Source organism: Caretta caretta, chromosome 3 (assembly GCF_965140235.1).
Source record: "Caretta caretta isolate rCarCar2 chromosome 3, rCarCar1.hap1, whole genome shotgun sequence".
Taxonomy (NCBI): domain Eukaryota; kingdom Metazoa; phylum Chordata; order Testudines; family Cheloniidae; genus Caretta; species Caretta caretta.
The window spans coordinates 82,109,029-82,241,919 of record NC_134208.1 but is presented as its reverse complement, the minus strand read 5'-3'; the positions used below and the strand labels follow the sequence as shown (position 1 = coordinate 82,241,919).

The following is a 132,891-nucleotide window of genomic DNA, read 5'->3' as shown; positions in this document are numbered from 1 at the left end:
TCTATAGCAACCCTAGTTTGTTCTTGGACAAATTAAGACCAGGAAAAATGTCTATATTTATCAAAATTTGTTACAAATAAAAAGATCTACAGTAGAATTAGTGTTGTCTCCTTTGCTCATTACAGCACAAAAACATGAGAAAAGGGGCACAGTTAGTTACCAAATAATCATGTTTATTAACTACATAAAAATATATTCTATGATTCTAAGACCTAGCTTAATGTATATTAATGCTCTGACAGCTTCTAAAACACAGAACACAGTGATCACCACTGGAGGGCTCTCAAACTACTTAGGATTACTATCTTATTCCAATAGCCTAAAATTAGTTGAACCGGTCTCTCGTGTTGCTTATGACATTTGTACAGTAGCAATGTGATTTGGTGTACTATCCTTTTCAAGGAATTTGGAGAAGTCATCTTATGTAGCTGGAATAACTTCACTTCCTTATTAATTGCAAAATTCCATCACAGAAATGCCAAACCTTAGTTTGACCAAGTTTGTGGAAACACACAAAATGATTCCCAGAGTTGTACGTTTTCCAACAACTTTGTACCTTTGCTTTAATAAACACACTTACATTTATGAAAATAACTTTAATAAATATTGAATAGTTTAACAGAGGTTGACACATTTTAAATACCCCACCAGTTCCCCTCCAAAAGTGGTAAAATTAAAATTCCTGTGCATGCCCCTTCTTCCAGAAAAGCATATACACTTGATGTGAAATCAGCAAGAGATGGAAAATCTACCACTTTCCTAGGTAATTTGTTCCTAGGGTGGATAAAAATCAATGATTAAAAAAAAATCGGATTTATTTAAATCAGATGTTTTGATAACATGTTTTTTGAGGAAAAAACCGACCTAAAGATAGTTTTAATTAAGATATCTTTGAGCTATAATGTATCTCATCATGGAATAGGGATTATAAATTCTAATTCTATAGTATGAGACAATATATTCATGTAAAGTTTAAGAAAATTTTGTAAATGAGTTCCAATAGTTCATGGATTAGGGACCCAACCTTATGGGGTTCCAGGGGCTTCTGTATAGATTATTTAGGTTAATCTTTCTATCTACCCAATGGGACTCGGTGCTAAGTCTAGAAGATACCATCAGAGATGCTTAGTTTTGCAGTTCTCAAACTGTGGATTTGTGTCTCCAGAGATAACATGCTTGTTAACAGCAAAAATGTTTTAAAATATATAAATAAATAATATAGAGAGGTGAGAAATAACAGACCTCAACCCTATTGTCCCTCTGCAAATTTGTGTACACAGAGTCAATCCCTTACCTCTCTCTAAAAGTGCAGAGTTTCAAAAAGTTCAATGAATAGAAGATTGTTGGGGGCGGAATAGAGATGGACAAGGAGAAGAAGTCTGGAGATAAATGCGAGAAGGGAGGGACAGGCAGTAGAAACAAAAGTGAAACTGTTGAGCAGCATATTCCAGAAGTCTTGAGGTCTTTCTGAGTATAGCCTTCATTGATTTGAGATGTACCATACCATTCTTTCACTAGAAGGGAAAACCTACAATGGTAGCATTTTAATTTATTGGATGATTGAGGAGTGCTGGTTCATTTTGCGTGTGAGTACGTGAAAAGGGAGGTAAGGTTTGGGGGTACGGAGCATGCCCATGAGCCCAAGGTGATACCAGAGTGGCCCCTTTGATTTTTTTCACTGGCTTCCTTTCCTTGCTTATTTCCAATGCCTTGGCTGCCCATGCACCTGTCACTGGTCCAGGGATGGTTGCGAATCAGGAGGGATGAGGTTCTGTGGTCGAAAACACTCACAATTTGCTTCCTCCCTGCTAATGTGCCAAATTGATTTTACCACCTGGTCCAGGGGTTGCAAATCAGGAGGGATGGGGTTTTTGGTCGAAAACACTCACAATTTGCTTCCTCCTTGCTGCTTTTATAATTTGCATTATACACATGGACACAAATACTGAGAATAATTTTTTTCAAATAAAAACATTTATTATTATAATCTGGTATATAAATAAAAAAAATTCTTTTGGTTGCATTATGTTTTGAACAAGAGGCATTTAAATATAATGGTTTTGGGTTTTTTTGGTAAAGAAGGGAACTATGCACATTTTTTGCAGTTGTGCTCTTTCTTCTCATCAGTCAGGTAGTCTTGACTGGTTCCTTCTGGAATGCAGGGCATATGTGCCCACCTCTTGCAAGAATCACACTGGACCTTTGATAAGTAACAATTGAGAAAATGAAATCACAGAAGTTATAATGTTACACATACTTTGCATTCACTCATGCTATTCCTTCCACATGTCAGCATTACCTAACATATGCCTATCAGCATGATGAAAATGTTTACTGATGTGGAATTTTTACAAGAATCGTGATCCTTAGGCAGTTTATGGCATTTATTTCTCATACAATTCTATATTTCTTACCATCGTGCAATCCTCACTTTCCTTTTCACAGTTGACAAGGTTGCAGTATATGCAGTAGTCCTCCATGCTTTCTTAAAAATAAATATAGCGCTATGAAATGATGAATACGTTACGACCAACACTGAAAATGCAAATCTTGATTTATTAATTGTCAATACCTTAATCCAGTCACTGGTTTGAACATATCTTTTTATTTTTTGTAAGTCATATTTTTACTTTACTGCACCTGTATATACGAATACCAATTTCATTCAACTGGTCAATCAATAGCAACCATTCACCCCATTCAAATTTTTGTGTACTTAAAGATATTATTGATTCAGAGTCACCATTAGAGAACCAAACCTGTGAGATATCCCACTTCAAGGGTATTAAGATAACTGTCTGCTACGTGACATAATTCCACTCTTCCTATTATCTTCACATGTACCTAATGAGTCCACAGTACATGGTAGAAAATAATTACCTGACTCCTTCATTAGAAGAATTGCTATATGTCTTCTAAACGCAGAATTAGCCTCTTGTGTTGTTTCTACCATACTGATGTCTTTGTGCTGCAAATACGTTTCTAGAAAAAAGAACAGGAGTACTTGTGGCACCTTAGAGACTAACAAATTTATTTGAGCATAAGCTTTCATGAGCTACAGCTCACTTCATCGGATTGCATTCAGTGGAAAATGAATAGGCTGCTACTCTGAAATACGTTTCTGCAAACTAACAACACTGATATTTAGAATAAACATCACAATTACCAGACGTGAAAGTGGGCCGGTCCAGGATACCGTTAAGAACCGGCCACCAGTACTGGCCTGTACACAGCTGATGTTACACTTCCGCTGTGGCAGGGCTTTATGATTTAACATTGCTGCCCCCTTTATCCCAATTCCCTCCCACATCCCCCCCATGCATCAGCGGCCCTGCCATAGGGTCCGGCAATGCTGTTGCATGCTACTGGCAGGGCCGCCGACTGTGGGGGAGCAAAAGGGGCCCTGTGTTCCAGCAATGTACAAGGGCCTGGTGCTCCTGGCCACTGCAGCAGCAGCTGTCAGGAAGGGCTGGCTTGTGGAATCTGGCCCCCAAAACACCGTACCTTCCGCCAGAGACCCCATCCCTTCTGGGGGCCACAAGCCCACCCCACACACCTTGGCAAGGATGCCAGTGCAGTGCCCACTGGTAATCTCTGGCATTTACTTTCACCCTGGATAATTACACATACATAACAAATGATAATGGCAATTTGGTGTTCAATACCTTTAAGATGAGTGATCTGCAGCTGTGGCCATCACTTTGTCTGGGATGCTGAACAATTTTACTATTCCAATCAGATGAGGATTTTCTAGTTAATTGTTTGATGAAGTTTCTGAAATTTTTAGGGGGTACATTAGCAGACTGCATAAATGAGCTTTTCTTTCCTTTATTTCCCCCCTCCAGTTTCTGGACATAGATACAAATCAATTCTATCTCTTTTTAATTAATGATTGAAATGACTTATTGCTCACATATATACACACTTGCTTTCATATTATTGTCTCACTCTTACACAATGTATCACCTGATTTTCTGTGCCCCACGTTGATAGTAACACATTCTCAATCATGCAACGTGCTACTGTTCGGTGTCCACATTCTGTGAAGTCACTCTCTAGAGTCAAATCACACAAGTTCACTCAAAGTCTATTACTAAGCATATTTAGTAAAAGTACATGCTGTTTCAATTTTTATTTGTAGCTAACAGGAAGATATTAGTCTCAATATTGTTATATTCCCTTTAAAAATTTTTTCAACAGAACAGTTCATGTCCACTGTAAAAGTAAGTATCTAATAAATCACCTCCAATTCCTCAGGCATGTTCTTTCATATCTCATCTCATCACACAAGGGGTCAATTATTAACAATTCCTTTTTTCTCATCAAGGCTATCTGTAAGTGTAAATATATTCACAAATTATATTGGTAATGTGATTATTTCAAAAATTTTATACTGATTTATCAAAAATCATTATGCAATTAACATATTCTTGTTTGTAATGTCTCAGTAACACACAAGAGAAAAGCATATTGTGAAATCATTGATCAATTCAATACAAAATGTATTCTTCTAAGTTACATTAACAATGTAACTTAACAGTAGCATTTTATTTTTAACATTCACATTCCACTTTCCTTTGTATGCACTGAACTCACTGAAAATCCGCAACGTGGGAAATTATATCACTGCTACCATAGTTGTGTTACAAATCTCTTATTTAATACCACATTGATTGCCCATAACCCAGAAGTACAATAGAAAACATGTTACTGCAAGAACCCAATGACCTGGTGTGTGGTAAGGAAGCAATGAGATATCATTTTGAAGTAATTCACTCTGTATTTATTTTTAAAAAAATAGAAATGCAAGTATAGTTTCCAGTGAAGCAAACCATGAAATGTACATTATACTGTATTTCCCAATTTCATTACATGTATTACTATTAGAGTACTCCTCCACATCAGACGTAGCATGGTATTTGCTGTTTCACACTGTGTTTAATTCACTGAATGAAATTGTGCTTTGCTCATGCTATGTATGAAAGTGTGTTAGCATTTACCTTCACTTTCATTTGTGGAGCTCTACCTGAGAGAATGACAGTGGAAACTACCGATGAGATGGCTTGTACCTGTTGATAGTCAACAAAGTTATTAATGCATTTATAATTCTGGCACATCAAGAACATAATGAATTTAATATATACTGACATGCAAGGGATCCTTAGTGTCACAAATCAGATATGTAAGAGAGTCCTGTAAAAAAGATTTGTAATCAATGTGCTCTGTCTTACTTAATGTAAAAACTGACTAAGCTGTTTGCATACTTGTGTTTAATTAGTGGACCCACTGAACTGTACAGCAAAACTGTACAGCCACTAACTGTGGCCCTCAGTTAGTCTAGTATTGTATGTCCGATATGCACCTTCAAATACATTTCAGTAAATGTCTGGCAGCAGTAAATACACTGAAATGTTGCAATTTCAGATTTATGTTGATATTTCAAGGGTATTTGGACTTAAAGATGTTGTGCCACATATTCATGTAATTGTTTACTTATTGAATCAATGTGTACTTTCATGTACCATCACAGTAAGTAGCCTACTTTTCCATCTGCTTTCTCGACCACACAGCTCAAATATGCATCAATAACCTACAACACATGATGAAAGAAAAGACACAATTTCAATAATATTTGATGAATCAATCCCATTAACAAATACATGTTTAGTGGTACTTAAATGTACCTCATCACTTATCCAGCTTCTCGGTTTCAAGCAATGAAATGAAGAGCCATACAATTTTATGTTTCTCACTTTGGCCTCCAGTCTCTCTGTGTGTTTGCCGGTCATTACAAATTTGACTAGGAAAAAAATATTAACACATATTACATGCATGGTAATACAGTTTCCTTTTTTCTCTGTTTTACTACTGTGAATGCTGCCACTTTGTACATGAAAACCTTTAACACAGTTGCATTTATGAAGTATGTTAATCTGTTTAAGAAAGGTGCAGTAACCAACTACCTTTCAGAATCCATTGCTTGTCTTCCACCTACTCCATAAGCATGTCATCAAAATTGTCATCAGCATCACTTGTATCATTGTTTGAAACATCTTGCCCTATATACTCCTCTTCTTCCATTGCTGTGACCTCTGTTTTTCACTGTGCTGTCATAAGATACAGGGCCATCCACTTTTCTAATCTCTTCTGTGGGTGTTTCTGGTTCAGTGTCAACTGCAACTGCAATTTCAGTTCCGGTTTTTCCCTCTGATGTGCTTTCAGCAGCTAATGTTGGTGGTTCTTTAAATGGCTTTAAGTGTGCGATACTGTACATGGTTCCTAACCGTTTCCCTGAGATGGTTTGTAATTTCACTCTCTTACCCTCAACAGTCGTAATTTTGTATGGTCCCCGATACCTAGGTTTCAGTATGCCTCCTTTTCTTGTTCTCTTTCTAGCATTCAGTAACAGAACAGAGTCCCCAACATCAAATGTTATTTCCCCATATTTAGAATTCTTTCTTTTAGCATAATGTCTTTGTTGTTTTTCTTGTGCTTTAGAAATGTTACTTAGGGCCAGTGCAATGTCAGCATCATGTCTCGATTTCATATTTATGCTGTACTCTTTGCAGAAATCTTCCCCGAATGTATTCACATCTGGGATCTTTGTAAACAAATGGAGAAGGGGTTGTATTTGTAAAATGAAGACACACTGAATGCCATGTGTAAATGAAAGGTGCTGGTAATAACATACACTTACTGTGTAATTCTCTGAGACTTCTTCTGGAAACACTGGGTCAGCACAAAACATTAGTTGAAAGGGTGAAATTTTTGTTGTTGCATGTACTTTAGTTCGCAAAGAAAACAAAATGGGGTCAAGTAATTCATCCCAATTACTCCCATAGTCATCAACCATCTTCCGCAATGCTCTGTAACAAATGCTCATTGATTAGTTTGTTTAAAAAAAGAAAGTCACACGTATGGTCTTGACTGAAACAGATCATACATAATGAAAAAGGTAAAATACATAATGAAAAAAACTTTCCATGTAACACATTGCTTTTGAAGATTTTTTTGTGAGTTGCATCTTCTTGCATAGCACACTCTACTTGCCATTAGTACTGTAATATTCCCACCCATTCACTTACCTTTTTATGGATTTATTAGCGTTTTCAGCCAGGCCATTGGTTTGTGGGTGGTACAGGCTGGTCGAGCTACGTTCTATTCTCAATCTTTCACAAATATACAGGTTAAACTGAAAGAAAATAAGTTACACCATAAATTTACACAGAGACTTGTGTTAATGAATGTTCCTTTGTGTATTTGCCACTACTTTTATGTGTAATTAGCAACAGGAATAGTCCATCTTTTAATATTTGTTTTGGAAACAAGTAGTTGTGCATTTCTTTGTTAGATATGAAGACATCGAAAAATAATTTTATAGCAACACTGACGGTGACCAACAGCAGTTTATAAAAAAAAAGTATGGTGATTGTTTGAGATCAATGGATGACCTGAGAGTGAGTTTGACTACATAGTACAAATAACCAGAAAAAAACAGTCATTACCTTATTATTGAATCCCAGGCCAAGATCTGTCAGTATCCGCTGTGGGCATCCACGTCGAACAATAATTTTGTACATGCCCTTTGCCACCTCAGATGCTGACTTACTTCTAAGTGGAAAGGCTTCCACCCATCTTGAAAGATAATCTATGGCTGTCAGTATATACTGGTATCCGTCCTTTGTTACTGGTAATGGTCCTATTAAATCCATTCCCACCAATTCCCAGATCCAAGTGACCTACATACAAGGGTACCAGTTACAGTCATACTACACGTGTTTCTTAGTAAATGTTCTCAGTAAACCCATATGTCATAAGCAGAGAATGTAAAGCCCACTTTTAAATACAAAAGAAAAAGAAAGAAAGAAAAAACAAAGAAACAAAAAGGAATGGGTTATGGAAAACAATACAAGAGTAAAGCTGAAGAAATATCCCCAGTCAGTGCAAAGGCGCATTAGAGGTAATTGCTGCACTATGCTGTGCCACTTGTATGCATTGGACTCGTTTCAAAACCAAAGCCTCATTGTATTGCAGAAATAACAATGGATACTGATAAACAATAATGTGTCTGATTCCAAAATTCACCTTTATGCTTTTCAAAGTGGTATCCAGATTTAATTCCTTTCCCTCTTTCTGGCAAGACAGACATCATGCAACCTGTTTTTGATGGAACAATATGATGATATTAACATTTCGTTATGGAAATAGTATTGCAAGGGTACAGAGTTCACATTTGCACACCAAATATATTTTTATATTTCTTTTATACATTTTGAACTTCTATTTCAATTGTAAATAGCATTCTTCAGGAATTAGTTTAATTACTTTACATACCCAATTGGCAATGTCTTTTGTCATTCCTGGCCAATAGTATTTTGATGTCAGCATATTCCTCGTTTTGAATATTCCTAGAAGTCCACCCAATAGACTGTCATGATACCTTTCAAAGAGTTGCAAGGCTTCTTTCATGGTATGCACAATGACAACCTTTCTTCCTTTTGCAGAATGGAACAATGTCCCCTCTGTTGATAATAGAAGATGGAGCACGGAGGATGATTAAGGGTTCTCGGGGCCCTGGGCCAGAGCAACTGTTGGGCCTTTACCCACCCTGTCCGCCAGCTGAACCACCTATGACCCTATCCCTTTCGTCCTCTTCCCCAGGATCTCAGCCATGTTCCACCTAGACTCCCCACCATTTCGCCTGCCCCACAACTCCTTTGCTCATTTCCCACCCACCCTGCTCTCCCACACTGCCCCAGGACTGGAAAAGCTCTGTCCCTGTGTCACAGGGAGTGAGAGCTCCTCCAGTCCCAGGGCTGCGGTTTGGATGCTGCGGTTCTTTTGGGGACCAGGAGCGAGGTGCTGTGGATTCTCCTGCCCCACCAGGCACTTCTGATGGAGACGGGGTCGGGCATAGGGGCTTCCCCTGCTGCCCCGCGGCTTCTGCCAGGGCTGGGGTGGGGGCAATGTGTTACACTTAAGCTATGACCGGTTATTTGCAAAGCCATTCATTAATTATAAGGCATATGCCTATCAAAGACATCTATATACAATAAGGTTCATAATACCTTGAGTACAAGGGGGGAATTTCAGTGTATAGTTAGAAATTATTGCTCATTGAACATATAGTGATTGTTGCTGGTGTCAGTTTTGGTGGGTGTCCTTTCAGGAGTCAGACAGACTGGATACTGTGCCCTGGTTCCCCAAGAAGACAGGTATTATCTGTGACTGCAGAGGTCTTAACAGGGCATTGAGCATGAAATGATCTTTAACAATATGTCGTGACTACTTAAAGAAATCCATTCCACCTTGGTTTAGGCGAGAGACCACTGATTGATCAATAAGAATCTGGTGTTGCAAATCCTCCACAGTGCAATTATTTTTTCTTCTCCATTGTAAGTACAATTTTATTTTGGTGAGTTTTGCACACAGATGCAGAAATGTGGACTTGCACATCCAAAAGTTCTGCAGCTGCTGCTCATGAGCCCAAGCCTTCATTGTTGCAGAAGAGTTTTGCCCTTGGGAAGGATGTAAGGTGTCACCATATAATACACTTACTGAATATTTGTGAATCAGCTTCTACACACAAGCAATGATGTGTGAACATGGGATTGTAAGGGCTGGATTCACAGGCAAGATAAAAAGAAAAGGAGTACTTGTGGCACCTTAGAGACGAACCAATTTATTTGAGCATAAGCTTTCGTGAGCGAAAGCTTATGCTCAAATAAATTGGTTCGTCTCTAAGATACCACAAGTACTCCTTTTCTTTTTGCGAATACAGACTAATACGGCTGTTACTCTGAAACAGGCAAGATAAATGCAGCAAAAAGCAATCCTAAAATTTGTGAACTGTTATGAGACTTCACATAGACAAATAGTGATGAGACTCTTTTCAATACTCAAAATGTGTGATGCAGAGTTTGATGGAATGTAGGGAAATTATTTCACTGCATCAAGTCTCCTGTAGCAGTAAAGTAGCACTGGGGCAGCAGGTTTTTATATTTTTTGGTGGCGTCCAGAAAAGGTCCAGGGGAGTTTTGCTGTGGGAGGGGGCTTGGGGTCAGTACCAGGTTTACAATGGTGCCAATGGCGCTGTGGCATCAGGCCCACCCTGGGAAGGGGTCCATTACAGACCCCTCTAACCCATCCACATAGCCAGGTCTGGCCCCTCACCTGGGGCAGTCCAGTACACAGGCCTTGCTGTATGAGCAGCTCTCAGCCAGCAGGTTCCACTCGCCAGTAGGGGGCTCATCACCCAGCAGCTGGGGGCCACCATTCAGGCTCGGCAGGGCTGCTGGCCACGGGGCAAATGGGAATGGGTGGGCTGGGTGGGATCTGCCCCGCTCCCCAGCACTGCTCCAGCTCTGAGCTATCTCTGCTGCCTGGGACCTGTGGGGCCCCACCTGCCTCCCCGGGGGAAGAGCCACCTGGGACTGGTGCAGAGGCTGGGCCAGTCTCAGCCAGTCACAGGGGACAGTGCGGCGGGGCTCAGCTGAGTGGGTCCTGCCAGGCATGTGGGTCCTGAGGGAGCCTGGCCTGGGTAGGCTCTGCTCCTGCTCCAGCCTGGCTGACTGCACCACTCCCAAGGGGCCGGAGTTATCCTGTCGCAGGATCAGCTCTGGCTGCACTGCCGGCTCAGCTTGGCAGACACAGTCACCTCCCATCAGGGCCGGCTATTGTGGCCGGGGGTCAGGGTGTGGGAGAGTAGGTCTCTAGTGGGTCTGGGGGTGCTGGGCAGTGGGGAGATCTGTGTGTGTCGGGGGGCTGTGCAGTGGGGGAGATGTGTGTGTCAGGGTGCTGGGAAGTGTAGGGGGTCTGTGTGGGACACTGTGCAATTGTGGCGGCGGGGGGTTGGGGGGGCTCTGGGCAGGGAGGTGCAGGGTGCTGTGCAGTTGTGGGAGGGCTGTGGGGGGTGTTCGGCTGGGGGGCACTGGGCAGTGAGAGGAGCTGTGGGGGAGTTCTGGGAAGGGGGGCTGTGCTGGGCATAGTGGTCTGTGGGAGGGCACTGGGCATGGGGGTTTGTGGGGGTCTCTGGGTGGTGTGGCACTGGGTGTAGGGTGTCAGAGGGGTGCTGGGCAGGGGGATAGCACGGTGCAGCATGGGCCTGCCCCCAAGGGGAAGAAGCATGATGGCAGTGCAGGGCTGGGCTGGCCAGTGTGCCTCTGGCAGCTCCCGGTTTGTAAACAGTGCTCTTGAACTGGGCTGGGTGGAGCAGGGCTGGGTCATGGCATGTCATGACCCATCTCCCATTGTGCCCAGCCAGCCCCTCGCTCTGAGGACTCTGCCCCCCTGCACCATGTCCCCATTGCCCCCGTGGGGGCCCACAAATATGTTTAGCACTGGGCCCACAAAAGGTTAATTCGGCCCTTTTTGGGGTGCAGGCTCTGGGGTGGAGTTGGGGTGCAGGAGGGTTGCAAGCTATGGGGAGTTTGAGTGAGGAGTGCAGGCTCTGACCTGGGGCAGGGGATTGGGGTACAGGAGGGGGTGCGGACATGTGGGCTCTGGGAGGGAGTTAGCAACTCAGCAGGTCATACAAGAGAAAGGCGCTGCAGTGATGTCATACAGAGACAGAAACTGATAGAGGACTCTTTTACCTATTCAAAATGCGAGGTGCAGAGCCTGAGGCAGGGCGCGACTGGTCAGTATTTCACAGCAGTCCCTCTCCCGGCCTGGCCGGAGCAGTAACGTCGCCCTGCAGCACTTGGCTACCACAGCGAGGAGCTGCGGGCCCTGGGCTGCCTGTGCCTTTAAGAACCCGGCCCCAGGACCCGCCCTCGGCTCCGGGGCCTGCGAGGAGAACGCAAAGAGCCTCCGCCCCCCGCCCCCCCCGAGATTTGCGAGCACAGCAGGCGCCTCATCCCAGGGGGTCACTGTCCCCCCTCCCTAAACGGGGGTTTGCCCCCCCCACGGTCCGCGCCCCCCCCCGGCTACCACCGGCCCCCCGCTTTTTCCCCTTCAGCCCCTCTCCTGCCGCTACCTACAGTAGCTTGATCCCCCCCGCCGCCCCCGACAGGACATTTCTGCCCCTTGCTCAGGTCCTGACACCCACCCGCCGCTGCGATTTGCCCCCCCCCCTTTAATCCTTTTAAACCCCTCCAAGAAGGAGGCAGCAAATCGTAAGCGGGAGTGAGGGCAGTGGCAACGGCGCAGGTCACTGGGCATGCTCAGTGCACCCAAAGTAGGGAATGGGGGGAGGGAAGCCGTTTGTGTCCTAGGCCAGACTCGCCACTGCGCGCGCACCTCCCTCGGCTTCGCTGAGCCCGGCCTGGGTCAGCCCCAGCCCTGGCCGGAGCGGCGCCTCCGGGACACCGTCTCTGTCCCACCCCGCAGAGATCAGCCGCAAGTCCCCCCCCCGGGAGGGTTTTCGTGACGTCATTCTTCCGCGCCGCCGCAACTCGCCTTTGCTGCGAGGGTTTTCCCTCGAGGGCGGAAGGCTCTGCTCACGTGACAGGCGGACTGCGCGCTGAGTGGCGGAGGGCGCCCGCCGGCCGCTGTGTCACACATGCGCGCGGCTGGGGGGCGCGCGGAAGAGGTTCAGGTAGTAGCTTCCTTTCCCCCCTTTCCCCTCCCCCCCCGCGGGAGGCGCGGCCCCCCGTGGGCGTGAGTGACTGGGGATGGGGCACGTGGAGCCGATGCGTGGGGTGTAGGCGGGATGGAGATGAGAGTGGAGGTGACTTGGGCAGGGAGCTAGTTGGGCCTGGGGTGAGGCGAGGGGAGTGAGTCGGCGGGGGAGGGGGTAATGGCGGGGAGGGAGCCGTCCTGCTGGCTTCCGGCTTTCTGGCCCCATCTGGCTCTTGGTGATTCCAGAGCAAATTAGCTGTGTTTATGGGTGAACAGATGTTTTTGCTCCCTGAGTTTCTCCTGTGGTCTGGAAGTCACCTGGGCTTTTTGGGGTTAGTCAAGAATGCCAGAGATTCTGCAGTCATTCAGGAGGCCTTGGTGGGCCAGAGAGCAATCCAGCCCATTATGCTGTGTTGACTGGGCAGGACGAATATAGTAATTGTAATAAATCTTCTTTTTGTCAGCCGAATAAGCGTGAATGTCTCCAAATATGCATGGAGAGCAGCTGGAGTAAGGAGGCAGTATTTTAACATACTGACTTATTTGCTATTATCTGGTTTTCTTTGGCTAGTTTTTTGTTCTGATCATAGTTATGGGCCCATCACTGGGTATGTCTACATTGCATATCTGAGCTAACTTTAACCTATCTAGCTCAGGTACAGGAGCAGCAGCAGCAGCCCAGGCTTCAGCGTGGGATAGCTACCTGAGTAATTACCCAGAGTTCTGGATGGGCTTGTCCAGCCTGCACTGAAGCCTAACCTGCTATGACTTCACTTCCAGTACCCAAGCTAGGTAGGTTAAAGCTAGATCACATGTGTCTACAGGAGCTACAGTCACACCCTGTGATGCAGTGTAGACATGCCCACTGTGTCCTGTTGATTCACGGACAAGACTTTGTAGGAAGACTGTGAAAATGTTTTTCAGCATTATTAGTACTAGTTCACCAGTAAGCAATCTTAGGAGACCTAATGTAGCTAGGCCATGAGTGCTGCTGTTTTAAGCACCATGTTATGTCTGGTTTGAGCAGGGTTGGATTAAATGTTGCTTAAAATGCAAATAGCCTGGTCACACTAGGGCTCTGCATGTTGCTGACGCTGGCAGAGATGGATGGTGGCACGTTTTTGGAAAATTTCTTTAATATAGGCACGTCTATTCATGCGCTTGGGTGGGGATAAGGTAGTTCATTAGGTCTGTCTGCATTCCCCAGCCCTCCCCATCTTCCATTCTCTCCCTGCTGCTCTGTTTTGTCCTGCAGTTACTGGTAATTCTGAAGATGCTATTCTGTAATCAGCCAGCCTTTAGTCAGAGTCATTGTTAAAGATTAATTGACTTCATTTAAAAATGAACGTAGACTTGTTAAAATCAGTTACTTTGGCTTTTCAAAAACAGCTGTTCTTACAAGTATTGCAGTTCTAACTCTAACTTGTGAAGAATGCATTTTTAAAAATATAGGGCACAGAAGACTGGTCTGCACTTGAAACGCTACAGTGGTGCAGATACAGTACTTCAGAGTAGACCAGGGTGGGCAAACCATGGCCCATGGGCCACATCTGGCCCTTCAGATGCTTTAATCCAGTTCTCGAGCTCCCACAGGGGAGCGCGGGCTGGGGCTTGCCCTGCTCTGTATGTGCCATGGCTCCCGGAAGCAGCAGCATGTCCCCACTCTGGCTCCTATGCATAGGGGCAGCCAGGGGGCTCCACATGCTGCCCCTACCCCAAGTACCAATGGGCACTGCGGGGGCAGCACCTGGGGACAGGGCAGCACGCAGAACCGCCTGGCTGCTCTCACCCCCTCCCACAGGCCAACCCATTACCTCAGCCCGGAGCCCCTCCCGCACCCCAACCCCTAATTTCATGAGCATTCATGGCCTGCTATACAATTTCCATGCCCAGATGTGATCCTCAGGCCAAGAAGTTTGCCCACTCCTGGTGTAGACACTGCATTTGGTGGGGTTCTACCATCGGCATAGGTAATCCACCGCCCAGAGGCAGTAGCTAGGACAGTGGAAGAATTCTTCTGTTGACCTAGTGCTCTCTGTCTACACCACTGAAGAACATAGCTGGGTCAACCTAATTTTTTAGTGTAGACCAGGCCTAAGCCTTGTTACCTGGCAGAGTGCTGCCAAATGATTTTGGCCCTCTTTGGCTATATCTATGCTGCAATTAAAAACCTACGGCTGGCCCATGCCGGCTGACTCGGGCTCAGGCTGTGGGGCTGTTTAATTGCAGTATAGACTTCTGGGCTTGGGCTGCAGCCCAGAGTCTGGGACCCTCTCACCTTGCAGGGTCCTAGATCCCATGCTCCAGCCCAAGCCTGGAAATCTACACTGCAGTTAAACAGCCCGACAGCCCAAGTCCCAGGGGCCTGAGTCAGCTGGCAGAGGCCAGATGCAGGTGTCTAGCTGCAGTGTAGGCAGGCACTTTGAGAATACAAGTGCTCCCACCTCTGTGTATGAACCAGGATAATTTAGAAGGTGCATGCCTGCTCATCATCAGTTTGCAAACAGCTAGAAGATAATAAGGTGATAAAGTAACAGCATGGATTTGTCAAGAACAAATTGTGTCAAACCAACCTGGTAGCTTTCTTTGACATGGTAACTAGCCTTGTGGATGTGGGGAAGCAGAGGATGTGGTATATCCTGACTTTAGTAAGGCTTTCAAACTGTCTTGCATGATCTTCTCATAAACAAACTAAGGAAATACACCCTAGATGGAGATACTGTAAGGTGGGTGCATAACTGGTTGGAAAAGTGTTCCGGAGAGTAGTTATCAAGTGATTCACAGTCAAGCTGAAAGGTCATATTGAGTGGGGTCCTGCAGGATCAGTTCTGGGTCTAGTTCTGTTCAATATCTTCATCAGTGATTTAGACAATGGCATAGAGAGTACACTTATAAAGTTTGTGGACGATACCAAGCTTGGAAGGGTTGCAAGTGCTTTGGAGGATAGGATTAAAATTCAAAATGATCTGGACAAACTGGAGAAATGGTCTGAAATCAATAGGATGAAATTCAATAAGGACAAATGCAAAATACTCCATTTAGGAAGGAACAATCAATTACACACACAAAATGGGAAATGACTGCTTAGGAAGGAGCACTGTGGAAAGGGATCTGGGGGGTCATAGTGGATCACAAGCTAAACATGAGTCAACAGTGTAACATTGTTGCAAAAAAGTGAACATCATTTTGGGATGTATTAGCAGAAGTTTCGTAAGCAAGGCACAAGAAGTAATTCTTCTGCTCTAATCAGCACAGAGTAGGTCTCAGCTGGAGTTTTGTGTCCAGTTTTGGGTGCCACATTTCAGAAAAGATGTGGACAAATGGAAGAAAGTCCGGAGAAGAGCAACAAAAATGATTAAAGGTCTAGAAAACATGACCTATGAGGGAAGATTGAAAAAATTGGGTTTATTTAGTCTGGAAAAGAGAAGACTGAGAGGGGACATAACAGTTTTCAAGTACATAAAAGTTTGTTACAAGGAGGAGGGAGAATAATTCTTCTTAACTGCTGAGGATAGGACAGGAAGCAATGGTCTTAAATTGCAGTAAGGGCAGTTTAGGTTGGACATTAGGAAAAACTTCCTAACTGTCAGCATGGTTAAGTACTGGAATAAATTGCCAAGGGAGGTTGTGGAATCTCCATCATTGGAGATTTTTAAGAGCAGGTTAGACAAACACCTGTCAGGGATGGTCTAGATAATACTTAGTCCTGCCATGAGTGCAGGGGACTGGATTAGATGACCTCGAGGCCCCTTCCAGATCATCACTATCTCCTACATGTCTGACAGCTAAGCAACTTTTGTATATTTTGTTCTTTAATGTTCTGCTATTTAATTCATATTACCTGTAGACCGTTTCAGTCAACCCTTTTTTTTGTAGCAATTAATAAATTTGGTAACTTGATAAATAGAACTCTGTTCTTATTACCTTTTGTCATAGGACCATAGTAAAGGGAGTACTGTAAAATTTTGTTTCTTTTATTTGAAAAAGCTGATCTTGCTTTTTGTCTTTTGGGGGTGTGGCATAGTTCTGGTTGAAGAAATAATTTAGTCTACATGTGCTTCAGTACCCATTGGAAGAATGACAGATGACAAAGATGTGCTTCGAGATGTGTGGTTTGGACGAATACCAACCTGCTTCATGCTGTATCAGGATGAGATAACTGAAAGGGAAGCTGAACCTTATTATGTAAGTACAATGAAGATAGGCAGGGCTAGCCCAATCACATCTGGGTTTTTTTTCAGGCTCTTTGGTCTTGATGCTTCTGGTGGGAATGTTTTTTTGTGTGTGTGTTTTTTTTTTTTTTTAAATGCAAGCGAGAGTGGGTGTTCTAGTATAGGTGGTGACTAGGTAGCTGCTGGTGTTCTTATCAGTATTCCACTTAGACTTGATCCAATGAGAGTTAGATGACACAATGAGTTTAAAAAAGAAAGGGGTGTCTGGCCTGTGGTAAAACTCTCACCATTATTAGCATTCATGAAACTGTAATAATGAGTGTTTTAAAAGGTGTAGGCAGGGCTTTTCACTTGAACCTCAAATTAATTGTGTTGCATACATGGGTATGGTGATGTCCAGTTTGTGCAATGAGTGCCTTTAAATGTGTGTGAATAAGGTTGCTGGTTTCAATGGAAAATAATGGATGTGTCCTAAGAAGTGTTACCCTATTAGGAGTAGACAGAACATATTTATAATACTTCTTTAGACTAAGGGCTAGTCTACATACCACACTACATTGGTGCAACTGAGCCGCTGTGGCGCGTCTGGTGAAGACGCACTGTGCCAATGGGAAAGTGCTCTTCTGTCGGCATAATTACACCACCTCAACAAGAGGCGGAAACTGTATCAGCAGGAAAATGTCTCCACACCAGTGCTAAGTTGGCGGGTATTGGAAGGGAAGAAACAAGTAAGTTACTTTTCAGAAGGTTTAACCTATAGGGTGATCTAGGCATTTGTGAAAAATATTTATAGGCTTTACTAAAGTTCTGAAATCCTAAGAACAGGTAAATGAATTAGTTTAATTGAGAGAAACTAAACATCCACGGTTGAAATGTTTTTTTTTTCTCTTTTAAAATTACTTACCTAAATCCAGGGTGAGTCACCTAAATGTAAGTGGCCTGATTTTCGTATATGCTAAGTATCTACAGCTTCCATTGATCTAACGTGAACTGTAGGTGCTTGAGATCTCTGAAAATGTGGCCATTTTTACTTAGATGACTAGCTATGGATTTAGGTGTCTAACTTTAGGCACCTACATTTGAAAATTTTGACTAAAATTACTAACATCTATGAAATTAACTTGTGATCATACTGTCTGGTTACTTAAAAAACAGAAACAAAATCATATTCCCACATTATACTATTCCATACTTAATTGGTATTACAATTTGGACTAAAGTAGAATAGCTAAGCAAGATTTTGATGAAAGCAGTGTTTGATACCCTCTCACAAGAACCCTGCTAAAAAAGCTTCTGTGAAGGATTTGCCATACATTATTGACCACCTTGTTGCCCCACCCTACACAGAAGAAAATTGGTCTGTAGCAACAGTGAAAGTATACCTGTAATGTAGAAACATATCCCACATGGATCTAGCTGCAAAAGGAAACTAACAAGGGTCATGTGATACAGAAACAGAAAGATGCATGATAAATAAAAATTGATATTTTAAATCACAAATGTCTGGACCCCCGTCTCAAGCATAGGAACTGACTAGAATTAGTCTGTAAAATGGTTTGAGGCCTTTGAATGAAATACGCTAAGTAACCTTGCAAAATTGTCATAATTTACCAGTTCAGGCACAAAATTTTCTTGTCCAAACTTATTGTGATGACATTTAAAAAATTTTAAGTTATTTTAACTTCTCTCCCAATGTTAAATGCTCAAGCCAAGTGGGAAGAGATTCATGCAAATACAGGCTCTAGAAATGCAGTATTAAACCTTTAAATCTTGTGGGAATGCTAAATACTAATTTTTTTACAAAAGACTTCCATGTCAACTTGTTCTGATTTGGTTTAATTTTTTTTAAAGTTAACCAATCTTTTGATTCAACCATTTAAACAGCATATTTTGAAGTCTATTAAAAAAAACAACTACATTTTTATGTAAGGGCTTTTCTGCTCACCTTATGTGTCTAAGGACCTTTTCAGTTAGTTCCTCTCTTACTGACTTTGTGAGGAAATGTTGAAACTGATTCTATATAAGTGCAGTCAAACGTGAAAACTAGTTAAAAATACTTTTTAGCTACTTTAATATAGTTACAATTTTTAATAATAGGTATAAAAGTTTCAGATGAGAAGTATGGGCAGGTAAGAGTGTTAGGAGTAACTAATTAACTGATGGAGGATTCAATTATTTTTCTTGTCTTTTACTTAGAGTTGCAAACTTTCTGTTTTGGATAATGTGCCTCTTCTATTTGAGAAATAAATATACTTAAAAGGTGAATTGCATAGAGTGTGTCTCTGTTTCATTTTATAAAATGATAGTTTTTCCTTCTATTTTTGAGGAGGCAGTCAGTGGGTTTTTAAGGACTGGGGAAAATCGCAACAATCCTGATGGGTATCACATATGAATACAAAATATGAAGAGGATGGAACTTGCAAGATGCAGAGAATGCACAGTGCACTATGATACTGTTCATATGAATTGAACAATATTTTGAAAAGTTCATATTACAGATTTTTAAAGTATCAAATGTTTATCTGATCAAAATTTTTAGCGCAAGTGAATCTTTATTTTCAAGCAGTTCTTTATAGAAATGTATCTATCCTGTTTAATGATATGGCATACTCTATTTTTATACCTCTTTGAAAGAAAAGGGTCCAGTTATGAGAAATGTAACTGGACCTGACCACTGAGTAATTTCTGCCTTTTAGTAAATTTCTTCTGTCTCCTTCCAGCTGCACTGAGTGAGGAAGAGAAAAACAATTTACAGACTATTTTTTGTGTTGAGATATTTTCAGTGCTGAAGCCAGTTACATTCAAAACTTGATTTAAAATAAGTATCATTTGATAGCATTAACTTATTGGCGTTTAAGAAGCAAATTACTATTACTGTCTAAAAGTATGGCATGTTAAAAAAACAAAACAAAAAAGACCCAAAACACCAACTGCATATTTTGTCTTTGTTTTTGAAAAACAGTGTCTATATTTGGCTGTATATTAGATTTCTAAAACTTCAAAAAATAAATGACACCTGCTTGTACAAACTTTCCTTTCAGTTGCTTTTACCTAGAATAAGCTACTTGACGCTGGTAACGGACAAAGTGAAAAAACACTTTCAGAAGGTTATGAGACAAGAAGATGTTACTGAGATATGGTTTGAATATGAAGGCACACCGCTGAAATGGTGAGTTGATTTAACTTTGCATCATTAAACTTTGCATGTATAGTACTAAAAACTACTGTATAAAAAGTTTGAGTTAAGCATGCTGTCAGTGTTTGCATCATAAACTAATCACATCTTACTGTAAAGACTAGAGTTTCAGTACAATAGCATCTTCTCAGAGAGACCCATCACAATATTACCATTTACAAACATTTTGAATTAGTTTTGGGGTGAGTGGTATTTAAACTGTCTCTCTGTAGAACACTTAATTAAATGCTTACTGTGACAGATCTGATGCTCTGGAAGCATGGAATATTCAAGGACTGTTATATTGAGATATGACATGCTATGGATACATGGAATATTCAGACTATTGTGTCAACTTTATAAATATTATATGCATCTTTATAAACTGGCTAGTAATTGTATTCCTGGCTAAATGGGGGAGCTAACAGATTTTTGTGGTGTTTGGCAACTGTTTCATGAACCTAGTTGATCCCTTTGTACTTTCTGCTGGTGACTGTGAACTGTAAAAAGAAACATTACTAATCAATAATCTTTCATGGAATAATACTTCTCTTCCATAAATAAGGAACTGTTTTTAAAGCAGGTGATTTGAAAAGTATGGTGTGTGCTACCTCAGTAGAAATAGCATTTGTTCTTAGTCAAGAATTGTACAAGGCAAACTGATTTAAACATGGTTTTTAGATACATTTCTATATGTTGTAGATGGGAAGAAAAATATTGATATTAGCCACTGGGGTCTCTGTGAAAACTAAATGTCATCTAGTGGACTCTGCTTTGCACTGTACTGCTGACTTGCAGGTGTTGTCTTGTGACTCTCGCGCTAATGAATTCCTATGAAAGGTGTTGCTTGAAATTGTTACTAGGGCTGTCGATTAATCACAGTTACGTGATTAACTCAAATTAATTATTAAAAAAAATTAATCGCTTTTAATCACTCTGTTAAACAATAGAATACCAATTGAAATGTATTAAATATTTTTGTATGTTCTACTTTTTCACATATATTGATTTCAATTACAACACAATGCAAAGTGTGCAGTGCTCACTTTATATTATTTTGTATTACAACTATTTGCACTATAAAAATAAAATAAATATTATTTTTCAACTCACCTCATGCAATTACTGTAGTGCAATCTCTTTATTGTGAAACTTCAATTTACAAATGTAGATTTTTGTTACATAACTGCACTCAAAACCAAAACAATGTAGAACTTTAGAGCCTACAAATCCATTCATTCCTACTTCTTGTTCAGCCAATCACTAAGACTAACAAGTTTGTTTACATTTAGGGGAAATAATGCTGCCTGCTTCTTATTTACAAAGTCAGCTGAAAGTGAGAACACGTGTTCGCATGGTACTTTTGTAGCTGGTGTTGCAAGATATTTACATGCCAGATGCGCTAAAAGATTCATATGTCCCTTCATGCTTCGGCCACCATTCCAGAGGACATGCTTCCATGCTGATGACGCTTGTTAAAAAAAAGTGTTAATTAAATTTGTGACTGAACTCCTTAGGGGAGAATTGTATTTCTCCAGCTCTGTGTTTTTTGGATTCTGCCATATATTTCATGTTATAGCAATGTCGCATGATGACCCAGCACATGTTTGTTTTAAGAACACTTTCACTGCAGATTTGACAAAGGCAAAGAAGGTGTCATAACCACACAGCTAAGGGTAGCTTAAAATTCCTCCTTACCTGTAAGGGGTTAAGAAGCTCAAATAACCTGGTTGGCACCTGACCAAAAGGACCAATGGGGAAAGAAGATACTTTCAAATCTGTGGGGGCGGGGAGAAGGCTTTGTCTGTGCTCTTTGTTTTTGTGTTCCCTGGGGAAGCAGAGAAGCATCAGGTCAGAAAACTCCTTCTCCTAAAATCATCCTAAGATGAGTCTCAATATTGCAAAAAGACTAAGTAAATAAGCTTATGGGGTCTTTCATGCGGGTCCCCACATCTGTATCCTAGAATTCAAAGTGGGGAGGGAACCCTGACAGAAAGTATCAATGTAAGATTTCTAAAGCTAGCTACAGCATTCGACCCAAGATTTAAGAATCTGAAGTGCCTTCCAAAATCTGAGAGGGACGAGGTGTGGAACATGATTTCAGAAGTCTCAAAAGAGCAACACTTTGATGCGGAAACTACAGAATCCGAACCACTAAAAACGAAAATCAACCTTCTGCTGGTAGCATCTGACTCAGATGATGAAAATGAACGTGCGTCGGTCTGCACTGTTTTGGATCGTAATCAGGCAGAACCCTTCATCAGCATGGATGCATGTCCTCTGGAATGGTGGTTGAAACATGAAGGGACATATGAATCTTTAGGGCATCTGACACGTAAATATCTTTCAACACCGGCTACAACAGTGCCGTGCGAATGCCTGTTCTCACTTTCAAGTGACATTGTAAACAAGAAGCGGGCAGCATTATCTCCTGCAAATGTAAACAAACTTGTTTGTCTGAGCGATTGACTGAACAAGACATAGGACTGAGTGGCCTTATAGGCTCTAAAGTTTTATATTGTTTTGGTTCTGAGTGGAGTTGTTTTTTGGTACATAATTCTACGTTTGTAAATTCAACTTTCATGACAGAGATTGCACTACACTACTTGTATTAGGTGAATTGAAAAATACTATGTTGTGTTTTTACAGTGTAAATCTTTGTAGTCAAAAATAAAGTGAGCACTGCACACTTGGTATTCTGTGTTGTAATAGAAATCAATATATTTGAAAATGTAGAAAACATCCAAAAATATTTAAATAAATGGTATTCTTCTGTTAATAGCGTGATTAATTGTGATGTTGTTTTTTAATCTCTTGACAGCCCTAATTGTTAGCAATACAAAAAGAAGGAAACTGGAATATATGTAAGAAATCTGTACATCCACAGTGGAAGTGTCTCTTAGAATTGAACAATGGTGATTATTACTTTGAATTGTAGAGCCCCAATGTACTACATACGGTTTAAATAGTAAGACCTAGTGCTTGCTGCACAATCTTATATAGATAGGTGAAATATTATGACCTCTATAATCTGTCATTATGTTGTAACGGTGGAAAAAGGGAAACTGGGCTCTTAATATATTTTATTGGTTTAAAAAAAGAATGGCTTTAACTAAAAACTAATTTGTATTTTGATACTTTTCTGTTAGACTATCCCCTTCTTTTTTCTTTGTATCATCATAGTACCTAGAAGCCCTAATCATGTACCAGGACCCCACTGTACAAACACAGAACAAAAAGACAATCCCTGCCCCAAGAATCTTCCAATATAAGTATAAGATGAAATAACAGATGGATACAGACCGATTGGGGGGGGAATACAAGGCAACAAAGAGACAGTATTGGTTAGCATGGTAGGTACTGTTCTCTGTATACCAGCAACCTAACAGTTGTCAAGTTTTTATAGGCATCACAGCGAAGGAGAGTTATGAGGAGAGAGATTTGAAGGTGAATGATGAAGTTGCTTTGTGGACATTTACAGGGAGCTCTTCCCAAGCCTGTGGGGCAGCCTGGGAGAAATCAGAAAGGGTTTGAAAATTTAACAAGTGGGCAGTGGAGGACAACATCATTGGCTGATTGGAGGCGAGTATCGACATCTCATTAGCAAGAAAAAGTTGATGGGTGGGGTCTCACAGTGAAGGACCTGGAAAATGGAAATAAGCAGCTTACTTTTGATGCAGAAGGGGGAGCCAATGGATGGATTCAAAATGAGGGGAGACATAGTCTATGATGGGCTAGGAGAACTATCTTTGCTGCAGCATTCTGAATGGATATGAGCAGGGCAAGGTTGCATTTGTCAAGACCAGAGAGAAGGATGTAGCAGTAATCAAGACACAAGATGATGAAAGCCTGGATGACAGTTTTTAGCTGCGTGGTTGGATAGGAAAGGCCGTATCTTAGAGATGTTGTGTAGCAAGAATCTGCAAGTTTCAGATGTAGCCTTGGTGTGAGGTCCTACAGAAAGGTTCAAGTTGAAGATTGTGCCCAGGTTACAGGCCTGAGCGACGGGCAGGATTGTGGTGTTGTACACAGTTATCAAAAAGGAGTTTAGGAGCTCTGTTTTGGCTATGTTTAGCTTGAACTGGCAGCTAGACATCCAGGAGGAGATGTCCAAGAGACAGGTTTATTTTAGTTTGAACAGAAGGACACAGGTATGGAGTAGAGAACAGCTCCAAGGACATTAGAATTAGACTGATTTCTAGGAGCACGAGGCACTACTTCAGGAGGAATATCTTTAGAAGGTAAACAGCCAAGTAAAAATGGGGTCGCTTAATAATGATCAAGGCTATTAATGGTGTGATTCTGCAAACATTTAAGCATGTACTTAACTTTACTACCAGAAGTAGTCCCATTGAAATCAGTGGGGTTGCTTGCAGTAATAAAGTTAAGCATGTGCACAAGTGTTTGCAGGATTAGGTCCTTATTTTCACTGTTGTAAGCTTTACTTACATAGGAAAGTGTTGGGCCATCTGAGGGACCTTTTTAATATTTGATGAGCACCAGCAATGTGGTGAATACTGTACAGAACAGAGAATATGTGGGTCCTGCCCCAAGGAGTTGATTTAACTACCTTTTTTTTATGATGTAAAGTGACACAGTCTACTCTTGTTTAATGTAAGATGCATAGGGTCTTAACTTGTTTTTTTGGGGGGAGCTATAGGGAGGTGCTCCCAAGCATTATGGAACTCTGGCTTCCCCTGGGAGATAAGAGAATGGAGAACATGACAGCCATTGCATGGAGAAGTTTGTGGCCTTCTTTGCAACAGTACTACAGAATGGCCCATGGGTACCCCTTGTGCTTACTAGAAGACCAGGGAACCTAAAATTACAAGGCATTCTCACATTTATTTAAGATGTTGGTAATTTTCAGAGAGACGAGATAGGTGAGTTATTGGACCAACTTCTATTGGTGAGAGAGACAAGCTTTGGAGCCACAGAGAGATCTGGGAAGGGTATTCCTAGTGTCACTGCAAAATGCAAGGTGGAACAGATTGTTTAGCATAAGTAGTTAGCTCATACTTTAAGGGATGGTTCAAGGTAGAGTGGCCTGTTAACATCTCTGCAGTCATAGGACAAAAAGAGGGGATTAGTGGGTTATGAATTGTTATAATAAGCATTTAAATTTAAATTCATTTTTCTGCTAGATACTACAAATTATGGACTGAATAGAGCCATTGGATTTATGGCTTATTACAACAATCTGTAACCCACTAACCCCCCTTTTGGTCCTAAAACTATCCCCTCTAACCTTCCGCTCTTTTCAGAAGCCTGAGGGGGTGAAAAATGGAGTCTGTAGTGTGCCCAAAAAGTTAATAAATCTGGGCTTTGGTGCATGGACCACATTTGTGTGTTAACCGTTTCAACAGCTTAATAGATGACATGAATGGAAAAGGATCAATATAGATTCTTCTGGTACCATGCAAGAGAGAGCCCTTATGGCAGAGAAACAATGGTGAGATGGAGCTGATTATGCTGGCATTAGCTTTTTGAAGGCGGCAGGCTAAGGGAACAGTGGCATTGTAATGGAGTTGGGGGAACTCAAATGGGCAAAGTATTGTGAGCTGTGTTATATAAATTAAAAATAGTAAGCCTTTTTTGCACTGTCAGGAGGTGCCATCACAGTATATAATGTTAATGCTAAACAGTATTTAACAAATGTAGGTTGATATAGTCTGGCAACATTAGGACATTACACAAATAGAATGGGTATCAATAAAAATCACCAGGAGGGATTGGGTAAGTTTGGTAATTGTTTTTAAATTTATTTTTTCTCCTCTATTGCTTTGAGAGGACTTAATGATGCACTAGTTCACTGACCAAGCAGTGTTAAAAGTCCTCAAAAAAGATACATTTTAATTAAATGTTCACAGTCTACCTGAAAACTGGTGTATTGAAGTGCAAAGAAAACAAACCGTGGGGAGGGGGAAGTCTCTGATCCACTATTTATAGAAATCTTACCCATTAATTGACTAAAAATTTTTACTTATTACAATGTTGGTTTTTTAAAGCTGATTATGTCTCTTTATAATGGCATGTTGATGAGTTAAAAATAAATGTAAACAAAACTGCAGCGGAACTGCTACTTAAAAAGTCATTGCAAGAGTTTTAGTACAATATTCTGCACATTGGGTGGAAAGTAAATATATTGCTAATAAATGTGAAGCCCCAGAAACTCATAAAGTGGTAATCTCTCAAGTATTATTGATTAAATAGGAATTTTGTATTCTATTTTATGAACACATAATGAGAAACCGAAACATAACAAAAATAGAGATGTATGCTCTCTACCCTCTATCTCTGTATCCATCTTGCATACTTTGAGTTGGTTCCACATCTTAGTCCTAAACTGATGGCCACAGGTGATTTCTTTTACTAAATTTTAATGCTCTAGGACCTGATCCTTCATTTCTGATACACCCAAAACTTCCACTGATGGAGGAGAAAATATGGCAATTAGTAGACTTCAAATACCTTGCATTTTCTCAACTTTCACCTTCACCAGAAATTGTGTCATGGGAATTCTTTTCTATCCTTTATGTGACTTATATGCTACACGTGTCTTATTTTATCGCCGCAGAAAAGTGGTTCTAGCATGAAAATAACAGTGCTCCTACTTGTTCTGGCTGACACACTTCATCTTCTCCAATGCTTTTTCAAAGCTTCAAAAAAAAAAAAAGCTGTAAAGTTGATGACCGTTAATTTTCCTTAGTTGCCTTATGTCTTTTGAAAATATTAATGAACTTTAAATAGAGTTCTGCAGCTGCACACTTACACCTCACAAGCACTTGCTCTGTAATACTATAGCAACAACTAATGGACGGGGCTGGAAGTCAAATTACTGCTATGCATTTATAGATTAAAGCCTTGCCAAAACTAAGAATTGCTCCAGCAGCTTATAAAGAGAACTGTGGCCTCTTGGAATCTTTTCCTTTCCTTTTTTATTTTCCCCCACAAGACCTGTCTGCCCTGGGCTCAAAATCCAGTTCAGGCTGACTCTGGTAATCAAACAGTATATTTTGAACAGGAAACCTCCCTTAAGTAGTTTGCACAGTCATGTTGTCTGACTTTCTGCCAATTTCTTTGGTACTTGCTTACTTTGAAAAATTTTGTATTTTTTTAATTTGTTTTTTTTATTCCTCCCCTGAGCTCTATAGGTGCAATGATCTGTGCTTGCACACCCCTAACATGCTTTTTTGTTTGTAGTGTCCCATACAAAGGCGTGCTTTAGAAACAGTGCTCCTGTGTCACAGCACTTCCCTAGAAGTTCAGTTCTGTGTGAATGGGATGGAGAATGTAACTATCCCCATCCTCTGCTAACAAACAAACCCTCTCTTTCCCCCCTTCCCCTTCTGTTGGTGTGTTCCTGCCCACTCTGTCTACCTTGGCTTAGAAACATCTTTTATTTGAAAGAACTATAAAAGGTCTCTCTGTAGGTGCTGCTCAATACCATAGGTGTTCCTGGCTTCTAAAATACATTTCAGGTTAGAGGTCCTGAAAATGAGTGGAATGCAGTCTTGTGGCATTATTTTAAGTCTGTGATGGCTTGGAGTTAAATGCTAGTGCGTGCACATTAGTGCTGCTTCAGAATTTTAGAGGAAGAAACCATCTTGTTTGTAGCTCTGAAGATTGTAATACTGTAGTCATAGCATTTTAATTTTAATGGGGATTCATGTTTCTGCTCAGCAAGTGATTTCTCTGGTGGGGATTCTGTCTGCAGAGCTAGCCTCAGAAGTACTGTGATGGGAACAAAGTGACATGAATACTTCCTCATAAAAGGATCCAGCAAAGGACATGCGCTGGAAGCAGTTGTTGAAGAACACTTATTTCTCTTAAGCATGTGAATTTATTTCATACTCTCTGAAGTAAGGAGACCAAAGGGAAAAGGTAGCAGAGGTATACCAAGAAGTTTATTTTATGTATTAGTTGGTATCTGTATTTGTATAGTAAATTAAAAATGGCTCTTTAAGAGCCAGGTGTCATGCAATATGTTCCCTGTGTAGTAGTGTAATTCTTAAAGGAAGTCTGCACTTAACTTTGACTGGTGGGCTAAATAAAATATTTTTCCATGAATTGCCTTTGCAGGCCTTTTTATTGTAGGACTCATGTGCCATGACTGCACGCCACAGAACTTCTACTAGTTAAAAACCCTGAGCAGTAAAAACATGTGCATTAATAATGGATCCCTATTTTTTAAAAGTCCTGCTCTGTATCCATCCTTTGTTCTCATTTTCTACCATCAAAAAGCAGTCATGGAGCCACTTTCTTGTTCTTTCTCCCTTCCTCACTAATGTTAGGAATTTTTAAATAACTAAACTCAAAAGAATATCAACTTTAAAAAAAATCACACTTCTGTCTGAATTTTTAACCTACAAGATGTGTCTTGAATGCAGTGTTGTTGGAGTTGTGTTGGTCCAAGATCCCAGACTTGAAGAGTTCTGTGTAAGCTCAAAAGTTTGTCTCTTTCACCAACAGAAGTTGAACCAATAAAAGATATTCTCTCTCACATTTTGTATCTCTAAACTTGTCTTAGCTTTTGGGCTAACTAGCCAGCAGATGGTGCTGAAGCACTAGACTGTTTATATATATTTTCGGCTGTTACAAAAGTGTTCTGGTATATCTAGAAATGATGTTGTCGTCTTCTTCAATCCTTCCTCTTTAAGGCCCCCGTCCTGGAAAGTCTTAAACACACGTTTGATTGTATGCACTGTGAACAATCCCATTGAATTCAGAGGGGACTACTCAATGTCTGAAGTTAAGCACATGCATAAATATTTGCAGGATCAGGGCCTAAGAGAACAGTTTTACTTTGTCATGTTTCCAAAAATACTAATTTCTAAGGTCTTTGAAGGTATAAGAGAATTGAGCATGATGTGCCAAATCCAAGAGAAAATTCTACTGAGTACTAAAGCACTTGTCATATTTCATTAAGAGAGACATTTAACAAGATGGTCGTCTTTAGATTTCTGTACAAAAAGATTTGTAGAAAAGTTTTATGAAGTAAATATTTGGGAAAGGTTTAAAACACAATATTTTTTCTTGACCAGGCCTGTAATTTATTGCAAAAGGCCAGCTTTTATGACATAGTAAATTTTATCTACATTTTTTACTTCAAGGTAGAAAGTGAACACTTAAAGGGTGCAGTCTGTTTTCTTGTAACTTATATTAGTTTTAATGGTATTGCTCGTAAACCTTAAATCCCAGTTTCCCTATACTTTTTCCTTCTATTTTATTCTGACTAGTTTTATAGTAATGGGGTTAAAAATGGCACAAATCCTGCTTGGCCATGCCTCACTCAACCTACCTGCCAACATGCCTTTGTTCTGCTGCTTGTTTACAACTACTCACTTAGGCTGTAAGCCTGGAGGCGGGATAGGGAGTCATGTCCAGAGTTAATATGATATTCTGTAAGATTGAGTATAAAACTTGGAGTTAGAAACTGTTGAGTTCTAGTTCCGACTCTGCCAGTGACTAAGCCAAGTCAATCATCTCTCCTTGTACAGGGCTTTGAGCATGCTTAACGCTGACTAAAAAGGTGGGGAATAACTGGCAATTTTGAAGTTGGGAACTGGAAGTATATTTTCTGTTTTTATATATATATATATATATATATATATATATATATATATATAATTCTAAATGTAAAACTCGTGTGCATTTAATATACTCTTCACCCTCTTTCCCCCCCCCCCCCCTTATTTTTTAGGCATTTTCCAATTGGATTGCTATTTGACCTTCATGCATCAAATACAGCTCTTCCTTGGAACATCACAGTACATTTCAAGGTACGATTAAAATACGTTCTTTCTCTGGTTAAAAATAAATCAGCTTAGTAAGAACTGCATGAAACTTTGAAACCAGAAGGTTTCATAATTATACTTACACCTATTGCTCAAGTATATACTTTTTTTTTTTTTTTTTTTTTTGGAAGGGGAAAGTTTGTGCTTTAGTACAACTTTTCAGAACTTTCTGGAAATTCAGAGCTGGCTTTTTCTGTCCAACAAGTATGCATATGTGTTTAAATGACCTGTCTTGGAAAATGACTCTCTGTTTTAATCTAGAAAATGAACTGTTCGCTTCAGAATAAATTGTTTGAATGTATGCTAGTGCAGTTGGGTAGAGGAGAAGGCAAGAATTCTCTACAGTTGTCTTTTGATGCATTGTAACTTGAGAAGGAAAGTCACAGTTAGAATGCTTGTTACTTCGGAAATATTTGGAGGGGCATAGGCTTATACAAATCTTTGAAAAATCAGATGACTGTTTGTTATATTGAAAGCACACTTGGTCTGGGTCCCCTTCAAGGACTTAAGTGAAATGAGTTTGGTAGCCTTGCAACAGTTTAGTCACTGGGGGGAAAACAGTGCACTGATTACACATCGTAAAACTGTCAAATATAATTTAGTAGTGTTACTGATCTTTGCTCAGGAGAGTAGTTGCACTGAATTAGCATTGAACTTGAATTATGTTACACCCAGTAGTCATACACAGTACTTTCAAATATGAATTGAAGTCAAAATCACAAAAGAATCTTCCATGCCATATTAGCAATTTTCATCATTTTAAAATAAAAAACAAAACTCACTCTTTTTCTATTGCAAAGATGCAAAAGAGTTAACATGATGAACAAAATATTTTGTTGCTAGGAAAAACTGGCTTGTTGACTCTGTGTGTGTGTGTGTGTGTGTGTGTGTGTTTTGTGATTGTGAAATGGAAAACAAAATTAGGAAGTATTTACTTAGGTTGTTCTGAATGCCCTCACTAATTGAGCTGAGGGACATTCGAACAACATAATTTTTAAAAAGTTTAGGAAGTCTTGCTAACAGGAACACTGCAGATGAATCATTGGTACTTGTGACATGCATTTTGGAGAACCTATAGCTGTGTGGAAGTCTGCTGGGAAGATTTTAAACAAATTCATTACTTTTGGAATTGTGTGCACCTATTTTGTCTGAATCCTCTGCCTTAACGTTACACTAATAGTTGTTTCACATTACATTTCCTTTTAGTTACTATTTTTTATTAAACATAAAAGTAGCTTGTTAGAAAATAATTGAAAATACAAGTATTTAAGAAAAGGTGTAAGCTATACAAGATAAAAGAATGTAGACTAGTTGAGGCAATATGGGTTATGATTCCTAGAGGAAATAGGTAAGGAAACAAGACAATCCGATATTTGAATAAGATAAAATAAGATTCATGCTATACACTTCTTTCTACAGAAATTTCCTTTTAAAAAAATATGGAAGTGTCCAGGAATGCCTATTCTGATTCTTTTAGGAAGTGTGCCCTCTAATTGAGTTCCTTACAGCGTGCACCTCTAAGCATCATCTTTAAAATGAGTTTTTAAAGATAGGCATGTTGCAGAGAAGCCACCAGAACTCTTGAGCTCCTTTTGGAAATACCTGAAAGATAGGTGGCATTGACAAAGCCTTCTTGAAAATGTCCAAATGATACTGTAGACCCTGTTCAATTTCTTAGATTGTGCCATGTAATCATTGTACATTCTAAGAAAAGTAGTGCTTACTGGCCCGTTTCCTGTATTAACCACATCATGAGTACAAACATTCTAAGAATCTAAATGGTGTCTTGACATTTTTGACATCATAACACACTATCACAGATGGGATAAGAGAGAGGGACTTGCCATTTTTTTGCTGTTTTCATTCATGCCTAACACAAGCAATCGGCTACCAATTTTGTGAGCTCTTACACATGCCGTACATTATGGGGCATGGAGCCTTGGAACCTACATAATTTGATTTGAATGTGTGATTTAAATAATTCTTCACTGGGAGAGTGGGAAAACACACACAATTTTGGGGGGGGGAATAACGTGGGTGGAAGGGAAGGTTGAAGAGGAGGGTCATAGGCGCAACAAAAGGGAAATCAGTGGTGGAATCTGCTCAACATCTTAGATGTCCGTATACAAATGCAGGGAGTATGGGGAATGAACTGGAATTATTAGTATATAAAATAAATTATGACTTAATTGGCATCACAAAGACTTGGTGGGATAAGTCTCATGACTGGAATATTGGTGTAGAGGGTTATAGCTTGTTCAGGAAAGATAGGAGGGGAAAAAGGGAGGAAATGTTGCACTATATGTCAAGAATATATACATTTGTTCTGAGGTCCAGAAGGAGATGAGAGGCAGACCAGGTGAAAGTCTCTGGATAAAGATATTTGGAGAAAAAAATAGGGGCAACATCATGGTAAGGGTGCATACTATAGACCACCAAATCAGGGAGAGGAGGTGTATTAGGCATTTCTAGAAGAAACAACAGAAGTATCCAAAACACAAGATAGAAACGGGACGCTTTAACTATGCAGACATCTGTTGGACAAGTAATTTGGCAAAATAATTCAATAATTTCTTCCAGTATCTTTCTGGGTATTTAACTATATATATTTAGCTGCAATTTTAATCACAATTCCTCCTTCACTTGCCAAGATGAGAATTCAGAATTACTCTCCATGTTTCCTTTTGCTGTTGCAGGGAAAGTGCAGAACCTTGAACTTGGGTCTTGGAAGGTAAATGAATGAAAGTAATTTTGATCAGTTACTAAGATGCATTTAAATGAATACACATAATGGTCGGTTACTTAATTTGAGCGGTAGAACAGTTTAATACTATATATAAGCGTTACTGGCTATGCAGATCTCAAAATTGTCTGTGTGCTTTAAGGGGCTCATACTCAAAAGCTCCTCTTTTGTGTAAATGCAAATTTCATACCTAGGCCCTGTACCTACAAACAATTGCGTACATGTTTAAAGCATGTGCTTAAATGTTTGCAATATCAGAGCCCTACATAAGAACGGCCATACTGGGTTAGACCAATGGTCCATCTAGTCTAGTATCCGGTCTTCCGATAGTGGCCAGTGCCAGATGCTTCAGAGGGAATGAACAGAAAAGGTAATCCACTGAGTAATCCATCCTCTGTCATCCATTCCCAGCTTCTGGCAAACAGAGGGTAGGGGCCCCGTCCATGACCTTCCTGGCCATTGATGAGCGCCAGTCTCCATGAATTTATCTAGTTCTTTTTTGAACCCTATTATAGTCTTGGCCTTCACAACATCCTCAGGCAAAGAGTTCCACAGGTTGACTGTGCGTTGTGTGAAGAAATACTTCCTTTCGTTTATTTTAAACCTGCTGCTTATTGATTTCATTTGGTGACCTCCTAGTTCTTGTGCTTTGAGAAGGAGTAAATACCACTTCCTTATTTACTTTCTCCATACCAGTCATGATTTTATAGACCTCTATCATATCCCCCCTTAGTTTTCTCTTTTCTAAGATTAAAAGTACCAGTCCTATTAATCTCTACTCATACAGAAGCTGTTCCATCCTCCTAATAATTTTTATTGCCCTTTTCTGTACCTTTTTCCAATTTCAATGTCTTTTTTTGAGATGGGGTGACCAGACCTGCATGCAGTATTCAAGGTGTGGGAGTACATAGATTTATATAGAGGCAATATGATATTTTCTGTCTCATCATGTATCCCTTTCCTGATAATTCCCAACATTCTGTTAGCTTTTTTAACTGCCACTGCACATTGCGTGGATGTTTTCAGAGAACTACAGTAATTCCTCGCCTGATGTTTTAGTTATGTTCCTGAAAAATGCTACTTTAAGTGAAACAATGTTAAGTGACAGGTTTCGGAGGAACAGCCGTGTTAGTCTGTATTCGCAAAAAGAAAAGGAGTACTTGTGGCACCTTAGAGACTAACCAATTTATTTGAGCATGAGCTTTCGTGAGCTACAGTGAAGTGAGCTGTAGCTCACGAAAGCTCATGCTCAAATAAATTGGTTAGTCTCTAAGGTGCCACAAGTACTCCTTTTCTTAATGTTAAGTGAATCCAATTTCCCCATAAGAATTAATGTAAAGGTGGGGGATTAGGTTCCAGGGAATTTTTTTTCCCAGACAAAAGACTGACGCTCGCTCTCTCAAGATAGCTAGAGCTATAGAGAGATATGCGCACACATACACAGTATAAGTTTTAAGCAATTTAATACTGTACACAGCAATGATGATTGTGAAGTTTGATTGAGGTGGTGGAGTCAGGGTGGAAGAAGGTGGGATATTTCCCAGGGAATGCCTTACTGCTAAATGATGAACTATCCCTCATCTGAGCCCTCAATGGTTAACATGTTGTTAATGTAGCCTCACGCTCTACAAGGCAGCACAAATGGATGGAGGAGACACAGCATGGCAGAAAGAGACAGAGACACACTGTGTGTGAGAGAGAGAGAGAGAGAGACTCACATTTCCCCTTTAAGTTCCCTGACCCCACTCTAAATACACTGCCTTTTTAAGTAGATCATAGAATATCAGGGTTGGAATCAGCAAGTTGAGACAGCAGCTGCTGCCAGCAAGCTCCCTCCATCCTGAGCCCTGTCATGTGGAGATGGGGTACCTGGGGAGGGGGACACCCTGATGTTAGCACCCCTCTTTCTCCCCGCTCTGCACAGCAAGCAGGAGGCTCCCAGGAGCAGCTCCAAGGCAGAGAACAGGAGCAGCACATGGCAGTGGGGGGCGGGACAGCTGAACTGCCCGCAGTTGATAGCAGGGAACTTAAGGGAGCTGATAGAGGCTGCCGGTCCACCCTGGTTCCAAGCCCCCACCAGCTAGCTTCAACGGGCCGCTTTTTCTGCAAGCAATGGACAAAGCAGGCGGCTGCCAAACAATGTTATAAGGAAGCATTGTGCAACTTTAAATGAGCCTGTTCTCTAACTGATCAGTAACATAACAATGTTAACTGGGACGAGGTTAAGTGAGGAGTTACTGTATCCACAATGACTCCAAGATCTTTCTTGAGTGGTAACCGTTAATTTAGACCCCATCGTTTTATATGTATAGTTGAGATTATGTTTTCCAGTGTGCATTATTTTTCATTTATCAACGTTGAATTTCATCTTCTGTTTTGTTGTCCAGTTATCCAGTTTTGTGAGATCCCTTTGTAACCTCTTCAAAGTCTGCTTTGGACTTGACCTATCTTGAATAGTTTTGTGTCCTCTGCAAATTTTGCCACCTCACTGGTTACCCCTTTTTCCAGATCATTTATGAATATGTTGAACCATACTGGTCCCAGTACATACCCCTGGGGGACACCGCTATTTACCTCTCTTCATTCTGAAAACGGACCATTTATTCCTATCCTTCATTTCCTATCTTTTAACCAGGTTCTGATCCATGAGAGGACCTTCCCTCTTATCCCATGATGGCTTACTTTGCTTAAGAGCCTTTGGTGAGGGACCTTGTCAATGGCTTTCTGAAAATCTAAGTTTGCTTTATCCACTGGATCCCCCTTGTCCACATGCTTGTTGACTCCCTCAACAGCCCTAGGCTGTAATTGAAACAGTAGAGGAAAATAGCTTCCTGTAAAGAGATGTGAGTGTGTATATGTGGATTGTATTATTTTGAGAGAACTCTACTACCAGATTAAAATAAATCTTTAGCTTCATTGGTAAGTTCAAAGATTGTATGTATTAGAAATATGGGTTCAATAAAATTTCACAGAAGCAATAATTTGATAGGGAATGAATGGTCTTGCAGTCTGTTATTCATTTCACTCTAGTTGTGTTATGGATGACTTAGTGGATCAACTGTTTTTTTTTTTTCCTTAGACTGTGTTATCAGTGTGATTTTGTAATAAGTAATTTTTCAGTCTCTGTGAGGACTGTTCACATGTTAACAGGTGTTATGTAAAATAGAATTGACAGCTATATTTAGGTGGAACAGAGTATGAAACCAGACTGGGTGAAACTTGTTAGCTGATATGTTTCTGGAACGACTTCATAGAAATAGTAACTCAGTGTTGCTGGTTGTAAGGAAGACACAGTACTGTTTTTTGGCTATATATTGTAAACTATGTACGGTAATTTCATTGGTGTAAATAAAACTTGGAGATGTCTGTTACAGTAAAGATACTGAATGCCAAGAGAAGCCAAACAACTAAACAAAAAACCTTACATTCTGAATTGAAATGTTTCTTGGAACTACTACTTACTGCTCCAGCAACTTTCAGAATTGTATAATCAGAGGCTGACTGACAATTTGGTTACAATTGCCCTAGTTATCTTTATAAAAACAAACACAAAAAACACAACTTACTTAAAAAAGGTTCTTAACAGGGATTAAAAAATCAATATAAGTATGTCCTGAATAGCCAAGTCAGTGAAGACATGCAAAATATTTTTTTTAAATTTCTGTGACTTGATTTTCACCTGTGTGGACCCTAGCGTATGGTGTTTCTCAATGTCATTTGGGCAGGTGATGCCAAATGACATTGAGACTAGAGTATGGGGGACAGTGCCTTTTCCTGAGGTATCGCTGGTCTCCACTGCCTCTTGCAGAAGCTGTAAGTATCTTTATCGAAGTCACCATTATTTTTACAGTCTTTTTTGTTTTTCAGCATTTTTATTTGTGATTTCCACCCTCTGCTCAGAATACTCTGTGGATGAGCCAGTTAATTCAGAATCATGCAACCACACTTTCTTCTTCTCTTCCTCTTTCCCTAAAAAAGAAAATAGAGGAAGTGTCTAGAATGTGGGAATCCTTTCCAGTCCTCTGTTGCAGGACTCATGTGCCTGCTGTGTACCCCTGCCAGCCATGCTGTGGGAGATATTGAGGTAGTTATCTACACAGATTGTTGCTGTCCCCAAGGCCTCTTTTTCGAGCTGCAGGAAAAACCTTGAAGACAGGGACCATTGCCTGATTTAACAGGGTTTAGGCATCTTCCTTCCCCTTCTTTCCCGGGGTCCTTATAGATTCACTCCTAGGAAGTTACCTACAAAAGTTGTGCCCTGGGCAGTACAGGGCTCCTTGCCCTCTTTGGTGGTCTCCTGGGACCTTTTTGAAAGACTGACACTCAGATGTGATTTTGTCCTCTTAGACTTCCTCCCAGATGAAATTCAGGGTAAACTGGACTCTGGCATAAAATGTAACTCTGTGCTTCGTTCCACATGTCTATAGAAGGTCTAAATGGGTATGCCCAAAGACTGAAATTACTTGTCCCATCGTGTTCAGACCCTTAAATCTCACTGGTTGAGGGCCAAGTTGGAGATTCCTGTTTTTCATGAAGGTAGGTAAATCCAAAAAAGACCATGGCAGTGCAACATTTTGTTAAGATGCTGGAGATGGTATGTGTCTCCTCTAATGCCTCTGTCCTCTTTTCCAGGACAGAATTCTTCTGTCAACCTAGCTGTGTCTATACCGTGGGTTGGATCAGTTAAATTACAGTGCTCAGGAGTGTGAATGTTTCACCCCCCTGAGTGACATAGCTAGTTCAATCTAAAGTTTAAGTGTAGACCAGAGTTTAGGTATGTTGGGGGGGGGGGGAAGGTGGGAGAGGAGAGGCTTTCAGGAGGATTTTTTCTCAAGTCCAGGCTTATAGCTCTGCATAAGCTTTTGAAGATATTCTAGACTCTGTTCTGGAGCAGGTTTCCAAAAAGAAAATTTTGTTCTTCTTTGAGTGCTTGTTCATGTCCATTGCAATCAGGTGTGCGTGCGCTGCATGCATGCCAGCCGGAAGATTTTTCCTTCAGCAGCGTCCATAGGGTCGGTGTGGGAACCTTCATGGCACCTAATATAGGGCCCTGCTGACCCGCCACCCCCTTAGTTCCTTCTTACTGCCGGTGACAGCTAGCTGGAACAGCTATCACTCTTGCATTGCAAGTGCTTTCGACAGTGTCCTCTTCAGTTTTCATAGTTTAAAATAGTGAATTCGTTAGTCATAAGTTAGTTGTTGTAGTTTTTAGGATTTCTTGAGGGTTTCCCCTGCTTCTGGAGTATGCCCCGGTCCCCAGGATTCCAACTATGCGAGGACTGTGGCAAGTTTATGCCAAAGATTGACCCACACTCTTCCTGTCTATGGTGCCTCGGGGAGAGCCATCAGAAGGACACGTGCAGAATCTGCAGGGGATTTCGTCCTAAGATCCTTAAAGACTGGGATCAAAGGCTGAAAATCCTGTGAATGGAAGTGATACTCCGACTGCAATCTGACTTGGGGTTGGCAGAACCCACACCGAGCACTTCCTCGTCGATCCGCAGTGCTCCAGCGCTGATGGTGTGCGAGCCGACGCTGAGGAAGGACTCTAAAGACTCCCGACACCACCATGGCTCCACCCATAAGCAACCTTCTCTGTCCAGCACCGTTCTCAGTCCCTGGTGCCACAGAAAAGAAAAGGCTGGATAGGGGTCGCTCTCCCCTTCCAGAGACCAAGGGACCTGCGGCATCGAAACACATTTCGAGCCAGACCACCTCAACTCTCCAGCCTTCCAGGGTATCATTGACTCCTGCCCCGTCTGGGGTACAGTTGAGTCCGAACCCTCCCTGGATTGCCACGGTGGTCACCTCCAGCTCCCCTCAACGCCAGAGGCATTCAAGGCAGCCAAGGACCTCATTTGCCTCATGACGTCGTCCTCCCCGCAGAGGAGAGACAAGTCGCTGGTGACCATGTAGCCTCAGTTCCAATCAAGGGGCAAACCAGCGATGATGGCACGCTGATCCCCATCTCCGGCGCACCTCTGCCCGCACGGCCCGCCCACGCAGAGGAGTGCACCGGTCCCTGACTTCTTGGCACTGGTCTCTGACAGTCCATGGTCCTCCTACACAGAGATCATGGAGTTGGAATCCTATTGCTCCGATAGGACCAGGAGCAGGAGGTCCAGATCCTGCTGCGACCACCTGCCCTATCTGGCACCATGGCTTCCACAGTGGCAACCCTTGACACAGTGGTCCTTTTGGACACCCTGGGCGTATCACCAGAGCTAAGGACAGATCCAAGGCTCAAGGTCCAGCTCTGTATCAGGGTCCTTTGTGTCCCTGCAGGCACTGCCGGCAGCAGCACCACTGACACCACTGTTGTCTCCTGCAGCTCCAGCACCGACACCCCTCCCCTCCCCCCCCCCCCCCCACCGACAGCGGCACCACTGACAGCTGCATTCTCAGTGCCACAGGTGTTGACAATATCAGTGCTGCTGGAATCAACAACTTCGGCACCACCTGCTTCGGCACCGATGTTTCTGCTCCCAGTGGCCGCGACACCTGGGGGTTCAGCAGTACCGCGAGACCCACGAGGCGCTGAAGGGAGTGAGCAGGGCCTGCTGCTAGGCCTCTCCTCCTCATCCTCCCCCGATGAAGCTGTGGTGGGGGCGTTGATGGCCCCTGCTCTGGAGGATAACTGGGTCCTCCAACAACTTTTACGTTGCGTTGCCCAGAACCTGGGCATACAGGCGGAGTAGGTGGTGGAGGAATCTGACCCAGTTGTCAATACCTTTGCACCCTCCTGACTCTCTCGTATCACCTAACCCTTATTAAAGATGATTTCAGAGATGACAAAAACCTTATGGCAGACCCCTGCATCTCTGGCCCCTATGGCCAAGAGGAATGAGAGGTGGTACTTAGCCCCTTCTTAGGGGTATGAACATTTATGCAACCCCGACTCTCTGGTGGTTGATGCAGCCAATCAGCGAGAGCGCCAGGGCTATCGGGGCCCTTCCCCTAAGAATAGGGATGCCAAAAGACTAGACCTTTTCGGCAGGAAGGTCTATTCCACTGGGGGACTACAGCTCCACATTTCAAATCAATAGGCCATCGTGAGCAGATACGCACACAACACCTGTGCTGCAATGGCCAAGTTTGCGGAGCTGCTGCTGCAGGACTCTCGCACACAGATTTCTCGGCATTAGTGGAGGAGGGAACACTGATCTCCTGCGTCCCTACAGGCGGCATTAGACGCCACAGATGCAGCCTCATGTACAATGGCCACAGGGGTTGCAATGAGGAGGAGTTCCTAGTTGCAGGTCTCTGGTCTGCCCCATGAAGTCCAACAAACAATCCAGGACCTCCCCTTCAAGGGTTTGGCCCTTTTTTCCGATAAAATGGATAAAAGTCTCCATTGTCTGAAGGATTCAAGGGCCACCTTCAGATCTTTGGGACTCGGTACCCCCGTCACTCAGTGTAGATGTTTCCGGCTGTAGCCTCCCTCTAGGTTCTACCAAGTTCAGAACTGCCAGGACGCTCCTCATAGGAGGAATAGGAGTGGTAGAAGAAGGCAGCACCCCTTCTCAGCCAGGGCTCGGACCAGCCCAAGCCACCACCCGGCCGTAGACCAGCCTTTTGAGGGTGCAGTGGAGGACGGTATACCAGTTCTGAAACTGGATCCAACCCTACTTACCTTCTCGTCCCAACTATCCCCTTTCTACCGTGCACGGTCCTGTATCACCTCGGACGCTGGGTGCTCCGCATGGTAGAGAGGGGATATTCCATCCAATTCTGTGCCCTCCCACTCTTCCATCTCCCTTCCCCGTCCCTCTTCAGGGACCCATCTCACAAGCAACTCCTTATACAGGAGGTGCCCTCGCTCCTCTCTATCAAGGCAGTGGAAGAGGTTCCTTAGGAGCAATGGGGCAAGGGCTTCTACTCCCGGTATTTCGTAATACGGAAAGCCAAAGCCATCCTGGACCTGCGAGAACTCAACAAGTTCGTCCGAAAACTCAAGTTCTGCATGGTCTCTTTGTCCTCCATTATCCCCCAATTGGATTCAGGAGAGTGATATGCCACCCTCGACTTGAAGGATGCATATTTTCACATAGCAATAATTCCAGCCTACAGAAAATACCTCAGGTTTGTGGTGAACAGCCACTGTCAGTTTACTGTCCTCCCATTCGGCCTGTCGGTGGCATCTCGGGTGTTCACCAAGTGCATGGCAGTCTTGGCGGCGTTCCTGTGCAAGCAGCACGTAGAGGTGTTCCTGTATTTCAACGACTGGCTGATCAAGGGCCGCTTCAGATCTCAAGTGGAGGCACAGGTCGGCCTCATAAGAAGGACGTTCGATGAACTGGGTCTCCTTCTAAATGAGGTGAAATCGATGCTGTCCCCTGTATGGAGAATTGAGTTTATAGGGGCAGTGCTAGACTTGACTTGAGCCAGATCATACTTGTCCAGTGACTGAAACCTGGCTTCTGGGAACATCATACCGGGCCTCAGGAATTGCCTGAAGTTTCTAGGACACATGGCAGCTTGTACCTACATAAAAAGAAAAGGAGTACTTGTGGCACCTTAGAGACTAACCAATTTATTTGAGCATGAGCTTTCGTGAGCTACAGCTCACTTCATCAGATGTAGTTGATAGATTTCCACTCCATACGGCTAAATGCAGTGCCTTGCATAATGACAGGTTTCAGAGGAACAGCCGTGTTAGTCTGTATTCGCAAAAAGAAAAGGAGTACTTGTGGCACCTTAGAGACTAACCAATTTATTTGAGCATGAGCTTTCGTGAGCTACAGCTCACTTAGCATGCCAGAGTCAGGCTTTGCCCCTGTCAGTCATGGCTAGCATCAGTATATCGACCAGTTCAGGAACGCTTTGGACAGTATCATAACCCTGCCTCGCCCGATACTAGACTCCTTCCTGTGGTGGCTTGACCCACAGGTAATATGTGCAGGGGTCCCCTTCACCAGCCCCCAGCCATCCTTCTTATTAGTGACAGATGCGTCAGCTTTGGGATGGGGGACACATGTGGGAGACCTCAGGACACAAGGCCTCTGGACCTTGCTCTGCATATCAGTGTCAAAGAACTGAGAGTGGTGCGCCTAGTGTGCCAGACTTTCAGAGTTTGTATATCAGGGAAATGTGTCTCAATCCTCATGGACAACACCACGGCAATGTTCTGTCTCAACAAACGGGGGTGCATGCTTCTCTCCTCTGTGCCAGGAAGCCCTCAAGCTATGGGACTTCTGTGTAGAGCACTCGGTACACCTGCAGGCATCCTACCTTCCTGGGATACGGAATGAGCTGGCGGACCGTCTCAGCAGGTCTTTTCACGGCCACAAGTGGTCCCTCCGGCCGGACATAGTGAGCTCAATCTTCCAACACGGGGGCTTTCCCAAATAGACCTGTTCGCCATGCAACGCAACAGGAAGTGTCAACTATTCTGCTCTTTCCTGAGTCACAGCCCAGGCTCCATCGTGGATGCCTTCCTACTTCCATGGGGAGGCCGCCTCCTATACGCGTTCCCACCGATTCCTCTCATTCACAAGGTGCTCCTCAAAATTTGCAGGGAATGAGCCCTGGTGATATTGATAGCTCCGGCCTGGCTACGCCAGCACTGGTACACATCACTCCTGGAAATGTCCTTGGCAACTCCGGTCACCCTACCACTCATCCTGGACCTAATAATGCAGGATCATGGCTGCCTTCGACATCTGAACCTCAAGTCGCTCCACCTCACAGCATGGACACTCCATGGCTGAATGCTGTGAAGCTGTCCTGCTCTGATCAAGTCAGACAAGTTCTCTTCGCCCTTTCACAAGGGTGCCGTACCTTGCCAAGTGGAAGAGATTCTCAGTCTGGTTGGAGCAGCATCTTCAGTCTCTGACGCTCGCCTCTGTGCCATTTATACTGGACTCCGTCCTCCATCTTAAGCAGCAGAGATTGTCCATGTTGTCAATAAGGGTTCACTTGGCCGCCATCTCTGCCTTCCATCTGGGTGCAGAGGGGTGCTCAGTCTTCGCGAATCCAATTGTCAGCCATTTCCTTAAAGGTTTTAACAGACTATCTTTGCAAGTACGACAGCCTATCCCATCTTGGGACCTCAATCTGGTCCTTTCCAGACTTATGGGACCACCATATGAGCCATTGGCAATGTGCTCCCTGCTTTATCTCTCATGCAAGGTGGCGTTTCTGGTGGCGATAACCTCCGCTAGGAGAGTGTCTGAGCTCAGGGCCCTTACTTCAGAGCCCCCTTACACAGTATTCCATAAGGACAAGGTTCACTCAGATCTCACCCAGCTTTTCTCCCAAGGTTGTCACCCAGTTTCACATCAACTAGGACATCTTCCTCCTTGTTTTCTACCATAAGCCCCATTCAAGCATCAGGGAGCAGAGGCTTCACTCATTGGATGTCTGCAGAGCGCTAGCCTTCTATATTGGACACTGTTCCAAAAGTCCATCCAGTTATTCGTGGCGGACAGAATGAAGGGTCTCCCTGTCTCATTGGAATGTATCTTGTCATGGATCACGTCATGCATTCGGGAGTGCTATGACTTGGTGTAGGTGCCCGCTCCGTCTATCACCGTGCACTCCACCAGGGCTCAGGCCTCCTCAGCAGCATACCTGGCACAGGTTCCCACCCAGGAAATCTGCAGGGTAGCAATGTGGTCCTCTGTACACACTTCCACCACGTACTATGCGATCACGCAGCAGGCCAGAGACTATGCGGCCTTCAGACGAGCAGTGCTCCAATCAGTGGATGACTCCGACCTCACCTCCTGAAGTTAGGCTTTTGAGTCACCTGATTAAAATGGACATGAACAAGCACTCGAAGAAAAAACGGTTACTCACCTTCTCGTAACTGTTGTTCTTTGAGATGTGTTGTTCATGTCCATTCCAATACCCACCCTCCTACCCCTATGTCAGAGCAGCCAGCAAGAAGGAACTAAGGGGGTGGTGGGTCGGCAGGGCCCTATATTAGGCACCATGAAGGCACGACTCCAGGAGACACCCAGGCCGACCCTACGGACGCTGCTAAGGGAAAAATCTTCTGGCTGGCATGCACACACCTGGTTGAAATGGACATGAACAACACATCTTGAAGAACAACATTTACGAGAAGGTGAGTAATCGTTTTTTTCCTGCCGTTTCCTCTTGATGTCTCAAATCCTGTCTATCCTCATTTAGAGGAATAAGCCTTATTTCTCTGGGTGTAGATTTCTAATCAGCAATTGACCCCAAAGGCTTATATACCAGCATCATTCCTTTCAGAAGTCGGACACCAAACCCATGCTGTTCCAGAAACAAAGGAAGTCTGGCAACAGCCTTCTTTTCCTTTATCCCTCCATGTGGTGGGATGGACAGGACAGGACCACCTCTTTCCAGTCTAGTCCTATTATTCTGTGGTTCCACTTACGTCTTTGTGGGAGACTGTCTTTACTTAAACAGTTGATTTTCAAAATACGAACAAATGTCCATGATTTTTCCTTTCTCGTCCTTTTTCGTTGCCTTCAGAGCTGGGCAGGTGAGCAGCTGCTGCTGGCTGAGAGCCCAGTTCTGAAGGTAGCTCTGGCACTCTGCAACAGCACAGAAGTAAGGGTGGCAAGGTATGGTATTTCTACACTTCTCCATTGCTGCTGGCAGTGGCTCTGCCTTCAAAGCTGGGCAGCGCAGAAGTAAGGATGGCATAGTATGGTATTGCGATAGTAACTGTACCCACCCTACCCCCACACTGACCCTATCTCCTGACAGTGTCCTCTATTTGGGAACTTTAAATATGGTATCCTCCCCTCCCCCCGTGGCAGGGCACATGTGGCCCTTCCCCCGTTGCTGTGGGGGAATGGAAACACTTCTGATCTTTGGGACATGCTTGGCCTTGTCAGGAGGAGGCAGCAGCTCTGGGTCTCCCCTTTTGCAGGAACTCAGGTGAAAGGCCTGGCTAGGCTTTTTAATGCTTTCCTGAATCATTGGTGTCTCCAGCGCTATGGTCTGACGGGGCTAAAGCACTGCCCGCCCCACCACCCCACCTGCCCAGCAGTAGATATCCAGGGACACGGTGGTTTCTGCTGCCAAGAGGTGACTGGGGAGGGAGCTGTGGCCCAGGCCCCTTTTTTGTGAGATTGGGTGGGGGTGGGGAGTTGGTGCCTGAAAATCCCAGCCTGAGGCAGGTCTGATACACCTCCCGCGTCCTCCCAGTAGACTCCTGGCTGGGCTCCTAAGGTTGGGAATGACAGGGGGTAGTCAAATGTAAGATATCAAGGAGGCTCTACCCTGGGGCAATCATCCCTCCCATCCCCTTGCACATCTCTCACCACATATTACAAATCCCTCTCCCCTTTATGCTAGCTGAGAAAATAAAATTCTCCTGTTTTTCTGCAAAAATACTGGGTTTTTACCGGTTTTACCGGCCCCAGGCTGCTGCGGTGAGAGAGGCCTGGGGGGAGTCCTCTCTCCCCGGGGCAGCCCGCACCCCAAACCTCTTATCCCTGGCCCCACCCCAGAACCCACACCCCCAGCCAGAGCCCCCTTCCGCACCCTGAACCCCCATCCCCAGCTCCACCCCAGAGCCTAATCATCTGCCCCAGCCCTGAGCTCCCTCCCACACTCCGAACTCCTTGGCCCCACCCCCGCCACACATCTCCTCCATATTGGTACATGTAACAAATTCATTCCACACATGGATATAAAAAATTAGAGGGAATCTTGGTATGCAGCAAAAATAGTTTGGGAACTTCTGACTTAAGACCAATAAGCCATGACCTTTGCCAGTGTCTGGGTCTTTGTCATGAGGAGGAGCTATTTCATAGAACTTCAATCTTTTCCTTCTATTCAACAAATAAAAAGAAGGGAAAATATTATTGACCCTTAAAATAAGAACATAAGAAGGGCCATGTTGGGTCAGACCAATGGACCACCTATCCCAGTATCCTGTCTTCTGGCAGTGGTCAATGCTAGTTGCTTCAAAGGGAAGGAATAGAACAGGACAATCTTCAGTGACCCATCCCCTGTTGTCCAGTCCCAGCATTTGGTAGTGAGAGGCTCAGGGTCTCCCAGAGCATGGAGTTGCATCCCTGACCATCTTAGCTAATAGCCATTGATAGACCTATCCTCCATGAATTTAGCTAATTCTTATCTCATTCAGATAAAGGTCATCACCCCAGTTCATTCAAATCAGCATCTCCAAAGGTGTATTTTGATACTTGTGTCTCTTGAGGTTGAAAGTTACTTCTACTCCCCATCCTGAAAGGGGATGACACATGATTGTCAGAGCTCTGGAGGGGCTTCTTGTGTGTTTCAGAAAGCCTTTGAAACAGCGTTCCCTTTAGGTGCTCCCTTCTTTATCAGGACCCTTTTCTGTGCCCCATTTCTGAAATCCTGAGTCTCTGTGTGGCTCCTGAGAAGAGTTTCCTCAAGAGCTTGAATTTCTTCAGTAAGGTCTTCAACAGCTTGTTGCATCCTAGAATGAAGAATTAGCATAGCATACTATAGGGTCTGTTCTGTCTTCAGTCTGGTGTGTGGATTGTACAACCTTGTCTAGAGAATCTCTTTCCCAGCAATTCTGGTGTACGTTCAGGAGGGCTTTGTTCAGGATCTTTTCTATGTACCTTTTAGGGCTCTGGGCTCTGCCATTAGTACCTGGAGGAAAGCTGTATGAGGGCTTATTCTTAAGTGACCAGATTTTGCCAAGAGATACTTTAAGGTCCAAGTCAAGTCTCCAGTGCCTCCCTGTAGCCTTAACTCGGTTTTAAGATCCGTTTTTCTCTAACTCACATGAATCCCTCTATTAGTCCCTCTTATTCTGACGTGGAAGCTAGCCACCTTAGTGATCATCTCTTTGACCCTAAGAATTAGGAAGCTTGTGGCATTCTTTTGTAATCTTCCATTCAGGATTTTTCATAAGAAAAAGGTAATCCTTTTGTACCTGCCAGTCTGTCCTTCTAATGTAGTTTAATTCTTCCACCTTAATCAGGACATTTATCTCTCAAACTTCAATCCTCGTCCCTCATCACGGAAAGAAATCCTGTTGCTTTTCATTAACGATAGGGGAGATCATCCAAATTTACTTTTATTGTGCTCAGGAGTTCCAGAAGTATCAAGCTTTGGGTTCTTTTTGGGGGATCTCATAAGGGGAAGAATTTATCCTGATTTGTCCTGTCTCTCTGGATTGGCTTGTGTATCCAGTGTGCTTACTGTTATGCTGATTTCTGTTAGAAATACAAATGCCTGATGGGCTTGGTCATCACCATCACACTTTAATTCAGTTCAATTTTTTTTTAATCAGTGGACTAGATGTCCACTAACAGGGGCACTATACTCCTTGGGAAAGGAAAAAGTTAAACTATTTTGAAATTTATCACCATTCAGGGGTTTATATATCTAGTACATTAAGTGTATTGTTTCTCAAGTTGTTAATCTTTTGGATTTGCTAAATAAGTGCAACACATCTAGTATTTGGAAAAATAAGGTTTCACTATAATTTTTTAAAAAGGAAAGATATAGTTACTGGAAATTGCTGTCTTTTTAAAAGTAGTAAACCTTACATCTGTAGTGCTTGAGAGAGTACAATGCACCAGCTTCAGCCACATAAAACCATTAAAGAACCAGTTAACTAATAAATAAATCCTAGCCCTAACAAGTAAAAATAAGGCTGGTAAGGATTTGCACTGTCTTCAGGGGAAAGTACTTGCAGCTGGTGTTGCCTTATCTATAGGGCCCTACCAAATTCATGGTCCATTTTGTTCAATTTCACGTTATAGGGTTTTAAAAATAGTAAATTTCATTATTTCAGCAAATTAAATCTGAAATTTCACGGTGTTTGTAATTGTAGGAGTCCTGACCCAAAAAGGAGTTGGAAAGTGTCACAAGGTTATTGTAGGAGGGGGTTGCGGTACTGCTACCCTTACTTCTGTACTGCTGCTGGCATTGGCACTGCCTTGAGACCTGGCCAGCTGGAGAGTGGCAGCTGCTGGCTGGGATCCCAGCTCTGAAGGCAGAGCTGCTGTCAGCAGCAGCGCAGAAGGAAGGATGACATGATATGTTATTGCCTCCGGCTGTCCAGCTCTGAAGTCAGCGCAGAAATAAGGGTGGCAGTACCATGACGCACCTAAAATAACCTTGCGACCACCACCCTCCCCCCACCACAACTCCCTTTTTGGTCAGGACACCCAATTTGAGAAATGCTGGTCTTCCCTATGAAATCTGTATAATATAGGGTAAAGGCAAACAAAATACCAGATTTCACAGGGGGAGACCAGATTTCGTGGTCCGTGACACGTTTTTCATGACCGTGAATTTGATATGGCCCTACTTATCTATATTGTCATATTACATGTAGTATCTGATACTGTGTGTTGAAAATTTGGTACAATACACCCAAATGGAGGAAATAAAAATGAATGATTGAAAGAAACTGGTAAACTGGCCCATCAGGAAAGATGCTGTTGGGAGGAGATAACTTACAGTATTATCTACCGTTGCAGAGAAATGGCCAACATATGATACCAAAACTTAAAAGGTGTCAAATACTATGCAAGCATTGAAAAATTTCCAATTTGATTATTGGGGGTGTTTTTTCTTCCAGGAGTGAAGCCATGAAATCTGAATGATGCTTTGGTTATAAATCATTTTTTCAAAACTTAAATCTCTTAATTCACAAATAGGTATTGTGACTAAACCTGAAGTCTATAAACTGGATGAGGATTAATGATCTATTTGCTTTGTCTCTGTGCTTGCTGAAAAATAAATATTTTTGTCTATTACTAAGAGATGCGCAATATACTTATTTCTTTTGGTCTGTGTTCTTAAAATTGTTTTGTAGAATTTCCCAGAAAAGGACCTACTGCACTGTCCTTCTAAAGATGTGATTGAAGCTCATTTCATGGCTTGTGTAAAGGAAGCAGATGCCTTAAAGCACAAAAGTCAAGTCATCAATGAGATGCAGAAAAAGGATCATAAACAGCTCTGGATGGGGTTACAGAATGGTAAATACAACATGTCAAATTAAAGAAATTTCAATTTATTAGGATGTTAGAAAAGTTTTTCTTCAAAATCTGAATTATTGTAGCAGGGTCATGTAAAATGCCATTTTCCACACTGTAGTCTAATCAAAGGGCTAAGCAATTTAGTGGAGATTCAACTGTTTTTCATCTCTAGTACCAAGATGCAAGTCTAGCTTGAGATCTTCTGAGAAATAAACCGGGTTGTGACTCAGTTCACATCACAGAACCACATAATATTTAATGTAGTTTGATGCAACTGCCAGTCTGAACTTGGGAAACACCCAGATCTTAATTAGTATTGAGTATGAATTATCTCTAACCCCCCAAAAAGTGGTGTTCTGGTTTATGGTTTGAGATCATTGCTGGGGCAACAATGGTAAACTTTCATTACAATTTCTGGCATATGAATAATCTTGCCCATTCTCCCACCCCAAATTTAAATTGGGAAATGTTCTTTATCTGCCAGCTAAGCACCTTTATAACTTCATTTCTTACAGGATGTAGATATTTCACTAACTGCTGACTAGATTATGAGAAAAGATTATAGTACTTGTGTGGTAAATGCTTTAAAATATATTTTCATATCTTTTTTGTATGTCTGATTTCTAGAAGATGCCATTGGTTAATATTGGTTAATCTTATACGAGATATAAACCATTATTCCTGGGGGAATTCTGCACCAAAAAATTAAAAATTGTGTGCACAATATTTTAAAATGCTTCAAAATTCTGAATATTTTATTTTTCAAAATACTATATAATCATGCCACTTTCAATTATTTTGGTAACTTATTTCAAAATACCTGTCAGCAACTATGTCTGTAACAATACAGACACACAAAAAAGTTCCCCGAGGAACAGAGAGTTAAAGAACCCCCTGTTTCTCTTCCCCCTTCCCCTCAGAGCCCAGCGGGGGGGTCAGACACTTGCACACCTCTTCCCACCAGAGCCCAACTGCAGGATCTACCCCAGCCCAGACACCCACACCCTCTATTATTCCCCCAGAGCCCAGCCACGCCCCTCTAGCACCCAGCTGCAGGGCCTCATCCAGCCCAGATACCCGCATCCCCAAGCCCCGTAGCCCAGACACTTGCATGTATCCCCTACCCCCCCCCCCAGAGTCCAGCTGTAGAGCCCCCCTGCCCAGACGCTTGCACCTCCTCCTTCCCCAGTGCCCAGGCATGCCCTCCCCCAGTTCAGACACCCACACCCCTATCCCCAGAACCCAGGGATTTAGAGGGAGAAACAGCCTGATGCTGGGTCCTGGGTTTGTGTGAGTTTCCTGCAGGCAGCCTCCTTCCTTCAGGTGTGCTGAGAACTGCAGCTGCCTAGAAACACCCTTCCGCCCGGCCCATTCACCCTGTGTCTTCTATTTGCAAGCTGGGTTCCTTTGAGTCCAGCAGCCCCTAGTGGTGACCAGCAGCTCTGCAGCCCATTTCTGTGGGAGAAAAAGGAAATTCTGTATGTACTACAGTAATTTCTGCGCAAATTCTGCATGTGCAGTGGTGCAGAATTCCCGCAGGAGTAAAACCCTTCAAATATGTAAATTTAATGAGTTTAATGTATAAAACACTATACATTACATATGAATATGTAAATCATACCAAAATGCATATTAACTTGAGCAACACAAGGAAAACTCTTGAATGTAAACCAAGTACAGTAAAAGCTCTTTTATCTGGCACTTCACCGATCAGCAAACTCTATAAACCGGCGTTTCTGATCCGCACTGAAAGTCCAGTTTATAATGCAGTTGGTGTGGGGCCGGCAGGGGGCTGGGGCATGGGAGGAGCCGCAAGGTGCGTTCTGGGAGGGAGTTTGGGTCCGGGAGAGGGCTTGGAGCAGAGGGTTGGGGCACAGGAGGGGCTTCGGGAGCTGGATGGGGGGGCTCACCTCTGGAGGCTCCCCACAAGCAGCTCCCTGTCCCTGCTGTTGCTGGCAGAGGTGCAGCCAGGTGGCTCTGCAGGCATGCTGCCTCTGTCCCCCCACTCTGAGTGCTGACTTTGCGGCTCGCAGCCCCTTGGGAGCTGCTGGGGGAGGCGCCTGCAGATGGAGGCAGCGTGCCTGCTTGCAGAGCTGCCTGGCCGTGCCTCCACCACCAGGAGCAGCAGGGATGGGGAGCTGCTGGAAGCGAGCCTAGCCTCCCCCTCATCCGGCACCCCAAACCCCTACCCATGCCCCAAGCCCCCTTTCGGACCCAAACTTCCTCCCAGAGCCTGTGCCCCGCAGTCGCTTCCATGCCCCAGCCCCGCACGCATCCCCTGCCCCTGCACTCCAAACCTCTCCCTCTGAGTTAACTGGCATTCTTAATTTGCCAGCACCCCCCGTTTCCCCAGCATGCCCGTTAAAAAAGGTTTTACTGTAAAACTGCATGTTAAGCTTGAGAACCAATAAAGTCAGGAAATTAGTTAAGATTTAACATATAAAATGTCAGCCTGAATTTGTGGGGGTTTTTTCCCCTGGTTAATGTCACAGTCTGAAATTATTCTGGCCATTTGAAGTAGCTTCTGGCTTGCAAAATAACTAACCTCTGAGTTTGTTAGCCCCAAATACTGTTAGTACTGATGATGTCTTCCCTGGGGAGATGTGATGTTTTGGGTCCCATAAGGGACAGTGGGAAGATGAGAGTCATGATAGTTTGACATTGGTTGGTGGAGGTCTGAGAGATGTAGTTAATATAATTCCGTAGATTTGCATCCTGTAATTAGTGGGAAATAGCTTTAAAGTTTGGGTCAGTAAAAAAAAAAAAAAAAAAGATTCTGATTAGTTGTGAATATCCATTTTGGTGTAAATACAGCTAATTGGGTGAGTGACATATTTTTCACATTAACAGTAAATACAGAATTTTAGCTGGCTGAAAACCATATTACTCTTAAAAGTAAAGTATTTTAAAAGGGCAGATTGTCTTGTAAATCAGTAAGAATGCATATTTTCAGAAGTTGTATTTTGAGAAAATGGTTTGCTATACCCATATCCATCAAACGAAATAACAGTATCATCTGTATCGTAAACAACTGTATTAAAGAGAAATGGAATGGAATACTGTGCCTACGTAACGGTTTCTTGTTTTGAGACCGCTAATATTTTCTGGACTCTCAGTATTCTTTGGAAATGAAAACTTGTCATTTGTGTGGTTGTCCCAGCACTTAAATACTCATAGTAATGCTTTGTGTTGGTAGTTATTTGTTCTTATTTTATGACTAGCTTTATAAAAAGTACAGTGAACGATTTACACAATTACCAAGTGAGTATTAAGGTATATCAGGCATATTAGAGAAAGGAAATAATATGAATGAAGGTCCCTCATTTGACATACGATGATTTTATTCAGGTGCTACAGAATCCTGTAAGGATACGTCAAGGCATAATTTGGTGATCAGTTGTTCTCCATATGCACTGAAGTTAGGACAAGAAGTAGTATGCTTAGTTTGCAGCGAGGGAGATTCAGATTAGATATTAGGAAAAAATTTTAACTATAAAGATAATTAAATACTGGAATAGGTTACCAAGGAAAGTTGTGGAATCCCCATCATAGGAGGATTTAAAGAACAGGTTAGACAAACACCTGTCAAGGACAGTATAGATAACATCTAGTCCTGCCTCAGCCCTAGGGAATGGACTAAATGAACTCTTCAGGTCCCTTTCAGTTCTGCACTTCTATAATTTTTTGATTACTATAAATAATAAATTGAGGAGCGAATGAGCCTATTATAATTTCTCTTGGCACATTCTACTATTACATTTGTCTAGAGGAATCAAATGATCATATTATACAAGTGAAATAAGGTTTGTTTTAGTGCCCTCTTAACTGAATTTATTCTCTAGCAATAGGCCCAGTTAAGTGCTGGGACTGTTTAGGACAGTGCTAGTTATAGATTCTACTATTGTTATAATGGTTTAAAAAATCAGTTGCAAAATGTCATCTTAGCTAAAATAAAGCTTGCTAGCTACTTGGTAGAGTATGGTTTAAGAAACATCTAGCTCAGTTACAAGTGTAACATAAGTTAGGTTTCATTGTAACTGCATGTATCTTTAAGGGATAAACCAAAAATTGGTGTTTATCAGTTATAGTGAACCAGAACTGTACTACATATATTTGGGAATGATGATCTTAAGACAGGAGTTTGCCTAGTAAGGTTGGTTTTGTACAGGTTTCACTGTATTTCGTGAGAAACAGCACCTGGGGAACCTGATATCTACATGAGAAGTTTAACAAGCTTTTGAATACTTTCAAATGCTAATTTTAATGTCTCAGCTCTCCGTAAAAGAGAAATAAGAAAAGCTTGTGAAACTAAGAAAACTCTTTTTAAGACATGCTGTACCTTTCAGTATGTTTTTATAGGCTTTCGTTTTAGATGTAATGATTTTAAACCTCTCTGAAACAAAGTTTATGACCACAAAAAAAGAAAAGAAAGTATCATTTGTGATAACTGCTTTATTATACCTTATGAGACACATCTGCAGATTGTTTTTCTATGAAACTTCAAGTAATTTTCTTCATATCTTAAACAAAAATAATGGTAGTTACATTTTTAAGTACTACTAGCATAAGCAACTCTGAATCAAACTTACTGGATGGCTTAAGACGTTAAACTTGTGATTTTTTTTGTAAATAGCAAGTTTGCATAATTTTCTGATGTCAGAAGGGACAATCAATATTACAAATATTATAAATTAGTTTGGGTCGGTCTTTCTAACTGAACTGCAGTTGCCTTGTCTGGTTGCATGGGTAACTTTCCAGCAACACTCTCTGTAGACCTAGTGTCCCTTAAGGGACGAGCAGTAACAGTAGATTTATGGCAAATCTTGTGTTAGGGTTGCCTGACCTGGTGTCCTATCATTCTTCAGTCCCTTTGGTTGGCCTACTGATCAGCCACCAAATCAAGGAAGAGGTCAGGTCTCTGCCCATCCATTTGTGGTGATCTTATTTATCCTTTCAACATCATTAAAGGCCTATTTCTAAGTTGGTGTTCCTCAACTAGAGGGTTGGGATATGCGTGTGAGCCATACTAGTCCAGGATGCAGGGGAGAAGATGAACAGGACAGAGGAGAGAAACTTTGTGGGAGCAAAGAGGAAAAGCTGAATCAAAGATCCATGAGAGTGTTTTGATGACAAAGCTGTATCTCTGTTTCTAATTACAGGGAAATTTCTTATTGCTGTCCTTGCATCTGAGTCACTATATTGTTCCATCATTCTGATGGATCAAGGAGGCCTGACAGGTTGTTGTGTTGTTTTTTGGTGTGGGTAGGGATTGGTTTAAGTTTTTTGGCTTGTTTTTTACATTAGAAATTCAGGTCTTGTCTATAGTGAAATGATGTCACAGGATCAAGAAAGTGAAAGCTGAACAACTTAAGAGGGGAAATTATTTTTAATTGAACTGTTCAAAACTTTATCAAAAACTATTAGTAACAGAAGTTGTAAGTGTTAAAGGAAGTCTTGGTTAAAGATTCAGCACACCTGCTTTTTATTTGATGTAAGAGCTCATAAGTAAGGCTACGTTTTAGTCATGGGTATTTTTAGTAAAAGTCATGGACAGGTCATGGGCTGTAAACAAAAATTCAGAGCCTGTGACCTGTCCATGATTTGTACTATATATTCCTAACTAAAACTTGGACCTGGGAGCTGTGGATACTCGGGGTGCGGGGGGGGGGGAGGGGGAAAGGGTGGCATGCAGTCTGGGACCCCCACTGCAGGAAAAGACAGTGGTGCTGGGGGTGGGGATGGTTGGCGGGGCTGAGATGCTTCCTACCTGGCTCCCCGGGAGTGGCCAGCATGCCCCTGCAGCTCCTAGGAGGAGGGAAGGCCAGGGAGGCTCTACATGCTGCCCCTGCCACAAGCGCCGGCTTCGCAGCTCCCATTGGCTGGGAACCGCAGCCAATGGGAGCTGAAAGGGCAGTGGAGCCCCCAGCTGTTCCACCTAGGAGCTGTAGGGACATGCTGGCTGCTTCCAGGGAGTCCCCCTGAGGTAAGCGCCGTGTCAGACCCCAACCTCCTGCCCCAGCCTTGAGCCCCCTCCCACACCCAAACTACTGCTTCTGCTGTTGGAGAGGGGCACGATGGCCTGAGACTGCCTCAGGAGCAGCTGGCATGGCTGACCCAGGGGCTGCTGGGCAGCCCCAGAGCCAGCCATGCCAGCTGCTGCAGAAGTCATGGAGGTCACAGAAAGTCATGGAATCCATGACCTCCATGACAGACACGCAGCTGTACTCAGAAGATACATGCTCTGAAACGTTCATGGGTTCGTCAAGCAAAACCAGTGAAGACCAGACTTTGTTTCTGATACTTGAAGTAGAAAATAAGCAGCAGAAGCTTTTGTTAAAAAAAACTTGTAAGGCCGCCTTTTTATATATTATAGAAGATAAAAGGCACATTTTTTGCTTAAAAATATTCCCCATAAATTCTCTTTAATACCTCTTTCTATTGAGGTGTTTACAGGAAGTTGGACAGCTAAGAGAGAGATTACTTTCATCTTAAAAAAAACTACTCTATGCTACTTTTTTACATCCTTACGCTCTGAACCCCATCCTACTGTTTGTTCTGGGTCATGTCTAAAATATTTTAAGGTACATTCTTAAGGCATTGTAAAACAATAAATAGGAATAGCTAGGATCTTGCATTGAGGTAGCACTTCAGGATTGCATTGTGCTGAATATACACGACACACAGGGCTTAACAAAAGATTGTTAATATACATTATTGTACTGCTAGAAACACTTATTAGCTGTGCTCCTACAATATATTTCATTGTAAATTTTGTTATAAAGTCAGAGTTGACCAGCACATTTTGACAATGAGGAACAGATCACCCTAATCTCAAATAGGGTTTTGTAACCTAAACAAAAGTTGTCTGTTTTAAATTAGTAAAGCAGATAATATTTATTTGGAAAATTGTCAGGGGTTCTGTATGAGAACAAGTGAATGGGAGGGTAACAAGTTCTTTAATCATTAAACCATCTTTCTTCTCACCATCCAGCTCCCATAGCTCTGTCAAAATTTGAATAGTATTTTTCTCTGTTGGTAGGAATTTGGGTAAACTTGGGACAGGGCTAAGCTATTTCCTTGTTTTTCGGGAATGGAAACATACATCTGTCAGAGCAAGTTACATTAGAGAAGGAAACTTTGTTTTTTAGTTTGTTTTCCCTTTCTAACTTGCTATTGTTGTGTCCAATATAAAACAAAAAACACCAAACAAATGCATATTTTCAGAATTTTGGATATACCTCCACTGCTGAAAGTGGTGTTTCTTTCCCACATCTCTTTGTCTGTAAAATAATGTCTATTGCAGTCTCGGGAGCTTTACTTAGAATTTCTCCTCGCTTTGACCCTGTTTATTCTGAAGTCCTTATTCATTCCTTAAGGGCTTCCTTTCTTGGTGCCTGCATTCTCCCTTCCTTATCCTCCTAAATCTTTATGCTTCAGAGTGTTCAGAATGCTATGTTCAGACTATTCTCTCCCATCAGGAAATGGAACCAGATTGGTGATGGAAAATAGAAGCATTCTGTCATCTCGAAATCAATTTCAGAATCTCTCTCTGTTGCTTATAACTTACTCCATCGTAATTTTGAGTTTGCAGCCATCTTTCTTTCAGTCTTGGCTTCTTCTGTTCCCTCCCTGCACCTAAAATCAGTTGGTCTGTCCCAGACATGGCAATAAGACTCAAGGGGAGGAAGAGGCTCTACAGATAGTCCTGTCTGAAGATTTTATCCGAGCTTCTAGTGGGCCCAGGGTGAGATGTGGTGCTCTTTACCTTTTCTACCTTCAAGAACCCGCCTGCCCAAGTGTTCACTCGAGCACATACCTCACTATTACAGTCTAATGTTTAAAATGTTACTGAATGTTGATTAGCTCTATGGCTAATTACCATGAATGCATAGCTGGTTCCACATTATGGACTGCATTTGACCACTTATAGCATGTGTTGTGTCCTTCTAGAGCAGGGGTGGGCAAACGTTTTGGCCTGAGGGCCACATCAGGTTTCCGAAATTGTATGGAGGGCTGGTTAGGGGAGTCTGTGCCTTCCCAAACAGCCAGGCGTGGCCTGCCCTCACGTCCTATCCGACCCCACTCCCCTGCTTCTCACCCACTGATCTCCCCCCCCCCCCCCCGGGACTCCTGCCCCATCCACCCTCCCCCTGCTCCCTGTCCCCCGACCGAACCCTGGACCCCCCACCCATGACTGCCCCCCCCACCGCCCCATCCAACCCCTCCTCTCATTCCTGACTGCTCCCCCCAAGGATCCCTGCCCCATGTAACCACCCCTTCTCCCTGTCCCCTGACCGCCCCCGGAACCCCTGCCCCTGATGGCCCCCCGCCGCCCCATCCCCCCTGGGACCTTTGCCCCCATTCAATCCCCCTGTTCCCCCCCGACCACCCCGCCCCCTATCCACACCCCTGACCACCACCCCAAACTTCCCTGCCCTCTGTCTAACCCTCCCTGCCCCCTTACCACACTGCCTGGAGCACCGGTGACTGGCGGCGCTACATCCGCGCCGCCCAGAGCACCAGGACAGGCAGCCGTGCTGCCCGGCTGGAGCCAGCCATGCCACCGCGCGTCGCAGATCACCAGGTCAGGCTATGGCTCTGCAGATGCACTGCCTAGCAGGAGCTCGCAGCCTCGCTGCCCAGAGCATTCCGCCAGCGGTGCAGTGAGCTGAGGCTGCGGGGGAGGGGGAGGGGCCAGGGGCTAGCCTCCCAGGCCAGGAACTCAGGGGCCGGGCAGGAGGGTCCTGTGGGCTGGATGTGGCCCACAGGCCGTAGTTTGCCCACCTCTGTTCTAGAGTTTGACTCCGAGATTTTTGGGAAATGGTGCTTCTCATAGATCCATTTCATTAAAGATAGGATTTTCTGATTCAGTTGAAAAGGAAAGCCATAAACTTAAATTCAACAAATTTTTAAGCAAATTTTTCTGATCATCTTCATTAGGAGCTAGCATACAGGGGACTGCAGACAATGGAGTTTGAGAGGGGGAGAAGGAGATCCTCCTGCTGAACGAACAAGGTGTGATTACTAACTTTGGGGTGAGTGAGTTTGTTGGATGTTTGTAGTTTATTTTTCTCTTTCAGATTATTTCAGTTACAGGGTAAGTTAGGATTTTGTGTCTGGGGACTGTTTGAGCCTTTGTTCCCTGGATCAACCTTGGTCATCTTTGATCAACCTCAATCAGCCTTGTGATCACCCTCCCCCTGTGTGATTAATGAGGGCGTAGGGCTGACCTAGGAGAGAAGGCCTTAAAGACCAGAGGGTAAGCGACAAGGGGAGTTTAAGAGGGAGTTTGTGGGAGGGAGATGTAATAGAATCTCTATGGTTAGGAAGGGCTGCATCATCAACGCTGCTCCTGTCTCCTTCATGTGCACCTCTATCCAGACAGACAACCTAACCATGGATGCCTCTACCCAGATCCTGGTGTGGATTTGCAGAGAATGTGGCTTGCATTTCCCACTCACAGAAAGCCAGGCTGGGGGGACCATCCTGTGTGAAAGGTGCCTGCTGGTGGAATCTCTCAGGAAGGAGGTGAGAGAGCTCCAGGAGGAGGTGGCTAGGCTGAGGAGCATCCGTGCCCATGAGGAATTCCTTGAGAATGTTCATATGTAGGCATGCAAGGCTGAGGAAGATATCCAACTACAGAGGATTGCTGTCACATCACCAGGGAGGAGGATATAGCTCTGTCTCAGGGAGGACACTGGCTGCTGATTACTTCTGGCATCAAGCAGTGCTCCACCTACTCCCAACCCACCCACCATGGTGATGGAAAACTGTTATGCTGCTCTGGCAATGAATGATGAGGAATCACCCCCAAAGGTGGAAGCGGAGAAGCCATGTATCCCGAAGGCTGGGAAGATTAAAGCCACCACTCTCAAGAGGAAACATAGGGTAGTGGTGGTTGGTGATCCTCTTCTGAGGGGGACGGAGGCATCCATCTGTTGCCCTGACATGGCAAACCAGGAGAGATGCTTCCTGCCAGGGGCCCATATCCGAGACGTTACGGCAGGATTGTCGAGGATCATCCAGCCCTCTGACTAGTACCCCATATTACTCATCCATGTGGACACTAACGATACTGCGAGGTATGACCCTCAGCAGATCAGAAATGACTAAAGGGCTCTGGGAGTAAGGGTGAAGCAGTTCGGAGGGCAAGTGGTGTTCTCTTTCATCCTTCCAGTCAAGGGTATTGGCCCAAGCAGAGACAGATGTATTCTCAAGGTGAATGTCTGGCTGTGAGGATGTTGTTGCCAGGAGGGCTCCAGCTTCCTTGTCTTTGGCATCCTGTTCCAGGAAGGAGGACTGCTAAGCAGAGATGGGTGTCACCTATCAAGGAAGGTGAAGAGCATGTTTGGATACAGACTGGCTAACCTAGAGAGGAGAACTTTAAACTAGGTTTGAAGGGGGCAGGTGACCAAAGCCCACAGATAAGTAAAAAATATGGAGACCTGGGAGAACGTTTGGAATTTGGAGGGAGCATGGGCTATTATAGCAGGGATAAGGAAGAGACAAGACAGGAGCGGGGGGTGTGTGTAACAAATTGGTATCTTAGATGTCTATATAGTAATGTGAGAAGTATGGGGAATAAGCAGGAAGAACTCGAAATGCTAGTAAATAAACACAACTATGACATAGTTGGCATCACAGAGACTTGGTGGGATAATAAGTATGACTAGAATATTGATGTAGAAGGGTACAGCTTGCTCAAGAAGGATAGGCAAGGAAAAAAGGGAGGAGGTGTTGCCTTATATATTATAAATGTATGCACTTAGACTGAGGTTGAGATGGAAATAGGAGACAGACTTGTTGAAGGTCTCTAGGTAAGGATAAAAGGGGTAAAAAACAGGGTGATGTCATGTTAGGGGTCTACTACAGATCACCTAACCAGGAAGAATAGGTGGATGAGGCTTTTTTTTAAAGAACTAACAAAATCATCCAGAGCACAGGACTTTGTGGTGATGGGGGACTTCAACTAGTCAGACATCTGTTGGGAAAATAATACAGCAAGGCACAGATGTATTGGAGATAATTTTTTTTTTTCAGTAGGTGGAGAAAGCTACTAGGGGAGAGGCTGTTCTAGATTTGATTTTGACAAATAGGGAGGAACTGGTTGAGAATTTCAAAGTGGAAGGCAGCCTGGGTGAAAGTGATCATGAAAGGATAGAGTTGATGATTCTAAGGAATGGTAGGAGAGAGAACACAAAATAAAGACAATGGATTTCAAGAAGGCAGACTTCAGCAAACTCAGGGAGTTGGTAGGTAAGATCCCATGGGAAGCAAGTCTAAGGGGAAAAACAATTGAAGACAATTGGCAGTTTTTCAAAGAGACGTTATTAAAGGCACAAGAGCAAACTATCCCACTGTGTAGGAAAGATAGGAAGTATTGCAAGGACCACCCTGGCTTAATTAGGAGATATTCAATTATCTAAAACTCAGAAAAGAGTCCTACAAAAAGTGGAAAATAAGTCAAATTTCAAAGGATGAATATAAACAAATAACATCGGATAAAATTAGAAAGGCCAGGGCACAAAATGAGATCAAAGTAGCTAAAGACATAAAGGGTAACAAGAAAACATTCTACAAATACATTAGAAGCAAGAAGAAGACCAAGGACAGGGTAGGCCCATTACTCAATGAGGGGGGGAAAAAAAGAGAATAGAAAATGTGGAAATGACAGAGGTGCTTAATGACTTGTTTGTTTCGGTTTTCACCAAGAAGGTTGGTGGTAATTGGACATCTAACATAGTGAATGCCAGTGAAAATGAGGTATGATCAGAGGCTAAAATAGGGAACGAACAAGTTAAAAATTACTTAGACAAGTTAGATGTCTTCAAGTCCCCAGGGCCTGATGAAATGCATCCTAGAATACTCAAGGAGCTGACAGAAAGTATTTGAGCCATTAGCAATTATCTTTGAAAAGTCATGGAAGACGGAAGAGATTCCGGAAGACTGGAAAAGGGCAAATATAGTGCCAATTTATAAAAAGGGAAATAAGGACAACCCGGGGAATTACAGACTGGTCAGCTTAACTTCTGTACCCGGAAGCATAATTGAGCAAATAATAAAGCAATCGGTTTCCAAACATCTAGAAGATAATATGGTGATAAGTAACAGTCAGCATGGATTTGTCAAAAACAAATTGTGTCAGACCAACCTGATAGCTTTCTTTGACAGGGTAACAAGCCGTGTGGATGGGGGGAAGCGGTACACGTAGCATTTATTTGAGCATAAGCTTTCGTGAGCTACAGCTCACTTCATCAGATGCAGCATCCGATGAAGTGAGCTGTAGCTCACGAAAGCTTATGCTCAAATAAATTGGTTAGTCTCTAAGGTGCCACAAGTACTCCTTTTCTTGTAGTATACCTTGACTTTAGTAAAGCTTTTGATACTGTCTCGCATGACCTTCTCATAAACGAAGTAGGGAAATGCAGTCTAGATGGAGCTACTATAAGGCATAAGGAAAATCATTCCCAAAGAGTAGTTATCAGTGATTCACAGTCATGCTGGAAGGGCATAACGAATGGGGTCCCGCAGGGATCAGTTCTGGGTCCGGTTCTGTTCAATATCTTCATCAATAATTTTGATAAAGGCATAGAGAGTACACTAATAAAGTTTGTGGATGATAGCAAGCTGGGAGGGGTTGCAAGTGCTTTGGAGGATAGAATTATAATTCAAAATGATCTGGAGAAATGGTCTGAAGTAAATAGGATGAAATTCAATAAGGACAAATGCAAAGTACTCCATTTAGGAAGGAACAATCAGTTGCACACACAAAATGGGAAATGACTGCTTAGGAAGGAGCACTGTGGAAAGGGATCTGGGGGTCATAGTGGATCACAAGATAAATGAGTCAACAGTGTAACATTGTTGCAAAAAAAGTGAACATCATTCTAGGATGTATTAGCAGGAGTTTTGTAAGCAAGGCACAAGAAGTAATTCTTCTGCTCTACTCTGTGCTGATTAGGTCTCAGCTGGAGTTTTGTGTCCAGTTTTGGGCGCCACATTTCAGAAAAGATGTGGACAAATGGAAGAAAGTCCAGAGAAGAGCAACAAAAATGATTAAAGGTCTAGAAAACATGACCTATGAGGGAAGATTGAAAAAATTGGGTTTATTTAGTCTGGAAAAGAGAAGACTGAGAGGGGACATAACAGTTTTCAACTACGTAAAAGTTTGTTACAAGGAGGAGGGAGAAAAATTCTTCTTAACTGCTGAGGATAGGACAAGAAACAGTGGTCTTAAATTGCAGTAAGGGCAGTTTAGGTTGGACATTAGGAAAAACTTCCTAACTGTCAGGCTGGTTAAGTACTGGAATAAATTGCCTAGGGAGGTCGTAGAAACTCCATCATTGGAGATTTTTAAGAGCAGGTTAGATAAACACCTGTCAGGGATGGTCTAGAGATAATACTGAGTCCTACTGTGAGTACCTCTTGAGGTCCTTTCCAGTTCTGTGATTGTCTCAGTCCTATCAAACAATCAGGAAAACACTAGCTTTACATGTCTTTTATTGAGAGCGTGATTTAAATTTTAGGCCAACCCAAGTGGTGGTTCTTTTTAGGAGTCTTCCATTAGATTGGCAAAACGTAGCGCTGAACGAAAATATTAATTAATATTGCTAAAAAATACAACTAGTGAAAGTTAAAGAGAAAATAAAGGTTTTTTAGTATAACACTTTAAAAAGCTGTGATTATTGTGATTGGTTTATAGAAAACAGTAATTATTCTATGATTCTTTACCTTCAGTGTTCCTCCGATCCACCTCTGTGCCTTCTGCAACTTCTGTGTTCAAGTATTTGAGAGACAAATACAAATTGAGGGCTCTTTAAAAAAAATATTCTGTAAAACTACTATATTACTTTTTATTGCTTCCTTCTTCTTCCTACAGTGTTAGTCAGTTGTCTGAGGCATGGCAAGAGAAGCTGGAACAGGTTAATGAAATGGTATCTTAAAGCTTTCCTTTTTTGCCATTTCAGGTTTGTCTTTAAAATATTATATCAGTGTGTTTTGTTGCTGAAATGTTTGAATGGTGTTGGTTATCCATTACTAAAATTCTTGGACTTTCGTGACTGTTTTCCTCATGTGCCTGATTTTGTGTTTTTTCTTTTTTAGAAGTATTTTTCTCATATCACATTTTTCTTTAGAACTTAATATTTTATCATTTCAAGACATGGTAGTTGGGGTGTTCTATGGAACAATAATCAAATTCCTTTATTTGGCCTAGCTTAACAGCTGCTAAGATGTGTCATTGTTTGGCCATAACATAAGCCTTGTTACACTCCGTATTTAAGTAATAAGATGTGTGTTTTCACATAGGAGCAATGGGAAGAAGTACAGTTGCTGTTTCTACTTAAAGAAAAAAGTATACTTTGGCCTGATGCATTGCATATCCTCACTTGAGCTTCATCTAGATACACTGATGACCTAGAAGGGGAAAATATATGGCCAGTTTCTAATGCAATAAAACAGAACACTTACAGTGAAACTTCAATACATGAGCTTGTACATTAAGTGAAGATAATTACAGAGGTTGTATCCTACTTACATCTGAAAAAAAAATTATCTTCAGGGCTTGACAATCAGGAGAATGTAACGTGCTGCTGTGTCAAATAATTTTTCAAAGTAAATGACCCATTAACATAGTTAAATGCCTGCAACAAATTGACTTGAATCTTATCAATAACATTGTGTTATGACCTCTTCCTCCCAAAAAAGTAGTTGTGGAACATTATTCAGAAAACTAAAGTAATATAACACTGAAGTTCACTAACTTCTAAATCCTCCATGTAATGTTGTTAATTTTTTCCCTACTCTTTATCTTCTGTTTTGCCTGTTCTGTGTTCATTTCTGTTTTTTTCTGCCTCTTATCACCATCTCTGTTGCTGAAAATTTCTTATCACTCTTCCTAATCTGTTTTGTTTCCCATTTCCCACAAGGCTCATTTTTAAATTCTGTCAGGACAAGTTCTTTAACCCATACCTAGTTTTCTCCCAGATAGCCTTGTCTCCCTAATCCTTCTATCTCACTGCCTATTCCCACAAAAATACTTCCTTCTTGTTAGGTTTCTTTTCCCCTTCCCTCCATCCCTGTCTGGACTTGTGTTTCCCATATGTATACTCTCTCTCCTCCTTTGCATTGTCAACAAAAGAAAAGCAAAAACTTTGATATTATACAAATTCAAGTTTTAAAATTTTCAGAAGGAAAACTATTTAAAGAATGAACTCTTTTCCACAATAAGCCATTCTCTGTTAGGAAGGCCGTTCTCTGTAACCTGTCTGGAATAGAGCAACGTCACTTTCCCTTGTAACAATAATTCAGATAATCATGTTTGTAACACATTTTCAAGCTGCTATTGCTTGTTGGCCATTTGTATCTTGTCTACAGTATTCCAGCAGTTTTACTGTTCTTTGTAGATGTGATAGATCAAAGGCCTCTACATCTTATGTTCCTAAAACATTTGTAAATGGCCTCCAGAGAGATATAAAATTATATGAGAGTTCTTTGTCTGCTGGAACTGTGCCTGTTTCATTGTGATAAATGCCTGGGAGGAGGAATTTAAAAGTTAAACTGCCTTCTTCTTTTTTTTTTAAAGCCATGTTACTACACACTCTAATTTTAAACAGTGCTTTAAAGTTTTCCTTATTTATATTAGGTGTCTTGTTTGCAGTTTGGACGTGAAGAATTGTGATTCTTCAGCTTGGCTGCTCAAATTGATCCCAAAGGCACAGTTTCAGTCTGCAGTAAAGTCCTAATCCCTTATTTACTTTAGTTAAATATAATTTTCCAATAAATAGGCATAATTAGGTAATTTAACCATAAGATGGCACCTTTAATATCAAGGTGTTATAGGCTTGTGAATTTCATGACGTTTATTTAATATTAACTTAATTTCAATGTATTTTGAGTTTGCATGTTTAAAACCAAATTCACAGTTGAATAACTATATGCATGGGAAGCCTTCCTGTGTTGCTCTGTAAGGTCACTACTCTCTCCACTTACTTTCAGATCTCTTTTTCAATACCTGCCTCTTCTGTGATGCTTATAAGAGATCAACCAATTTAATAATGGATTGATGGACACATGGCATTAGTTAGTATTTACTTTAGAGGTCATCCCCTAAAGAATGAATGCCATGTATTAATGTAAAGAAGCAACAGTTTATTCCCATTATAAATGTTTGGTGAAAGCTCTGTCAGTCAGCCCCATAAGATGGGATATGAAATCTATATTGTTGTGTAACACCATTTGCATCTATTTCTCTGCAGTTATTTAGCCTGAATCTTTTACCATGGAACAAATTACCTTCTAGTTCTCCATAGCAGATCATTGTCACCTAATACCTGGAAGTAGTCTGGAAATACCTGCAAACTTGCCAACTTCTCCAAACAGTGAGTTCACATTGCAGTGCTCAGAGGTATCATCTGGACAATTTTATTTACTTACTTGGATTTCTTCAGTAATAAAACAGTTGGCAAGAGGTCAACATATCGTGGGGACTTTTCCATAAAAAAAAAGTGATTGTAAGGCTCCTTTATGAAAAAGAAAAAACACTTCTGTTTTCTACTTATGGCAGTGTAAAGCTAAAAGTGAAAGTCTTCTCCATACTTACATAACAAATATCTTGTCAGTATTCAGATATACTTTGTTAGTCTGAAAAGGGTAACAGCTAGACAGTAGTCCCAGATAGGCAGGGCAAATTTTTATCTCTAACTCTTCCTATGCTCCATTACCAAAACAGCAGCAGCATCATGACTGTTGGTTGTTTGGCTCTGCATTTTTATGATACAAGAACACTGAATGATTTTGGCATATTACAGAGGGATCCTTCAATAGCCAAGCCACGAAAGAACTACCAACTTTAAATTCAATGTTAATTTTATATATAATATAATGTAAATGTGGTTGATAAAGGATAAGTTTTAAATGTAGTGCTTCTAGAATGTTTGCTTTATGTATGAGGTATTCTGGATAAAAAGAGATCTTCACATACATAATATGACTGTTTGGCTGAGCAATTTAAAGTGATTTATAAAGTGTTTGTTTGTAACTAGTCCAACAGTGTTAGAGCTGCAACGGTAGGACTGGTGTTGACTTTGGAGAAGGCTACTTCCCCTCTTCCCAGGTAGAGGCAATGTGTGCTAGGGGTCTGATCAATGGCAAAGGTGGGTATTTTTGATAGGCAGGGTAGATACCATTTTACCACATTAACTTCTAGGCATAATTCCATAGGATTGTTTGCGTTATGTAGTTTCAGAGCTAATTTGTCAATAGGAGCATCTCATGGTCTGTTGTTCAGCTGGCATCTTAACAGTCTGATTTGTAATGGTTCTACCAAATACTTATGATTATACATTGCTGGTATGATTTATGTTGTCCATGGATGTGCAGTAGAAGGAACATAAATGCAATTTAGTTGCTTGTGACAGAGTGAATTGAGTGACATGGAAGGTGCAATCCTTTATTTCTACAACTAGTAGAGCTGTGACAGCAATGGTATAAGTTTCATAATTGTGGGTCACCGATGCCTCAAACTTGTGTTAGAGGAGCCACTCCCAAAATGACTGCATGTCTCCATGAACTTTGGATCCTGGGCACCTCTACTAAGACTGTCAAAAGACAATTAAATGTGTACTGTGGACAATTGTACACTAGCTTCGATCACCACCTGATTTCACATAAGCCAACTGTGATGGGTAGGGCAGGGGTTGATGCAGGCCAAGGTAGAGGCAGGGAGGTGGGTCATCTGGTCTCATTGCTTCCTGCATTTGTGTTATACATGAGGTCAGACTAGATGATCACAACAGTTCCTTCTGGCCTTGGTATCTGTTAATGGTAAACAGAATTTGCTTGAATACAGGAGGCTGGGTGGGGAGGGAAGTGCTCTCTGGCCTTGTCTACACTACTGCGGTAAGTCGACCTAAGTTACATTACTCCAGCTATGTGAATAACATAGCTGGAGTTGACGTAGCTTAGGTCGACTTACTGCGGTGTCTACACCGCGCTGCATTGACAGGAGATGCTCTCCCATTGACTTACCTTAATCTTCTCGTTCCGGTGGAGTACTGGAGTCAACCGGAGAGCGCTCTGCTATCAATTTAGCGTGTCTTCACTAGACACGCTAAATCGACCCTGCTGCATCGATCGCTTAGTGATGTTACTTTAAAGGGCTGGAACCGATTGAGGGGGAAAGGTCTGCTGGATGGAGACTTCCATGCCATGATATCCATCAGGTGACAACTTTTTGAGTCTCTAGCAACTACATTGGAGTAAAAATAGTGAATTTATATAAGGTGAAAGGCTTTGAATCCCTTTACTATTTCCCCTGAGCCACTCATACCGAAATGCTGTTTCAGTTTTGAACTGTCAGATTGCTGGGTTGAGCAAGGTAGATTACTAACAGCTGTGATAAGGTAGTATGCATCTGCATTAACACATGTCTGTAACATATCTCCACTGTTTGTCTTACAATACTGAGACCCAGAATGCTGCTTTGGTATTTTGCAGTTAATTTTTGCTATTAGAAGAGGTAATAGCTTTAAAACTGAAGAATTGAACAAATGTTTTATCCAAACTACAGATTTCTTAGAATCGTACAAATGTATGGTTGCACTGGACCTTGAGAGATCATCCCACTGTCAAGGTTCCTTCCCCACTCTGAACGCTAGGGTACAGATGTGGGGACCTGCATGAAAAACCTCCTAAGCTTATCTTTACCAGCTTAGGTCAAAACTTCCCCAAGGTAGAAAATGTTCCACCCTTTGTCCTTGGATTGGCCGCTACCACCACCAAACAAATACTGGTTACTGGGGAAGAGCTGTTTGGAATCGTCTTTCCCCCCAAATACTTCCCAAAATCTTGCACCCCACTTCCTGGACAAGGTTTGGTAAAAAGCCTCACCAATTTGCCTAGGTGACTACAGACCCAGACCCTTGGATCTTATGGACAATCCTCCCAACACTTGCACCCCCCCTTTCCTGGGAAATGTTGGATAAAAAGCCTCACCAATTTGCATAGGTGACCACAGACCCAAACCCTTGGATCTGAGAACAATGAAAAAGCATTCAGTTTTCTTACAAGAAGACTTCTAATAGAAATAGAAGTAAAGAAATCCCCTCTGTAAAATCAGGATGGTAGATACCTTACAGGGTAATTAGATTCAAAACATAGAGAATCCCTCTCGGCAAAACCTTAAGTTACAAAAAAGATACACAGACAGAAATAGTTATTCTATTCAGCACAATTCTTTTCTCAGCCATTTAAAGAAATCATAATCTAACACGTACCTAGCTAGATTACTTACTAAAAGTTCTAAGACTCCATTCCTGGTCTATCCCCGGCAAAGACAGCATATAGACAGACGGAGACCCTTTGTTTCTCTCCCTCCTCCCAGCTTTTGAAAGTATCTTGTCTCCTCATTGGTCATTTTGGTCAGGTGCCAGTGAGGTTACCTTTAGCTTCTTAACCCTTTACAGGTGAGAGGCCAGGAGGGATTTCAAAGGGGTTTACCCTTCCCTTTATATTTATGACACCCACTCATGCCACTGTGCTGAAGCAGGGGCAAATATGCCTAGACTGACCCAGACAGTTGTTTGTCTAACCTGTTTCTAAAAACCTCCAATAATGGGAATTCCACAAACTCCCTTGGTAACCTATTCCAGTACTTGACTATCCTTATAGTAAAACATTTTCCCTCATATCTAATTTAAATATCCCTTGCTGCAGATTAAGATTACTTGTTGTCCTTCCTTTAGTGGATATTGAAAACTGTTGATCACTGTCCTCTGTATGACAGTCCTTAGCATAGTTTACTCCTGGGGGAATTTTGTGACACTGTGTGTGTGCAGAATTCATGTCCCCCATGGATTTCTTTGCTTTCCCACAGAAACTGACTGGGAAGTAAAGGGAAGCTGCAAGAGCAGTCACACGCACCTCCCCAGCAGCGCAGGCGCATTGCTTTGGGTGCCTGGAGCAGTTGGGCTCTGAGAGGTCATAAGTTACCATCAGCAAAGCGAGGCAGCAAGAAGAGCTCTACCTCTTCTCACCTGGTACTGAAGAAGCCAGCTTGGGCTCCATGTGGACTTCGCTCAGAGCAGTTGAGATCTATGATACCATCAACTCCCTCGGCCACTATTACTTGGTTGCGTGCCGTGGACACAGTACTGGCAACACTCTTGATACCTCAAGGAAAGCAAAATTCCTGAGACCTTGCTGTGTCTGAGATGCCCAACTCACTTGCTTGGCTCCGATATGCTCCAAGGACTTGCAGGTCTCCGGACATTCAAATGGTACTGACTGTTTCATCTCCTCTTTCTTCCAATGCTCCACTGCTACAGAGTGATTTGGAAGAGGAGAATTCTGATGAAGATCTTGTCTTGGTCTCCCAAATATCTGTGCAAGGTTCTTCTCTCCATTCTATAGAAGCTCTTTTCCAGAGGTCTCTGAGGAGATTGGTATCACTCGTGATACACCCAGACTTGCTGGTATGACCACCCATAGATGCCCCCAACCATGCAATATACGCCACCTCCTTAGCCATCCTAGGACCTTTGGGCAGCCTATCGCCAGCAATTCTCTAGCGTGTTGAGCACCACCCACCAAAGAAATAGTCTTCATCATCCTCCCTCTCTAGGAGATGAGACCTCAGGAAGAAACCTTTGAGAAACAAAAAGCTAGGGCTGATGAAGATGTCTCTCCACCAGCCAAGAGCTCTTCTTCATCCCTGAATGAAGCAGTTATGCCACCTCTTCCATTCCTGGTGAAAGATTTCAAGCAGTTTCAGGACCTTCTCAAAAAAATTGTGGATTCTTTGCCGATCCCTCTTGAGGAGGTTAAAGAATCACATCAGAAGCTGCTTGACCTTCTTTATGCAACTTCATCTGCCTGCATTGCCTTGCCTATTAACCTTCGCAGGGTCCAGTGGGGCCTCAATATCTATCTGGCACATCTCAGCCACAATTCCACCTACATCCAAGAGAGTGGATAAGAAATACTATGTTCCATCAGAAGACTCAGAATTTTTATTTTCTCATCTCTCTTCTAACTCTTTGGTGGTTTATATGTTTAATGAACATGGGAGGCAGCACCAACCGAAATCTACGCACTACGACAAGGATCATAGTAAGCGCCTTTACCTGGTTTGGTAGAAAAATTTTATGCGTCAGCTACCAGGCATTAATAGTGAAATACAATCATACCAAGCTGAACTCATTTGTTGAGCATCAACCAGCAGAACATAGAACAATTCCAGGCAATTATTGCAGAAGGCCCGCTGCTCACCAGAACATCTCTGCATATCTCCCTCGATGCTGCTGATACTGCTGCCTGTTTGATTTCTACAGCGGTAGTTGTGAGGAGTGCTTCCTGGATCCAGCTCTCAAGATTTCCGAAGGCGGTCCAAAATATTGGTTGAAGATATCCCTTTTGATGGTACTAATCTGTTTGACAGCACAGATTAATCTGCACCCGTTAAAGGACTCCAGGGCTACTTTTTGTTCACTTGATCTATAACCTGCCCACAAGAGAGAGTTTACTTAGTCCCAGATGGCGCAAAGATCCTGTCCTGCTCAATTCTTAAGTCCCAGAGATCATATGAACCTCAACACCAGAGACAGAGATTCCAGAGAAGAAAACAACCCACTTCTCAACCTTCAACCTCAGACTCCCACCTCAAATAAAGTACGATTTGGATATGTATATGTGCATTTCCCCCCCTAAAATTAAGTATTTTAGGAAAAATTGTCAGAGCAGCACCAGCAAGAGTGGGTGGCCGCACTTTGAGGCCACCAAAAAATTTGTTGAGCGAACCCCTGGACTCTAGGTTTACCTGATCCTGCATCAGCACAGGAGCTGGTCTTGATGATTTCTTGAGGTCCCTTCCAGCCCTATGTTTCTATGATTCTATAATATGTATCAATCATTGGTAGCTTGTTCAGGATACAGATAAACCTTTTTTGCCTGGATTGAACCACAGCAATCATATTATGCCTGTCTAATTTTATTTACTTTGGTTACCTGTAACATGTTGGATTTAAAAAAAAAAAATAAAAGTAGACCTTGACTGTATCTGAGATCCAGTTGAGCATTGTTGCATTGGGTATGTGTGATAAGATACAATATATATGCCTTAAGAGAGCCATCTGTTGTGTCTTAGGTTGGCAGTTGATCAGGACTTTGTGGGCCCCTAGAGCACTGATGTCTCTCTATCTCTGTCTACTTCTTAATAACAAACCTGTCTCAATTTTAAAGGTATTTTTCAGTATGAGCGTGATTAGCTCCCCACATGTCATCTCCCTCCTCCCCTTCCTTTTTTTGGTATTTGTTCTGCTTGGTTGATATTATCTGAATATCCTCTTTGCCCTTTTAAAGTGCTTTCCTTATCCTATTTTAATTAAGACATTTGTTTTACATATTTTAATGCTATTGTGTTGCACGGCACTCAGTGTGCTTTGGCAGAGACGGAATGTATGCTCTCTGAAACTACTTCATTGTTTCTGATATTACCAACATTAAAACCAGTTAACTTTTAATATAAATTACTATGTATAATATACAAAAATTGATGTGTGTATGTTGAACATATTAAACGTTTACTTTTATTTTCAGGTTGTTCCATCAAAATGTTACACATTTCTTCTGAGATTTCGCTGTTTACAAGTGCTTCCATATTTACCAGAGTACCAGAGCAGATTATCCTAAAAGACCTTCTCTAACTGCAAATGTCAAGAGACAAAAATAAATTTTGTCTCCATGTTGCTGCTTCTGCTCTTAGGTCTCCTGTACTTTGCACCTGATTTTTCCTCTCAAGTTAAAAAAGCTGTTAAATATGAAAAAATGGGTAGCAGAGAGCAGTAGTAGCAGAGAGCATTAGCAATATCTGCTTCTGGTTGAAATAGCAGCATTCTTAATGCTGTGTTACACAGTATTTCTCTACCCTTGGAAGAAGCAGAGTGAAATGAAATCAATTTCTCTTTAGTTTCTGACAAGTCATCACATTGTGACTGTGGTGGCACAACATAGATTACCTGCTCTATGTTTATTTTCAGCAGTGTGGGAGGGCAATTCCCCTTCTTGAGGCTATATAGGGAACAAGAATTATGGGGGAAAAAACCTACTCACAGGCAAAAATTCTGTGATAAAAGGGTTTTAGATGCTCCACTTTCCTGCGTGTATGATTGTGCCTATCATATTTTGTGTATTTTTTTCCGTAAAGAAGCATATACGTTATTAATGCTAATAATTAATACAACTCTTACTTTCACAGACAAATTTGACCAATTTTGGGCCATAAATCGGAAACTCATGGAGTATCCTCCAGAAGATAGTGGATTTCGCTACATCCCATTTAGAATATATCAGGTAGGAGACAACATGAAAAGCCTCATGTTTTACAAAACTGTTGTCATGCTGAGATCTGTCAAATGTAATGGAAGTAAACCATATGGAATGATAAGTCCACTTATTTTTAGCTGGAAAGTAGAATTAGGTGGTCTGTTTCCTCACATTTGCTGGGCTGTTCAGTTGCATGAATTAACTGAGGAAATAGAAGAAAGTCCATAGAGCTTGTTACTCTCACTTGATCCTAATAAGTAATTGCAGCTCATTGTGCCAGAAATAGGTGCACAATACACAAAAGTATTGTGTTCTTTAATTTTGTGCAATTATGGGACTTGTCTAGAGTTTCACTTCCTTATACCAGAGGTGTCTTCTAATACCAGGTTTGGATCAGGCTACCTCTAAATGCTTTACTACAACTAGCTAATTTGTTTGTTTTTTAAGACTATGTGTAAGTGCTAAGTGCTTTACAGACAAATAAAACAAAATACTAGCCTGTGTGTTTACATTCATAACTCTGCTAGACACTAAAAATCATGGTCTTAATAAAGTGACTTGATTTATGACTTAATGCAACAATCTGTAACCCATTAACCCCCATTTTTTGTCCTTTGATTACAGAGGGGTTATTGGATCACTTCATCTTGAATGGTCTCTTACAATAAGTGTTAACTACCTGTGCTAAACGATCAGTTCCACCTTGTATTTAGCTGTCACAAAGGGCTTGTCTACACATAAAGTACTGCAGCGGCACAGGTGCACCTCTTTAGTGAAGAAGCTACTATGCCGACGAGAGAGCTTCTCCTGACAGTGTAGTTAACCCACCTCCACGAGAGTTGGTAGCTATGTTGCTCTCCTGTTGACATCGTGGTGTCTCCACTGGAAGTTAGGTTGGTATAATTATGTTGCTCAGGGTTGTGGATTTTTCACACCCCTGAGCTATGTAATTACAGTAGAACACCAGAGTTATGAACTGACCAGTCAACCCCACACCTCATTTGGAACCAGAATTACGCAATCAGGCAGCATTAAAGATGACCAAAAAAAAAAAAGGCAAATACAGTACCATGGTAAATGTAAACTTTAAAAAAAAAAAAAAGGGGGGGGGGGAAAACATTTTTCTTCTGCATAGTAAAGTTCCAAAGCTGTATTAAGTCAATATTCAGTTGTAAACTTTTTTGGAAAAAAAACATAATGTTTTGTTCAGAGTTACAAACAGCCTCCATTCTCGAGGTGTTCGTAACTCTAAGGTTCTACTGTATAGCAATGTTAGTTTGTAAGACTTAGGGTATGTTTACACTACAAAATTTAAGTCAACCTAAGTTACATTGACGTACAACCATCTAAGTAATTCAATTGGTCCTTGTGTCGGTGGTGCATGTCCTCACCAGGAGTGCTTGCACTGGTTTAACTGTCAGTGTTGGGCATTGTGGAAATGCTTCTGAAAGACAACAACAGTTGATGTAAGCGCCGCAGTGTCTATATTAACACTGCGTCAACCTGACTACATCAGCTTAAGTGCTACGCCTCTCGCAGAGATGAAGTTAAGTCGGTGTAGTGGGTAAGTAACATCAGTGGGAGCTACATTTTAGTGTGGATGCTTACTGAGTTAGGTCATTATGAACTGACTTATGTCGACCTAACTGTGTAGTGTAGACCAGGGATCAGCCTCTGAGTACCTTTCCCAAACCTGAATAAGAGCTCTCTGTAGCTCAAAAGCTTGTCTCTTTCACCAGCGGAAGTTGGTCTAATAAAGGATATTACCTCACCCACTTTGTCCCTCTTATAGACAAATAAGAAATGATCCCTACTTGAAGAACTTTCTGTAATATCTGCCCTTGAAGGCTCCACTGTACACAAAACAGCCAGAGTTCACCCTCAACTGAAGAGCTTGAGGCAAGCATTTCAGGAGGAACGTTTTCCTCAGCCTCTGGAGAAGCATCTTCTTCTTTTCTGTCATTATAGGCCCCATGAGAGAGCAAGTGGGATAGGTATTGTCTTTGAAAAATTACTCACCTTGCTAATTTCACTTAGAACATCTGTTGCTCCTGTCTGTTCTAATCACGCTACTTTATTTTGAAAAGACAAGTTTTAACACAATAAAATACTACTTAACTATTCTTATAGCATACTTAGTATGTGAATGTAATGTGTAATATTGAAAAAGGTGCAAATTTAAGTAAGCTCAAAAAGGAATTGAATTAAGTTTTTAGAAATTTTCAGTGATGCATTTTTTTATCTCTGTGATATCTGGTAATATGAAACTGCCCTGCTACTATTGCAGGAGTCAGAAAATTTTTTGTAGCTCATATAGCGAGCAAAGCTTATACTAGTCAAAGCTAAGCTAGTCAATGACATTGGGTCTGCCTCCCAGCTTGTAAAGACAAGAGCAACCCACACTTAGGGCATGTCTACACTTACCTCTGGAGCGATTGATCCAGCAGGGGTCGATTTATCACGTCTAGTGAAGATGCGATAAATCGATCGCCGAGTGCTCTCCCGTCAACTCTGGTACTCCACCGGAGCTAGAAGTGTAGGCTGAGTCAATGGGGCAGCGGTCGACCTACTGCAGTGAAGACACCGCGGTAAGTAGGTCTAAGTACGTTGACTTCAGCTACGTTATTCACGTAGCTGAAGTTGCATAACTTAGATTGATCCCCTCTCTGTCCCCACCAGCATAGACCTGGCCTCATATTGTTGCACACTAAAAAGTAGCAGAGAGTAGTTCTTTGTTAAAGTGTAAAATTGTAAATCGTGGTGGCTGATTCAGAATTAAACGTTCCTCCTTTTGCAGACTATGCAAAAATTGTTTAAAGACTGTCTATATACTCTAGTCAGTCTGTTTTATAAACCCCTTCATGTTAAATTACACATTTACCTATCAGAGAGGTAGCTATGTTAGTCTGGATCTGTAAAAGCGGCAAAGAGTCCTGTGGCACCTTCTAGACTAACAGACATATTGGAGCGTAAGCTTTTGTGGGTGAATACCCACTTCGTCGGAACGACTATACTGAGACAGAGCAATAGTCCATCTAGCCCAGTATCTTTTCTTCTAACAGCGACCAATGACAGGTGCTTCACAGGGAATGAACAGAACAGGCCATCATCGAGTGATCGGTCCCTTTTCATAAAACAAAATGTAAAATGAGTTTGTCCATTTTCTGCTGTTTGCATTGTATGATGATTAATAAATTGAAAAGCAGATTGGAGAATGTATGGGATATTAATCCGGTACTTCTAAACTTAATGAATGACTAATTGAGTAAATTAGTTGCTTTTTATTTTTAGTTCCAGAAATGTTGGTTTATAGAATGTTTAGACTAGATTTAGAGACCATAGCTACATTTAGGGATCATCAGAATCTTTGAGAATTCTCCTTATCTTCATTCCTCAACTCCAAACCTATCTGCAATATCTATGTTTATTTCTAATGTAAGAATATGATTAGTCTCTTTATTTTTGCCCAAGAGTTTTCTTTTAGCAGAATGTTAGGATTCTGGAGAAAAGTCATGGAATTCTTTAATTTTTCTTTCCTCTGTGCCTTCTGCTTTCTTATGGCATGAAGTTTGGTGTTATGTTTTGAGTTGAGTTTAAGGCACTGTTGTATACTCATCCAAAATTCAGTTAGAAGAGAATCAGTCAATCATGCTATTTTGATGGTCTGTCTTCATAAATTACATCCAAAATGTATCCTGCAAATGATTAAAGGTGTTGAAGTTTTCTACCAGTCACTATAAAAAGGAGATCTGTTAATGCTGAATATATCAGTATTACTTTATACTGGATCTAAATGCTTTATTAACATTTCTAAAGAAGTTTACAATTGTTTTGTAGTAACTTTGTGTTTAGATTTAATTAAGACAAATTTACTGTCATAGTGAAACTTTAAAGATTGAGAACGGAAGTCACAGTTATTTTGTGAGCGCTATCAGAAATTGTAGCAGATGGTAAGCTCTGTATGTGTGCATCAAAACCTATAGATGCAATTTTCTCCTAGCATCGTCTTTGGTCACTGACTAATTTGTTTACTGCTCGGTGCTAAGAAATGTTTTTGCAGCAACAGAAATGGACTCATTAAGTGGAGATAGTGCTGATTAAATAATGTAGGGATCCCATACCCTGTGTAAAACCAATTTTTATATCTTTACATGTAAAGCCCATATTGGCATTGCAAACAGCCCTTAATTTCTCTTCACAGAGACATATGCAGAATGTTCCAGGTTGAATGACAAATTCTGTAGTTTTAGATCTGGAAAGTTGAGCAATGAGGCCTAATCCTGCCTTGTTTGTTGAAACAGTGAGGAGTAGAAATGCAGTTCATTGTGTCCTCTGCCACAAAGGATCATGTAGCTAGGACAAGATTCCTTGCAGAGGGGTGGGGCACAATACTATGTGTTGCATTATGCTGCTTCACATTGCAGGGATAATGTGCACAGCCACAGTCTGTCAATTAGTACCAGCTGCTGATGGCAATATATGTATTTATTGGATTGGGTGAACCAGATGATATTGGGTGGGATTTTCAAAACCCAAACTATTCAAAACTGCTCACATTGAATTCACACCAGCACGACCTTAACTGTGCTCTTCTGGAGCTGGCGGTACTCATTGAGCATTACCTACATATATTGTAGTTGCATGCACTGTTGGGTATAGTTGAACTGAATGGTGGAGAGATTAATTGGAGTAGGTTGGTAGAGCTGTGATAGTGATATGAGATCTGAGCCCCCTGATCGGTGTGATCAGAGGAAAGAGGTGCATGTGTACCTTGAGGGATCCAAGATGCATTATTTCAGCACTAAGTTGTGGAAGTTGTGTCGGTAGCAGGGTACAGGGGTCATCTAACCATGGGGATTGTCAGCAGTGAGGTGGGATATGAGAGCAGTCTGTGGTTTTAATGATGGGTAAGTGAAAGTATAATGTTAGATGGAATCCAGTAATCAGGACTGACGGTGTTGTAAAATGAGAGTAAAGGAAGTTGTAAAATACGTACAAAGTTGTTTCTGGGGAGTAAGCTCAGTGTTTGAGTACAGAACAGTTCAGGTAGCTCCTAGTCAGTACAGCTCATCTAAAAACAAGTTTTGCCTTGGCTAAGAGAAGATATTAGACTTTGTGCTGCAGTTGTCATGTGTCTGTTCTCTGAGCGTGCACTGTCTGGAAAGGCAGAAATGAGTATGTGCGCTATGCGCATGATTGGGTCCCCCTCAAAGAGGGCAACGTTAAAGCTCTATCGTCATGTACCTTAACTCTGTTTCCTAGTTTTCAGTGGCTTGCGTTTTTGCTGAACTTGATGTTCAGAAAAGACATGAGATACTTCTGGGCAACTTTAACTCTGCCTTAACAAAGGTTTTGTCAGTGAATTTCCTAGTTTCTTTTAACAGACAAAGAAATCTTTGTAATAGGAATAATTGGTCATTTAGGCAGCTGTAGTTGTCACCTAGGCTTGCAGTCGATATGCTACTGTAGCTAAGTAATAACAAAGTGTATGTGTGTATTGTGATAAAATACCTGCATTATCAAGTCTCAGAGCCAGAGTCAGCTGACTTGGGCTGTGGGGCTAAAAATAGAAGTGTAGATGTTTGGACTTGGGCTCTGAGATCCTCCCCCTTGTGAAGTCTCAGAGCCCAAGCTCCAGTCGAGCCTGACTGTCTCTGCTGCAATTTTATAGCCCTGAGTCTGCTGACTGGACCAGCCGTGAACATGCTGCAGGTTTTTTATTGCAGTGTAGACGTTCCCAGAAAAACCTTGCTCTTGTGTAGCGTTTTTCATCAATAGATCTTAGAGAACTTAACATCATTATTCCCATTTTACAGTGAGGTAAAATGACTTGCCCAAAGTCACCCAGCAGGTGAATGGCAGAACCAGGAATAGCTGCTATCCAGTTGTCTCTCCACAATGCTGCACAGTTGCTATGTGATTCCTAAGAGCTCCTACCCTGCCCTGTTCATTTTGTTGTTGTGCAGTAGGGATAACAGTTCTAGTGCATTGTGATCGAGAGGGCTGGTGAGAGAAATCACAGACATGGCGTGTGTCCCAAAAGCTTGACAGGCTTTTTTTTTTTTTTTTTTTCCAACATGGCGCTTACAATTACTTTAAGTGTGTGAGAGAAGAGTGTCTCTCTTTGTCCACCCCCACCATTCCCCACAACGTATAACCCCCCTAACAGCATTTCCAGATCACTTTCCCCTTCCTGTCCCATTAAGCCATTATTTAGCACTGTAGAAGACATTAACGTATGATAAGTTGCTTTTTGCTGTCACTTTCTGCCTGCTGCTGTATACACATATCCAAGGCAGCAGCCTAGTGCGCACTTTCTTGATTATGTAGGCTACGATACACACTGGACTGGGTCTCTCATACCTAATACACCCCCATAGCTGGGCCCCCATCTCTGCTTCCATCAGGTTTCCCAGTCTTGTCCCAAGCCTGACTGCCTCCCCCTTTCCAAGCTGCCCTCTCCCGCACACACAGTATCCAGCCCTCCGCCACACACGGGGTGATGCTTACCTTCAGTTCTTGGATGTCAGACTTTAAATTTGTGTTACCTTTGTCCCCACTCCATTCCCCAGATTTTCGCACACATGGGAGAATCAGAAACCCATAGATGGACAAGGGCCCCTCAGATCCTGGCACACATAGGGAAGGCAGGAGAGGGTCTCAGACACTCCCAGAAAGTAAAGGCCCCCAATCTTTGCTCATATGAGAGAAGGCAGGGAGAGGGCTCAGATACCCCTATGGGAGTAGGGTCCCCCAGTTCCCAGAAAACCCACAAAGACTTGGGAGAGGGACTCAGATGTTCTCCACAGGGCTGGGAGCTCATATCCTGGCTTACGTGGAGGGGACAGGTAAGGCAGACTCCTCTGGAGTGACATGGGTCCCAAGATTGCAACACCCACACGGGGTAGGGAGAGGGCTTCAGACCCTCCCCCAGATCCTGGTGTATACAGAATGTAGGGCTGACAGACACCCCTTCCCCTATTTTCCACACTTCCCCTTGCCACCCCCCATCCCTTCATTCCTCCTGACCTGAGTCCCTACCACCGATCCCCATTTATCCCCCTTTCCATAAACCATCTTCCCGTGCCTCAGCCCCAAACCCCTTCCCTGTTCTTCCCCAGAGCCCCACCCTTTGATACTCCTCCCTTCTCAGCAAATATTTTATGTGTAACTTATTTTCTTTTCAAATATAGCTTGAGCACCTTCTGAATTATTTGCTGTATTAAGTTAGGCATTGAACCCTACGTATTGTGGAATTGTCTTTTTAAGGAGTCAGTTCTGGGGCAAATGTTGGCAGTTATGTAATGGAGGGTTGCAGACAGCTGGTAGCATACAGAGAGCCACAGGGCCTGTGTGGATGTCTGTGGCCTCAGATGTGTCTTTTGAGAGCCACAGGGATTCTAGGACCAGTCCCCTTTCTGTTCTGTGAGGGGGAAACTCCTCTTCTTCTCTTCACCACAAATAACCTTGAGGAAACTCTGCAAAGGGAACCGCATTGATTCCTGTATGTGAGTTTTTTCATCTAAGGGAATGAGCTGGATCATAATAAAAATACAATAGATGAAAATCAGTCCTAACAGTGCTCAAACTGTATCCCTGGGGAAAGTTGTTAAAGAAACAGAAAATAAAATAATATTCAAATGCACTTTTCAGTAAAGGATTGGTATTTTCACAATTGAAAAGCTGTTTCTTTTGCAAAGCATATCTATTAAAATACATTTTTAAAGAAGAATATGAATCAGACCTCATGTGGGATCCAAATTTAATGGTGTGTGGGAGCAAGATAAGGCAAAAATAAACACTTGGTAACTCAGAACTAAACTAACCACAGGTCATTTTAAGTCTTTCTTCAGCACGTCTTCTAAATGTACTAACTAGAGCAGAGTTGTAATCCTATTATTTTCCACAGCCCACTGAAAACAGGATAAAGTTATAAAGTCAAAGCAGCAAAATCATAATTAACTGATCAATGGAATGGGCAATCTTAAGTTGGTGAACCAAAAAGACTTTGGGAGTTCGATTATACTACTTCTAATTATCCAAACCATTTCTTAAAGAACTATTTAAATGTAGGTTGCTACACTTTCAGTTGCCAGTTACACCAAAACTAAATCTCATTATCTTCTAATAGATAATCATGGAATCATAGAATATCAGGGTTGGAAGGGACCTCAGAAAGTCATCTAGTCCAACCCCTTGCTCAAAGCAGGACCAATCCCCAACTAAATCATCCCAGCCAGGGCCTTGTCAAGCCTGACCTTAAAAATATCTAAGGAAGGAGATTCCACCACCTCCCTAGGTAACGCATTCCAGTGTTTCACCACCCTCCTAGTGAAAAAGTTTTTCCTAATATCCAACCTAAACCTCCCCCACTGCAACTTGAGACCATTCCTCCTTGTTCTGTCATCTGCTACCTCTGAGAACAGTCTAGATCCATCCTCTTTGGAACCCTCTTTCAGGTAGTTGAAAGCAGCTATCAAATCCCCCCTCATTCTTCTCCTCCGCAGACTAAACAATCCCAGTTCCCTCAGCCTCTCCTCATAACTCATGTGTTCCAGTCCCCTAATCATTTTTGTTGCCCTCCGCTGGACTCTTTCCAATTTTTCTGCATCCTCCTCGTAGTGTGGAGCCCAAAACTGGACACAGTACTCCAGATGAGGCCTCACCAATGTCGAATAGAGGGGAACGATCACGTCCCTCGATCTGCTGGCAATGCCCCTCCGTATACATCCCAAAATGCCATTGGCCTTCTTGGCAACAAGGGCACACTGTTGACTCATATCCAGCTTCTTGTCCACTGTAACCCCTAGGTCCTTTTCCGCAGAACTGCTGCCGAGCCATTCGGTCCCTAGTCTGTAGCGGTGCATTGGATTCTTCCGTCCTAAGTGCAGAACTCTGCACTTGTCCTTGTTGAACCTCATCAGATTTCTTTTGGCCGAATCCTCTAATTTGTCTAGGTCCCTCTGTATCCTATCCCTACCCTCCAGCGTATCTACCACTCCTCCCAGCTTAGTGTCATCTGCAAACTTGCTGAGGGTGCAATCCACACCATCCTCCAGATCATTTATGAAGATATTGAACAAAACCGGCCCGAGGACCAACCCTTGGGGCACTCCACTTGATACCAGCTGCCAACTAGACATGGAGCCATTGATCACTACCCGTTGAGCCTGACGATCTAGCCAGCTTTCTATCCACTTTATTGTCCATCTTATATTGCTGAAATAGAGGCACTTTCTCCCTTTTACTTCTCCTTAATAAATTTGGAGGTGAAGGAGTATTAATGTCTCCAATACTGTTATGTATCTAAACACACTGCTTTACCTGTACAAATGCTGTAGCCACCCAGAATTATGCATAGATTCTAGGATTTCCTCCCCACCCTTACTTTATAACACCAGTTCCTTCTCCACTTCCTAGTAGTACAGTCCTGGGGAGCAAGATGGACAACAGATAGTTTCCCCAACCACCGACAAAGCCTGCATCTGAGTTGTACGAATGATGCAGTAGATACCCTTTGTCATCCTTTGATACGCAGTATATCTACTAGATGAAGGGGAAAGAATCCTGAATACTTTGAAAGTTTAAATCTTCCTCTTGGTATTACCTAGCTGACAACTGATTTACTATACCTGGTGACTTGTAAATTCTGTAGAGAGAAATATTTTTTCTTTAGAACAAGAAATTGTACATTATGGAAGAACTGATGAGATATTTACCATAGCTTCACCTGAGTTTTATATATATAATCATTGTATTAATGTTGATGTAAAGTAGACACACAATTTTAATTTACAAATATACCTTCGAGCCCACCCAAATGTAAATATTAATCAAGGAGGGTCTAGACCCACAGCATTGGAGACCACAAATACCTCAAATGTACACTGCATTAGTAGGACATATTTTAGTCAAAAAGTAATAAAGTAGATTTTTCTTGAAACTTTACACAGGTCTGCCAAATTTACTATGTTGTCTGTTTAGCTGTCCTATTAAAGAGTAAATATTTTTACTGTATTATTTAAATGTCTTAATTCATGACTTCATAACAAAAGGGGACGGGGGAAATCACACTTAGTTTATCACTGATCTTTGAAGAGAAATATTAAATGTGATGGTCAGTGACCTGAAGAGGGCAACACAACACAAGTTTCTGTATTTACTGTGGTACTGTACAAATTGCTATTTTTTTAAACTATCCATAAATCATTGTGTAACTTTTTTCTTACAATGCAATTTCACAAAAGGGCTTTTTAATGTAAGTTAAACTTAGTCCCTGAATATATTCACGCTTTTTAGAAAGAATAAAGTAGCATTTCGATGTGACAGAAAATATGGTTAGTTTGTCTAAGGAACTGAATGTTTACAGAAAGTCAGCTAGGAATTTAAGTGGCCTAAAGGAAAATTGGACTATCCCTCTGGTCCGAAGTAAAAGTGAGAAGGCTTTTTTATTATTACAGTTGTGCTAATTTGTCATAAGCTTTCTCAGAACTACACTCAGCGACTTACTCTGAATAGCCATAGGCAATAGCAATGAATATGAATAAGTAACATTTTAGAAATATGAGTATTCTGCATCAGAACTTAACCTCATATTGTGTGTGTTTTAGAGATAAGGAAAAATAGCATGCTTCAGAGGGTTACCTTTTTTCTAAAATCTACTGTTCCATTTTAAAAATTAGGTGAAGAGAATTGTTTGTGTATTGGGGGGATTCTTAAATTACTAGCTGAGTCAGTACTGTGTATATAAATAGATTACAGTTCAGTTTGGTACCTATAGTATTTACTTTTCATAGCTCTGGTATAAGAACAAATTAAAAGTTAGTGTCCTTTTAATTTTACTATTTTAATATACTGCAGTACACAGCAGCTTAGTTGAGATTCAGTATCAATCAAAATGCCTACAATATATGTGTGGCTTATGAAATGCCTATTTAATATAAACATTTGCTTTTCTTAAGCAAAGGAAGTTGCTGAAGAACTTAGTAGTTTGGAGGAGTTAAGAAGAGAGTTAAGAGGAGAGAAGCTGCAGAAGGAGCAGGAAGGGTCCATGAAACATCAGCATAAACTAACTACGTGTCTTGAACTAGCACAGCCATATCAAAAGTTAGAATGATTTGGTGAAAATGGCTTTTGTTCAGATTCTGCAGTCTGCCCATCTCTATCTTAAGTGATAGGGACCTCAGTTGTACATTGAGAGATGCCTGGCACAGCCAAACACCCATGTGAAGCCCCTTTGATTTCACTGGGGCTCTGTGCAAGCTTAACCCTGTGCTCACAAGGTTCTCAGTGCAGGAGTGAAGCTCTGGATTGGAAAGTAAGTTTTAGATACCACTGGCTATTTTGGGTCTTAGTAAGAAATATCCTGTTTTGGCCGATAAATAGTTTCTCATGTGAAAATCACCTTATTAGTGGTATACTATTTGATATCTTAACTAGCCTGAATTGTATATCTGTGGACTATATACAATGTAATTGGAAGTGTTCCATAATGGAACCATAATCCATAGTTAAACCAATAAGAACTATTTCATTCTAAACTCTATTTTCATCCCATCTGATCTGTTCTCTAATCTATTTAGGGTCTTACAGGGCCTGTCCCTGTGGCATCTAAGTGTCTACTTTTATTATACTTTTGTTGTGAAAATTGTTATACTATTTTTAAAGTGAGAAGAAACCTGAACAAATTGTGTTTTGAGTTATAATGTAGTTGAATTAAAAACCTGACTTTCTGTGAAATGTACTGTCTTTAGCTATTCATAACTCAAAAATGTCTTAGCTTCTTATGTGCTTAGTTCTTCCTAAATACAGATTTGCAGGCTACTTTTGAGCAAAAATTGGTACCCTTCGGTGTGGATTTTTATATAAAATTAAACCTAAGTAGTAAATCAAATTAAAGATAGCAACTTTGAACTGTCTGGTGCCAATATCTCTGGCAACAAACTGAATCTATGTAAATGAGTATGCAGCAGAGCTAAATTTAGAACCTCAGTTTTTAACCAGTGTCTTTATTCACTACACAAAACTCTTAGCATTTAACTGTTCAGTTTTAAAAATCAGAAAGTTCCAAGTTTCCCACAATAACTTTGACCATTCCTTCAAAGGGATGCATTACAGTATAGTAATGAGTCAAATAAGGGCATAACTGCCTTAATACTTAAATTAAGTGAGAACATTGTAGGTCACTTAAAAATTGGGTCATATTGGGTCACTTAAAAATAATTCTATAGGCTGATTATTTTCCTATATGCATTTTACTCAGCTTGTACAACACACATTGACCTGTCTGTTCCATTTATATTCAGTTCCATTTGACATCTCATTACAAAATGAGAATTAAAAGATTTTCTTTTCCAGCTGGAACTTTCAAACCAACTCTGATTTCTTGTTATGACCATACTCCTTTGTAGTTAGGTCACCCATACCTTAAGTTCATAGCAAGAAACTATTCTCCTGGAGCAAGGGGGAAGTAGGAATGGAATTGTTAGATGGGTGGGTCTCTAGCACAATTCCTTCTGGGATTATTTCTGGGGTGGTGCAGTTTATGCACTATCCCTTGTTTGGGGCTATGGCAAAAGGCAGTCTAGTTCATAATGAAAATTTTAAAATCATCTTTGATAATTCCCTCTGCATAGTAAATCTGTGAATCTTAGTTTAATTTCACATTTTTAAAGCTGCCTAGTTATACATTTACCCAATATGTCAGAATATTTTGCTTAATTTTCAGTTTTAATTTCCTTTTTTTAGATTGAAATAAAAAAGATTCATGTTAAATTTGTGAAGCAAACTGAAAAGTCAGGATAGGCAAAGGTGTACACTGTTCTGAGTCTGTTGGAAAAGACCAATAAATATTTTTCAGGCAGTCTGAAAATAAATTTGTGTACATGGAACAAACCAGAAAAAAAAAAAAGGGGAATGACAACATAGTCTAGGAATATGGTCTGAATTAACAAGTGTAAGAAATGTCTGAAAGTATTCTAATATTAAACTGCAGGAATTTAGTTGAAGTTCTTAGCTGGCTAATTCCTTGCCACATGTGCAGCTGATGTGGGTTGGAAATATTGCTGAGTATACATTTTTCAAAATTTTAATTCGTTTGGCTAAATATCTAGCTATTTGTTTCTTGTTATATTTACAATATGCTGACCCTTAAAAATGTTCCTTATATATTCCTTATATATTCATTTTAGGAAAGAAGCAGTTTAGTTTTGGAAAAGGAAATGGGATGATAGATGATCCGTTCACCATTAGATGGTTGTTGGAAAAGAAGCTGGAGGGAAACATCAAGCATGGATGGGCTTTCCTCAGTTTGGAGAAGGCATTTGAGAAAGTACCTAGGCTTGTGCCTCTGCTACAATTCTGTGGGGGTACAGGAGGACTATGTCCAGGTGGTGATGGGTTTGTCTGACAAAGGTGCAGATGATTTTTGGTTGTAATGTAGGGTTTTGAAAGGAAGGTTGGGCACCACTGGCAATCAGCACTTAGCCCATTACTGTTCATAATTGTGATGGACTTCATAAGTAAGCAAATCCAAATGGTTTGAAGTTGATCTATGCAGACAATACTGTGCTAATGGCCAGTAGTGAGTACTATTTGGTCCAGACAATTGATTCTTGAACAGGATATTAACAAGCGGTGGCCACAAAATTAGTAAACAGGAGACTGAAGTCATGTGGGTGACTCAAGTGGACCCAAGACAAATGGAATATCAACATTGAGAGCCAGCACCTAAATCATCTTTCTGCATTTAAATACCTTGGGGCTGGTTAGTGGCCAATGGAGAAACCAACAGAGAATTGTGAGCAAGGCTGCTGAGCACATGGGAAGTCTGGTACAAGACAAGTGGAGTGATTTATGATAAACAGATACCCAGACTATTTAAGGGACAACTATATCAAACCATGATTGACCAGCTGTTCTGTACAGATCAGAGACATGGGCAACCAAAGAGAGGAACTTGAGAAGACTTGAAGCCATTGCAATTGGTTGTCTGAGGGCAGCGAGAGGAGCGACATTGTTGGATCACATGCAGAATGATTGTAACCAAGAGTGAGACCAGCATCCGAGGTATCAGAGAGAAGCTGCAAGAGAGGAGGTTGTGATGATCTGTGCATGTATGAAGGATGGATGAAGGAAATCCTGTTAGGGAGGCATTTGAGATTAGAGTTCATCGGCAGAGAGCAAGGAGATGGACAAGAAAACAGAGGATATATTTTGTGTGGGAGGACAGAGTGGATATGGAGTGAGCATTGGACCAGGAAGCCTGGAAAAGACTGAGTTGGTGACCCAACCCCAGCTAGCTGGGAAATGGGAAGGAGAAGAAGAAGAAGAGTGTATTGCAAGCTCTTCCAGTACCAGCCACCTCAGAGACTGAGAAACACTATCTTTTTCTGTTTCCATCCTGAGTATCCACTTAGTTAGTGACTCCATATATGTGGAGGCGCCCATCATCTTTCTCCTCCATCTCACACCAACCTTCCTCCCAAAAGCAGCAGATTTGATGAGACAGTTTAGAGCCATGCCAAGACCACCGTGGAACTGACCTCTGGAAAATACCTTGTCCCTTTCAACCCGATGTGGATGGACGTTACAGCCAATAAATGGGTATTGAACATGGTTTCCTATGGCAATTCACTTCCTTATTCCCTACCCTCTCCACTTCTCTGTCTCTCTTCAAGGATCCGTCTGATAACATTTTCAAACAAAAGTGGTCTTGTTACTTTGTGTAGGAGCTGTAGAAGAGGATCCACAGGATTACAGGGGAAGATGTTTCTACTCCCAATACTTGCATTCTGAAAAAGAAAGAGAGTCTTCATCCTATCCTAGGAGGAGACTAAACAAATACATCTGCAGCTGTCTCAGATTTGGGATGGTAATATTTGCCTCCATTGTTCCATCCCTACATGCTCAGAGCTGGTTTGTGGACATCTACTAACAGGACATGTACTTCAACATTACAATCCATTCAACTCTCAGAAAGTACCTCAAGGTGCTGCCATTCAGACTCTCCACAACACCAAGAGTCTTTATAAAATGCTTAGTCATAATGGCAGAGTACTCTAAGGGCAGCAGTGTCTATCTGTATCTTGACTTGCTGATCAGAGGCAGGTCACATCAGGAAGCTCTGAAAGGTGTAATCAGTGCTCTCGCCCCCTGTTTGCCAGGCTGGGCCTCCTGGTGAACTATGAGAGATTCTTTCTCATCCTATTGCAGAAATTGCCTTATAACAGAAGATAAAGTTCATAGGAGCCAGGATAGACTCCAGCATGGCAAGGGCTCACTTACCTCAGGACAGATTTCTCACTCTGGACATTATGGAAAACTGATTTTAACACCCATCAAGAATAGTAGCCTTATGTTTGGCTTTTATCTGCATGTACATTCATGATGCATGTACATACATCAGACTTCTCCTGAGATCCTTGCATCTCTGACTCAGATCAGTCTATTTCCTTGCAAAGCATGAGATGAGTAAATTGCATCCCAAGTACTCCTGGCACTAATCTGATATCAGCTGCTGCTTAACAGTGTGTAGAAAGGGGTGTCAATTGTGTCTACATCACCATCCCAGAGCATTAGTTATGAACACATCTAGCAAGGTTGGGAAGCCCACCTGCAAATACAAGGGACTTGAACCCTGGAAGAAATGAAACTACACAAACTTTTTAGAGGTCAGAGCCATCAGACTGGCGTGCATGGTATTCTTCCTGGCCCTGTTACACTCAGGAAGGCAGATAGTAAGAGACAATACATGTGCAATGTACTACATGAACAAGGGAGAGGGCACTCTTCATCCCTTCTCCTCCTCCTCCCCTCAAGAAAGCGATCAGGCTATGGAAGTGGTGTTCCTTCCATCCCAACAGTCCTGCACCTTTCAGAAGATGAAGTCAGCCTGATGGACTTTCTAAGCAGGCAATCCATCATCAGCCATGAGTGGTGATTGCTGAAATCCATCACTAACTTGATATTCCACCAGTGGAGAAACTCAGTCATAGACCTGTTCATCACCCAGGACACACCAAGTGTCCAAACTTCTGTGCATGGACGCTTTCCTTCTACAGTGCCTTCCTTCTTTATGCCTTTCTATCGTTTTCACTAATTCCCAGACAATAGCTAAAGCCAGATGAGATCAGGCGAGATTCATCCTCATAGCTCCCTGTTGGGCTTGTTTTAGATGTCCATGCACCCATGAATCAGGATTCCAGGCTGCCTGGACCTGGTGTCATAAGATCAGGTCTAAATATTGCATCCAGATCCAAAGTTGTTGCAACTGACAGTCTGGATGTTGGCTGGCTGAGCACCATGGAGATGCAAGAGGTAGGTGGTGGACAGTACACTGGGCATCAAAGATGACTCCTCCCATCCAGACTATGTCTACATCTTGTAAATTCTTTCTGCATAACATCTCTATGATACAGTCTTTCCTATCCATTCATAGAGTTAAAACTTCTGTCCAGGAACTCATCTTCTCATGTTTTGATTACTGAACAACCTCTTCTCTGACTTTGATAAATGCAGTGTTGTCTCATTCAGCATGCTGCTGCAAAGGTCAACTTCATAGCCCATCACTTTGATGCTATTCTTTGGTAGAGGCTTGGTAGATGCTATTCTTTGGTAGAGACTGCATGCCTGCTTTGGTAGGGCTGTCCTACGGTCATTGTTTAAGCAGGAGTGCTAGTACCAACCTTCAAACAAAACAATAACTGCTTGTTAGTCATCAAGAGTTTAATCCATGTGGAAAATCTCTCAAAGAACAAAGAAAGGTAACTTACCTTACAGCAACTGTGATTCTTAGAGATGTGTTGTCCACATGGATTCGACAACCTGACCTCCTTCCCTGCTATTACAAGATTCTGTATTGAAAGGAGCTGAGGGATGATTGAGCCCATCCTGTTCTTTGTGCCTTCAGGTGTGTTCGGGATGCGGAGGTATACAGGGACACTATTCCCAAAATAATTTGATCTTATGTTCATAGGGTGCATGCTCACGTAGCATGAAATCCATACCGACAACACATCTCCAAGAACCACAGTTATTGTAAAGTAACAGTTCTTTCTTAAGATAATGTAATTAGATCAACATATTAAACTTTGAGCCACCTCAGTTTAGTAAAGTGTATTTTCTGAGTAGGCATATGTCCTATTCCAAACACTAGAACACATGCTATTAGTTTAGCTTTCAAATGTTTTTCATGGATGTAATAACAATTGGCTTTATTGCTCTTCTGAAAAGATTTTTCTAAAATAAGTCTGGGAGGCATCCTGCCAATTTGAATAAACGATATGAAAGTCTGATATTTCGGGTAGTTTCTTTTTTATGGGAGGTTAACAAGAAAGAATCATCATAAGCCATCTGTGTGGGAGAGCCAGTCTAAATAGTTGCCATGTTTCTTTATAGGTTTGTAATACAGTACTGGTAGGTGGTGGTTGTTAATCGTGTAGATCAGGGAAGAATCACAGTTGTTCCATAGAACATATCCTGTCCAATGTGAGGATGGGTTGAGTTGTTGCCCACATGGGATTAGGAAAATTGTCCTTAACCATTTGTGACCAAAAACTATTATTGTCTAGACACAACTGTAATAAGCCTTACTACATTATATATATAAAAATATAAAAAAATCCTAAATTCATTCCAGATGTGTATGTAATTCTAATGACTGCCTTAATTTAACTACAGTCTCAGTTGACACTAGTGGTCTTTAGCTTAATATCACTTTACTTTGTTACACCTGTAGACGTAATGATAACATTTGCCAAATAACAGACCCTGGCAACTAGAAGCTTCTGCCAAGGGCCTACTGCATGTGTATTTGTTTCAGCTTTTTAAAATAGTAAATATTAATTTTTAAAGAACTAAAGAGCTTCAAACTTGCATAGAACTCGTGAAAGTTAATACTTCAATGTATAATCCTTAACTTTTACCTTAATGAGGCTATATGCAAGTTAAGGTCTTTCAAGTCTAAATAATGACAAGTCTGATTATTTTCAAACTTTATCTGCATATTGTAAGTAACTATAGAATATAATTGGGAGTAGCTGATGCATACTCATCTGTAATAGAAAAATGATTCATTGAGCAAGTTTACCTTTTCTAAATTTTATTACAAAGCATTTTTTAACAGCTTCCATTATAACTTTTTATAATTTCACATGAACACGTGATCTCCAGAGTAGGAAACCGTGAATGTGCCATAATTTTGGAAGATGTAACTTAAGTGCACAGTTACCATGATTGTATTCAAATCAGATATACAAACAAATGGTCACAGAGGCATCTCTAGAATTTGATCTAGCAAAGCACTTAAGCATGTGCTTAACTTGAAATGTGTATGACTATTATCAATACTGCTTAAATGTCCTAGGGTGTGTCCTATTAATTTTTTTGTTTATAAAATTCTTCTATTCGTAATACGTCAAGGCACTTGTACAAAAATTAAAAAGAAAAGGAGTACTTCTGGCACCTTAGAGACTAACAAAGCTACAGCTCACTTCATTGGATGCATTCAGTGGAAAATACAGTGGGGAGATCTATATACACAGAGAACATGAAACAATGGGTGTTACCATACACACTGTAAGGAGAGTGATTATTTAAAATGAGCTAATACCAGCAGGAGAGCGGGAGGGTTGGGGGGAGAAAACCTTTTGTAGTGATGATCAAGGTGGGCCATTTCCAACAGTTGACAAGAACGTCTGAGGAACGGGGGATAAACATAGGGAAATAGTTTTACTTTGTGTAATGACCCATCCACTCCCAGTCTCTATTCAAGCCTAAGTTAATTGTATCCAGTTTGCAAATTAATTCCAATTCAGCAGTCCCTTGTTGGAGTCTGTTTTTGAAGTTTTTTTGTTGAAGAATTGTCACTGTTAGGTCTCTAATCGAGTGACCAGAGAGATTGAAGTGTTCTCCGACTGGTTTTTGAATGTTATAATTCTTGACGTCTGATTTGTGTCCATTTATTCTTTTACGTAGAGACTGTCCAGTTTGACCAATGTACATGGCAGAGGGGCATTGCTGGCACATGATGGCATATATCACATTGGTGGATGTGCAGGTGAACGAGCCTCTGATAGTGTGGCTGATGTTATTAGGCCCTATGATGGTGTCCCCTGTATAGATATATGGACACAGCTGGCAATGGGCTTTGTTACAAGGATAAGTTCCTGGGTTAGTGGTTCTGTTGTGTGGTGTGTGGTTGCTGGTGAGTATTTGCTTCAGGCTGGGGGGCTGTCTGTAAGCAAGGACTGGCCTGTCTCCCAAGATCTGTGAGAGTGATGGGTCATCCTTCAGGATAGGTTGTAGATCCTTAATAATGCGTTGGAGGGGTTTTAGTTGGGGGCTGAAGGTGACGGCTAGTGGCGTTCTGTTATTTTCTTTGTTAGGCCTGTCCTGTAGTAGGTGACTTCTGGGTACTCTTCTGGCTCTGTCAGTCTGTTTCTTCACTTCAGCAGGTGGGTATTGTAGTTGTAAGATTGCTTGATAGAGATCGTGTAGGTGTTTGTCTCTGTCTGAGGGGTTGGAGCAAACGCAGTTATATCTTAGAGCTTGGCTATAGACAATGGATTGTGTGGTGTGATCTGTGTGAAAGCAGGAGGCATGTAGGTAGGAATAGCGGTCAGTAGGTTTCCGGTATAGGGTGGTGTTTATGTGACCATCGCTTATTAGCACCGTAGTGTCCAGGAAGTGGATCTCTTGTGTGGACTAGTCCAGGCTGAGGTTGATGGTGGGATGGAAATGTTGAAGTCATGCAATTAAGACAATGTTGAACATATACTTCACATTAGTTATCAACATAAAGTGGCTAACTGCACAATTAAACTAAAGCTTTATCTTCATTGTTTAACTGCTGAAGTTCTGATACAGCTGCTAGATAAATTGAAAATGTTTGTTATAGTACAGTAAATACTGTAAGAAAATACGATAATTTTTGATAGTGATTGAAAATACATAATTTATTAAAAATATATTGAAAAAAATCATGTGTTTAGTTCTTTATTTGACTTCATTGCAAATCAAATAAATCTGTCCCATCCTGCCAGTGAGTCGGTTTTTCTGGTAACTTCTATATACGTGTGCTGAGCATGTTTATACTCCTTCCTTTCACTGCATGGTTTTAGTTACAGAATGGAGATGTAAAACCATTATTTAGTTCTTGTTTCAAAGAATTCTATGACTAGCTCTATTATCTAGTATGGTAAACCTGGCACTCTGAAACATGATGTTACACTGCAACTTGACAGCATGACAGAAGGTTTACAAAAGCAGTATTTAGCAGAATAAGATAAAGAATAATTTAGCAGTAGCATTCATAAAACCATGTTGATTTGCACTAATATCATTTCCTCCTTTAATTCTTTCTTTATTAATTGAGTCCTATATCAGCTGCTCTATTATCAATGTCAGGCTGACAGGCCTTTAATTATGCGGTTCATCCTGTTTACCCTTTTCAAAAATTGGCACATCAGCTTTCTTCCAGTTGAACTTTCCCAGTGCTCCAAGACATATTGAAAATCAACATTAACTGTCTAGCAAACTCCACAGACAGCTATTGTAAAACTCTTGGTTGCAAGTTAACTGTACCTGCTGTTTTAAAAATGTCCAACTTCATTAGTTCATTAATTCCATTAGTATCTGCAGAGATACTAATGGAATGTAAAGAGTGTTATGACAATTTGATGAGATGATATCATCTGTGTTTCCCAAATACAGAACAGAAATATTTATTGAACACTTCTGCCTTTTCTGTATTATTATTGATAATTCTTGCATTTCCATCTAGTAATGGACCTGTACTGTTGTCAGGATTCTTTTTGTTCTTAAAAAACTTTAAAAATCCCCCCCCCTTTTTTTTCCTTTCCCCACCCCCTTAACTCCACTGGCCATAGATTTCTCCTTTTGTCCATTTGCTTCCTTTATCAATTTTCTACAATTCTTAACTTCTGATTAATGAATAAATATTCATTACTATCAACTCCCTCTTTCTTCCAGTTATGTTTTTTTAATTTCACATAGCTTCCTTCGCTTCCCTTCTAAACCAGGCCAGTTTTTTAACCAGCATGGCCTTCTTCTTCAGTAGTGGGATTGTGGCTTTTTTTGAGCATCTAGTAAGGTGTTCTTAAATTATTCCCGATTGTCATTCACATTTTTCTGATTAAATTGTTCTTCCCAGCTGATTTGGCTCATAATTGTTTTCAGCTTTGTGAAACTGGCCCTGTTAAAGCACCAAGTATATGTATATATGTAAATCTATCTATATTTTACAGGTCTAGACTTCATTCTGCTTGCTTGCTGTAAGTGAAATCAAGTCATGATCACTTGTACCTATGCTGCAATTAATTTTTAGTTCTGTAATTAGCTGCTTCTTCAGCTATCCCTCGATACTAGGATGCTGTCTGCCAAGGGGGTTCATTGGTGGTTTTTTAAGTGGCTGAGGAGCCCAATTCTTGCCCTGCAGATTTTCCCACAGAAGTGACAGGTGTAATTTTGGAGGAAACATAGTTGTTGGCTGGAGTGCTGTGCCCTTTCTTTCCTCCTTTGTCACTTCTCTGTCTCATGAGGACATCTGTTCTCCTCAAAGTGAGCTGTGGCTTGTTGTATGGTGTGGCGCCACTGTGTTCTTTTCCACACCTGGTCCTCCCAGTTTGTTGGGTTAATGCTCCCTTTTCAAGATGTCCTTTCAGTATGTCTTTGAAATGCTTCTGCTACCTCCGCAAGCCCTTTTTTCCGGACTTAGCTGAGAGAAGAGTACTTGCTTCGGGAGGCGAGTGTCAGGCATACGTACACAGTGGCCAGCCCAGAGGAATTTATATTTCATGACCTGCGATTCTGTACTGTTGATGTTGGCTGCAGAGAGAAGACTGATGTTAATGTGTCAGTCTTCCCAGCTGATCCTGAGGATCCTCCTGAGGCAGCGCTGCTGCTGGAACCCTTCAGCCGCTTGAACTGTCTTCTGTAGGTTACCCAGAGAAGGGTGGGGATGACAACTGCCTTGTAAACCAAGATCTTGGTACCTGTTTGTAGATCCCTGTCATTGAGGACTCGTTTGAGTAGTCTTCCAAAAGATGTGCTAGCACAGCATATCCTGTATTCAATTTCTGTGTCAATGCTGGCTGTGATGAACAACGCTTTATGTTAGGACTAGGTCTAATAATAAATAAAACCCTGTGTTGGCTGTGACATTTTTTGTTAGAAAATTGTCATCTATAAATTTTAGAAACCCCAAGGATGTTTTAGTGCTGGCAGCATGAGACCTCCAGTGTATATCACTCAAATGAAGTGCCCCAGGATGACGCAATTTTTTTCTGTATACATTGTAGATAGGTGCATAAAAGGCACAGTCATCCTGTTTCCTAGTGTTACTTGGTGGTCTGTAGCAAAACTAATACTCCATTTTGTGCTTTATCTGTTAGCAGAAAGGTTGTTGAAGATCCTTTATAACCTCACAGTAAGACCTCGATGAATAACAGAAGGTCTGGGTCAGGGTCGAAAATATTGTTCACTGGACCAGATCCTCATGACTTGCCTTTTCACAGAACAAGCACTGTTTTTGGATAGGACTGAGATGCTACATTGTATCTCAGAAAGGCACATGGAGACTGAGGAGGGTGGACCAGAAAGACAGTCTGGTGGTTGCTGGACATTTTGCCAGAATCTGGATGGATTCAGGATCTAGGGGATGATGGCTTAAGTATGTTTGGTAGGAGGAAGACAAGGATGGCACAAGCTAGTGTGTTTTGTGGTAACATGTACCAATGGAGTTGATTTTGCAGGCTTGGGAACTAAGGGAAGAGTGTTGTGGGGATCTTATGAACTTCATAAATAGTGGTTGTAAACATGCAGATGAAGTGTCACTTAAGAGCAAAAGTGTTCACGTTTCCTCCTACCTCACCAGTCTTTGCTTCCCTCTCCACACTTTGCTGGTGGTTTTTGCCTATCTGCAGTCGACTTTCAAGCTGTCTTGTTTAATGTATAATAAACAATTATTAGCATATTTTGCTGACTGGTAATATGTAAAATAAATGTACAAATAATGCAGGCCGTGAGAGTTAAGGAAATAATTACATTGCCTGTCCTTTACTGATATTGGATAGGAAATAAAGCTCTATAAATCTCATGGAGATACTTTTCAGAGTAGCAACTGTGTTAGTTGGAGTGGCTGGGTCATTACACACATTGAATCTATTTCCCCATGTTAAGTATCCTCACACCTTCTTGTCATCTGTCTAAATGGGCCATCTTGATTATCACTACAAAATTTTTTTTTCTCCTGCTGATAATAGCTCATCTTAATTAATTAGCCTCTTACAGTTTGTATGGCAACTTCCACCTTCTCTGTGTGCGTGTGTGTGTGTCTGCTTGTATGTGTATGTGTATATATATATATATCTTCTTACTATATGTTTCATTCTATGCATCCGATGAAGTGGGCTGTAGCCCACGAAAGCTTATGCTCTAATAAATTTGTTAGTCTCTACAGTGCCACAAGTACTCCTGTTCTTCTTATGGAGATACTTGTTAATCTTAGCACTTCTTATCTTAACCCGTGGGACCAAAGTAAACAAATAAAGCAAGACTTCCAGCTTTGTAATCACATTTTGGGGCAATGTATATTTGTCTGTCATGACTTGAAACTCAGATCTTCGTTCTCCTTCCAAAAAGCTATTCCTCTAATATCAGCGGGAATTATGCTACTGAAAACTTAACAGCCTTTCCCATGTTCTCTCAAAAATTGCCATTTTTCCTTGGTGGGATTCTCTGCAAAGAGATTTTTGATCATCCTGTTAGTCTGTAATAAGTAACTTCTGTTAGTCCAGTTATATGACCACTACATACTTGCTTTCCCTTCATTCTACTATTGCACTGATCTAGCATTACTTTATGATGTCCTTTCCATCTCGAGTGCAAAGAGAAGTACCTTGCCTGATCACTCTGTGTGACCTAAATTGCCATGATAATTCACTGAGGTTTTTATCACTGCTGAATAATACAATCTCTAGTTCATTGGAGTATCAAGCTCTGTGGAGGCCCTCCTGACTGCTTTTCAAAAACTCCTTCTTGCGCAAGGAGTGAGAATTGAACATTCAGGCTGGGCTCCATTTGAGGAAAGGTTTAGGAAATGGCACTGGCACCGAGGGATTTATGGGAGTTAGACCTCTTCTTCCCCTGTTCATTTGGTTCTTGGAAGTCTCCAAAGGCTTTCTTGACCCTTGCTTCAGAGAACTCTGATGCGAACGGAGATACTCAGAGGGCAATAACTGAAACTTTCTAGTGAAGCACAAATGTGAATGTTGGACAAAATAGCATTAGGTATTGTAGACACACTGTGAAGTTGGTTCTTCTATTGGTGGCCCACCTGTTAGTTTACCAATAATCCAATAGTGTGAACAGCCAGAAAGAACTCCAAGGTGGGGACACGGTGCAGTGAACAAAGTAAGAGAGTGGAATGGGGGAGAGAGGTGAAGCTGAGTCCTCAAACTGAAGGTGAGGATGAGAAGCTTGACCTTGGAAAGTTTGGACTGTATTGTCTTCAGTAAGCATGTACACAGCTCCTCTTGATGTTGAAGAGTGTAGATGAAGGCAATATATGGTCCAAAGTGTCTACATTTTTTTCCACCAAAGTGAGTTATGCCTTACCTTTCCTCTACTAAAAATATAATCTAAGAATGCAGTATTGTAATACTTTTGGTCAGACGCTATTGTTGGTTATAAGCTATTTCTATCACCTGTAACTTAAACACTTTTTTTCTTTTTATTAGGATTTCTAATTGAAAGCATTTATGCAAAGCCAAAGACATTTTTTAGGAAATATTTCATGGAAAAATATACTTTTTACTGGATAACAACATAAAATTTGGTACAAGTTATGTAAAATAAGTATAATATATTTCATTTTTTGAGAGTCGTTAAATGTGCCTGTACTGTCCTAAGTATGGGAAACTTAAATAATTATGTGAGCTCCAACTGCTCATTTTAAAAATTTGTGGTTAAGTTTACACTTGTTTAAAAGTAATGATAAATTATTGCTTTATCAGAAACACTTTAATTGTTTTAAAGTACTATGGGTCATTACAAAAGTTCTGCAGAATATGATTTTTGGCATGTTGCTGTAAGTATAATGGAGTATGCAGGAAAGACTAAAGTTTTACTTTTTCATGTTGCCAAACTGTCCACATACGGAAATTTTAAGGATGTTTCTAGTGTGGGTTCAGAATGTAAGGTAATTTGCAGTGGTTGAATACAATTAGGGTAACAGCAGAATATTTAGTTAGGAAACCCAAGACTTTCATTTAGATGGAAAGTCTGATTATTCTATGGTTTTTGAGATTAAAACTCAACATTTATCTGTGGGTTATACTTTTTTCATTTTAAGCTGCATCCTGAATAAAATGTCTGGCTAATCTAATTGTGGATTTTATGCAGTATTTGATGTGCTGTTGATGCCAAAAAGAACCAGGGAAGCAAGGGTGACTTTTTTTAGACTATATGATTGTGGAGCAAAAGTAAAGGAGCTTTTCATTCCTAACTTAATATATAATTATACATTCCCCTCAATTTAGGTCCCTTCTTAGTCTGTTTTATGTATTATGACCCGCATTTCTATACCAAATATCTGAGCACCTCCCAATCTTTATTACATTTCTCCTCAGAACACCCCTAGGAGGTGGAGGTAGTGCTGTTATCCCCACCTTACACATGGGGAATGGAAGGATTGAGAGACTAAATGACTTAGACAAGGTCACAAGGAAATCGGTGGCAAGGCAGAGAATTAAACCTGGATCTCCCAGGCTAGTGTCATTATTATTGGACCATCTTTCTTTTCCAGTTTATCAGTTCAAAATGCAGTTAATCTTCAGAGTTACTTATAAACTATACTCTAATAAACTGCATATACAAAAAATGCAATCACTAAGGGTATGTCTACTCTGCACACTTAGCCCAAGTTTGAGCCTAACCTGCTTTCGTCCACGCACAAATGAGTCTGACTTGGGTGAGCAAGCACTCAGGACCTAGGTCCTAGGATCCTGCTGGGGGTAGGGTCAGAGCCTGAGTCCCACTGTGACTCTGGTTGAAACCCTGTCATTTTGCAATGTGAATGCAACTCAGAAAGCATACAGTAGGCTCCCACGTGACCATGTGGTCTTAGTATCCATGGCTTCATCCTACCCCTTCCTGATGCTGTCCCTACTTACCTCCTAACATTTTAAATCATTGCTTACATTGTAAGGGCTTCTTGGAATGGGGCTCAGTCTTCATTTATCCTCTGAAGTGCAGTACACATTTATGGTGCTATATAGATCTTATTTAATACTATTATATTTAATAGCAATAAATTTAAACTTCCTAGAAAAATATATTGACCAACAGTTGAATATTTACTTTTTTAAAAGTAGAAGTTGAAAATTTTATTGTCAATATCAGTACAAAGTGCCTGCAAACTGTGGACCAATTTCTTGCCTCAAGAGCCATGCTCATGCACCTGAGGGTATTTTTGATTTTCTAGATAGGATTAACTTTGCCAGCTGCTGATTTACTGAACAGTACAGTCCAACACTAAATATTGTGGTGGATTAGGAAGTGAAAAATACTGTATCTAGTTGAAACTGTAGGAAGAATTTGGTAAGCAGAAAGTATGTCCAGAAGTGGACATGGATGTCCAGAAGTGGAAGGATGTCCAGAAGCACAGGCACAATATTAATTTATGAAAAGAGGGACCACTGTTTTCTTCTGCATTTGGGCTCTAATAGGAGGTCTCTTCCATATGAATACTAACCAAGTCAAGATCTGCTTCGGTTGAGCTTTATTTTTTTATTTAACATTTATGTGGTAATATTAAAAGTATCCACATTGGTCTCCATTGTGCTAAATGCTGTACAAATATAAATAAAATCCATAACAACAGCTAAAGTTAATGTGGTTAATATCCTATGCACATTCGTCAGGTGAACTAACGCTACGGTTATACTTAAATGTATTTCTTTATGTTGTATTAGTAACAATACCAGTTTGCATTTTATGATTAAGTAATGTAATACTGTAACATATACAATATTAGTATTTTCCTCATACTGGTAACTGGCTCATGCATGTTGCAGTGCTTTCTTAAATAACATGTTAGAAAGTTGTTGATAAGCTAGATTTGTATTAGTCACTTTTACAGTTTGAAAAACCTAAGTATAAAATTCTCAAATGCCTAAGATCCATTTTCAAAATTAACTTAGAATCTAAGGGCCTAAAGCACTTCTGAAAATGGGGCTTAGGTTCCGAAGTGATAGAAGTATCCCGTAACTTCCTCAAATATTATAGGGGAGGATAGAACCTTTTCTTTTAATTCATGTAGCACAGTCACATGGGGGCGGAGGGGGAGATAGTGAACATGTTGGGCAAATACTAGTAATAAGCAATTTTAATTTTTACAGAATTATGTTCGTTATGTTAATTCTTTACGTAATTAAGGAGCACTTTATTTTTGTCACCCACTTCTTTAGAAATGATAGAACACAAGTGTTTTTAACTGCCATACCTAACATCTGACCATTATTAAGATATCTCAAACTTCATTTTGCATCATGGTTTCATGACATTCCATTTCTTGTGAGAAGGGTTGTTGAGCAACATAATCAGGGGGTACGGTGGGGAGGAATCTTCAAAAGTATATCCATTCCCCTATGAAAGAAGATAAATGTGTCAACATATATAAAACTGTTAAAAGCTGTGTCATACTAGGTTGTAGCACTTTGCCTCTGATAGAAAACAGAGGCAAAAATGTGTAAGGCATTAAAATGCCAAACATTAGCCCTCCCAAAAGTGGTATGATTGATTCATTTTCCTAGAGCTTAAATTACTGCAGTTTTACTAACTTTTTTGTATTAAAAACAGGTAACAACGGAACGACCTTTTATACAGAAGTTATTTCGTCCTGTTGCTGCAAATGGGCAGCTAAATACCCTGGGAGATCTCTTAAAAGAAGTTTGTCCTGCTGCAATTACTCCTGAAGGTACTTTATAAACAGTTAGCATGAGATAGTATTTCTTACTGTTCCTTATTTATGTACCTGAAGTATAGTAGAAGTATGAGCTATGATGCCGAAGGTTCAGGATTCGTACTTGCTGATGATACATTATGGCATCAGAGGTGGGCAGGAGTTACTCTTGGGGGAATGCTGCACCAAAAAATTAAAAATTCTGCCACAATAATTTAAAATTCTGCATGTTTTATTTGTCAAAATAATGCAATATAATCACACTGGTTTCAATTATTTAGGTAATTTATTTAAACTGCAATATAATGGATGGAGAATGGAAGCGGGGAGCACTGGAAGAAATCCCCAAATCCCCCTTGCCTAATAATAAAAATGTAGTTAGGTTTGATCCTTTATTTCTAGTTATTAGTCAACAAATATATGCAGCCATATACACAGTGGTACCTCATAGGTCACTGAAGAGCAAGTGAGAATCAAACTCATAATTTATGTTGGCTACTGACAATCTCCAGAAAGGTCAGTAGGAAACAGTTCATGGAGCACATTTGGATAGGAATTTTTTTCAGTACAAAAGTTTACACCAGCTCTAATCACTGAAGCACCATAAGCATTTATAAACCATGCTATCCTTTACACCACTCTGGCAATGTAAAGGAGCCTTAAAACTTTTATACCTGTTTTATACTCCTGAGGGAATTCACAAAGACAGTCAGAACAATTCACTAATCAGGCAGGCTGCTACATTCTGCTCTGCCTGAGGGGACAGAGCCTGCCACACACCTACCTCCTCAGAAACACCCCAAAGCCCTGCTCCTTCATGCCAAGCATGCCACAATAGTGAGCAAGAGGGACAGTGTGTCTGTCTCTCTTGCTCACATGTATGGCTGCTCCGGGCGCCTGAACCAACCTGCCTGTGCTATTGGGGAGGGGTGTGTGATGGCTCTTTTGGCTTCCCCCTCAGAAGTCATTTTTCTGTGGGGAAGGAAAGAAATCTGCAGGGGATATGAATTCTGCGCACATGCAGTGACACAGAATTCCCCTAAGAGTAAGGAGTGTTGTTAAGGGCTAAAATACATATAAAAACTTGTTTTGGACTAACACTTTCAGAAGTTCCCAAGCGAGTTAGAAGCTTAAGTCCCATTTTCCGAAACAATTTAGGAGCCTAAGTCTTATTAGTTATTTGCGCACTTGCAAAACTTTATTTTTTACCATCTTCCTTCTTAAAAAATTAATTTAAAATACTCTATCAAAAGAATGCTATTCTCGGTGCAAAATCAAGTACTTGAGAGTTAGGAAATGCCAAATTTATGGTTGCATGTGCAACATTAATTCTGCTTTCTTGTGCCCTTAAGTAAGAGACAGTACACGATCATGTAACTAAAAACACTTTTTTCTACAGGGCCGTGGCCTCATTCAATGTCCAAGGATGGACACTCAAGACAGAATTAAGTTTGCATGAGCAACCTAAATCTGGTATTTCATAACTTTTGAGTGCTTGACCTTGCGCAGTCTAAATTTAGTTTTAACTGTTTTTTGTATATAATGGTGTGTATATTATATTGAAAGCTTTTTCCTAAATTTGATTTAATCTGTGAGTATTCTTTCACAAATGTTAAAAGGAGGATTAAGGAGACAATCTTTAGTTATGCAGGTTTTTTGGGGTGATCAAGTGCCTGCCACAGCTTTCTTTGGTATTTATTATTCAGAAAACCAGAATTCATTCTTCCATAATGAACATTGTCCTTTAACTAATTAATTCCACGTTATCCAAATGAAGAGAACTCTTCTTCCAATTGCTATAAATTAAAACTACAAAAAGCAAAATTCTATGAAGGTAAATTACTAATCTGTAACTTTAAATTACCTAAACTTTATCAGACATGTCAAACTTCTGTAAAGCTTGAAGTTGAAGCTTCTTTCAGAAACACTGATTTTCTTACAGAACTTGTTGTGGCCAAGACTACATGCAAAGATAAAATTAATGGCTTTTAAAAATGCACATACTAAAAAAAAAATGTGCTGTTCTTGTAATTCTGCTAGATACATTTCAGATAAGAATCAACCTATAATCACTGTCTAGTTTTTTAAAATTATCTAACCGATTCCATGTAGTTTCTAACAGCACACTTCTATGACAGAATAACAATCCATTGGTATAGTATCCTGTTATTTCACAAATTGCATTGTATTGGTAAGTGGCTACACGGGCAACTACAATTCTCTGGTTTTGAATTTAATCCAGGAAAGATCAGAGTTTATTGAAACTGTTGTTGGATGTACATATTAAGTGGGATGAACATAAAGATTTTTTGGCAGACTGCAGCCTGGGCTTTTTCTACTGTATTTCATTTTTCTCTTATTTGCCACCATCTTACTAGTATCTTTAAATAGCTAACCTCTCCTTAAGTAACAATGATATTTTGAGAAGTATATTTTTGCTATTCCAGAGAAGGGCTTGCACAGGATTTACCAGAATAAAGTTGCAATCTTTAGACAACAAGCTAACTGACAATAGTGAACACTTTCTTGTTCCTTTTCACAATGCCGTCACTTCCTTTCCTGTCTTCCATTATCCACAGTTGTGACTCATTCCCCATCTCTTCTAGAAAAACATGAGGGGTGGTTTGTGGGTGTGCGCGTGTGTGCGCACATATTAATATAAAAATGTTTATCAGATCATGCTAGTTAATTAACATAAAAAATAAGACTATCAATCTCAGTTAACTCAAGTGATTAACTCAAAACAGATTAACTCAAAAAAACCTAATTGCAGCTTTATTTGCACTGTTAAACAATAATAGAATACCAATTGAAATTTATTATAAATATTTTTGGATACTTTTCTGCATTTTCAAATATATTGATTTCAGTTACAACACAGAATGCAAAATATACAATATTCACTTTATATCATTTTTATTACAAATATTTGGACTGTAAAAAAGATAAACAAAAGAAATAGTATTTTTCAGTTCATTTCACACAAGTACTGTGGTGCAATCTCTTTATTGTGAAAGTGCAATTTACATATGTAGATTTTGTTGTTACATAACTGCACTGAAAACCAAAACAATGAAAAACTTTAGAGCTGACAAGTCAACTCAGTCCTACTTCTTGTTCAGCCAATCGCTAAGACAAATAAGTTTGTTTACATTTATGAGAGAGAACGCCACCAGCTTCTTATTTACAGTGTCACCTGAAAGTGAGAACAGGCATTCACGTGACACTTTTGTAGCCAGCATTGGAAGATATTTACGTGCCAGTTATGCTAAATGTTCGTATATGCCTTCATGCTTCAACCATCATTCCAGAGGACATGCTTCCATGCTGATGATGCTTGTTAAAAAAGTAATGCGTTAATTAATTTGTGACTACACTCCTTGGGGGAGAATTGCATGTTTCTTGCTCCATAGTTTTACCCACCTTCTGCCATATATTTTGTGGTATGACAGTCTCGGATGATGACCCAGCATATGTTGTTTGATTTAAGAACACTTGCATTGCAGATTTGGCAATTAAAGTCAAAACAGTGCAGCCATTTTCGATAACAAGCTAGGGAAAAATACATTGTTTTGCCCATGTTAAAAAATTCTAACTGCCTTTTCTTTGAAATGATCTAACATCTCCATGCTTTGGACTTGAAATTTGACAACGGGGTCGTTTTTGTGTCTGGGCTGTTGGAGATGTTGAAATGCCTCTCGTTATCTTTGGGGACCCAGCCTATCCCTTAATGCCCTGGCTCATGAAGCTGTACACAGGCACCCTGGACAGTAGTAAGGAGCTGTTCAACTATAGGCCGAGCAAGTGCAGAATGGTGGTAGTGTGTGCATTTTGACGTTTAAAGGGTCGCTGGCGCAGTTTACTGACTCGCTCAGACCTCAGCAAAACCAATATTCCCATTGTTATTGCTGCTTGCTGTGTGCTCCACAGTCTCTGTGAGAGTGAGGGGGAGATGTTTATGGCGGGGTGGGAGGTTGAGGTAAATTGCCTGGTCGCTGACACCAGGGTGATTAGAAGAGCACAGGAGGAAGCGCTGCACATCAGAAAAGCGTTGAAAACCAGTTTCATGACTGGCCAGGGTACTGTGTGACAGTTCTGTGTGTTTCTCCTTGATGAAAACCCACCCCCTTGGTTGACTCTAATTCCCTCTAAGCCACCTGCCCTCCCCCCTTCGACCACAGCTCGCTTGCAAAGGAAATAAAGTCACTATCATTTAAAAAACATATATTCTTTATTAATTGATAACTCACAAGGTAGCCTGGGTGGGGTGGGAGGAAGGTGGGAGGGAAGGAAAAGGCCACTTCAAAACTTGTTGAATGACAGCCTTCTGTTGCTTGGGCTGTCCACTGGGATGGAGTGGTTGGGTGCCTGGAGCCTTCCCTCCACCCCCGCTGCAGCAGCGGTCTGTGCTGCTGCTGCCGTTCCTGAACCTCCACCAGACGTGTTTGTTTGATCCCGCAGTAGCCCCAGCGTTGCATCCTGCCTCCTCTGATCTTCCTGCTGCCACTTCTCATCTCGATTGTCCCTCCTGTCCTCACGTTCATTGGCCTCTTTCCTGTACTGTGCAACTGTGTCCCTCCACACATTCTGCTGAGCTCCGTCAGTGCTGGACGACTGCATGAGCTCAGAGAACGTTTCATCGTGCGTGCGGTTTTTTTCGCCGCCTTATCTGAGATAGCCTTTGGGACGGAGGAGGGAGGCTTGAAACATTTGCAGCTACGGGAGGAAAAAAAGGGAGTAAAGTATTAAAAAAAGATACATTTTACAGAACAATGGCTATACTCTTTAACATTGAACAACATTATTCATGTTACATAGTACATGTGACTTCGGTACAAAGTCGCATTTTGCATCTTATATTGAGTGCCTGCTGCTTTGGTGTTAGAGATCACACACGCAGTGCCGGGCAACAGAATTCAGCTTGCAGGCGGCCATGGTAAGCCATAGTCTTTCGGCTTCTGCAACCTTCATAACAGCAGCGCCCTCATTTCCCATACCAAGCAAAGCCTGTTGAGTTGGCCATTTAGTGCTGCAGTTTTTGTGTTAACATGCAGCAGCAGAAACCAAACTAACCCCCCCCCCCATCCAATTCTCTGGGAAGATCGCTTTACCCCTCCCCCCACTGCGTGGCTGGTATCAGGGATGATTACTGCTAGCCAAATGCGAATAGCTCAGCGCCAATGCCCGCCCCCAACTGTTTGGCTAACTGCAGGGAGGATTTCTTTTCACCCACAGGCAAACAGCCCAGTAGGAACAGCCACCTCTGAATGTCCCCTGGGTTGAAATATGGGAAGTTAATTAAGTTACCGTGAATGATATCACTCTCCTGAGGATAACACAGAGAGATAAAGAACAGATGTTGCTTGAATGCCAGTAAACACCAGGACCATACGCTGCCAGGCTTTGTCATCCAATGATACCAGATTACTTGCTACTAGCATGGCATGGTAAAGTGTCCTACCATGGAGGACGGAATAAGGCTGCTCTCCCCAGAAACCTTCTGCAAAGGCTTTTAGAATACCTCCAGGAGAGCTTCATGGAGTTGTCCCTGGAGGATTTCCACTCCATCCCCAGACACATTAACAGACTTTTCCAGTAGCTGTACTGGCCATGAATGCATCCCAAATCCTCAGGGCTACTTAATGATTAAACACTTGGTTTTAAAACATGTATTATATTTTAAAAGGTACACTCACCAGTGGTCCCTTCTCTGGCTTGGTTGGGTTGGGAGGGTATTTCAGTCAGGGTGATAAAAAGATCCTGGCTGTCGGGGAGAATGGTGTGCTGTGTGCTCTCCTCAAGCTTCTCCTCCTCCTCCTCATCTTCCCTGTCCGCAAAATCCTCAGGCATGGCAGAGAGTACCCCATCATCGGAGTCCACGGACAGGGGTGGAGTAGCGGTGGCGGCTCCCCCTAGAATTGCATGCAGCTCAGCATAGAAGCGGCATGTCTGGGGCTCTGTCCTGGAGCGTACGTTTGATTCTTTGGTTTTCTGGTATGCTTGTCTGAGCTCCTTAAGTTTCACGCGGCACTGTGTTGCGTCCCTGCTGTAGCCTCTGTCCATCATGGTCTTGGAGATTTTTGAAATGTTTTGGCATCTTTTCTTTTGGAACATAGTTCTGATATCACGGATTCGTCTCTCCATATAGCGTTCAGATCCAATACCTCCCGTTTGGTCCATGCTGGAGCTCTCTTGATTCTGGGACTGCATGGTTACCTGTGCTGATGAGCTCGCCTGGCCAAATAGGAAGTGAGATTCAAAAGTTCCTGGGGCTTTTCCTGTATACCTGGCTAGTGCATCAGAGTTCAGAGTGCTGTCCAGAGCGGTCACAATGGTGCACTGTGGGATAGCTTCAGGAGGCCAATACCATCGAATTGCGCCCACACTAACCCTAATTCGAAATGGCTATGTCTATTTCAGCGCTAATCCCCTCGTCAGGGAGGAGTACAGAAATCAATTTTAAGAGCCCTTTATGTCGACAGAAATGGCTTCATTGTGTGGACGGGTGCAGGGTTAATTTGATTTAATGCTGCTAAATTTGACATAAACTCGTAGTGTAGACCAAGCCTCAGTCTCTCTTGTCACAAGTGATAAGTGCTGTATCGGGTCTGGAATACATGTTGAACAACTCTAGATGGGAAGTGAATGTAGCTGCCCACCTCCCCATCCCCGCTTGTCTAGGGTGGGGTTAACTGGATCAGTGGAAGAAAGGCACATCTGTGGGGTCCTGGCCAGTCTGGGAAAGAGCGGCACTGCCCCATCATTACCCCTCAATAGCCTTGTACATGAACAGAACTTAAGCAAAGTTTGGAGGCCCCTAGTCCCACTGCCCAATTGGCTTACTCATGCCCTGCATACACATCTCCTTGGGTTGATGGCACCCTCAGTGTGGAAGGAGAGGCAACTTGCATTGCTCTTCTCCAGCGTTGATGTAATTTGTTCCTGTTTTTTTTGTCCCACTTGGCCTGTCTCTTGGACTTTCTTTCACTGAGCACCACACACACACACACACACACCCCTCCATTTCTCATTGCTAGATTTCCCACGTGGCACTAGCCAAAACCCACAGCACGTTTAAGGACCTTTAACTCGCAGCTAAAGGCGTGGGGGTTTGCATTCTTCTGAGCACATGAGTTGCTAGTGTAATATTGATAGTCACTTGTCATAACTGTGTAGCCTGCGTCTAGTGCAGGTTAACTGAGGTAGCGGGGAGCTAGAGTTGCTGCAGCAGACCCACTCATTGGCTGGATAGTATTTAATTAACCCTTTACTGCACATTGCATGGTGATGGGAGAGCTTCTTTATCTGGTACAGAAAGTCATTCCTTGGTTAAACTCTCATCCCTCCCTCTCCTACCCCCCCCACCCAACCCCTGTAAGAGAGGATCTGGGGTCCTTGGTTTGAATCCTTGGTGAATTTCACGTGAGGGGGCTAAGAGTAGCTGCCTCTTAAGGATTGCTGTAGAAATGTTTAGGAACTGCACCACACTTATGTTTTCAGATAGTTTGTGTGGGGAGGAGCCACCTATCTGTTCCTCCCCTGTTTTACCGAATACAAGTTGCAGTTTGTACTTTAGCCAGACCTCTGTGTATGGTCTCTTTGTATGTTGCAGTGTCTGGCCGAAACCAACGTTATGCTTTCCGTAAGCACCTGTGTTGTTTTCCCTCCTGATTCTCCAAAATTACGTTATACCAGCAACAGTAAGAGGGTTAGAATAGTAACTATTTTATAAGACGCAAGTGATGGGGTTAAAAATGGGATGAGAGGCAGGAGAGATGAAGTTTATTGCACCCTTCCCTGTACGATAGTTGAGTTCCACCTGGTGACAAATAATATTCAGTTTTCCCATTTTCTAACAATCTATAAATGGAATGAGTGACAGGGAATGGATCACTTGATGATTACCTGTTCTGTTCAATATATCTTTTTTGAGATGGGGCGACCACGTTTGCACACATTATTCAAGATGTGGGCACACCATGGATTTATATAGAGGCAATATGATATTTTCTGTCTTATTATCTATCCCTTTCTTAATGATTCCCAACATTTAGTTTTTTTTGACTACTTCTGCACATTGAGTGGATGTTTTCAGAGAACTATCCACAGTGACTCCAAGATCTTTCTTGAGTGGTAACAGCTAATTTAGACCCCCTGATTTTATTTGTATGGTTGGGATTATGCTTTCCAATTTGCATTACTTTGCATTTATCAACATTAAATTTTATCTGCCATTTTGTTGCCTAGTAACCCAGTTTTGAGAGATTCTTTTGTAGCTCTTCGCAGTCTGCCTAGGTCCTAACTATCTTTAGTAATTTTATATCATCTGCAAATTTTATGATGTCACTGTTTACCCCTTTTTCCAGATCATTTATGAATCTGTTGAATAGGACTGGTCCCAGAACAGACCCCTGGGGGACACCACTATTTATCTCTCTCCATTCTGAAAACTGACTGTTTATACCTACCCTTTGTTTCCTGTCTTTTAACCAGTTACCAGTCCATGAGAGCACCTTCCCTCTTATCTGATGGCAGCATACTTTGCGAAAGAGCCTTTGGTGAGGGACCTTGTCAAAGGCTTTCTGAAAATCTAAGTACTCTATATCCACTGGATCCCCATGGTCCACATGCTTGTTGACCCCCTCAAAGAACTGTAGTAGATTGGTGAGGCATGATTTCCCTTTACTAAAACCATGTTGACTCTTCCTCAACAAATTATGTTCATCTATATGTCTTACAATATTGTTCTTTATTATAGTTTCAGCCAGTTTGCCCGGTACTGAAGTCAGGCTTACAGGCCTGTAATTGCTGGGATCACCTCTGGAGCCCTTTTTAAAAAGAAGTATTGATTTGTTTTGTTGCCCTGTAGTTAATGTCTCATTTACTCAACTGTTTTGGCAGAAGTTTCAGTAATTCTATTTCCTTCTGCGCTATCACAGTGGAAAATGAAAACAAACATGCTTGCAACGTTAACTTTCATTTTCTGCCATTTTAGATGTATTGTTCATAACACCAAATCATTATGTAAATAAAAACTATACTTAAGAGCAAGGTGCATAAGGCAAAATGTTTCTGCCCCCTTGTTTCCCTCGCATGCAACACTGGGAAGACTATATATAAAATGGTTACTACACTTGCACGTTACATTCATTTTTCTACCAAGTGATGGTAGCACAACTCAAGTGGAACCATTGTATTCCACTTCCCCAGCAAGGAACAACAGATCAGATACAAAAGGATAATTAGTGTTTATATTTTTTAAGGGAACATAATAAAATGTAAGGAAACAAAGGGTGTAGTTCTTTGCTTCCTTATGGTGTACGAGGAGATGTTGGGTGTGGTGATAGTTAACTTTCAAAGAAGTGGAAAGTAAACTGCAAGTAACTGAAAGAGCCCTGAAGTTTTAGTTGAAGTTGGCAAAATTTGAAGACCAAAACTGCTGTAACTGAGCCTCACTTTCAGTCTTCTGTTCACTGGTACCTAAGTACTCACAGCTGTCTCCTTTGTTCTGTACTAGAAAATTCTGTGCACTTGTATTATTTCGAGCAGGTCCTGAAATGTAAATTCATTAAAGATATTTGCTTTTAAAAGCAAATGTATTCCTAATGACCAATTATTTTTGTTTATACTAAACTGGAGACTTATAAATATGCTCAACTATCAGTACAGAATCTTTTTAATAGCTTTACAGCAAGTGCTGCCTTAAGAAAATGGTGTTTGAACATATTGCAATGATTTCTATAAGCTGAGTGGAATTTCAGAAGGGACTTTTGAAGATCCCAACAGAGAGACTGAAAAGCACAAGTTTGTGCTGAATTTTGCTATTCTCATTTCTTTAGAAATCCATTTTGAAAGAGTCTTCAGATTATCCCCTTTTAATGTTTTCTCCCAAATTCACATTTTTCCCAACAATTACAAAATGAAATACTAGATCATGGGGAGGAAGGGGGAGGGCTAGTAACCAGTCTAGATTTCTGTACATGCATCAGAAAGTAGAAAGAGAGACAAGTCCATCACAAAAATCATGAGAAATTGTTCATTTATATTCATACATGAAAAAACATTTCCTTTAGATAGCCCATTTTAAACATGTAATCAAAAATAAAAAGACCAAAGCTCCTGCTTACAACAATCAATTAAAATGTAGTGTTTCTGTAGTTTATTTGTACTCTAGCAATGCAAAGAGGGCCCAAATATGTAATAAGTATGTCAAAATGACATTCATGTCCTGAAAAGGCTTCCACTTTAACATTTGCAGGTAAATCTATAGCTAGTTCAGAAACAGATTTTGTGTTGTCTATCTTTGTTAAATTATTTACTCCTTTAAAAATAGTTGTCCACAGTCATGGGAAATATTTTTGTATAAAAAATAAAATGTTTACAAAGATAAAAGCATTTAAATTTCTTTCCAGCTGGTTTCAATCTCAGAATGAAAGATATAATTCTTTTCTTTTCCCCATTATTTTAAGAAAAATCTAGAAAAAGGCTTGATTTTTCAGGTACTCTGAGCATCCAGTGGGCGCTTACTACCCTTGAAACTGAGGCCCATGCACAAAATCTAATCTCTCAGGTCTGATAAATGAAGGATGCAGATCCTATCAGCCAGAAGAATAAAGTGCCCCAAACAAAGTCTGCCAACACACAAAACCGCTTTGTTATTACCTTAAATTTTGTAAAATATCAGATAAAAAGTATGAAATAATATCTAGAAAAGGTGAATTAAATGTTTGTGTTTACTCCTTATCAGACGCTTTGAAAAAATTAATATTGGGTCACTATTATCCAGTTTTGGTAAACTTAGGAATCTTCTTATTTTCTGTTATCAAAACACTTTGGTAACTTGATGAAGTGTTACCTCTTTGGTGTGGGATAGCACTTAAGGAGGTAACAATTTAGTAGAGATTTTCTTTGTTGTAAATATAAATTGACTTGTCTACTTATTAACTTACATGATCTTTAAATTGAAATAAAAAAGTACCAACTGCATACCATGGTACAGTAAACTGCATTTACAGTAGAATTTATTATTTTCTTCTAATGCTTTATTATTTATAAGATTGTTGCCCATTGTGTGTCCATACAAAATTATTATTCAGTCAAGGGTCTCTACTAATGGCTGTAGTCATCCCTGGAGCAAATTGCCATGTATTTTCATTGTTTCTGAAGTTTGGGATTTTTGTTTGTTCAAGTTTATTTTCAATTTCAATTAAATGTGGAAAAATGCTGATTTGTCTCTACAGCAAAGCATAAGTATGTAGGACCATTTTCTGAATTGATCTCTGCTTTGTGGAAATCCATGTACTTTAATGGATTTGCATAAGGAATATGTCAGAGCAGAATCTTGCCCTTCGTTTTATGTTAATGCTTATAGATCTGTATTAATAAACAACACTTCGCGGTAAGTCTCAATATTAGTACAGCAGGACTAGTGTGATATGGAAGGATCATTTGGTCTCATCTATACAGTCTGAATACAATAAAATGTTTGTAACAGTCATTTATACTGTTATACGTATATAGGTTTTTTAAAAATCTTGATTTCTGTTTCTGTACAGAAAACTCACATTTTAAAGGGAGCATTTATTTATTCTGGGATAAACTTGGGACCTGATTCTGTGAACACTATGACGAGGACATATTACTATACATTTTTCCACTGCATTAGTAGAGCTAGTCGGGGTGGGGCACAGTACACTCAGGAGTAAGTGTTTTGTGGAATGTGGGCCTTTGAAATAGAAATGTTCGTGTGTATCTTTATTGCTGTTGAAGATATTGGTATTTTTAGTTAGAACATCATTTTTCCAGCCCAGCACCTCATTGAGATTGATTGTGCAGTAAAATCATACTCATGTCTTTGTTGTATCAGTTTGTTAATGAAAAGAAATGCAGTTATAAACTTGAAGTTATGGCATTTCTGCAGAATCAGCTAGAGAGAATGTGTTGACAGAACAAACCTATGATTTAAACACCTTGAGATGATAACTAATAAACATGCTAAGAAAAGGCATGGGAAACATTTGAAAGATAAATGGATTCCAGTTTTGACTGATATTTGGTAGTTTTCTCCAGTGTGAAAGACACCCGTTAAGATATAATTATTTTTTAGTTTTTATAGATGCCTATACGCTAGAGTTGAGTTTGTGGCTTTATCAGAACTTCCATTTTAGAGTTTCAAACTGAAAGCAGCAGGAAAGACAAATCCTTTCATTGGTATAATAAAAGAAGTGAAATATTTGGCAGAGGAACAGACTGAAATTACATTTAAATTAAGAACAGATTATTATTTTCAGTGGATAGTTGTATAGCTGCATGTTCTTTCTACATGTCTTGTCGGTAAGCATGGATGAATGGCAAAAAATTGAGTATTTAAAATCCAAATTTCACTTTCCTGGTAACTTTTTCTTTTTGGCCTAAAACACTCTACCTACTTCCCTGTCTACTGAAAAATAAGCAGGTATAACACACAGGTAATCTTGCCAATGTGTACTATACTTGCCAATGTCATAATTTTAGTCTGAGGGCATTTGTCTTTTCTAAAAGCTACCACTAACAAATGATGCAATGGTTCTTCTATATGCCTTATATTAACAAGATAGAAAGATTACAGGAAAGGGTCAGAAGATCCCTGCAAGTTACTGCTCTGTAGTTACTCGCTCTACGTCATGGTACAGCAGGGGTCTCAAAGTCCCCGCTGTGGGCCATTGTGGCCCGAGAACCTCCCCACTGTGGTCTGTGGAGGAGAGACACATGCAGCCACGCTGCCAGCAATGGCTGCTGCAGGCACTGCCCCTGCAGCTCCAGTTGGCTGGGGGAGAGGGACAGAGATAACATCACTAGTCGCCGGGCGGAGTCAGCCATGGACGCGCAGCATCATTAATTGCCGGGCAGAGTCAGCCATGGAGGCAGCGTCACTTTTTGCCACAATGAATATAATCAAGTCAAAATACCAAACACAGCTATCTGATGCCCACCTTGCTGCAATCCTGAAAGTTTCAACTGCTCAGTCACTGAGGCCAAACATCAACAAACTGACAGAACTGAAGAGTTGCCAGGTGTCTGGCAAACACTGAAAACTCTCTGGCAGGCAAAGAATTGTATAATGTTGTATGACAGTTTTATTTCTAAGAAATTTGAAATAAAAATACAATATAAATGTTTTCTTTTCTGAACACCATCTTCAGTGACATCATTGGCCCTCTGGGAGGATTTGAGGACTGGCACTGGCCCTAAGGGTAAATTGAGTATGAGACTCCTGTGGTACAGTAATTCTAATACAGTTACATGAACCAAGTCGGCTGTAACAACTTCCAGAAATAGAGAATACTGGCATTTGCACAGCTAATAATCTACTTCCAGTGTTATAAGGGAAAAGTCCTGGTAATAAGATGAGTTTTTGCATCTTAAAGGAAACCTCCTTCACTTTTTCGATTCCTTCATTTACAACAGTCATCCTCTAGAAATGTAACTTATAGGAAATATTTAAATGTGTTCTATTTAGTGGTAAAATAGTTTTTGTAAAGAAGAAATTCCTAGTCAAAACTGTATGGTGAAGGGTAAAATTTGAAGTATGGGCTAGGTCTCAGTCCCATTGACTTTCAATGAGACTTAAGTTCCTTAGGCTCCTAAGTGCCTTACCATACTTGCTGACTCTGTGGGTGCTCCAGCGCTAGAGCACCCAAGGAAAAAAATTAGCAGGTGCTTAGCACCCACCAACAGCCAGCTGTACCCCTCCCCTTCAATGCCTCCCACCTGCCAGTGGCCCTGCTAATCAACTCCTCCCAGGGCCTCCCGCCTGCCACGATCAGCTGTTCCGTGGAGTGCAGGAGGTGCTGGGGGGAAGAGGAAGGAGCAGAGACGGGACATGCTCAGGGGAGGGGGTGTAACTGGATGGGAAAAGGTGGGGCAGGGTGCAGCCTTGGGGGAAGGGGTAGAGTGGGGGCGGAGCGGGAGCAAGAAGGGGCAGGGGTGGGGGTTTGGGGGGAAGAGGTGGATGAGGGCAGGGCCTGAGGCTGAGTGGGGATTGAGCACCTCCAGGAAAGGAGGAAGCTGGCACCTATGTGCCTAACCAATCACTTTTGAGAATGGGACTTATACTGCTAAGTAACTTTTGGCCCTTTTGTAAACTTTACCCAATGTTTTTAGTTGTATGTTAGTGGTTTCAGTGTCTATTACCTTTATATTACACATAAGTTTAAAAAAGCAAAAACAAATGATAGAAATCCAGAAAATTCAGAGGTAAGAGAGTAAACTTAGAAGAGACCCAAACATTTTGCTGTATAGAAATACTTCTAAGTGTTTTGTGTTTCTAATGTTTAACTCTCATTCTTGAAAACTACCTTAACATCTCTTTGGGGCAGACTTATTTTCCCTTTTAGAGATGTAGCGTATTTTAAAATGCATACCCCACATCATTAGTTCTAGACTTTTTCTCTAAAAATGTCTGTCTCTAATAATAAAATGTGTTGACTTGTCACTACTTTAACTCTTGCTCTTTTTGTATAGGTGCTATGATTTCATGATCTGGGTATATGAGGTGAGTGTATGGAGACACTGTTATGACACTTGGATAACTACTTGCCTCATGGAATCATAGGGCCTAAATATCTGAATAATAGAGCCCAATGTTCTACATTTAAAGAAAGGGAAGACGGTAGGCTGCCATTTCTGTGGGGGTAAAGTTAGGGTAGTGTGGCTATTTTAATTGTGTACGTTCACACTTTCAAAGGATTACATTATTTCTAAGAAAAAAGAAAAGGAGTACTTGTGGCACCTTAGAGACTAACCAATTTATTTGAGCCTAAGCTTTCGTGACAGTAATTTCCTAGGTTTTTATAATTTATACACTTATTATGTATACATAATCCATTACATGTTCATTTGCTTTTTTAAAACTAATGAAAGATGATATATACTCTAACCATTGAGATGTGCCTGCAAGCTTTCTAAATCTGTCTTGAGTTGGTGTTTCGGTCATAGGACTGTAAAAAGGAGGTTTTTATACAAGGCACATTCCTTCTTCCTTCCTGACTTTCTGAATTGCCTTGCTAATACAACCTCCTTAACAGGGGGAGCATTGGAACCTTAAGTAAAACAGGGGTAAGTGCATTGACTGCCTGCCAAGCCTTCTGAGCCTTGCCAGGAGCCTACCAATTTTTACACCCTTTTGGAGGCTTGTTGTGGGTGTCTCCAGTGAGCTCTGGGAGAATGGCAGCCCACAGGCCTTAGGTGGATCATCAAGGGGCCTTCATCCTACTCTCTTTGAGCCTTCTGAGGATGGTTAAGGTCCTTCCCACACTACATCCTCTACAAGCAGTGGGAGGCTTATCGTGACTGAGCGTCACTGTGAGACTTAGAAATCTCATGAGCCCTCACTGTCCACTTAAAAGGTTCATAAGCTTCCCCTCTGAGCCTTAGGGACCCTGTTGAGGTGTTCAACCCATCCCTGCTCTGAACCTTAGTAGATACTCTGGGGGCTCCTTCACAGTCTTAATAGGCTTCTAAGCCAAAATTAGACTCATCGGGGCAGACAGTCAATTTTGCCAAAGCAGGCATCTTAGGCTTCTAATGAGACTACAAAAACTCATTAAAATGTAGTGAATGGTGAGTTACCAGTGAGGGTAAGGCTTATGAGGATGACAAACATTACTGGGGAGTTCTTCCCTTCTGTGAACCCCAGTCCCCTTCCTGACTTTTCCTCTTTCACCCAGCAGTTTTGCTAAGGTCAGCAAGAGCACTGTTTCCCTTTCTATGGAATTTAGGAGTCTTTCAAAGATATGTGCTTGTGCACAAGACAATGGGGAAATGGAGAGATGAGAAGCTTAGGATAGGGAGCCTCAGAGCACCTCCTTGAAAGTTCTTAGGAAACTGGTTCGACCCTGAACTAAATTGTATGGTCAGCCAGCCAATATGTTTTCTTATTGTCAGTCTCGAGCCTATTCTGTTTAAGCTTGTTAGAGGGCCCATGACTCTTCAGACACAGCAAGATCTGCCAAGCCTCATATTATTGGAGCTGGGTGAAGATATATATTCCATTTCACAGAAGATTTGGCTATTTCCTAGTTTAGTTTCATTCCAAACTGGAATAAAAATCTAAAACTTTGGAATTCTCTGTGAAAAGGGGATGGAGCCTTCACTTTGTGGGAATCTGCCTGGTGACTAGCCAGGAGCCGCAGAGCCTGGACATCCTGGTTTCCAAAGGAACTTTGTCGAAATCAGACTGTCTTGGCGGAACATTTTGATTTTTAGAAATTCCGACAAACCTGTTTCAGAGGTTTTTCTGACAAGCACTAATTATTATTTGTCTATGATAATAGTTTTTGGAAGCCCCAACCAAGATCGGGACTGTTTTTGTGCTAGGCACTGTACAGACATGCAATCCTTGTCCTAAATAGCTTACAGTTAAAATAGGCAAGATAGACAAAGGAGGGAGGGAAATGGAAGCACAGATGTGGCCTCTCAGAGGTTACACAGCAGGTAGGCAGAGCTTGAAATAGAACCTAGGTCTCCTGAGTTCTAGCTTAGTGTCCTATCTGTTAGGCAAATGTTTCTCAACTGGTGGTTTGTGACCTTCAACAGAGTCATGAAAGTCAATCAGGGTGGTTGTGAGGTGTTGAAAATTGGATGGCAATGTAAAGCAAAGAAAATCTCTCCTACTCTCTGCACACCCTTTCCTGTCACGACTAAATATTCTCTGTCAATCTCTCAAAACACATAAATATATTATGTAGGTTTAGCATCACTGATATATTTGCTATGAAAATACAAAATATAAAGGGGGTTGACAAAGGAGAGCAGCAGAATACGGACCCTGGACTTCAGAAAAGCAGACTTTGACTCCCTCCGGGAACTGATGGGCAGGATCCCCTGGGAGAATAACATGAGGGGGAAAGGAGTCCAGGAGAGCTGGCTGTAGTTTAAAGAATCCTTATTGTGGTTACAGGGACAAACCATCCCGATGTGTAGAAAGAATAGCAAATATGGCAGGCAACCAGCTTGGCTTAACAGTGAAATCCTTGCTGATCTTAAACACAAAAAAGAGGCTTACAAGAAGTGGAAGATTGGACAAATGCCCAGGGATGAGTATATAAATATTGCTCGGGCATGTAGGAATTAAATCAGGAAGGCTAAATCACACCTGGAGTTGCAGCTAGCGAGGGATGTTAAGAGTAACAAGAAGGGTTTCTTCAGGTATGTTGGCAACAAGAAGAAAGCCAAGGAAAGTGTGGGCCCCTTACTGGATGATGGAGGCAACCTAGTGAGAGAGGATGTGGAAAAAGGTAATGTACTCTGCTTTTTTTTGCCTCTGTCTTCACAAACAAGGTCAGCTCCCAGACTACTGCACTGGGCAGCACAGCATGGGGAGGAGGTGGCCAGCCCTCTGTGAAGGAAGAAGTGGTTCGGGACTATTTAGAAAAACTAGACGTGCACAAATCCATGGGGCCGGATGCGTTGCATCCGAGAGTGCTAAAGGAATTGGCAGATGTGATTTCAGAGCCATTGGCCATTATCTTTGAAAACTCATGGTGATCCGGGGAAGTCCCGAACGACTGGAAAAAGGCTAATGTAGTGCCAATCTTTAAAAAAGGGAAGAAGGAGCATCCTGGGAACTACAGGCCAGTCAGCCTCAACTCAGTCCCCGGAAAAATCATGGAGCATGTCCTCAAGGAATCAATTCTGAAGCACTTACATGAGAGGAAAGTGATCAGGAACAGTCAGCATGGATTCACCAAGGGAAAGTCATGCCTGACTAACCTAATTGCCTTCTATGATGAGATAACTAGTTCTGTGGATGAAGGGAAAGCAGTGGACGTGTTATTCCTCGACTTTAGCAAAGTTTTTGACACTGTCTCCCACAGTATTCTTGTCAGCAAGTTAAAGAAGTATGGGCTGGATGGATGCACTACAAGGTGGGTAGAAAGTTGGCTAGATTGTCGGGCTCAACGGGTAGTGATCAATGGATCCACGTCTAGTTGGCAGCCGGTATCTAGCGGAGTGCCCCAAGGGTCGATCCTCGGGCCGGTTTTGTTCAATATCTTCACAAATGATCTGGAGGATGGTGTGGATTGCACCCTCAGCAAGTTTGCAGATGACACTAAACTGGGAGGAGTGGTAAATATGCTGGAGGGTAGGGATAGGATACAGAGGGACCTAGACAAATTAGAGGATTGGGCCAAAAGAAATCTGATGAGGTTCAACATGGACAAGTGCAGAGTCCTGCACTTAGGACGGAAGAATCCAATGAACCAATATAGACTAGGGACCGAATGGCTCGCAGCAGTTCTGCAGAGAAGGACCTAGGGGTGACAGTGGACGAGAAGCTGGATATGAGTCAACAGTGTGCCCTTGTTGCCAAGAAGGCCAATGGCATTTTGGGGTTTATAAGTAGGGGCATTGCCAGCAGATCGAGGGACGTGATCGTTCCCCTCTATTCGACATTGGTGAGGCCTCATCTGGACTACTGTGTCCGGTTTTGGGCTCCACACTACAAGAAGGATGTGGAGAAATTGGAGAGAGTCCAGCGAAGGGCAACAAAAATGATTAGGGGACTGGAACACATGAGTTATGAGGAGAGGCTGAGGGAACTGGGATTGTTTAGTCTACGGAAGAGAGGAATGAGGGGGGATTTGATAGCTGCTTTTAACTACCTGAAAGGTGGATCCAAAGAGGATGGATCTAGACTATTCTCAGTGATAGCAGATGACAGGACAGGGAGTAATGGTCTCAAGTTGCAGTGGGGGAGATTTAGGTTGGCTATTAGGAAAAACTTTTTCACTAGGAGGGTGGTGAAACACTGGAATGCGTTACCTAGGGAGGTGGTGGAATCCCCTTCCTTAGAAGTTTTTAAGGTCAGGCTTGACAAAGCCCTGGCTGGGATGATTTAGTTGGGAATTGGTCCTGCTCTGGGCAGGGGGTTGGACTAGATGACCTCCGGAGGTCCCTTCCAACTCTGATATTCTATGATTCTAATTTTTTTACTTTGAATGAGGTGTCACTACCATGAAAAGTTTGAAAACCCTGTATTGGGCCTCACAGACTGACAATTGGGGAGAGGTGATTGTGAGGGATTCCCCAATGAACCTTTTGATGTTTTTGGGAGAAGGCAATAATCCTATAAGGCTTGCAGGGGGTAGGGCCTCCAGAAAAGATGTCAAAGCTTAGAACATGACATCGGAATTGTGGCCTCAACACAGTTTTGGTGAGGGAATCTGACTGGCGCTTTAATGTGTCTATAGAGTGCAATGCACCCCTTGATGTTGACCCTCATGCTCCCTTTTTGCATTTCTCCTCTTTTTCCTTTTTCCACTGCTCCCCTTCTACATCTGCATATCCTGCAGACCCCCTAAACGTCATAGGAAGTGAGCCCCTTATGCTAAGAAATCAACAAAAGAAGGGAGAGTCCTGGTAAGAGGAGCTCAGGGGAAATGGTGGGAAGAGCAGGTAACAGCCTCATCAATACCGTTTAATAGATTAATCCACTAAATATAGCTTTTATTGTCTCTCACTCTGTTCTAAAGCTAGGATGTAGCAGAATCTTCTAACTCTGATCATCATCACCACCACCATCTTAAGTGTCTGTTTACTAATAGTTTATCTATTTAACTTCATTTTTGTGGAAATATTCTCCTTCTTCCCTTAACAGGCCTCTTCCATGACTGGCTTGCATTCTGAAGTCTATTTCTGTGAAAAAAGGCGAGACACTTCTCTTTACATCAAAGCTAAGGTCTCAAGCAGTCATTTGATATTATTAAGCTTCCCAGAGCTAATGAGTCCTAACATTACTAATTAAAAATATTAACTTTTCAGATTTGCTTTGTAATCCTGTTGCCTTTTGCATACATAAATGCCTGTTACAAGAGTTCAGCGAACTAAGTTTTATCACTTATTGGTATTTTTCTTCCTGTTTTTTGCTACAAAGTGGCAAAAACATTGCTGTTTGAATGCTTTAAGTGAACAGCTTTATTTTTAGGGTACCAGTCATGAACCATTTATCTGATTTCAGTTCAAGTCTGGTATCTACTTTGAAGCTGATTTTTGGGAGATTTAAAAGGAGTGTAAGGACCAAAGTGAGGCTTATAATGAAAACTCATTTGGATCTTAACTATGGAGCAGCTACCACTGATCTGTAATGCAGCTACCTTATACCTCTGCACCAACCCTTCCTTAAATTCTCTGGAATAACTGGAACATTTTAGCTATTGCAGAGTACAATAAACATTTTCAGGCAGTAGCAGTGCAAAAATACTTGCAGTCCATATACAGAAATTGATACTTGATGTGTGTGTGCAAACTATATTATGTATTCATTAAGGCATTTATTTCCCAATAAGTTCAGGCCCGGAAGAAGTTAATGTAAGTATTTTAGAAAGGGTTTGTATTTCTCTGATAAACAGCACTCCCCTTCTGTTTGTGATCACAGGATGAAAGCTCTCTAAGCTTGTATATGTACATTTTTACTGCTACATCATGTAGTGTGCTCTTAAGATTGAGATCTCATTCCCCAGGAAGCATTTCTGTCTAAGATTAATTGCCCTTTTAAAATCCGTGTTTGATGTATTCCTTTGGCTATATCCTGACTTAGTTTAACCCTCTTTGACCTGACCTCACTGACTATTACCGCCATGGCTGAGGCAGAAATCTTTCAGCATGATGTATGCAGTACAGACTTCAGCCTGTGGTTTTCTCATCTATGGATTCAATTAGCTGGATTTTTACAAAGGTTAAAGAATTTGTCAGACACGGAACAAAACTCACCAGACTCTCTCAGGTTAATTGAATAGCTCATCTCCATTTGCTGTTCTATTTTGCTTGTCAACTTAAGAACTTGTTAAAGAATGTAGAACAGTATTATGTGTAATATAATGTAGCAAAAATGGCAAATCAGCTTATTTTTTCCTTCAGTTAAATATGAAAAGGTACAAACATGACATGGTAATCATTAGGCTTTTGCTCTGTATAAATTTCCCATCACCTTGCAGGCAAATGTTTTTAACCTATTACTATAATTACTTCTGAATGTCCTACTCTGAGGAGTTTATTAACCCTTGATGATAAACTAGCCAGTTATTCTGCTTTGATGAAAATAAGTAAGCCTGTTACCATTTGCTATATTTTCACTTAGCTGGCAATTCAAGTAATCCATCCAGTTTTCCATCTTACAAATGGGCATCGTTACTTGATTAGCTGAAAAGTACATCAAAAAATACACACATTAGAATTAAAGCATGATTGCAAGATTTTAAACGTGGTGGTTTAACAAATATTAAGCAAAAAAATAATTGGGATTAAAAATGAAGTCCTGGCCAGCATTCTTGAAGTGAGCGTGAAATATTTGTGTGTGTGTGGGAGAGAGAGAGAATGTGTGTGTAGGGGAGGCATGTGTGTTTTTGTATACATATTCATAAAGAATATGTGATGGTGTGGGAGGTTTTATTGCTTTGAGTTTGTTTGGGATAACCCATATTGTTGAAAATGATGAAGCTATATATGTCCTTGCAAACTAGTGCTAATAAAACCTTACCATGTCATCTCAGCATTTGTTCTATCTATACCAGCATTTATACAAAAATTGTTTTTAAAAAATATTTTAGTTAAAGAAATGAATCTGTGGTATTCACTAGCTGTGTATTCAGGCTGACCTAGATCCATGAGGTCAGCTATACAGGATTCGGAGGGGAAGGGAAATTATTTATAAATTTATGAAACCTCTAAAGAGACCTCTAAAAAATCTAAACATTTTTTGGCAAGAATGATGTTGTAGTTAAAGATGTGTTAAGGTATGTTCTATTCAATCTAGAAACAAGTGCTTTTTTCCCACTGTAATGATTTGGGGGAGATTCCTGAGTATCTAGGGTATAAAGCTTCCATTTCTGGTCCTGATGTTTTAGAAACTGCTGGACTTCTAATTCTGTCAGTGATCCAGGACTAATAGCTAAGGCAGCATATGGTTAGGGGAGAAATTCCATACTTGTGAGAGAAGGGATACAAGAAAAGATTGTTGTGAAAACTTTTTAAAATTATTTTTTATAATGGTATGTGCATGAAGTTGTGTGGCTGACTGTTGTATTGGTGGGGGTGGTGTCTTGGGCCCAACCAGGTATAAGGAGTTCTAAAACACTTATTTAACTTCGTAAACTTTAAACAGTTCAGTTTGGTTTGGGTTTTGCATTATTATAGGTGGTTAACTCCCATGGTAGCAAGCACTACTAAAAACATTTTATTAAACACATAAGGAATAAAGAAAAAGTTAAAGCACCCTTACAAGCCTTCCTACTTCCCTTAGAGCCTGAGGAGGTAAATGAGTAGTCCTCCCCAAGAGGAGGAGCTGTCAGCTGGTGTGTTGGAATCTCCATTAAACTGTGCTTTGGTCAGTACCGCTGATGCTGGAGGAGGCAGTTTGATCATTCCTAATAATGGGGAGTCCAGTACTGAAGAGACACAATAGGTATTTCAACACCATATAGGATTTTAGTCCCAAATTTTTTATTGCTAAGGATAGGTGAGTAGATGGCGTTGATACCAGAGTAGATGGTACCAGGGATATCAGTACTGGGGACCTCAGTGCCCAGAGGTTGGTACCAGTTGATTTAAGGGGTGCTGAGGGAACTGGTCCTGAGGGACTAATCAGTGTTAAGGGGACCCTTTTTGTGCCTTTTGCTACTCTCTTCCTCTGAGACTTAGGGGGATTTATTTCAAACAGAAAGTGAGTCAAAAGCTGAGGTGGGGTTTTTTTTGGACTTGGGAAAAGAAGCTCAGGGGGATTCTACTCCCTGATATCCTCCCCTTTGGTCACCTTCCCCTTACACCTATCCATATCCTTGGTCTTTTTGAGCTCTGTGGGGGATGTACCATACCAGAAGACCAATGTTTGCTTCCTAGTCCAGGGCTACGTCCCCTTCTCCACCTCACAAGAGAGCTTTATTAGTCTTCATCACCATCAAGGCAACAGATTTGATTTCTTGATTGGGAATGGCATGCAAATTAGTTTGAATCTTCTAGTTATATCCCCTCAATTTGGGAATTATTTTTAATTTCAGTGGGTTCTGGAGTACGATCACTGTGAACCACTGGGTCCTGTAAATCAGGAGGTAGGCTATTCCATTTAATTTGAGACCCCCTCCCACCAGCCTTCCCCATCCCTTTTCTGGATCCTTGTCTCCTGAGAGCATCCTTCATCAGTAGGTTCAATCACTTCTAAATCTCAAAGCGGTGGATAAAGTTCCTCAAGAACACAGGAAAAGCAGTTTACCCTACCCAGAGGAGGTATTTGAGGTTTCAGGTGGGCAGTTCCCACTATCAGTACAGGGTGCTACCATTTGGCTTATCGACAGCACAATGGGAAATTAGGAAATGCCTAGTGGTAGTGGCAGCTTACCTCGGGAAACAAGGAGGCCACTTGTTCCCATATTTGGATCAGTGTCTCATTCATGGAACATTTGACTCTGGTCAAAGGACTCTGCATCATTTTGCCTGCCTAGTCCTGAAAGTAAACAGAGAAAAGTCCAATAGTGACTCCATCAAAAGGACAGAGTTTATAAGAGCTGTGCTGGACTCCACATCAGCAGTGGCTTTATCTACCACAGGAAAGATTTCAAGCCATACTAGACCTATTCATCCACCTAGAAACTCACCCCAGAACATCAGTGAAAACTTGTTTCCAGCTGCTAGGCCGTATGGCCTTCTGCATATACACAACGCAGCATGCCAGACCTTACCTTACTTGCATGAAAGTATGGCTGAAGGCTATATATTAGCCAAGCAGATATTACCTAGATATATTAGTACACATTCCACCAGAAAGCTTGTCATTACATTTGTAGAAGGTCTGCGAAGGGATGCCCTTTCCCCCTTCATTACCATCAAAGACTGTGGTAACGGATGCCTCCACACTAGGATGGATAGCCCATGTAAACAACTCTAAAACACAAGGTATGTGGGAGCAGGACTTCATATAAATGTCTTGGAGCTAAGAGCCATAAAATGACTGACAAGTCATATTGTGAAAGACAACCCTACAGCCAGGTTTATATCAATAAGCCAGGGATAGCAATGTCCACTCTGCCAGAATGCTGCAAGTCTGTGGAACTTTTGTATCCACCAGAAGATTACCCTGAGAGCAGTACCACATGCAAAGAATATGCTAGTAGATCACCTCAGCAGATAGTTTGTAAGCGACCATGAGTGGCCGATAAATGACGACAAAATATAAGATATATTTCTGAAGTAGTGTCATCCATCCAAACACCTCTTTGCTGCCAGAGAAAACAAGAAGTGTTGAAAATTCTGCTCCGGAGTGGGACAGAGTCAGGTATCCCTATCCAATGCCATTATGATAACATGGTCCCCAGGCCTGATGTACTTTCATCTTCCAGGTCCATTAATCTCAAGCATTTTCAGAAAGTTCAGGCAGGACTCAGCCAGAATTATCATGGTAGCTCCAGTGTGGCTGGGACAATTTAGGTCCAAGTAGTGAAGAATCTCTCCATCCAACCTCCAGTATAGTTGCTTCTCCTACCAGATGTCATATCAAATCCTCCATCTGAATCCACATTTCCTGCATCTCATTTTATGGGTGCTTGCTGGCTGACTTCTGTGGAGGAAATCTGTTCATCTGACGTACAAAACATCCTAATTCACAGTAGAAAAGGCTCTGAGAGGAATACTTATGCTGTTAAATGGAAGAGATTTACGGTTTGGGTGCAACAGCACCAATTATCTCCATCCCTGGCACAGATATCAGGCATACTTAATACTTCAAAGAACTCTGGACGGTCAGTGAGCTTCCTGAGGGCTCACATAGCAGTCATCTCTGTTTTGCGCTCTCCAGTTCAGGGGTATTCCATATTTACACACCTACAGTAGCCGGCTTCCTAAAGGGCCTTATGAAGATACACCTCCCAATCAGAGATCTGTCCCCTTTCTTGGGATCTAAGTATTGTTCTCTCAGGGTTAATGGATTCACCTTTCTATCCCTTTCAGTCTTCGGTCTAATTAACTGTTCATCCTGTGCACTAAATAGGACAGCGGTCCAGTAGGATAAATAGTATGTGATTACTTCATTCTACTGTATATACGTACACATAAGGCGGCTGAATTAAAGTTACATGAGAAGCTTTAATCCTGGCATTTCCTATTGTACAGTGCTTGACTGTGTAAACTTAATAGTCTCTGATGTAATTTATTTGTATGCTATACCATCCGTAAGACGTGGTCAGGAAGGAGGAGCGAGAGTGCCAGGCCTACCTTGTAAGATAGGAATATGAAGCTTTCTTCAGTAGCGAGGACTGTGAAGGATCCAAACATATGAATAGTAGTCAGTAGAAGGGCAGAGACTAGAACTCATGGTCGTCTTCTGGCTCCTAGCCCAACTCACTTTCCCATAGGCCAAAAGGGTATTTTGCAGCTGCTGTTCTGCCTGTTTTCCAAAGCCTTTAGAATATGTCGACACTGCAAGTGAAATTGTAACAATAGTAGTACAGATGGGACAGCATGGACTTCAGCATAGGTTAGCAACCAGATTGTGTACCCAGGGTTTCTACTAGGTTTGTATTTTGGCTGCCAGCCCATGCTGAAGCCCATGTCACCGCGGCTACACTACTGTTGTTACCCGTTCTATCTAAACTAAAGCTGTCCAGGTTTGTCTATCCGTGCTACAGTCACAACTGCATGTGTAGTATAGACATACCCTTAGAGAGAAGGATGTGGCTTGGTAGTATGCTTGCTGCAAATATAATGTTCTGAACAGCAAGTCTCTAACAAAGAGATGGTTAGAGGTTTATGTCTCAGCCAGATCTAGATTTGTTGATTTTCATAGGGACAGTAAAAGACTTTCCTGATCCAAGGACAAACCACCCTGCTAATTTTAAGTCCCTATTCAAAACTATGGAGGTACTAAAGATCTTCAAATAAATTATTAGAAAAATGTTGTAACATTTACAAAACTACGTATTTTCCTTAACCACAGTCTCAAAAAGCGTTGGGAAAAAAATTCAGCCTGAGGCAGAGACCAAGCATGGAAAATTTCTGTCTGAATGATTAGTTTGATAAAGTTATAGGCCATTGAAAATAAAGGCTTATAATGTAAACTGCTATAGTTAAGGACCCCCTAACAATGTTGCTTGTAATAATATAAAACAGTTTACTTATCTAAGTGTTTAAAATTACTAGAGTTTTCCCTTAAAAGAGAATTTTTGGTGTATCTATGATTTAAGTGCTCTCTCTATTCATCTCTGGTTTTTTGGACTGTGATGTCTGACAATAAGAAATTGAAAATAGTTCATTCATTAAGGGTGATCTAGCTTATAAATAGCAGCTGTAGTGTCATTAGCCAATGGTGGTTTACAATAGGTGGGTTCAGATAAGCCATGTCAGTCCTAATTTAACTGTCTGATTGCACATATTGACTTCTGAAGTATTGACTGACTGGTGTGTCCAATTAATGCCCATTACTTGCGTTTTGCTGCTTTACTGATGTTTGAGGGAGGAAGAGAGGGAGAATTGCGTTGACAGCTCTGCCTGAAATAAGTCTTTGCCTGCTGTCCCAATAACATTGTAAAATGTTATGATCTCAGGCATAATATTTTCTGTGTACAAACACAGTGAATATTTTTTCATGAAACATTTATTGCTAAGTTTCTAATACCTATTTTGTAATATGCTTTCCATTTTCCTCCGTAGTTCATATTCTTGCATGAAAGTTTATTTTAAAATTTTTAATTATTTTAATATTAATTTGTAATAAACTGATTAAGGAAACTGAATTAGGTCTTAGAATGAATAATTCACACAAGTTATATCAATTTATCTTGTGTTTTTTTTAAAAGTTTTCAATGGAGTGATTTGAAGATGATTATATCAATCTTAAATTTGAATTTTCTAGCTTTTCTTAGTTTGTGGAACATCCTTAAATTGTTTCTTTTTTTTAATCTTTATTTATTAAAGCATTGAAGACAGGAGAATGTGTATTATGAATTAGTTTTAGCAGATCTGAGCCAAGAGGTAGAGCTATGTGTCTGTTTACCTGCCCTAATTTTTCTTGGCTCAATCCAGTCACATTAATCTACAATTTCATCCTCACAAGAATCAAACACATGCAAAAATAATAATGTATATATTATGGTATTGTATTATAATAATTATGACAGCTATGTAAATAGATGTTGTAGTTATTATTTTGGAGATATCTAGTTGTGGAGGCATTTTGTCAATATATTAAATACTTGAAGATATTTGCACTGTATCATAGAGAATGTATATGAAAAATCAGTTTGCTTTGCCCATATTTTCTGGCATTTCCCTTTTACTATTGAAAACCTGTCAAAACCATTTTCCTCACGATCCTACTTCTTCTCGATGCTGCAGTGAAAACATGTTACTCTTTTTTTAAATTTGAGCATTACAAATTCTGTTATAATTTGATTAAGTAGAGGAAAACATGGAATGGTAGCCCTTATTTATGTTTGCATGAAAAAAGGGGAAAGAAAACTTAATCTTATAAACAATGATTGACCTTAAGTATAAAGTATATTTAAAATAACACTAGTATTAAAGGTCCCCTTTGAATATTCAACTGAACATTCTTGTAATAAAAACACTGTAGCAGTGAGTCCTGCAATATTTAAATTGTATGATTTATTTTGAGGACAGTGAAATGTTACCATGACCAAATATCTTGGAACAATATAGGTTACTAGTCTGTGGAATGAAATTTCATGCTCCCATTATTCATTTTTCACTCAAACCAAATGCATTTGCTCCTCAAACTACGTGGGTTGGTCACAGTGTACCAGTGCATCAAAGTCCAGAAGTAATAGCCTCTCCAGATAAACCTCCTTGGATATATAACACCTAATATAGAATAAGGTGGAGTTGTTTCCTAAAAATAAAAAATTTTGCTATAAAATAATTTCTTCAGCAAGGTAGCTAGCCAAAAGGGTATTATAATGAAGCTTCATTTTGAAAGCTGTAAAAAATACTGCAATATTTGGTAAGAAGTGTCTATTTTAACCATATTAAAAGCATCCCGCCTTCCCATTGTAAACACATGGTTAGTGCAAGCTATAATTTCTTTTGTACCATTGGCCCTGTATATTGATGACAGCTTGACGGATAACGTTTCAAACCCAGAAAAATGTCTGTTAGTCTGAATTATTGTATCTTATTTTAAAATGGCAGCACACCCATTTTATGCCCTGTCCACAATAAGGCCCCAAACCTGCAAACATTTATGCAAATAAGTAGTTCCATTTAATTGAGTGGGACTACTTGCAGACATATACATTGTAGAACCAAGGCCTAAGGTTAAACCAAACTAATAAGTAATGTGTTTAATCAGGATTTTGTGGGATGGTTTCTTTGTATGTGGACAAGGGTTTTATTTTTTTAAACACTGAACTATTTTAACCAAAATGGGATATATAATACCCTGTAGGTAATCTATAATGCAGTATTTTGGGCAAGAATCTCTGTCTAGTAGCTTGTGAAACCAATTTCATACTAGCAACAACCACGTTCAAGCATAGCTGTTGCTAGCATGATTTGAACTGTAGTGAGGACAGAGATACCCATGCAAACCAGCTGTCAGAACATGTTATGAGAGGGTTGTCAAGGCTTTATCCTGGTTACAAAACACAGTTAAGATCCTATCTATGCTATAAGAAAAGGAGTACTTGTGGCACCTTAGAGACTAACAAATTTATTTGAGCATAAGCTTTTGTGAGCTCACGAAAGCTTATGCTCAAATAAATTTGTTAGTCTCTAAGGTGCCACAAGTACTCCTTTTCTTTTTGTGAATACAGACTAACATGGCTGCTACTCTGAAACCTATCTATGCTATGTATTAGGAACCATGTTGTAACCAGCCCTCAGTGTGACAGAGCCAGCAAGTTTGCTTTCATTTCCTAGATTCTGCTATTTTACATAAATTTTGTGTAACCAATTCTGTGGGGAAAATGGGAGGTTTGTAACTGATGGTATAGGGAAGGCAGTGACATTTGTGCACACTGAGTGCAGATTTCTCTATGGTAGATTCCTATAGTATAAGGATGTCTGAGTGTGGCATCTAAACATTACAGTTCACTGGTTTCTTTTCTTTAACCATCTTTTGAAGCAGATCTCAAATTACCTTGCTTCTCATTTCAAGACTCAAATAATCTGTCAAGCTTTTTTAAAGCTAGTTTTGGCTCAGCATGTGGCCATCAGGTCACGGTTTTAGCTGGTTCCTATCCTTTAAATTTAAGGATCAGAGCTTTTTCATCCTTCAGGACAAGAATAAGTAAAAGGAATTGAAATATTCTTGATTGTATCCCTCTTGAACTAGAAATCACTTGCTATCATAGTTATTCCAATAGATGAAACTAAGTGAGAAATTGGACTAATGCAGTTAACTTTCTGAGTAACTCTCAATAATGCTACCATAGTCTTTTAAATTTAGTAATTCTTATTAAAACAATTGTACTCCAGCAATATTTTAGTTATTTGAAATAGATATAGTGACTTATTGTGCTTGAGTGTTCATGCTCTTTTGTTTTGAGAGCTATACTTTTCTTAACTAAAGCAAGACATGTCATTTGAGCAGATTTTTAAGTATGATTTCTGTAGTTGGGGATGGTGGAGGTGTCTTCATAATTTTATTAAGAACAAATCATTACTGTAGGAGAAAACTGTAAGTAATGGACACTTTCATTGTTTCACTGTAACAGAATTTCTCAGAATTCATTTTAACTCAGTTTCTGTTTTAGATGATGCAAACTGCAGTTTCATCTTTCTCCATGTCAATATTTCCTGCTCTTCATTCAGTTAAATGTGTAGTAGCAAGGCATTCATCCCTTTATCGCTGCAATGACTTTCAGCATACAGTAAATTAAACTTAAAGCTGTTTTGAACTGTGAATTATTGATCAGTGGTCTTTATTTTTCTTTGCATTAGATGGAGAAAAGAAGAATCAAGTGATGGTTCATGGAATTGAGCCGATGCTTGAGACACCAATACAGTGGCTAAGTGAACATATGAGCTATCCTGATAATTTTCTTCACATTAGTATTATTCCCCAACCTACAGATTGAAGAATCAACTGTATCAGATATAAGGATTATCCTCAGGCTGGATTTACCAGGGCATGTCAACCTTTTACTTATGTCAGGCTTGGTGGAGGCAACCTGACCAGAAAAACCTCACTGCTGCAAGCCAAACAGGAAAAAAGATCTCATCACTAGATAAGGACAATTGGGCTGGTCTTAGTTTGCATCACCACTGCTTTTCTCCACTGCCATCATTAAACCTCAGTTGTGACATGAAAGACTTTACAGGACCATTGAAAGTCTGCTGTTTTCTTGTAAAATATAATGAAGCTGAAACTATTAGCCTGAAGAGCAAATGGAAATATGTGCCACTTGATTTGTATTTCTGATTAACAAATAAAAAAGGGGTTTTCCTAACATGACAATATTTCAGCTTTGTTTAGAGTGGAAACATTGGTTTAATTTTCTAGAAAATTAGCTACCAACTGAAATTATGTTATGAATAACTTCTAGTAACTTTTTGTAAAAGATCAAGTTACAGTAAACCCATCTTTCCTTAATAGGAATTTCATATGTTTACAGTATGTCAATTGGTATGAAAACTGTCTTTAACTTTGATAACCAGCAGTGAGAAATTTTTAAACAAAACCTCTGAGCATATTTTGTCATTTAAGAACATACACAATTTAGCTGCAAGCATTTTTGATTTATATGCAGTTTGTCACTGAATATACCCTGGTGTATGTTTATCATTCAAACTAGTTTTCAGTGGAATAGTAATGGTGTAGGATAATTTGCTCAGGATCTGTTGTGGCATTCTTCTGATAATTTAAATTTTTTTTCTGAGAGAATGTTTTCTTTAATCAGTAGAAGTGTAAAAGAATGTTGCAGATTATCATACCATTCTATTTATTCCCATAGGTTAGAAGTTGGTTAAATCATAATATGATACACAGATGTACTGTTTTTGATCAATTTTGAATATTGGAAAATTGAGCCTTTTCTGAGCTAGGTCTCATTGTGAGTTCAGTTTCCTAATGTAGTCCCATGGCAATCAGCATGTGAAGTATCAAAATTTTATAATCTCATTGCAATAGATAATTTACCAAATATATTTATCGGTTAATGGAACTCATGCTTCAATTTTTGTAAATTTTTATTACATTACATCATTGCAGTTGCTACAACGATCCTACCTTTTTTATTTTATATAGCATTCATCTTGTCATGAGCCGTATTACTCTGTCTGCTTATTCTTGCTGCAGACAAGGGTATGTTGTAAGCATATTGTGATGTAAATGTTTTCATAAAAAGAGAGAAAACATTTGCAGTTACTACTGAAATTTTGACTTGCAAATTTTGACTTGTCCTTATAGCTCATACTGCTCTCTGCCCCCACTCCCTCCCAGTCCTCTTTTTAGGAGCACTTACCTGTATTTGAGTAAAAAAACCAAACTCATACACAAAGACAGGAGAGAAACAACATTGACCTGAAGTGAAGATGAGGACAGAAAAACCATAAAACCCTAAAGGAAAAAGTCAGTATGACCAAGAGTAAAATAGAAACAAACAGGATTTTTTTTAACAGTGTACTTAAATGAGGAAATATAATTAAGGAAAGTCAAGGAATAGTGAAATAGCTATATTCTTAATCTGTGGATTTGTAAGGATTAAAAAACTGAAAAAATATGTTGACCTATGTTTTATTCAGAATGGATATATAGTTCATTTATGGCTGGACGATTTTGTTGAAGGATTCTAGTTTCCATTTATGTTTGGAGTTTTCTCCACAATATTTTGACTGATTTCTTTCAAATTTTCTCAAGTGAAGGTGTCTAAATATCCTGGAGAAATTCAAAGTACTGCCAAAGGGGAGAGCAAATATTTTGTAGAGCATTAGTATAAAAGGAAGGCTTGTAGGCACTGGTATAATATAATTTTTCTGTTAATGAGGCAAAATAAACTTCAAGGGAGGCTGCGCATTAAATGAGCTATGAAGACTGTTTCGTCTGTTTAAAAATAAATGGTATTAAGCCATTGCCAGTCTTTACACATGCTCTGTTTATGACACCAGCATTTTAAATATATGGGTCTCTTCTCAAGGCCCTTACTCAGTAGTAAGTCAAGCCTCTAAAACCTGGTATGGAACAAAGACAAAAATGTAATGCTTGGCTTTGATATATTGTTTCTTTTTATTTTAACTATTTCAACCTTACAGTTTATTAAAAAATAAAATAAAGTTTGAGTCTCTTTATTTTTCAGTAAAAATAATAAGTATAATGGCACTAAAAAGGTTTGTGTTATGTGGTGACAAAGGGAGAAATACATTTACAAGTATAGCAAATGTGGTTTAATTGTCTTATTTACATATAGAACTGGTGAAGTTACATATCTAAACAAAAGACATATCTAAACAAAACACAAGAATGAAATGAGGTGCTTGTTTTATCTGAGTTTAATCACAGGGGTGTTTCTAAGTTTCAGAATAGTTTTATTTTTACTCTGTGTATGAATATTGTCAAATCTGATATGAACAGAAAATGTATTGAGGTCTAATTTGTGTTACTCTAAAGTTTGAAATGATATAACTCTTGAGAAAACAAACTCACTCTAAACTAGTCAAAGTCAAAAGTAGTATTTCTGTTCTACATGATGAATGTAGTCTATTTACAAAATGAATTCTTAGACCTCGTGAAAAGTGTCATTTCCATAGACACCCCTGGAAACTTGAGCACTGGTCTACACTAATGCTGTAAGTCAATCTAAGTTACGCTAGTTCAGTTACGTAACTGAAGTCGACTTACAGCAATGTCTGCACTGCACAATATCGACGGGACATGCTTTCCTCTAGACATAGCTTCCAACTCTTGGGGAGGTGGAGTACGGACATTGCAATCTCCCATTGACATAGCGTGTCTTCACCAGACCTGCTAAATCATCACCGCTGCATTGATTGCAGTGGTGCCGATTTAGTCAGTAATGTATCCATAGAACAGGGAAAACATATGAAACAGTACTGGGCACTGCTTCATACATGCATTGTACTTCAATCCTGTTCTATGATTGCCTTCTATGACGAGATAACTGGCTAGATCATCGGGCTCAACGGGTAGTGATCAACGACTCAGTGTCTAGTTGGCAGCCGGTATCAAGCGGAGTGCCCCAGGGGTCTGTCCTGAGGCCAGTTTTGTTCAACATT

At 41.0% G+C, this 132,891-nt stretch overlaps 1 protein-coding gene across 9 annotated transcripts; it reads left to right on the top strand.

The window, feature by feature from the left end:
* The first annotated feature begins 12,411 nt into the window (after window positions 1–12,411).
* On the top strand, window positions 12,412–131,931 carry ATG5 (autophagy related 5). 9 transcript variants are annotated; one of them, XM_048844897.2, is made up of 8 exons: window positions 12,412–12,538; window positions 16,625–16,746; window positions 19,775–19,902; window positions 29,612–29,690; window positions 48,215–48,377; window positions 71,629–71,723; window positions 99,576–99,693; window positions 129,601–131,931. In XM_048844897.2, exons 2-8 carry the CDS (start codon window positions 16,639–16,641, stop codon window positions 129,735–129,737), a joined length of 828 nt encoding a protein of 275 aa, XP_048700854.1. In that variant the 5' UTR covers window positions 12,412–12,538; window positions 16,625–16,638; the 3' UTR covers window positions 129,738–131,931. The 9 variants fall into 9 exon arrangements, with proteins under 9 accessions (XP_048700854.1, XP_048700852.1, XP_048700855.1 ...); XM_048844895.2 differs by having other exon boundaries at window positions 12,432–12,538; window positions 16,586–16,746; XM_048844898.2 differs by lacking the exon at window positions 12,412–12,538 and adding an exon at window positions 12,551–12,670.
* Window positions 131,932–132,891: the final 960 nt, after the last annotated feature.

Excerpts from the sequence above, each read along its gene's own strand:
- ATG5 (XM_048844897.2), top strand. The coding sequence starts at position 16,639 with ATGACAGATGACAAAGATGTGCTTCGAGATGTGTGGTTTGGACGAATA. Across the intron at positions 19,903-29,611 it reads GAAGGCACACCGCTGAAATG|GCATTTTCCAATTGGATTGC; the intron begins GTGAGTTGATTT and ends CTTATTTTTTAG. Across the intron at positions 48,378-71,628 it reads CTGGATGGGGTTACAGAATG|ACAAATTTGACCAATTTTGG; the intron begins GTAAATACAACA and ends TTACTTTCACAG.